Below are 103,966 nucleotides of genomic sequence, written 5' to 3' on the forward strand. Positions count from 1 at the left end.
TCAAGCCTTGATGAAATCAGGTATCCAATATTTTTAAACACCATTTTTTTCTCTTCAGAAAGCATCTGCTTGGCTTCTTGATCTACTCATTCACTGAATGTAAGATAGCAATCTTTTCTCTCTGGCTAGTGTCAAAAATCCTATGCAGGATGCACACCAGAAAGAAAGTCAATGTGAATAAACACTTGGGAAGTGAGGAATCATGAATATAGTTTAGTCAAAGTCAGTGAGGAATAATTATTTCTTCCAAAGAAATGATCATTCCCTCAAAACCAGATTAAGTAGATTAAAGCTGTCAACATTCTAGCTGCTCCTCTGTTTTATTTTGAAAAGAAATATTAAAGTATTAACATCACATGAGATCATGCTTCAGCTAAAAGGATATGTACATGACACCCCAAGATGATACTCTTTAACTCAATATAAATTTTAAAAAGTCTAACCTTAAGCCTGAGCCAAGTTAGTCACACAATTATGGCAGAAATTCTTAAGTGGCTGAGGTATTTAGACTCTTCCAAACCACAGGTGTGCAGTACTGGACAAAGAGGTAAATTAAATGACAATAAAAATTAGCAATGAAGAATTAATAAAAATTAACTTTGAACTCCTTTTATAGAATAACCTGAGCTAAGGAGAAAATGATTAAACCCTGGCAACAGAGCCCAGCAAAGCCTTCACCAGCAAATATTCTGAGGCAAAAAAACCCTATGTTCATTCAAGAATAACCTTTTCAAGTAATTTGTTAAAAGACTTCCAAAAGCTGGTAATTAGACAATTTATCACAAAGAAAAGGAAACTCCTAAAATGTAGGTATTATTTATCTAGCCTATAGATTAGGCTTTCTAATAAACTAGCAAAATAGTTCTATTTTTGGTTGTAAAACTATCTATTTGCTCCTGCTTGGTTGGCTTTCAAAGGAAGTAAAGTGTTCATTACTTTAAAACATTTTGTAGATAATCTGAAGATAAGCATTTTTTGATGACACAACTTCAGCTGAAGAGCATTTGTGTTTTAATAAGGAAAACAAAATTCTGGGTTAACATTTTTTTAACAAGAATATTCTATCTGGGATCAGGAGATCTGCGTTCTAGTCATTGCTCCACTGCTAACAGGAATAATCAATTGGGACAAGTCAATTAGCCTTTTTGTGCCTGAGTTTCATTGTCTAGACAATGGGGATAAGAATATCTGTGCTATGCTATGCTATTCACAAGTTAGAGGATAAAGGAAAACACTAGAAAGCACTTTTTTTTCAAAACACAATATAAACGCTATGTCATAACACTGTTGATAATTTTACAGGTACTTCCTAGCGTTACCCAGTCAGATGTGTGCTTAAGGTAGGCGTTCCTAGAAGATCACAGGTTGAATATTTAGTTTGATTTTATTTTAAAAATAATAAATCACAAAACTAAAATGTTTGAACAAGGTCACTTAGCCCTCTCCCCAGGTGGTTAGTTATAATTACTAGGATCATCATCATTACTTCTTAGCTATACGTTTAAAAGAGGAGATCTTGAATATGTCAGCCTAAGTGGGAAAATGTGTCCCTGGCACAGGTGGTTTTCAGAAGAAAAGCCGATCTTCGGAAGAGCTGTGTCCTCTGCTTTTATTTTAAAGTGCAGAACCTGGTGGGGAGGGACAGAGCAGAAACCCCGTGTCGTCACTGAGGAACCAGTTCCCTCAGAGAGGCCAGAGCAGCATGGATGCGGACATGCAATCTGTTTTCAAAGTCGTAGCCAGAGAAATCCTCCTGCAAGACCAAAGAAAGAGGGTTATGGACTCTCTTAGCTAAGCTTTCTGAAATACTGCAGGATAAACCACATGGCTTTGTGCTTCCCAAAATAAAATCCCTAACACTCCTACCAACGGCTTCCCATCCACTTGATTTTCTTATTCCCTTAAACCTCAAACTTTGGGTTCATGTTAAACGTCCAGGGGAATGTCATTATTGCCGTCTTTGGAAAATTTTCTTCATGTTATTCCTGAAACGGTAGTCTTAAATTGTGCTCAATCTAAGTTGCTGTTAGAAATTCTTCACTCAAGATTATAGTTATGAAATCGAAGATTATTTTCCCAAACAAGAAGTGTGTTTATAAAGTGGGATAGGCAATTTCATGAGTTTCTTAGGATATTGGTAAATTGCACTTAAAAGATCAAGCGATCATGGGGCACCTGGGTGGCTCAGTTGGTTGGGCGTCCGACTCTTGGTTTTGGCTCAGGTCATGATCTCAGGGTTGTGAGATCAAGCCCTGTGTCGAGCTCCACACTCAGCAGGGAGTCTGCTCAAAATTCTCTCTCCCTCTTCTCCCTCTGCCCCTCCCTCCCACTCTCTCTGGTGCGCTCTCTCTCTCTCTCCAGAATAAATCTTAAAAGAAAAAAAATCAAGTGATCACTGAATCAATTAGTTATTACTTTTCCTTTCCAGAAATATCCATCAGAACAATCATCTCACAAAACTTCTTGAATTCAGACTCAAGAGGACACAACAGAGGGTAAGAAGCACCCCGGAAAGAGGTGGTAGGTACAGTATTTTTACCTTTGCTTGAAGAAGTAGAGTTCTGCCTCTTGCTACAGTCTATGAACGTAAGAAAAACATATTATCTTTTAATACCTACATTTATACATACTCAAGCAGAAAATGCTTATTATAAGAGGATAGGTAAATGAAAACAATTCTCAGTAGACAAAGAGTGAGTCAGCTGCTCATTCAAGTTTAATGACTCCATTTTTCTTTAATGATGCTTACAAGTTCGCATCAAGGCACTGCTAAATAATTGTGCATAATCCTCACAATTCTGTAAGAGAGAACAACTTAGAAGAGTTACGATAGCTTAAGATCTTACTGAACAACCTAAAATTGATGACAATTCAGAAGTTTACTTGACGTCAGTAAGTTAGATCTCCTTTTGAAGGCATTACTGGTTGAGGGCATCAACTTCATCTTTCAAGAAACAGACCAGCCTTGTTATATATTAAGTATATATTTTAAGGCTGCATTAAGCGTAACAATGTTCTTAAAGAATACAGTGTTAGGATTTTCTACCAAAATTCACAAAACTTGCTTTTTCTATTTTGGTAAAATTAGAATTTCAAATGAAAAGACTTACCAATTAAAAGCCTATCCTTGGTGAGATAGGCTACCTGTTTAAGGGTTAGGCTAGAATCCTATTTCTGTTGATTTAGCTCAACTTCTAGAAAGTCCACATACTTGAAAGTGGAAGTGAACTTACTAAAAATTAGAATTTTATAAAGCTAATATTTTATAATTGAGCTTCTGAAAGTATCAAGCAAATCGTTTTTTTTTAAAACAACACTGTCCCAGTGTACTTAAATACACAATAGTAACCGTCAACTTAAATTTATATGATATTCTAAAATTTTTGAAGCAATCATCACATCATCCTCATTTATTCTCACCATAATCTCTACTAACTTGGCACGGCAGGTATTTTTTTTATCCTGTTTTATATTATTAGGAGGAAGGTATGCGGTTAACCAGTATCCTATACTGAGTTAAACAGAGAACTGGAACCATAATGCAATTCCATGTTCTTCTGAATAAGCCATACTACACCACGGCATACCATCCTAAAAAAGGCAGTGATTTCCCCCTCAAATGAGTTTTGGTCCAAAAAGTTACATTTATACTTCTAATTCCAGAGAAGAAGTTACTTCCTTCAACACAGTAAGATAGGATTAGCAGCTTCCTGGACTCATCCTACATGAAATCAAGGAAAACAAAACAAACAAACAAACAAAAAACCCCCACTATGTTCAATCAATTGACTTGAAGTGAAGGACGATGCTTTGTGCCTGCTCACTCGCTTTTTTTTTTTTTTTTTTTTTTTTGCCGAGGAACATCATTTAAGGAACTATATAAGCTCTTACCTCTGGTTTGTCTAATAGAAGGCAGCCAAGCTCATAGCAGGCATATGGCTGAATATATAAGTTATTCTGACGACACAACTCATCTTTAACAGCTCGCTGGAAGAACTAAAAGTAATACAAATGTTATCAGAATTAACTCATTTCCCCACGTAAGGTTCATAACATCTTCAGGGGGCAGGAAGGGGGGACTTATTTCTGTATTCTAGATCAGATCTTCTCTTTTTTTTTCTTTGAATCTTTATTTCTTCCTGTCCCTCCTCATCCCTGTCTTAGAAGTGCCCTCCGTGCCTGCCTCCAGGCCATGCTACCACCAGTCAGCCCAATCTGTGCTACTTATTTTTCCAGTGGATACACTAGCCTCTACTGATTGTATTGCCAAAAACATCTTTATCTGCATGTCAAAGTCTGAACATATCATTTTAGTATTTAAAACAGAAAGCCCACAAGCCATCACTTGACATGCGTCTTGCTGATATCTAAGCATATGATCTAAACAGGCTATTTAGAGCTGTAAAATAACTATTATGACCCCACACTGAGAAATGTGAAATTTGTAATACAAGTGCATCAACACCCTAGGATTTAAAAGTCAAAGGCCTCTACTACTGTACATAAACTCTTTCAAAGAGTAATCAAATAACACTAAGGTATACTTCAAAACATCCAACCACACAAAAACCTCAGAAAAATCCAACTATATTGAAAATAATGAAAGGTTCTTTTCCATATAAGATGTACCCCGAAGAGCCTAAGCTAACACCTTTCTCGACCTCACCTCCAGTGCTGCATCAGTAATCTGCCGCTGCAGAGACAAGAAAGGTGAACACACACCTGATCATTTTTGTATTTCTCTAACTATGAAGCTTCATTCTTTTCCTTTAAAACTATCTGCATCCTCATTTCCTTCTCTGAGACTGTCATCTTTGATAAGTGGCTAGTGCCAGAAAAGAAGCCAGTATGTAAAGAAATATTCTAAGAATCTGAAGTTACATTAAAAACTAGTATTAACCATCATCAGCTTCTGGCATCTGAGATGACCTGAATCAGTATGGTGGATAAAACTCACACTGTCGTGGGAGGTTCAGTTTTGTTGAATGCATTTCTCATTGTTCTTATTTCTAAGCACACATACAGGTTTTCAGTTTGTTTTCCTTAGCCACAACAGCAACATTAAACAGTTTACCTGAACAGCATCTTCTGAGTTTCCTAGACATTTGTGTATGGCACCAAGAAGCAAATACTTTAATCCAACGACAGATGAATCATCCACTGCGTGGCAAGCTTAAAGAGAAGTGAAAACAGCAGGAAGAACATACATTCCCTTAATTTCTTAAATATCATCAAGAGTTAAGTATTTCATTATTTAGTGACTTAGTCACAGTTCATGATCCTGCCCCCCGATACTCAGAAGGTTCCTTTTCCTCAACCAGTAGTGAATATCCTTATTCAAAGAAAGGCAAAGATATCAAACGTCATAGCAACAAAAAGACTCGCGATTGCATCCTATTGTTACTAAGAACAAGAAACCAATCTAAAAAGGCTGCATACTGTCTGGTTCCAACTATATGACATTCTGGAAAAGGCAAAACTATGGAGGCAATACAAAAGATCAGTGGTCGTCAGATGTCTGGAGGGGTGAGGAACAGATGGAGGACAGATTTTTAGGTGAAACTACTTGGTATGATACTACCTGTAAGAGTGGATACATGTCATTACACATGTGTCAAATCACATAGAATGTACAAAACAAAGAGTGACCCCTAATAGAAAACTAAACCTCATGATGTGTCCGTGTGGCTCACTGGCTGTAACCGATGTATCGATCGGGTGGGGGATGCTGACGGGGAGGCTGTATGGACGGGGTAGTGAGGGGCATGGCAGGTGGAAACTGTATTCTGCTCAGTTTTGCTCTGAACCTAAAACTACTCTAAAAAATTCTTTTAAAAACTCCATATTAATGTCATAAGCCATAGAGTGAGCACCTCCAAATGTTTGTACTGATGCACTGCACTGGTCACTGAGGGGGGATCAGACGTAATCCCCCCAAGAAGCTCCCCATCTCCGGTGCAGGATGCGCACACATACAGGAGGATGTTACCGAAGTTTTCCAAGGACATGAGAAAGGTGGAAATTGGAAACACAGTGGAGCTAATAGGAGAGGAAAGGAAGTAATTGTTTCTGTGGACCAACAAAGATACTGAGATTTGGTAAGATTTTATAGACACATACATATATATATATATATATATATATGCACAATCACTTGTATGTGTGTGTATATATGCATATATATTTATATACACATAAAATGTTCAAAGTTCCAGAACAAGTAATTGAAAGAGTTTGGCACTGTAGCAACGAGGTAACTGTGAACAACAGAGTCTGAACTTACAGAAGCAGGAGTTGTCTCAAAAAGCTAGGCTGGGAATACCTCCTTATAAAAAGACCTCAGGGGGCACCTGGATGGTGCAGTTGGTTAAGCATCCGACTCTTGGTTTCAGCTCAGGTCATGATCTCAGGCTCGGGGGATGGAGGCCCGTGTCAGGCTCTGCACTCAGCACAGAATCCACTTAAGATTCTCTTCTCCCTCTGCCCCAACCCCCTCTAAAATAAATAAATCTTTAAAAAAAGATTTTAAGGCAAGAGTATCAAGGAAAGGGGAACACAGTTCATGTGCTCATTCATTCAATATTTACTGAAAATCTACTATGTGCTAGACAGTTCTAGGTGCTTGGAATACAGCAGTGACAAAATAAAAAAAAATGTCTGCCCTTAAAAAACCAACATTTTGTGGAAAAGCTAGATGATACAAAAGACAAATTGGTAAAATACGTATGTTAAAAAAGTGTTAGTGCTAAGGTAAAAAAAATAAAGTCAGGAAGGGGGATGGAGGTATGCATGTATGTCAGAAAGGTACAATTTAAGCCTCAATGTAAAGGTGATATTGAGTAAAGACCTTAAGGAAATGAGTCAAGGAGCCATGTGGATATTGAGAAGAACATTTGCAGGTGGAAAGAAGAGAAAGTGCAAAGGCACCGCGGTCAGCATGTGCCTGGTATGTTCAAGAACAGTAAGGAGTGTGGCTAGAGCCTGGTGAGCAAGGGGGGAGGGCAGTGAGAGGCAATGGGATGGGGAAAGGGGGGTGGCTGGTGGACAGATCACAGAACACTGCAGGCCACTGAACAGACTTGGACATTTACTTTAAATGAGATGAAACCACAGAGGGTTCTGAGCCGCAAAATGACATGTGACTTTAATAGGATCACTCTGGGTGCCGTGCTGAGGGTACACAGACACATCCTTACAACACAGAGGAAGAATGCAGTGCACAGGGGAGGGTGGGTGGGGGGAAGGGCTATGAGTGAAACCACAGGATGTAAAAATCCAACCACACGTGTTGATGAAGGGAGCTGCAAATGAGGACTCGGAGAAGGTGAATGCACAAAGCTGGGTGGGCATTTAATTAATCATCCACTACCTATTTTTTCTGGAACTACACTATTTCTCTATAAAGATCTTCTGTGTACTCTATACAGCAGAGCAGACTGGGATCATTACTGCTTAACACTGGGGAATCACAGAAACTAATTAATCGATCTCAAAACTGCACTAATATTTAACAAAGATATTAAAGAATTATATCATGTTTACTCAAGAGCCTCCCTTTCCCCATGACCACATCTTTGCTATTTATTTTGATACCTGGAAAGTGGTTCTGAGAATATTTAGTCACATTAAGTGATAATCGTTCTTGTGCCTGCCGATTACAGCCTATTTTATATTTGCATTTGTGTCTGAATTATCTCTACAGGATCTTGCATTTGCACATTACAAAGAATACTTAAAATTCTGTGTTGTTCCTCTGAATTAGACATTGGTAGATATTCTAGACTTGCATCAACAACTAGGGATGGGTTTAAAATTATGCATATCCTTTTGAAATGGACATAGCAGAACTTGTGCATCCAAGAAAATTTTGTTTTCTTTCAAGCAATCCCCCTTAGGAGGGTTACACACTCTAATTACAGGGCCTCTGCACACAACTTCTTTTGGACTTGTATTGCTTTGATCTCTAGAATATCAACATTGACAAAAGTTTTTTACTTTTGAGGGGGGACTTTTTTTTTTTTTGAAATAAGCAAAAGGTGCCTGCAAGGAAGTCTGATCATAAAAGTATGTGATACAATGGATAATTCTATATTTGATCAAAAAGTATGATTGTACAGAAATCTGACAAATTTCCTTCAATGCCTAACTAGTTTTGAGTAAGTCCAAATATCAATATTAAACCTCTTTTGAAAAAGGGCAGTATGTATGTGAATAAGAATACATTTCTTTTCTATAAAACCATCTTTCTGGATGTATGTGTTTTTATTTTGACGTAACAGTCTCCTGGTGCAATCGTACTTCTAGCTCCATGACCTAAATCTCGTCATGCTCCTAGAAGATGAAGCTGTAGGAGAGCATAAAGCTCTGCTACTCGATGTGCTCTCCTCAGACCGGGAGCAGGAACACCTGTTTCGATGGGAGCTGGGCACGTCACCTAACTCTTCTGAGCTTTCATCTCATTTATAAAATGGCCATGACAATATTGTCCGCCTTTCCTATGTATACAGAAAGCAGTACAGAGCAAACTAAACGATTTGCCAGGTTAGAGAGCATCAAATGTCTGCCACTAAGCCTTTAAAAAATGCTCTAATATTTCTTTAATAACCAATAAAGCTTTATTTCACTTGAAGATTTAGTTTACTCTTCCTGTGAACTTTTCCTACAGCTATAATAAAAATGACTTTATGAAGACTACATTAGCATAACCTATGGTCCTATGATTTTCTTTTTTTTTTTAAGAAGATTTTGAGAGAGAGAGAGAGATAGCATGAGCGAGGCGAGGGGCAGAGGGAGAGGAACAAACAGACTCCCCAGTGAGCAGGGAACCCGACGTGAGGCTCGATCCCAGGACCTAGAGATCATGACCTGAGCTGAAGGCAGATGCTTAACCAACTTGAGCCACCCAGGCGCCCCAGTCCTATGTTTTTTCTTTCTTTCTTTTTTTCTTAATACATGAGTCAAAAAATCTAGGATTCTAGTTACATTCCTAGGTATTTACTCCCAAGAAATGAGCATGGGATGTCTGCAGAAAAGACAAGTATACTTAGGTGTGTAGCAGCTTTACTCAGGAGAGCTCAAAAACCAGAAACAAATCAAATGCCCACTAACAGGAGGAAGAATGAACACACTGTGGTAAAGATGTAGGACCACGGATCCAGGCCACCACACAGATCACTCCCACAGAGCCTATGCCGGACAAAGGAAGCCAAGCAATAAAAAGTACACGCGGTCTGAACTTACATGAAGTTCAAGGACAGGCAAAATTAATCTGTGGAGAGAGAAATCAGAACAGTGGTTGCCTTCAGCGGCGGGGGCGGGGGTGCTGACCAAGAAGGTGCACAAGGGAAATGAAATTACAAGGGTGGTGGAAATGTTCCGGATCTTCACTGTGGTGGTGGATGCCAGCATGTATATATTTGCCAAAACTCAACGAACCACACACTTAATATCTGTGCATCTTAATACATGTGAATCAAACCTGTATGAAACAAAGGGCTTTTGTTGGGGAAAAAAATGTATGCTTTCAGCTACCCCCAGGGCTACAGAATCAAGGACGCTTAGAGTCCGCGTGCCTCAGCACACGCAGCTTACAGCGCAAACAGTCCGTAGGTTCCCGTGCCGCCTGCGCCGATCACCTGAGCAGCGGCCTGGTCTTCATCACTACACCATCTCTCCAAGAACAGCAGATCTGTATTCTCTGAATCAGGTAACATTAATGAGAAACTGAAGAAACCCGGTGTATGGTTTTGTGTTTACCTTGACTCATCCTCTGCAGGTTGGGGAAGGAACAGTTGGGAAGGGCTTTCCACAGGTACAACACCTCGATGGAGGCCAGCACACACAGTGCTCTGGTTGGAGCTTGCTTCCGAAACCTCTCTGCCTGCAGGTGGTCAGAATGATCAGCTAAGTTTGTGCCAACAAATTCAAATAAAAATATATTCTTTGGAGATAGTCAAAAATGCACGGTTCATGTTTGACACAAACAACCCCCTCCAGCAAAGCTACGAATGAGAACACTCAAAAAAAATGTTTGCTTTCTAACTTTTAATGTATCAGTAGATGTGCCTTTCACTCATTCTTCAACTCAATCTACCATCAGGATCCAGGGTGCATTCAGAGACCGTGGGGATCAAACTAGATTAACTCCAGTTTAAATCAAAGGAATTTAAGTAATAATGAATGGGTTTACATGGAAAATGTAATACTAGATGCCTTTTAGTTATGGTTTTACTGACTTTTTAATTTTCTCTTTAGTCCTAGTGGTCTCAATGGCATTCCACATTACAATCTAGTTTATATTCAAACTAACTCCTTAAATGTTCATTCATTAAAAACAAACTAAGATCATGGAAAATTCAGGATATGACAAGTTGTCATATAATCCACAGTAATTCAGCTAACTTTTATTCTTAGAAGTGTAGAATAAATTAGGGACTTTGTCCCTACAGTCCTGGGCCCTTTCTACTGGTAAATCTGATGCATACTCCTCTTGTTTATTAGGTCAAAATGTGATGTGGTCACTAGATTGAGAAGCAAGAGTCTAGATCTCTTGCCTAGATTCTGCCCATTTCTATTCTTCTGAAATCACCTAACTCTTTAGACAGATGCTTTCCCTCTCTAGATAGGCTCATTAGCTCTGCATGGTCTGTAATGTGTCCACCCACTCAAACAAATAACCACTGCTTTAATTATGTGCAGCAACACAAGCACTTCCCACTCAAAGGAGAAGTGGGACCATGGGAGTATATTTTCTTCCCCGAGGCGAAGCGCGTTCTGCACGGCAAGTCAGTCACCGGCTGTGATTAGGATTTCCTCAAACCAGTCTGAGGTGGCGTCGGTTACAAATGCCCATCATAAACACCACACCGGATCAAGGGGCTCCAACATACCTTTTTCACTGAGAACTGTTCAATCTGATTGTTTTTCCTTTTGAAGAGTTTCTGAACCTCTTTGAAGACTATCTGTGCCCCATCCACGTCACCGGTGGCTCCCTGACAAACTGTAAGAAACCATTGTTGCACTCCTTAAGTATCAGGGGGAAAATACCACCGAAAGATACCCAGGTTGATGGTACTTGGAAAATGTTACCAAAGAAAAAATGGGAGCACATATTTTAAAGACTGTTACACTATATCATCCCTGTTGACTGTCACGCCACTGATTCAACTATTTTCCAGCTAACTGGGCTCCCAGAGCTTTGTGGGGACATACAGGGAAAACCACGGTCCTAGTCCTCTTGTTGGGCACTAGTCTCGGATGTGACAAAATTCCCAGCTACTGTCACAGTGTGCCGTCTAGCTGGAGCCCACATGCTCAGCAAGTGGAGTAAAAGGGAGGAGCCAAGAAGATCATAAATCTTCCTGATGGAAGGAGGGTACCCCTGTGTCTGGAAAGAAAGTCATGAAATTTGTCTTACATGTGTTCATTGGCCAGCTACCATCTACAAGCCACCCGCAAGAATGTCAAGAAGAAACACATGCTTGACCCCTAGAGAGGTGTAAATTTCAGCTGGCGAAATAAGACATACACATAGTCCCATAGCTACAATGTATAAGGTGATAAGAGCCTCAAGGGTTGGAAAACCCAAGTGCTTCGGGAAAAGCTCAGGAAGAGAAGGGATCATTTCTCTTTGGAGTGATCAGGAAAACTCTGAGGAGCTAGGAGTCAGGCTGAGCCCTGGAGAAGATTTTGAAAGTCTGTACACAATCTTCATCCCATCCCAATCCCCAGGCAAAGAATTAATCATATATCCTTCACTTCATCTTTGAAGGTGAAACTTTCCCAACTACTCTCTGTCATTCTCTTCTCAACTCCAATGGCACTGAATCCATTTATATCAATTTTTTCTTAGATGTGGTCTTTGGCACATGTTGTTTCTCAATGCCTAGCTGGGAGGACCTAGTTCCTTCTCCTTTATTTGAGCACTCCTAAAACTAGCTGGCCCTCTACTCACAGTTTGGGGCTTGGCCAAGCAGAGCACGGGGCCATCCCATGTGAGAGGATGGACAGCTGCTGACAGGGCCAAAGCAGCAAAAGCACCAAGACTCACAGAAGGCTGCAGGCGTCAAGGTGATGGGAGGGGCAGAAGATTTTCTACTGGAAGCATGAGGGATTAGGCTGAATGTTCAAGGGAAACACAACCACATTCCCAGTTAGGGGAGCAGCCCTGGTCCATAGGTAGGGGTCTGAATCCATCCAAAAAGACCTCATCTCTCACAGCATTTCAAAGCCAGAAGGAAATGCAATGACTGTTTTGTAGACCAACACTATCAGGCTATAGATCAGAGGATGTAAAGTTCCAAGATAGTTAAAGACGTGCCTAAGGTCACAGAGTGAGCCAGTGACAAAAGAGTAATGTCTGTTGCAGCTAAGCCTAAGATCCTCCTCAGATCACTCATAACATTTTTACAGAGTTACAGAATTTAAACAAGAGATGGATGGCGGTCACGGCTGCCTAACGAGGTACCTGTATGTAATGCCACTCAACTGAATGCTTAAACATGGGTACAATGGTAGATTTTACATTACAGATATTTTACTACAACTGAACAGTACCAGAAATGAAGCCTCTGGTGGCAGTGATTCTGGTCCCTGAGTGCGCTTCCTCTCTAGGTCTGCCTGTCGACAAGCACCTGTCCTTCAGGGCCAACTCCAATGGCAGCTTGCAGGACAGAAGTGATCCGTGCCCTTCCCGGGAGCTCCTGACACACCTTACCATCCACACAGGATGCCCTCGAGAAGGCAGAGACAAGGCTGTCGTGCTTTACCAGCTCCTACAGCCTGTGATAATCCTGGGATTTCCAGTATTTGTAGGATAAATGCTCCCGTACACAGCCACACTGTACATTTATTTCTTTGTGTTCTATGCTCCACAGAGAGTAAAAAAAGAAACCGCTGCCCACAACCGACTGTGTGAGTCCGTAACACGTTAACCGTCGATGGCTGGGTTGTCGTGAAGACCTCCGCTTTTCAGTTCACCCACTCCTCGGCGTGCTGGGCACACGGAGGCCACTCCGCAGATAGCTGCCACTGTCATCTGAGAGGCTGTGAGCTCCACGCAACAACTCTTAAGGTGTGAGACACAGTATCCGAACCCATATACAGAAAATAATCCCATTCGAACATCAGTGACTGAGCCATACAAAAACAGATGCCCTGCGGGGACTGCTGTGAAGAGTGTGGGTGTAAACGGTTTCATACTCAGTCCTAATGAACTGCACTTTTTGAACATCCAGGGCATGCATTCTTGCCACTGTTAATTCTCTTATTTTAAATAGATCAGTTAAGGGACTGGAATGACAGGAAATGTTTCATTAATTCCATTCATTAATTCTATTAAGGAATTGAAATTCATTAATTTAATTAAGTCCAAATAGAGAAATAAGGAGATACTTAAAATTTAAAATTATGTTTGGATTAGTCTTGAACTTTAAGTAAAGTTATATGGCTGGATAAGGAGAGGTCAGCCTTAGAGGCAAAAAACCTACAGCCGCTGGGTTTCTCGGGTTCCCACCTCTGCAACAGTGCTTTAGGTCCCGCAGGGCACAGACAACCCTTGTGTCCACCAGGTGGCAGCACATCTTTATCTCCTGATGGGAGGACCAAAAAGGCAAAGCTCGCTCATTCAGCTCAGCAAGGACAGATGTTCCTGCTAAAAATGATGGGCAGCATTCAAATACCTCATGCTCTGCAAAATCACACTGTAAACAAGGTTGATAGGTAAAACAGGTTTGGAGCAGACTGCTCAAAATCTATGCAACTTTGTAACCAGGGCACTAACAATCCAAACAGAAATACTAGCACAATTTAAAAGATGTTAAATTCCTTCAAAATTGTTTATAAATTCTTAAAGACTACAAACCATGCTGTAGAAAGCAAAGGATAAAAGTAAGGGTAGGCTGAGGCTGCTGAGGGCAGAACGCACAGAAACCGTCATGATACGCATTTTCAGGACAGAGCCGGTGACCAAACCAGCCCAGGGAGGGAGCTGGTCTGCAGGCCTGCAGGGTTCCGCTGAGTCAGTGAACACTGTAGCACTCCGTAGTACAAAACATCAACATTCTGGGGGAAAAGTGAGGAAGGAGAACTCCACGTCCTCCCGCCAGCCGATGTGTGTGGGAGACAGAACTCACAGAAGTGGGCTACTCACCCGCAGTTAGATAGGCGTAATAGCACTGTGACCACCTGGACTCGTTTTTTAGCCTCTCAAAGGAATCAAATGCATCCTTGAAGTTCAGCTCTATCATGCTGCACCAACCTATGAAAGAAATATTTTTAGTAGGCGACCCTGAAGTAGTGATTTGTACCCCATCTTAAGCCAGGAATCTGGTCACTGCTGATTATCTTTGAGTGTTGCATGTATACTACCAGAAAACCTAAAGATGATCTTTTGTCACTTAAGTATTTGGAGTGAGACAAGGCACTTCTGATTTCATAACCCATTAAGCAGGAGAGCAGTATAGCGGGGGGCACCTGGGGGCGCAGTCGGTTGAGTGTCCGACTCTTGGTTTCAGCTCAGGTCATGATCTCAGGGTTGTGCGATGGAGCCCCGCCTTGGCCTGTGTTTAAGACTCTCCCTCTCCCTCTGCCCCTCCCCCCCAATAAATAAATCTTTTTTTTTTTAAAGCAATATAGAGGGACATAAAGATTTCTATGAAAACACTCTAATTCATATCCTATGCTCCAGTTTGGGTTGTGAGATTAATCTAAGCCCAGCAGTACTTCTCCAAGAGCGGCCCCAGGCACAGAAAAAGAAGCAGTATCGTTAGACTGCATATAGTGACTACCTCAAAAAGTCTTCAAGCACTCACGTGGCTCCTTAATGATTACTATTAATTCTCAAACCCTTGTGAGAAGTGGAGATAAGCCAGTCAGAAATTAAGTACTTGCCCACCTTCCCTCTGCAGGTTGGCAGCGGAGCTGAGAAAGAACCCTATCTTTCCTGGATCAAAACACCATGAGACAGGCATTCTGGCAGCCGCGAAAATGCAAGGAATTCTATCCTCACTTTCAGAAATATACCTCCCCTTGCCTGAGCCCCTCCACGTGCCAAGCCCTGAGCCAGGCACCTGGTATAACTCTAATTCTACTAGGGGCTTCCTGAGGTGGCAGACGGTATCCTCATTTTACCAAGGAGAAATGCTAAGGCACGGAGAGGTAGGTGACTTGCCCAAGGCCACAGAACTAGGAAGAGGAAAGGGCCAAGGAGTGAAGGCCATTGCTCTCTCCTGTCCATAATATCCCCCCCATCATAAATTCTGGTATCTTGTGTCATCTTGGATCTGCCTTTGAAGTACAAGGATGAGAGGGATCCACACTTCTAGAAAATCCAGTGTCAAATTCTATGGGATAGGATATGAAGTCGACATGGTTTCCAGTAAAAATTGGGGCTAATCATGTCCATCCTAGAAGATGGGAGTTAAATGCAAAGTAGGGGAGAAGGTGGCACTGAATATGAATAAGAAGCCTGAGTTAGGATTGTGCTACTTTTTCTTGGGTTAACCTTCCTAAGCCTTGGAGGTTAGGCTTCGATGATCTCCAAGCCTCCTTCAGGTCTAACCCTCCATTCTGCCAGACCTTGAAACGGTGCACCAAGAAAGGCCATCATAATCACTTTGCAATACATGTACGAATCAAATCATTATGTCATACAACTTAAACTAATGCATTATATGTCAATTATATCTCAATAAAAGTGGAAGAAAAAAAAGGCAGCAGTATCTTAAGAACAAAAAAAGGCCACCAAATCTAGGTGTTAATTCAAGTTCTTCGAAATACATTCCATCCTACGTTATGGCTACTACCCAGAGCTCCAGCGGGATGGATGACATAAAAATATATTTTCCATTGGATTACACTTCAGCTCTTTTCCCTAAACCATAAGAGGTGCTTAAAACATTATTTTACTGGGAAGTTCCCAATCTTTTAGTTTGTACTTTTCTTTAAAAAGATTTAAAATCATCCAAGAAGACAATTATGTCCACAGCATATAAGCAAGTGGCAAGCATCATAGGGTCTCAACCTGACAGATGGCAAATGCCCCCCGAGCACTCCCCATTTCTTCTTCCCCTCTCTGCAGAGGGCCTGGGAGTTCCGATCTTCCCGTTGAGTCCATCACTACCGCATCACTTCTCTGCTCCCCGGCTCCTTCATTCCCTTTCTAGGTACCGTATAATGTGACCCTGTCTGATGTGACCCTGTCGTACTGGGCTGAAACCCTAACAACATGAACCCCTTACTACATTGTGTCATGGTTGTTTCAAACCCAACTGTTGTGTTGATTTTCCTCAGCATCATAGAACAACTACTACTTAAAAGGTTGAGGGAATTGCTAATATAACAGGACAGAATTTTAGTGCAGTCAGCAAAGAAACTCATAGTAACAATTTGGGACAGGGAGGAGAAAGTGTAAGCAAATAAATATTTCCATGTCTGCTTATAAATTTGTCTGCAGGAGGGGAAAAGCAGAAGGAAGGGGCTCACACATGTGGAGGGCCTCTGTGTGCCAGGCACCACCTGATGCTCATTCCGACTTCATTTAAACCTCATGACCACTGAGGGCGGGCACCTCAACACTCATGGTAACCACGAGGCTTACACAGCTCTTCCCAGGTCTCCGAGCTAGTCGGGGGAAGGGCTGGGATTGGGGTGCACACGCCCAACTCTCACCCAGGCCATATTTTTCTTCCCAGGTAGACACTGGTGCAAGGGAGGGAAACATAGTTTAGATTCTAATGTGCAGTCAGATAAAGTAGTTACAAAAGTTTTAGTCCATTCCTTTTAAAGAATAAATTCTAAAGCAGTAAGGACAGTCACTGAGATAAGTATCACGGCTTGTGCTATGGTAACAAAGTCTTATTCTCACAAAAGGTAGCAAGCATTTTACAAAGATCCAAACTGAATAGCATTAAAAAGGCAGACGTGCACAAAAATGCATTAAGACCTGCGACAAGAAGCTGGTCATCCAGCCGGACATAAGCTGAATGCATTAATGCCATTTCATGACAAGAAGCTGGACAGACATTTCATATTTACCAATTTCATACAGACAGACATGTTGGATTTCTCGCTGATCTATCGCAAGCTCCAAAGCGGTATGGAAAGAAGTCAAGGCACTGTTGATTTGACACTGAAGAGAAAATGAAAACAGAGTTACTGGCTAAAATCTGTCATTAATATTATAATTATCTTCATTCCAAAGCATCTTCTTCCTTAACAGTTATTTTAAACAGATTAAAACAGCATAGAGGAGAATGATCTCAAAATTTCTGGAACATTCCAATTTGCCTCAGTTGTGAGACGAGCCTTGGCACAGAGCACTTCTTTTGCTCTGGCGGGAAATTCACCCTCCTGTGTATACAACAGGCATACCTTGGAGATAACCATAGGTTCGGTTCCATACCGCAACAAGTGGATATTGCAATAAAGTGAGTCGGAACAATGTTCTGGTTTCCCAGTGCATACAAAAGTTATGTTTATACTATCCTGTAGTCCCTTAAGTGTGCAAGAGCATTGTGTCTAAAAAAATAATGTACATACCTTAATTAAAAAAATACTTTATTGCTAAAAAAATGCTAACCATCTCTGAGCTTTCAGCAAGTTGTAATCACAGATCACCATTCACAAATATAACAATAACAAAAAAGTTCCAAATACTGTGAGAATGACCAAACTGTGACACAGAGACATGAAGTGAGCAAATGCTGTTGGAAAAACAGGTTGCCACAAACCTTCAATTTGTAAAAACAAAACAAAAAAAAACCCCACCCAGTATGTGCAAAGTGCAATAAAGTGAAGTATAATGAGACAGGGTGTGTCTGGACCCACCCCAGGCCAGAAAGAGCCCCGTCAGTGCTGAGTGAGTGTGCGAAGCCTCCTTTAGGCCTGCCCTCAGCACACTCTCCCCGCTGTGACCCACGGACCCTGTCATACAGCCCCTAGTACGAATCTGTATCCAGAATGCTTTGTCTGATTGCTGCTGGTCCTCACATCTCCTCCACTAACACTCACTTCTGACTTTTGGGTTCATCTAGCACTGTCCAGAGCCCAACGGACTCTCCCATGACTGTTCTTACTCCTGAGGAAGTACATTTAGTGTTGCTTTCCACTAAAGACCCCTTTCAAAGTCTCCCAACCTCATGCCAGAACACCTGATAGGAGTACCTGAAAAGCATCAAATTCAATCCTAAATACAGCAATGACAGGTGTTAATAAATGTAAATTCTAAATGCCCTAAAAATTTGTTACAGCCTGCTCTCAGTGATACATGCCCCGGGCCGTACCCTGGCCCCACACTCAGCCCTCCGTGGTCTTCCCTATGTGCCCCCTTCTGCTGCTCCTTGGCCACCCCCTTTCCAGTGCCCCTTCTGCCTCTCCTCCCCACAGCCAGCCAGCCAGGGGCAGAAAGGATCGTAGAAGAAAGGCTACCCCATTCCTTGGCGTCTTCAGTGATGCATGGTCACTGCGTGAGGCCTCTTGCACACCACAGACCACACAGATGAGGCAGGGAGGTCCTTAGGACATCCTGTGACTCAGGAACACCATAAGCCAAATGACTCATTAACCAAGGCCTTGGCTGGATCAGTAACTGTTCATGCCCAAAGTAAGGTTTCATTCTGCCAGGATGGTTCAGACGGCAGCGTTCAATCCCTTGTCCCCATCCACAAAGGCTAAGAGAGGACACGCATCCCCACACCAGTGATTCCTGGTCTCAAGGAGGTTAACATCTAGTTGGAGGGACCCTCCTGGGAATGTGAGACAGGCCCCAACCCCGTCAGACGTTCACACTGGGCTATGAGCACAAAGCCACCAAGGTCCCAAAGAGGTGTAAAAAAAATTTTGTTTTTTGAATTTAAAAATCAATCTCGTATGCAGTGGGTGTGTGCGTGTGCGCCGGCGTGCTGCAGAGTAAGCTAGCTGGACACTCATTAGCCCACCTCTAACTCTTCTCTTTCTGGATCAACCGATTTTTCCCTGCTTCTTACGTGCACTCAGTTTAGCATATCTGCACGAAACCACCATGCTACGGATTCTGCTCTGCACGCGTCTCCTCAGTTTGCTAAGTTCCTGCCACTCAACTATCACGCACAGAATATTTCTGGATGAGCCATCGCCACCAAGCTGTGTCCAACTGCAGGTACCCTGCGTGACAATGCAATGCCACACTGCCCTTCAGAAGACCAAAAACTACTTGGGAACGCTAATTAACGGGCAACTACTAAGTCCTGGGACGGTACTGGCTTGAGCTACAAAGACAAATCACAACAAGGCTTTAAAAGCAAGTTTAGAAACAAAAACAAACCAAGGAATATTTGAATCAACACTGTTTCTCTTAGCCCTTTCAAAAAAAAAAAAAATCTGAGATTGGCATGTATTAGTTCCATTTTCAGATGGAGAAACCAAAGTTCAAAGAGGTGAAGTGGCTTGGTCAAGGGCAACAGGCTAGCAACGGGGTAGTATTCACTCTGCTCTGACTGCCTCCAGAGTATGTGTCCTTCCAGCAGAGCATAGACACGTATGATTAAATTAAGGGCTTTGAGATGGGGAGATTATCCTGGATTATCGGGGTGGACCCTAAATGCAATCACAAGTGTCCTGATGAGAGGCAGGCAGAGAGAGCTGACGCACGCAGTGGGGAGGCAACGTGGTCACAGAGACACAGACTGCGGACACAGCCACAAGCCCGGGAGCCACCAGAGCTCACAAGAGGCAAGAAATGGACTGTCCTCCGAGCCTCTAGAGGGAGGGCCACCCCCAATCACCTTGACTTCAGCCAGTGAAACGGATTCTGGACTTTTGACTCTCAGAGTGGTATGAGAATAAGGTCTGCTGTTTTAAGCCACCAAGTCTGTGATAATTTGTTCCATGGCCTCAGAAGATGAGCACAGGGTGTTACTTTCAAAATTGAACTGTGAAGAAAGTACGACTGTTCCTTATGTTTGTTATAAGCACTGTGACGGAACTAGAAGGTATGGAGACCATTACAGAGCTTAACGATATTATCCCAAGAGTAATAAGCATAACTACAAAATTAATTCTAGTTCTAGCCTGATTACTCATTAAAGAATTACAATGAACAGCCATCAAACCGGTGAAAACTGATTTCCCCTTCTTTTTCACCAAATAATTTACTTTTTTTTTTTTTTTTAAAGATTTTATTTATTTGACAGAGAGAGACACAAACAGGGGGAGGGGAGAGGGAGAAGCAGGCTTCCCACGGAGCAGGGAGCCCGATGTGGGGCTCGATCCCAGGACCGTGGGACCATGACCTGAGCCGAAGGCAGACGCTTAACGACTGAGCCACCCAGGCGCCCAAATAATTTACTTTTTAACTTTATTACTTTTTTTTTTTTTTAGAGAGAGAGAGATGAAAGAGAGAGAAAGCATGCATGCAGAGGGCAAGCAGGAGAGGGGGGCAGGGGGGTGGTTTGCAGAGGGAGAGGGAGAATCTCCAGCAGACTTCCCAGGGAGCATGGAGCCCAATGCAGGGCTGGATCTCACGACCCTGAGATCATGACCTAAACCAAAATCAAGAGTTGGACACTTAACCACTAAGTCACCCAGGTGCTCCTTCACCAAAATAATTTAAAGTAAAAATGACCTAATAGGAGTTTTTATGATTATAAATTACAATATCCACAACATAATAGAGAAAGAAGAATTATTTTCAATATAATACATTATTCACAGTGTAATTTTTTTGAGGAAATACACACATGCTGGGCTGAAGAGAATACAGAAAACAGGCTAGAATGAAATAGCCATGAAGCCAAGAATTGGAGGTCAAGTACCATCTAGGCTTGTGTCCCATGAATTATGCACGGACACTCGAGATCACAAAAACTACCTGAAGTCTCAGTTTCCTCACTGGTAAAATGAGGAAATAATGTCGGCAAGCATTATCTGCTTCCAGAGGAAGCAATGGAGAACAAAAGCACAAGTCTTTGCCAAATTAAATGGAGTGTATCTGTTGCCGAATTAAAATCAGCACCATGTAGAGCTACCGTTTTGTTGCCACAGAGATACAATGTGTTTTTCTAGTTTTTCAGGGCACCTTTCTTGACAGCTGTGTTCCTAGGCGTTTTATAATACCTGTGGCAACTGTCCATGGGATTTGTTCCTCCGTTTATTCTCTGAGTGAACGTTGCTGGTGTGTCGGAAAACTCTGGATTTTTGCAAGTTGATTTTGCATATGTCACATTATACTCGTGAACCCTCATGATTTTTTTTAAGCTTTTTCTCTAGGAGTTTCTGGGGAGATATTCAAATCATTTGCAAATAATGATAGTGTTGTCTCTTCCTCTACAAGAGACTTCTCTAATTGGTGAGAACCACCAGTTAAGATTCTATTAGCAAGCACCACTCACATCCTTGCTTTATTCCCGTCTTCAATGAGGATGTTCTGATGTTGCACCATTAAATATAGTTTGTGGGGTGTTTTTAGTAGATGCCATCGTTACCAAACAAAGAAGTTCCCTTTCTTTTTTTTTTTTAAAGATTTTATTTATTTATTTGACAGAGAGAGACAGCGAGAGAGGGAACACAAGCAGGGGGAGTGGGAGAGGGAGAAGCAGGCTTCCCGCTGAGCAGGGAGCCCGATGCGGGGCTCGATCCCAGGACCCTGGGATCATGACCTGAGCCGAAGGCAGACGCTTAACCGACTGAGCCACCCAGGCGCCCATCCCTTTCTATTTCTAATTTGCTAATAGTTTGTTTAGTTTTCAAAGTGGATTTCATTAAATGCCATTTGAGCCATCTAGTGATAGGACTATGTGGTTTTATTAATTACTTCCTTAATGCAGGTTACAACAGAAAGACATTTTCTGAGGCTGAACCATGCTTGCTTTTTTGAAATAAGCCCTACTAAGGTCATAATGTGGCATTTAAAAAATACACTGTTGGATCTGACTTGCTAATATTTATTTAGAGTTTCTAATTTCAGAATGAAGTCAGCCTGCAGTGTTTTGTTCAGTGCTCTCCTCTAGGAGTTTTGGTATCAGGATAATGCCAGAACTTGCAGACTTGTAGGAAATATTTCCATATTTTCTATGCTCTGGAACTATGTAAATAACTAGTTACTATAGAGCCATACCTTTCAACCGAATAATTCATTTAAAATGTTTAAAATACCGGGGTGCCTGGGTGGCTCAGTTGGTTAAGCATCTGCCGACTCTTAGTTTCAACTCAGGTCGTGATCTCAGGGAGATGAGATCGAGCCCCACATCGGGCTCCACACTCAGCACAGAGTCTGCTTGTCCCTCCCCACCCCCCGGCCCTGGGCTCTCTCTCAAATAAATAAATCTTTAAAATGTTTAAAATACAATTTAAATTTTTTCTTTTAATGGACATACAACATAACAAAGAGTATTAAACTTTAGTTAATAGTACCAGATTTCAGTGCCAACTTCATAACCAACACAGTTTTGGACCTTGAGAAATTGTTTCATTATAAATGAAAATCTCAGGAGATACTAAAATAAATGAATTAATGCACATAAAATGCTCTTAAGGAAGGTATATTATCTTTAAAAATAGGTGTAGGTCACCTGTTAGTGCTGAGAAATAAATCACAGTATTGTTTTCCAACATTTAGAAAGATTTGCAATTAATAGCAATTAAGTTTCTATATTTTTTTTAGACCACTGGAAGAAATTCTAGATTTTTTCCTGCAGACATAATTAAGAGCTGTTTAAGATTCTACCACAAATACCTAAGTGTGTATTCTTGCCTAAGAGACAGGGACAAAGAAAAAGGAAACATGTAAGCGACCACAAATCACATTTTCCAATTTTAAAAATGTAAAATATTTCTACAACAATGTATTTTTCAAGCCCTTTAGAAAGTAAGTATGAAGACACAAAAAGTCTGAATAATTTTCAGAGTCAGCACAGTGAGCTTGGAGTTTCTAATGTTATACTCTGTTCTACTGGAAGATTCCCACTAGCAATACCAAGCTGGGAGGATACATTAAATTCAGCTACCAAGCAAAAGATTCCCTTTCTAGAATTGCAAAAAAAAGGAAATAGAAACAAAGCCAAGTTCCTCTGGGGGCCTGACCAGACTCTAGTGCCAAAAGGACAGCAAGTTCCAGACTTCCCTGAATCTCTGAGGCAAGATTCCATTTCCCAAGCAGTTTCCTTTGGTGCCCCCTCCCAATCGCATTTAACACCAAATGACACCACTAGCTCACAAACAAAAAGGTCTCAGCTCAGAACCAGTCTCCCGGCATTCAAACAATGTTGGTATCACTCAATTCTGCTGTGTTCCACACCAGAGAGATCACTGTTGCAGGAGCAAATCAAAGAACACGACAGTCCCCGTGGACTCAGCTGCGAGGAGAGGGTGATGCCCACACAGAACACTCTAATACTCACTGGAGAATTACCAGCTCTGTAAGATACAGAAGTTTGTAAGATAGAGGCACATTCTTTCGAGAGGTTTTAAATAACCAGTAAGCAGAGTTTTAGACACAGGCCGAATTCCTGAGATGTGTCAAGAATACAATACGTACTCTGCAAGTAGACAGAGGCTGTCTGCATGTGTTAGAGCACTAAAGGGCCACGAGGTCTCTAATATTCATGAGGCACCTGGGTACTAAACACCAGGAGACTGAATAGACAAAAAGCACAAAATATTCAAGACACTAACTATACATGAAACATTAATATGTAGGTGGCTTAATGTGACCATCCATTGGTGACACTCATTCTCACACCATGTGTCCTCTACTCAAGAAGCGCTAATAAAACCCCTGAGGGTCCACTGTTTTAGCTGTGGTCAGTGATGCGCAGAGCAAAGCAAGACATTACCCGCTGTGTACCCCAGGACTCAGGTAGCACGGCCTTTCCACCTGCCCCTGCACACTACCCTAAGAGCATTAACCTACGCTATCCTTTTCCCCTTGCTTCTTGCTGTGTTTTACACTGATTTAGTAAACTGTGTGATTCAAGCTTATTTTAAGTTGGCACATGAATCTTTCTGTTTTGAGACCTCTGGGGGAACTTGCTGGGCCCTGTATTCAGAGGCTACCAGGGTATTGGGGCGTCAATGCGAAAAGAAAGGAAAACCCCAAGTGCCCGTGAGGAGACACTAGGTTGGCACTGACAGCTGTTATGGGCTGAATTGTGTCCCCCACCGCCCCAAATTCAGAGTTTGAGGTCCTAATCCCTAGTATCTCAGAATGTGACTGTATTTGGAGATAAGGTCTCTGAGGAGGTAATCACATTAAAATGAAGTCTTTAAGGCAGGCCCTAATCCAATATAACTGGCGGCCTTAGAGGAGAAGGTGAGCGCGCATGCACACACACACACAAACACACACACAGGAGAAAGACCACATGAAGACAGAGGGAGCAGGTGGCTATCTACAAGTCGAGGAGAGATGGCTCAAGAAAAAAAAAAATCAACCTGCCAACACCTTGATCTTGGACTTCCAACCTCAGGTCTATAAGAAAACTAATTTCTGTACCCGCTCTGTGGTTCCTTGTTAGGGCAGCCCGAGGAAACTAACACATCAACTGTCAGACGTATCCTTTCCTTGGGGAGCCATTCTCCTATGTGATGAGAATGGGAAGGGTCCTCCTTTTCTGGAAAACCTTTCTGGTCTCAGCAAGGGTATGAGTACCTGACCTAAGCAAGGCAGATCACAGCACCTTCTCCTCCCTCCCACTCAGCATCTACTCCTGGAGTTTCCTCACAGGTGACGAATGAGGGCTGGTTCAGTCTCTGCGTGCACGTGTGTGTATGTATGTTTTCCAATGTGTGTGCATGCGTTTGTGGTACATCTAAGTTATTCCCTATACAAATTGCTTAATTTGTATAAATACTAGACCAGTTGTCCCAAAGGTTTTATCAATGTACATATGTACCAACAGTTTATAAGAGGCTTATTTCCCTAAACCTTTTCCCAACAGAGAATACTTTCAGTATTTGCCAATGATTTTTTTCCCCTTGTTTTAATTTGCATCTCACTGATTCTACCATGAGAGTCATATGTTACTGACCATTTGTGTATCTTATCTTATGGCTTGTCTGTTTAGGTGTTTTGGCTATTTTTCTTTTTGCAGGCTTATCCTTTTGCTATGTTCCAAGTTTGTAAGAGTTCTTCCTATATTAAGGATGCTAATTCTAGCTTTAGTCTTCATTTTTTTTTAACTTTATGATATTTTTTAATATAGAAGTTCATTTTTATGTCAGATTTTGATCCATGTACTATCAATTCTATCAGTCTTTTCCTTACTGTTTTGGTTTCAGAGTTCTGTTTACACAGTCCTTGATGGAGCTTTTAATACCACTACACACATGGAATCTATGAATTATGCATAATGAGGGGAACTTTTCAAAATGCCATAAATATGGCTGCTCTCATTCTGACAAAAATCCAGGGGCTATAGAAATAGAACTATCATCAAAGCACAACCAAAAGAGGCAAAGGGCAAGAGGCCAGAGTATTCACTCAAGGTTTACACAGTTGCGTGCATGCGCACACACAAACACACACACACACAAACACGCACACACTCACTCTGAGCCCTGCTGTCTGGGAGCTGGGCACTGGTCGAGGCATTTGAGATACACAGTGACCCAGACAAAGTCCCTGCCTCACAGAGCCTGAATTCTCATTCTGATGGGGGGAAGAGAGAGACAATGAGCCAACAAGAAAAGCACCTTACTCTGTGTGTCCAGTGAATAGGAGTTTCTGGGCAGAAATGAGGAGGGGTGGTGAAGGAGACAGGGAGACCAGTGGCAGGAGCGAGGCCAACACGTCCAATACTATAGTCACAGAAGGTCTCCCCGAGAAGGTAACCGAACAAAGTCAAAGGAGGTGAGGAAGTGGCTCTCTCCTCCCTCAGGTTCCACCTCCTCTGTACCCCCTTCCCTGGTCATCTCCACCCACAGTGACCACCAGTTCATCTGGCACTTTTATTGCCTTGAGGTATTACCTTTCATGCATTCAGCATTGCTATTCATAGTTAGATTATAAGTTTCTTTTGGGGCAGGGGCTTTTCCTAGCCCTCTTGGCATCCCCCAGGCGACCTTTTACATCACAGGCAACAAATCTTCGATTATGCACAAGAAATGGAATATGGTAGATCTATTTTCAGCACCTCCACACAGATAGCAATTCCCCTGAAAAAGGAGTTTCGTAACCAAATCCAGCTCTAATGAATGGTAGAACTGAATAATGCACTACTTACAACATTTCCTTGGTCTCTCAACAGTTACACACAAGATGTCAACAAAACCTGTGATGGAAAGTGCTTTATACTGGATTTACAACCTAGACACAATTCTGTCTAAAGAGGAAAAGCCCTGACCAAGCACTGTGTGCTTAGCACTCTGCCATATCCATATTACATTATTTAAGGGTGGCATGGGAGGCACTGTCCTCTTTCTACACACAAGGACACAGGCTCAGAAAGCTCGGCCAGTCAGGAAGTGGAAGAGCCCATTTTGAGCTGAGCCTGATGCTTTTTCAGCTACGCCATGCTGCCTTTTGAAATGACAAGGAATTTATATGAGAAACAGCAGTAAATTTAAAAGAAATGTGTTTATGTCCGGTGGAAAATAGACAGTCTCTTCAACAAATGGTGTTGGGAAAATTGGACAGCCACATGCAGAAGAATGAAACTGGACCATTTCCTTACACCACATACAAAAATAGACTCAAAATGGTTGAAAGACCTAAATATGAGACAGGAGTCCATCAAAATCCTAAAGGAGAACGCAGGCAGCAACCTCTTCGACCTCAGCCGCAGCAACTTCTTCCTAGAAACATCGCCAAAGGCAAGGGAAGCAAGGGCAAAAATGAACTATTGGGACTTCATCAAGATAAAAAGCTTTTGCACAGCAAAAGAAACAGACAACAAAACCAAAAGAACCGACAGAGTGGGAGAAAATATCTGCAAATGACATATCAGATAAAGGGCTAGTATCCAAAATCTATAAAGAACTTATCAAACTCAACACCCAAAGAACAAAGAATCCAATCAAGAAATGGGCAGAAGACATGAACAGATATTTTTCCAAAGAAGACATCCAAATGGCCAACAGACACATGAAAAAGTGCTCAACATTGCTCGGCATCAGGGAAATACAAATCAAAACCTCAATGAGAGGGGATTAACATAACAATAAAAAAATTAAAAAAAAAAAAAACCTCAATGAGATACCACCTCATACCAGTCAGAATGGCTAAAATTAACAAGTCAGGAAATGACAGATGTTGGCGGGGATGGGGAGAAAGGGGAACCCTCCTACACTGTTGGTGGGAATGCAAGCTGCTGCAACCACTCTGGAAAACAGTATGGCAGTTCCTCAAAAAGTTGAAAATAGAGCTACCCTACGATCCAGCAATTGCACTACTGGGTATTTACCCCAAAGATACAAATGTAGGGATCTGAAGGGGTACGTGCACCCCGATGTTTATAGCAGCAATGTCCACAATAGCCAAACTGTGGAAAGAGCCAAGATGTCCATCAACAGATGAATGGATAAAGAAGATGTGGTATATATATACAATGGAATATTATGCAGCCATCAAAAGGAATGAGATCTTGCCATTTGCAACGACGTGGATGGAACTGGAGGGTGTTATGCTGAGCGAAATAGGTCAATCAGAGAAAGACATGTATCATATGACCTCACTGATATGAGGAATTCTTAATCTCAGGAAACAAAATGAGGGTTGCTGGAGTGGGGGGTGGGGTGGGAGGGATGGGGTGGCTGGGTGATAGACACTGGGGAGGGTATGTGCTATGGTGAGCGCTGTGAACTGTGCAAGACTGATGAATCACAGATCTGTACCTCTGAAACAAATAATGCAATATATGTTAAGAAAAAAAAAAAAGAAGAAGGCAGGAGCGGAAAAATGAAGGGGGGGAAATCGGAGGCGGAGACGAACCATGAGAGACGATGGACTCTGAAAAACAAACTGAGGGTTCTAGAGGGGAGGGGACTGGGAGGATGGGTTAGCCTGCTGATGGGTATTAAAGAGGGCACGTTCTGCATGGAGGACTGGGTGTTATGCACAAACAATGAATCATGGAACACTACATCAAAAACTAATGATGTAATATATGGTGATTAACAATAAAAAAATTTTAAAAAATTTTAAAAAAAGATGTTATCAAAGAACTAAAATTAAAAATGCAGAAGGTAATGTAAAGAATTAACTCAGAAAAACAAAGACCATGGAAATACAGATACCCTAATCTACACAAAGTCACACTACTCAAAAGGCAGGAATTCAAGATAAACATACACACCTAGAATATAGATGCAGAAGATCCACTATGCACAGAGATTGGCGTGAGAGAAAGAGAAGCCATAATCAGGAAAGCAACTTTGAGAAGTTTTTCTACAGCTGAATGGCATTCTCTATAAAGAATGGCAAATGGGCAAGCTCCTATATGTTTTTCCCCCAAAGAGGAATTAAAGACAAGCTATAAAAGCTGAGGCAATCCCAGGTAGTTCATTCTGAAGGTTAAAGAACCATAAAAAAATCTTTATGACAGCTTTGTTGACATAGATTTCACATACCAGAAAACTCATCCTTTTAAAATATACAATTAAGTGGCTTTTAGTATATCTACAGAACTATAAGATTTGAAAGCTGGAAAAAAAAAAATTAAAAATTATGTAGTCTAGTGTTTCTCAAAGTGTATTCTACTGAACCCTTCAGGTCTCACAGGCTACTGTATAAAAATGAATTTTCCTGGGCAAGTAAGTTGGGTAAACACGGACAGCGTATCTGCACAGTCTAGCCACCTCAACGGTGCAAAACTGAAGTCTCCGAGCAGTCCCAGCATATCTGGATTTGCCTGACACAGAACCTCTTTTCATGGAACACGTCCAAACTAGTCCATCAAATCAGGGCTCTAGGGCAGACGCTTCGGAAAAATCCTAATTCTCCAGGTGAAGAAACAGAGTGCCAGAGAAGGCTGACTGGCTTGACTGAGGTCTTACAGCTCTTTCAAGTTGTCTGGTCTGTGAGCAACCACTTGGAAGGAGACCATGTCTTTACTGTTTATTACAGAGCCAAGCCAGATCCTCAGACTTAGTCCAGTGCTCTTTCTACACAGCACACCCTGAAGCCCCGAAGCAACAGGACAAAAGATTCCCAGAGCTGACAAGCCCTCTATCAGACATCATGGAGAAACGAAGACCATTACAACCAAACAAAGGCACAGATTCAAGAACTCTGTGTGCCCACACGTTAAGAGTCCAAAGTTATAAAGAAAAACAGGAGAACTCAAGATGATGCTATGAGAAAATACAAGATTTCCTACAAGAGCTCTGGACAAGGGGTACGTAAAAGTGAGAAACACTCTTTCCTAAAACCAGACTCTGTCACCCCTCAAGGAGTTTACCATATGCACCTTAGCATCAAGAGTGAGGGACAAAGGACTGGAACACTCTATGGCTATGTGGACCCATGGTTAAAACAGGAGATAAACAACTAAAACATTAAACTCCTCTTTTCAATCTGGTATTAAAGAAAAATCTATTCAAAAACAGGTAAGCAGAAATGAAAACAAGAACAATCAACACAACCAGAAGGGCAAAGGAAAACAACGCACATTCATCACGTACATGATTAAATATGAAAAGGAACTCCTCTATGAGAAAGTAGATTTGGGTTGAGAAACAAAAACAAATGATCTCATTTCCCTAGTCATGCCTCTTCCACCCACCTCTCTCCACCAAATGTTCCAGCCCCGCTGAGCTTCGATCTCCCAGTACATGGCCTCTTCTTGGCTCTGGCCTTGAATGCAGGCTAATCCCCCATGCTCTTATCTCTACGTTCAAACTCCCACATACATTTCAACAGCCTGTCCAAAGAGCCCCACTTCCGTGCTGTCTTTCCCTGCTGTGAGGGCGGCACCATGGGTGAGCCACACTGTGCCTGACCTTCCAGCAGGCCTGTGTGTATGTTGCTCAGGCCTGGCCACATCCCCGTCTGCTTACTGCCTGCCTGCCATGCAGTACTCTCCCCACCCCGTCCCCCACAGGAGCTCCATCACTGTCCCCACAGCTCTGCAGCCTTCACAGCGGCTCCATCATCATCACAGCCAACGATGACTAGCACTCACTCAGAGTTCCAAGACCAGCACAGGCCTCCCAGATTACCACCTCATTGAATCTTTTCTTTTAAAGATTTATTTATTTGACAGAGAGAGACACAGTGAGAGAGGGAACACAAGCAGTGGGAGTGGGAGAGGGAGAAGCAGGCTTCCCGCGGAGCAGGGAGCCCGATGCGGGGCTCGATCCCAGGACCCCAGGATCATGACCTGAGCTGAAGGCAGACGCTTAACTACTGAGCCACCCAGGCGCCCCCACCACCTCACTGCATCTTAACAGCAAAACTATGCCCTAGGTTCCCTTAGCCCCAGGGCTCCTGCCAGGCAGAGGATGAGGGCCACACTGAGACTCAAACAAACCTACCAGACAGCAGGCCTCACCACACAACTTACATAATAAATGAGATCAATCATAACAATGAAAGACACTAGGCAATGAACATTTTATAGCACTAAACCTTCAGGCGGCCGAAAGGAAAGCCGTTTCTTCTACTCACAACACTGCTGACACCAGCTGTGTGGGGTCTTCCCACAGCAACGAATCCCCCAATTCTCTCCTGACATCAACTGGGTGTCCTACAATTTAATTCAATTCTAACACTAACTCTTTGGAGTGAATACAGTCGCCATCAGTTGGGGTCTCTGTCATACAGGACCCAGGGAAACACTGTACTTATTGTTACTGGTTCATTATAAAGGATATTATAAAGGATACACATGAACAGCCAGAGGAAGAAGTACACAGGGCAAAAAGTAGCTAAAATTAAAAAATAGGTATTTTTGTTTTGTTTTTTTAAAGATTTATTTATTTATTTTTGGGGGGAGGGGCAGAGGGAGAGATAGAAACCATGAGCAGACTCCCAACTGAGTGCAGAGCCTGATGTGGGGCTTGATCTCACAACCCTGAGATCATGACCTGAGCCAAAATCAAGAGTTGACTGAGCCCCCCAGGCACCCCACTAAGTAGATATTTTTAAAGGCAATAGTGATATATGTTATTCAAAACATTATAAAATCACAATTATCAAAGCTAAGGAACATTCATTTAAATACATCTATAAAAGGCGGAATATACAGACATCTCAATAATAGAATCCATCTGTATCTTTACTGACCACAATACTATGAAACTAGAAATCAACCAGAAGAAAAAATCTGGAAAGAGCACAAATACATGGAGGTTAAATAACATGCTACTAAACAATGAATGGATCACCAAGAAATCAAAGAATAAATCAAGAATTACATGGAAACAAACGAAAATGAAAACACAACAGTCCAAAATCTTTGGGATGCAGCAAAAAGGGTTCTAAGAGAGAATTTCATAGCAATACAGGCCTACCTCAAGAAGCAAGAAAAATCTCCAATAACTTAACCTTACACCTAAAGGAGCTAGAAAAAGAACCCAAGCCCAACAAAAGGAAGGAAATAATAAAATTAGAGTAGAAATAAATAATATAGAAACTGGGGAAAAAAAAAAAAACAATAGATGGATGAAACCAGAGAGAGCTGGTTCTTTGAAAAGGTCAACAAAATTGATAAACCTCTAGCCACATTCATTTAAAAAAAAAAAAAAGACCCAAATAAACAAAATCACTAATGAAAGAGGAGAAACAACAACCAACACCACAGAAATACAAACAACTCTAACAGAATATTATGAACATCTACATGCCAACAAATTGGACAACCAAAAAGAATTGGATAAATTCCTAGAAACTATAACTTACAAAAACTAAAGCAGAAAGAAAATATGAACAGACCAATCACTAGCAATGAAATGAACTGGTAATCAAAAAACTCCCAAAACACAAAAGTCCAAGATCAGATGGCTTCACAAGCGAATTCTACCGAACATTTCAAGAACAGTTAATACCCATTCTTCTCAAACTATTCCAAAAAATACAAGAGGAAGGAAACCTCCAAATTCATTCTATGAGGCCAGTATTACTCTGATACCAAATCCAGATGAAGACACCACAGAAAAGAGAACTATAGACCAATACCTCTCATGACTACAGATGTCAAGATCCTCAACAAAATATTAGCAAACAGAATCCAACAATACATTAAAAAAAAAATCATACACCATGATCAAGTGGGATTTATTCCCAGGATGCAAGGGTGGTTCAGTATTTGCAAAACAATCAATGTGACATATCACATCAATAAGAGACATATGATCATTTCAATAGATGCAGAAAAAGCATTTAACGAAGTACAATATCCATTCAAGATAAAACCCTCTGCAAGTAGATCTAGAGGGAACATGTCTCAACATAATAAAGGCCTTATATGAAAAACTACAGCCAACATCATACTCAATGGTGAAAAACAGAGCTCTTCCCCTAAGGTCAGAACTAAGACAAAGATGTCCGCTCTCCTCACTTTTATTCAACACAGTCCTCGAAGTCCTAGCCACAGCAATCAGACAACAAGAAGAAATAAAAGGCATCCAAATTGGTAAGGAAAAAGTAAAACTCTCACTGTCTGCAGATGATGTGACACTATATATAGAAAACCCTAAAGACCCCACCAAAAAACTACTAGAACTGATAAATGAATTTGGTAAAATCACAGGGTACAAAAATCAATGTACAGAAATCTGCTACATTCCTATACACTAATTATGAAGCAGCAGAGAGTGAAATTAAGAAGACAATCCTATTTACAACTGCATCAAATACAATAAAATACCTAGGATTAAACTTAACCAAAGAGTAAAAGACCTGTACTCTGTAAAGTTTAAGACACTGATTGAAAGACATTCAAATAATCCAATCAAGAAATGTGCAGAAGACATGAACAGACATTTCTGCAAAGAAGACATCCAAATGGCCAACAGACACATGAAAAAGTGCTCAACACCACTCGGCATCAGGGAAATACAAATCAAAACCTCAATGAGATACCACCTCACATTTGGTGAGGATGCGGAGAAAGGGGAACCCTCCTACACTGTTGGTGGGAATGCAAGCTGGGGCAGCCACTCTGGAAAACAGTATGGAGGTTCCTCAAAAAGTTGAAAATAGAGCTACCCTACGACCCAGCAATTGTAATACTGGGTATTTACCCCAAAGATACAAATGTAGTGATCCAAAGGGGCACATGCACCCCAATGTTTTATAGCAGCAATGTCCACAATAGCCAAACTATGGAAAGAGCCGATGTCCATCAATAGATTAATGGATAAAGAAGATGTGGTATATATATATACAATGGAATATTATGCAGCCATCAAAAAAATGAAATCTTGCCATTTGCAAGAACGTGGATGGAACTAGAGGGTATTATGCTAAGCGAAATAAGTCAATCAGAGAAAGACAAGTATCATATGATCTCACTGATATGAGGAATCTGAGAAACAAGACAGAAGATCATAGGGGAAGGGAGGGAAAAATGAAACAAGACGAAACCAGAGAGGGAGACAAACCATAAGAGACTCTTAATCTTAGGAAACAAACTGAGGGTTGCTGGAGTGGTGGGGGGTGGGAGGGATGAGGTGGCTGGGTGATGGACACTGGGGAGGGTATGTGCTATGGTGAGCACTGTGAATTGTGTAAGACTGATGAATCACAGACCTGTACCCCTGAAACAATAATACATTATATGTTAATAAAATAAAAAAATAAAAAAATACCCCCCCCCAAAAAAAGACATTCAAGACGACACAAAGAAATGGAAAGACATTCCATGCTCATGGGTTGGAAGAATAAATACTGTTAAAAAAAACTGGAGGTATTACAATTCCAGATTTCAAATTATATTATAAAGCAGTAGTAATTAAAGCAGTAGTAATTAAAACAGTATGATACTGGCATAAAAACAGACACTTAGATTGATGGAGTAAAACAGAAAACCCAGAAAGAGACCCACAATTACATGGTCAATCTTTGACAAAGCAGGAAAGGATATTCAATGGGAAAAAGACCATCTCTTCAACAAATGGTGTTGGGAAAACAGGACAGCCACATACGAAAGTATAAAACTGGACCACTGTCTTTCACCATACACAAAAACAAACTCAAAATGGATTATAGACCTAAATGTGAGACCTGAAACCATAAAAATCCTTGAAGGGAACACAGGCAGTAATCTCTCTGACATTGCCATAGCAGCATTTTTCTAGATATGTCTCCTGAGACAGGAAAGTAAACCTAGAATTCTATAAACTACTGAAACATCAAAATAGGGTGCCTGGGTGGCTCAGTGGGTTAGCATCTACCTTTGGCTCAGGTGACGATCCCAGGAACCTGGGATGGAGCCTCGCATCAGGTTCCCGCTCAGTGGGGAGTCTGCTTCCCTCTGCCCCTCCCCCTGCTCATACTTCCCCCACCCCTTCTCTCTCAAGTAAATAAAATCTTAAAAAAACACACACACACATCAAAATAAAAAGTTTCTGCACAGTGAAGGAAACAATCAACAAAACTAAAAGACAACCTACAGAATGGGAGAACATATTTGCAAATGACATATCTGACAAAGGGTTAGTATCCAAAATATATAAAGAACTTATAAAACTCAACACCCCAAAAATGAATAATCTAATTAAAAATGGAGAGAAGACATTAACAGACATTCTTCCAAAGAAGTCATCCAGATGGCTAACAGACACATGAAAAGATGCTCAACATCATTCATCATCAGGGAAATGCAAATCAAAAGTACAATGAGATATTACCTCACACCTGTCAGACTGGCTAAAATCAACAACACAGGAAACAAGTGCTGATTAGGATGTGGAAAAAAAATGCACTGCTAGTGGGAATGCAAACTGGTACAGCCACTGTGGAAAACAGTATGGAGGTTCCTCAAAAAAATTAAAAATAGGACTACCCTACAATCCAAGAATCACAATAGTATTTACCCCAAAAATACAAAAACACTAATTTAAAGGGATACATGCACCCCTATGTTTATTGCAGCATTATTTACAATAGTCAAATTATGGAAGCAGCCCAAGTGTCCATCGATAGATGAATTAAAGGATAAAAAGGTGTGGTATGTGTATATATATATATACACATATACAAATGGTGTTGGGAAAACAGGACAGCCGCATACGAAAGAATAAAACTGGACCACTGTCTTTCACCATACACAAAAACAAACTCAAAATGGATTATAGACCTAAATGTGAGACCTGAAACCATAAAAATCCTTGAAGGGAACACAGGCAGTAATCTGATATATATATATATATAAATAGACACACACACACACACACACACACACACACTAGAATATTTTTCTACTGTAAAAAAGAATGAAATCTTGCCATTTGCAAGGACATGGATAGAGGTAGAGAGCATCACACTAAGTGAAATAAGTCAGAGAAAGACAAATACCATATGATTTCACTCATATGTGGAATTTAAGAAACAAATGAACAAAGTAAAAAAGACAAACCAAGAAACAGACTCTTTAACTATAGAGAAAAAAGTGATGGTTACCATAGGGGATGTTGGTGGGGGGATGGGTGAAATAGGGGATGGGGATTAAAGAGTAAAAAATTAAAGGAGATGATGAAAAAAATTATGGAGATGAAAAAAATTAATGGAGAAAGCAAAAAAGAATTTACAAAAAAAGGAGATTCCATCTGTCTTAAGGGATTTACCTCAATAACAGGAGGAAAAACAAAAGTGTTAATATTCTTGAATTACAGTAAGTATCAGAATTAAACCATATCTTTATCTCATAGATGCAAATAAGTATGAGACTATAATAAGAGTTCTTAAAACATCAGTGTACAATCTCGAAAAAAACAGAATTGTCTGTGTGTCCCAGTTTAGGCAGAAGATACATTTCTGAAGAAATGAAGTCTGTTATAATAAAAATGTGTACATGTTTGAATGTTCAAATTTTCACAACAAAATGCACTAATAGTTTTCAAATCAATGTATTAGAAGAGGGCAAGATAAATGAGTATTCCTTATGATTATATTATATATTAGAATTTGGGCAAATACAGAAGGAAAATATTTTTTATTCAGAAGTCACATTTGGTTGCATCAACAATTTATATCCAAAGGGAAAAAAGAGACAGTAAATATTTATACAAAAAATACCCTCAGTAATTTTTTTGAAACATCTTTGGAAAGAATTCAAGTTCACCCACTTAAAGGATACAATTCAATGATTTTTAGTACAGAGTTGCACAACCACTACCATAATCTAAGTGTAGAATATTTTCATTATCCCAGCAAGAAACCCTGCACCAACAATTACTCCACTCTCCCTCACTCATCCCCACCCCCAAGTAAGCAATAATCTATTATCTACCTCTATAGATTTGCCTGTTCTGGAGATTTTATATAAATGGAAACATATAATATGCACTCTTTTGTGGCTGGCTTTTTTCACTTAACATGCTTTCTAGGTTCACCCACGTGGTAGCATGTATCAGGACTTCATTTCTTTATATTGCTGAATATAATTATTCATTGTATGGATGCACATTTTGTTTATCCATTCATCAACTGATGGACATTTGAGTTGTTTCCAGTCTTTGCTCTAGAAGTACTAACAGGGACATATGTTTTCATTTCTCTTGGGTGTATTCCTAGGAATGGGACTTCTGGGTCATATGGTAAGTCTATGTTTAACATTTTGAGGAACTGCCAAACTTTTCCAAAGTGGTTGTACCATTTTACATCCCCACCAGCAACGAATGAGGTTTCCAATTATACCACATGCTTGTCTGCACTTGTTATTGGCTGTCTTTTTTATTATTATTATAGGTAGCCTGGCAGATAGGAAAATAGCATCTCACTTGGTTTTGATTTGCATTTCTTCATAATGACTTATGATGCTGAGCATCTTTTCAGGTGCTTAATGGTCATCTGCATATTTTCTCTGGAGAAAGGTCTCTTCGGAGCCTTTACCTATTTTTTTAATTGGGATATTTGTCTTTTAATTGAGTTGTTAGAGTTCCTTACATATTCTGGATGCAAGTCCCTTGTCCTATCTATAACTCGCAAATATTTTCTCCCATTGCATGGGCTATTTACTTTCTTGATGATACCCTTTGCAGCACAAAGTGTTTGATTTTGACGTAGTTCAATTTATCTGTTTTTCTTTTGCTGTTGTGCCTTTGATGTTATGTCTAAGAAGCCGCGGCCTAACCCAAGAGTTTAATAGTTTTAGCTCTTATGTTTAGGTCTATGATCCATTTGCATTCATTCTTATGTATGGTGTGAAGTAGGAGTCCAACTTCATTTATTTGTGTGTGGATATTCAGCTGTCCCAGCACCACCTGTTGAAAAGACCGTTCTTTGCCTATCTATTTACCCTTGTCAAAAGTCAGCTGATCCGTAAGTGGAAAGGTTTATTTCTTGATGCTCGCTGAACTATAGGTCTACTCTTACGCCATACCACGCTGTCTTGATAACTTTGTGGTAAGTTTTGAGGTTAGGAAGTATGACTCTTCCAACTTTGTTCTTCCTTTTCAAGACTGTTTTGGCTGTTCCAGATTCCTTAGATTTAGTATCAGTTTGTCAATTTTGCAAAAAAAAAAAAAAAAAGCAAGCTTTGATTTTGAGAGGGATTGTACTGAATCTGGTAACTCAATTAAGGGAGTACCGCCATCTTAACAATACCAAGTCTTCTGATACATGAACATGAGATGTCCTGTCAGTAATATCTTAAGAACTACCTTTAAACTGCTTAAATTTGCCTCATTATGGAAATAAGAAGAAAACTATGCAGCAGAACACGCTGCTGAGACCATACAGAAAATAATGAATGATTATACTCTGGCCCACTATTTGAGTATAATCTCTTACCACGTAACAGGAGCTCCAGAACCATTCATACTCTTTGATTCTAATAATGATACCACTGGAGCTATAACCCAAAGAAATAACTCAAAAAAGAAAAGAAAAGAAAAATATGCTAGCTATTGAAGTACTTACTCTCATAGTGAAATACTGGGAAATAATAGAGAAACAACAATAATCAAATATCTCAACAATTTCCCAACAAGGAAATATCAAATTATTAACACAACAGAAATCTAAATAGCCTGTATACCAGTTACTTAAAAAAAAGATATTAAAACAGATTTGTAAATGAAATTGCATAAAGTCTCATGTGCATATTAAAGATCACAAAATAATTTGAAAACAGCTTAGAATTTAAGTATCACTGGGTTATTTTTATGAAGTTGCTTTACATCTTAAACTATTATGTAGGTGTTTTAAAAGGAGAGGCCTCCCTTGTCACCTGTAGCATGCAGGAGGGCATGCTGTGACAACCCACTCATTATTACCTGTGATTCAGCATTAATGCTGCTGACTAGCAGAATCCGTTTAGCAATACTGTTATCAAGGACACCTAACAATAGATCGTGCTTTTAACCCCTACCCTTAGGACTAGGGCTAATGTAGGCAAGGGAAAGCTCATCCTCTTATGCACACGTAGTGAGCTTAGGGATAAAAATCATTAACCTTCTACGTGCTTTTCAGCCCAACAGCCTGTAATGATAGAGTTGAAAGACCAGCATATGTACTTAACCTATTAGCAATTTGGGTTACTATCCTCTTCTCATTTCAGTGAACAGTTATTAATCTACATGATACAGATTTATCTTGCTGGAAAGTGGAGACAAATATATCCCCCCATCTCTCCTACACCAGCTTGAACCAATCTCTCGTTTTGTGTTCTTCTAAGAATAAATGGCAACTCTATTTTTTGGCGCCTGGAGTAATAAAGAGAACCCATGTAGGATGGAGGAAGGAAGACTACAATTAACAGAACTTCAGGGAATTATTCCTCTTCCTGCATCGCCTTTTTCCTGATCCTATAAATAACAACATGACATCATGCTGGCAAGGCCTGCTGTTCAAATACAAGAGGCAGGCTTGCTCTTCGACAGATGCAAAGAAAACGCTGCTACCGAACAGCTCCCATGATCCTGTCCACACGCCCGAGAGACGAGCGCTCAGGCCCAGGCCCTCCGGGTGTGTGGCACTCCTGCACTGGCCCCCGCTCTCCACCACCCCTGCGGGCCTCCTGTCTCTTTTCTCTAGCTGATACATTAATCACCAAGGGGATCAACCTCCACTTTTCTGTCCCTGTCACAATCATAAACGGATGGGCTAAAAAGCATCACAGACCTCCCACTGATTCTGGGGAGCATCAGTGAAAAATGTCACTTCATCTTAATAAAAGTACAGAGAGAAAGCACTACAGTCCATTTTTTAAAAGGGGCCTCAGACAGCTGAAGTCACCGAAAACAACGGGCAGAAAGGTCCACAGACAGGACACGCGCTGGCGTAGATGTGTGCAAGCCTTTCCCACAGAACTTCGTAGCCAGTCGAAGGAGAAGAACCCCGACCCTCTTGGAAGGAGATGGGGCGGCAGACTGACGTGAATGTGGAGGGAAGGCCAACCATCAAACCTGTCCCAGCAGGGCTCTGTTCTGGGGAAAGAAACCACATCCTATTGCAGGCCTTCTCAGAAGGAAGGAGAGGGAGGTCAAGTACAACACAGGGGAGCGGACTGCAACAACAAGGCTGCATTTCTCAGCACAAACAAGGTAGTTTCCAATAAGAGAGAGAGGAGATGCTCGGGGGACAGACACACATATGAAAGGTAGGGTTCATTGTAACTTCTTCAGCGTGGCCTCCAGGAGGCCTTGCACAAACTTCCTTTTGTCCTCACGAAGCAGTACTGTGATTGTAATGGTCTGAGAGGCAGTTACAGTCAAATGCCTCGCGGGCTGAGCGGTGGTGGGGGGCGGTGGTGAGGGGGCACGGGGTGGGGGGCACCGGGGCTCACGCCTGCTCATCTGGGCGCTCGCTGCCATAAGCAGAGACTCCATTTCGATCCAATTGCTTTTTACCTCGTTTATTCAGTTCACCTCTTTAGAGTCGTACTTCTCTAGCCAGCACATCAGCACTTAAATACCTGGTTCAGTACCCTCCTTAGGAGGACAATCTCTTTTTTCCAATTGTGAAGACAGTTATGCATCTCCTTTCTTCAGAACTGGTTTCAGAAACAGGCACAGGTTCCACACAAGAGAAGGAGACAGTCCTTGATAATCAACATTTTTTTTTTTTTAAAGATTTTATTTATTTGAGAGCGAGCGAGTGAGAGAGGGAACACAAGCAGGGGGAGTGGGAGAGGGAGAAGCAGGCTTCCCGCGGAGCAGGGAGCCCAATGCGGGGCTCGATCCCAGGACCCTGGGATCATGACCTGAGCCGAAGGCAGACGCTTAACGACTGAGCCACCCAGGCGCCCCGATAATCAACTTATTCTTAAGAAACGACATCACTCTCGTTGATCAGTGGATTTCTCATTGATCGATGGATTCATCTGTTCATTCAACAAACACACTGAGGGCCAATCTTATGCAAGGCCATGACTATTGTTGCCCAAATCCAAACCCAAGGTTTTAAATGCCAGCACTCGGGATATTCAAAAGGTAGGAGTCCCAGATTAGAAGTTTCAAAACAAGAATTCTCAAAATGCTTAACAACCTCATTAGAATGTTTATCAACTTTCATTTATTCAGATATTAAAAATTAGTTTCATTACTAAGTAGTCATGATATAGCATGTGTATATGAAAGTGTATACTTATAAAATCAAATACATATATATATTATATACTAAGCAGATGGTTAAAACTAAAGGGGAGGGAAGCTGTGCAAATCTGTACTGTTTAAGGGAAAAAAGAGGACTAGAGAGAAATAAAAACAATTAAAATGTAGACTTGTGTCAATACTTTTTAAATAACCAAGAAAAATACTCATTCATCACTTGTACGTTAATGGACTTATCACTACCATAGATTTACTGAAAAGTACAAAAATTCAAAAGTAGAGCTATAAATTGACATTTTAAAATTGAGATTACTATACAACATCTAGGACCAACTTCAGGGAAAAGTAAATATAGGTGCCCTATAGTACCTATAGCCCCTCTTGCTACATGCCACCCACTTTGCCAATCATGGGCTCAGTTTTACTGACCACTTTCAACAGCAAAACAATTTTTTTTCCCCTCCTAAAAGGGAAAAAAAAAAAGAAATTTGATAACCCTACTTCCAGGCTTATATAAGAATAATAACAATAATACCCATCACACACTAGTTATATATCATTTATCCCATGCTAAGTACCATAGGAACCCACCTGTGCCTCCCAGCAGCATGACAAGTCACATGGGAGAAGTCAACAGAGACCGGACAGGTAGTGAGAACACAGGAGGGTGGAGAAGGCTGGAGGTGGGAGCACAGAGACATACAGTGGGGAGAAGCAAAGGCAGTAAAGAGAGAAGATTCTTTCTGCAGTCTGGCTGAGCTTCATGCTTCAGCAGCCCCAAAGAGCACAGGGGGCACCCCATCCTGACACACCCCATGTACCACCAAAGGTGTGGAACTCCACTGCTAGGTCAGGTTAGGCCGTAACAGCAGGAAATCATGAAACCACAACAGCAGGGGTTACCAAAGGTCAGGACGGGGTGGTTGTGTCAAAGACCCCCTCCACCCCCCAGACAGACTCCAAATTGTCCCAGAGCACATAAACTGTTGTTCATGAAATTAAAGCGAGAGCAGGCAAGTGCGCAGGATTTGAAAATAACACATACAGAAAATGAAAACTAAGCAGCCCATACTGAGCTCGTCACCCTGCATGACAGCAAGCTTACACAAAAGCAGCTGTTCAAATTATTTTGTAGATTGACTCACTGAACACACTTCGTGTCATATGACGCATCTGCCAAAGTTAAAGCCCGCAGACCGTGTTCTCTCAGTGTTTGTTGATAAAAAGATCTCAGGGGTCCTATCTCTAGCCTAAATGCTTACTGAAAATTAAAAAAAAATTATCTGCAAGCAGATGTGTCAGCAGAGCCCTGTGTTTTCAGAAACCAGGTCTGGGACTTTACAGGCCTTACCGAAAGCCTCCGACAAGAGCGGTGACAGCCTCTCTGGGCTGTCCCCCCTCCGGAAACAAAGCCTTCTCCACCCCCAACCCCACCCCTGGCAGCTTCCTCGGGGTCACCTGGGAAGACAAATGAAATGCTGCTGTCTGGGCACTGTGAGGACAATCCCAATAATATTCCAAGTTAGCCCCAAATCCTTTCATCTTCTGGGCCTGGGGGAAGGGCCAAACAGAAACCACCGGCACATTCCGTTGGGCCTGAGGCTGCAGCTCACTAATTAGAAGCAGAAACAGATCTTTTTTTTTTTTTTTTGAAAACCAAGCATCAGTTCGGCAAGCAAGCTGCTTCACGGTGAAGTGGTCCTAACATCTACCACCCACACTCAGATCACAACTCTCCCCCCTAGAAAGAGCCCGAATGCCTGCCAAGAATTATATAATGCCAGTTATGTACAGCCCCAAACTGTATTTAGAAGGGTCCTCTGATGGTTGTGGCTTCCTCATTTCTAGGAGCATCCCAACAACAGTGAATAACCACTTACTTTTACATCCACTCAGTCCCTGACAGGAATGAACTGTGGCGCAAACTAAAACCATCACAAATTAAGTGCTGGGGGGGAGGGGTGAGAAGGCATCAGTTTAGCTAAAAGTTAAGCATTTTTGTTTTAAAATAAAAAAATTTACAAAAATAGCAAGCTTAACAAGAGATAAACCCTTACTTTTACATTTCTATTTAACAGCTTCAAAATCCAATTTAGAGCATTCGTTGATCTGGGGGAGTAAAGAGAGAGAATTCTAATAAATGCCCAATGCTAAGGTGGCTTACTGCACACAACTGTAACTTCTGGCTCTCACCCCGGGCGGCAAATCTGTTAACACCGAACCTAGTCTCATCATGTTCAGAGTTATTCAAAATGTATAATGCCTGCCCTTTAAGAAATGGACATTTAATGGGGCACCTGGGTGGCTCTGTTGGTTAAGCGGCCAACTCTTGGTTTCAACTCAGGTCATGATCTCGGGGTTAGGAGTTCCAGCCCCGCACTGGGCTCATGCTCAGTGGGGAGTCTGCTTGAGATTCTCTCTGTCCCTTTCCCTCTGCCCCTCCCCCTGGCTCATGCTCTCTCTCTAAAAATAAATAAATCTTTTTTTTTAAAAAAAAGAAAAGGACATTTAAGAAAGCACTGACCCTGTAACCCAACTTCCATGCAAAAATGGTCACTGAAGTGAGAAGGCTTAGTCAATTTAAAATGTCCTTATACAGTGTGATTTTGTCCTGCACAAACCCAAGGGAGCAGAGAAACTTTAGTAAACTGAACATCCTTCCCTACATGGAAGACCATAACCCTGAGCTTAAAAGGAAAGAATGCTAACAAAAAGACTGGGCTGCACAAGAAATTGATCAGAACTATGTTTCTAAGACAGGAGGGGAAAAAAGGGAGAAACAGAACTGAAGGCTCACAGGCCTAACTGCAAAGAAAAACAGTTTCAAAATAATGAGAAAAAAAACAATTCAGACATAGGTGCAAATAATTCAGATCCTGGTGAGCTTTCTGTACTATGTTTCAATTATAAATCATCAGTACAGTCTCTAAAATATAACTTCCATATATAAAGGTGAGGAGTCCTCGGATTTAAGGAGGCACTTCACGAGGGAAAGGAATTATTCGAGAAGTAATATACACTCTGTTGCCAACAAAAAAAATTAATGAATAAATCATCCCTGTGCTCGCAAAAGCATTCCCAGGCAAAAATCTTCAAATGCACTCATGGCGTTTCTTGGGGGCTGACTTCTAGAATCAACTGTGCTGCAGAGCACCGGGTTACCTGGAGGACAGAGGTTGTAGAAAGCTTGCAATGATTCTCTGCAAGCTGCTGGTGCACCTGGCATAACAGATCCCTTTTTCTATAAAACGCAGATGACATTTTGTATCTATGTCCCAGGGTTCCTCTGGGGATTAAATGGGATATCGTGAATAAAGCGCCTGGCACAGGATTGGCCCAAAGGAAGCCCATGAAAAAGCCACAAAAGCTATAGTGTTTCAAAGCTGATGGGGCCCTTGCTATTTCACACAGTAACTTAATCATAAATCAATTGTTAACCAAGATGAAAATTTAGAAACAGATTATTAGTAACTCCAGAAAAGGAAAAGGATCGTATTTTGTGTTCTTCAACGAAGACATGTGCTCATGCTCCAAGTACGCCAATCTTGTCTAATTACCCGGGAGAGAGCTCACCCCCCTTCCTCGCCCACATCTCCCGAACAGAAGGTTACTGACTAACATCCTGGGTTCCTGGAAGAGGCTTTTGTAGCAACAGTGCAGTGAAAAGCACAAGAACCAAACGTTCCTTGGCCCAATGACATTTGGGCTCATTTTGACAGGAGTACCCGGAGTGAGAATTACAGATCTGACCCACAGAAGGCTTTATTTAAAAACATGCGGAAGGCACAGTACCTCTAATCGTTGTATGCGTCCCTTGAAAAACATGAAGAGGGAAGAATTTGGATAAGCAGCTTCTTTTTTGAGAAGAATTTCCTTCGCTTCGTCCAGGCCTGCTTTGTTATCACTGCCGTCCAAGGCAAAAAACGGACGGACTACAGTATGATACCAGAGCAGAGCCAATCTAAAGAAGAGGGAAAGAAACGTTGAGCAAGACTTTTCTTATAGTGGTTCTACTTTTTAAAAACTCAGTAGGTGCTCTTCCAGAACACTCTCTTTCCAAAAAGCTTACTATGCAGTCTTTGAAGAAGTAAATTCAGAGTATCTTTCTCCATATTATCAATATTTGGGAAAACTGACACTTTGGCACAGCATATAAATCAGCACACTCCCATCAGGTGACAGGAGAACAATATGATAAAAGCAACTAGCTTTTCCGAAACTTCCAGATGGCTCTTGAAAGTATGGACTGATGTAAATCTCTGAATTCTGAACTTCACTCATCAATGCACCAATCAGAAACAGTAACTGGTTACCATGAATTTACTGTTCCCTGATAATAAAAGCATTACTTTTTTGCAAAAGGAAAATGCTGTTTTCTCTTGTGTTCACAAAGTCAGAGTGTAAGCCTCAGAATTCAAATTTAAATATGGGAACCACAGACACAAATTATACTAAAATGGGTTAAAATAAGTAAGAGAACCAGAAAAAAGGCTCTTTCTCTGGCCTTTGAGGATGCTCAATTTGAAAAACAAATAATTACTTAAAATTCCCTTACTTCAAACTCATCCTTTCAAGAAAAATACCATGTTAAATAAACTCGATAACTAAAATAGATTCATTAGGATCTGCTTTAATGAATAGACAAAAATGTTTCACCAACACATCAAATATTATTACGTAAATGCACGCTTCTAGCATGTTTATAAAATTGGTTCTCTTCTGGAGATCACACTAATTTACATTACCAATTCATTTCTTTCCAGAAAATACTAAGATATAAATAGACAAATTATCACATGTTACAAAACTGTTAAATCAAATTAAAATACCACTGTTTATGTAATTTAATGACTTTGGGGAGGCACAGATATTTTTGAAATGAAAATTTAATGATCTTTTTAATAGCTACCAACGGATTAAGAGTGAATATCCAAATTCCTCAATCTTGATAGGAGTAGAAACAGAGCTTACTAAAGTTCTTTGTGATACCAACATTTTTTGGAAAAACTGGTAAGTAGTGTAATGTCAAAGGACATCTAGAGTCTGGTAAAATTACTCAAATTGCAAATGGTAGATATTTACCAGACTGAAAAAAAAAAAAAAAAATCACACTGTTTTTAACCGATGGAGGAGACGGTGAATCCTTGCTCTGGAGAGTTATACCAGCTTCTCCACACTCCTATTTAAATAACTGTCATTTCAGTTTACTCTAACATGACTCAATTTAGATTAACATGACTCAATTTAGTTGACCAGCACAAAATATCCAAGTCACATATGAGAGACCAATGAACCAACCAGGATCAAAGAAAATTACGCAGTATCAAGATTCTCTGTAAGAATAAAAATTTTAAAATCACCAAAAAGGCTTATCGAATTCCTATTCCTTAAAAAATTCAAAAATCAGGATCATGAATCTCAGTGACTGTGGTCAAGGTCACAAAAACTGCTTATAAAATCATTTGAGGTTGAAAAAGGTGATCATTTTACCTGTTTAAAATAATACAGGACTCATGAGAGTCAGGAACAATGTCCTGCTCTCTAACGTCAGCTCCAAAGTCAGCTTATAAATACCACCAAAAATGCAGTTCTCGGGGTTGCATTAAAAGACATAACGCATGGCATCACGTCAACCAATGAAGCTATTTACCTGAAGTTTCCTTTAAAGGCTTTGATTGTCGTTTACTTACTTTCAACACTATATTATCTACCAAAGCATTGCAATACAGCTACTCACGTAGCTAAAGGGGCCTTCATGTCCTTACTTTCGCTTGCATACATCAGTGAAGAAAGCCCTTGCAGGCGGTCTCCAGGAAAACCCAGCAGGTTGATGATTTTGAGCAGGTTGGGGGGCACCATGGATATGCAAAGGTGAAAAAGGCCATATCCAAAGCTAACAGCACCTTTCAGTCTGTTTAGAGACTCCTCAGACACCCCTTCAGCCACAATGTGATTATCATTTGCAGCGTCAGAAGTCAAAGGCTCTTCAGTTAGCTTCTTCTGATACAGCTCCTGAAGGGCACTGATGTCCAGATAGCATTTATTGTAAATCTTCCAGGCTTTCCTAAGGATCCACCCACCTTTTATATAGGCTACAGAGAAGGGGAGAAAGCATGAGAAAAATAAGCATTCAAAATAATTTTCTGTGTTGATAAGGGATATTGAAGAATGACCTGAAATTCAAGCAAAAATTAAAAAAAAACAAACACACAATAAAAATGACCATCTCCCATTGCACCTTGTTTTCTGCAGAGGGCTTAAATTCCTTATTTGTTTCCCTTTACTACACTGGATGACCACTCGGCAAGAACCACGTATCTTTTTTGGTTCACTGTTCTATCAAGCCCCTCATACACGAGCTGGGACGCAGTAGATGATATACACCGCAAGACTAAATGCGTGACGACCAGCCTGCAAGCATCACATGAACCCGACTTCTGTTCACGTGCTCCGTGAAACATGAACCTCCACCGTGTTTTTCTGAACTACCATGGCAACTTCACTGATAAACCTCTTTTAGAACTCTTACGTTTGTCTACCCCGTGTTTCGTTCCTCCGAAAGAGCAAGTTTTACGTCTAATTCACTGCTAAAAGCACACCCCAGCATCATGCATGGCAACTTGCCAAAAAATAAAACAAGCAAACAAAAAGGATGAATTTGTACTTATTGAGTGAACAAATGGGCAGTTTATTAAGGTGTAAGTCATCGGTGTTAAATGCAGAAATGCAAACTATCCCCCATTCATCTGTATCTAATGCCTACTGTGTGGCTTCAGCGCACCTTACTTAGGATGGCGTTATTTGGTCTATGAGGATGACACTCATCCCCTGTCCCAGCCTACATCTAGACAGATCCAGTGAAGGAAGGTGGCAAAAAGAAGCTACTTCACACCAGAGGTGAGAAGCTGTTATTTATAAAGCTGCTTCCATGATTTCCCGTCAGACCAATTTTTAACACAGCCCTCATAGTCTCTGAAAGAGATTTCACAGATACGACATGGGATTGACCCACCAGTTCCAGGCTCCACTGGCCCCTCTCACACAAGCCCACAGGTCCTGCCTCACCCTCTCCTCCTGTGAACACTTACACCTTCTGATGGAGAAGGGAAGGGGCAGCTGATTTATCTGTGCTCATCTGAGTGTATCATCACCATACTTTTGAGGAAAGGTCTTCTATAGGGAATTTTCTGCAGAAAAGAGCTTATACACTCAGCACTGTTACCAATATGGGACCAGTCATCTGAGCCCAATGCACCAATGGAAAACAAAATGAGCTGTCCCGGGTTTCCAGGCCCTTTAGACAGCAGAAAAAGAAGTCTGTAAAAAGTTATTTTTAAATTACAGAAAATACGTAACATAAAATCTGATTTATAAAAGTCTAATCCCTAAGAGTGATCTAAGAACACACGGTATATACAGAAAAGACCTACCAGAGCGGGCCTACTGCTAGCCTTTGAAAGGCCTGCTTACAAGACTGGCCTTTGGCTGGGGTCTGTGAACTTGGACTTGGGAGGGTTCCCAGCATTCTCAGAACTGATATGAGTGGCTCACTGTGCCTACCACCCTGCTTGTAGAAGTAGTATGTTTTATGTTGAACACCTGCTTTCCTCCTGGGGCCTGGAATTTGGGTACGTGCAAGACAAGGGTATATCTACGCATGGTCAGCCCCCAACAAAAAGTCTGGGTGCTGCTCTCTAACAAGCTTCTCGATTGAGAACAAAACTCACTGCCCAGAGAATTAAGCATGTCCTATGCAACTCCACTGGGAGAAAACTTTGGGTCACTTGTGCCTGAGTTTTCCTGGACGTCATCCCATGCATCATTTCCCTTTGGTTGTTTTGCTTTGTATCTTTTGCTATAACAAATCACAGCCATGAGCATGATTATATATGGAGTCCTCCTGGAAAATCACTGCACCTGAGGGTCTTAAGGATCCTCAATCCATGGAATCAAGCTAAAATTTAATCAAGCTAATATTTTACTTAACTGTATCAATTTCTTGACAAATGATAACCATATCTCCTATGGGATCACAATTCAAAACACAACCATCCCACAAGTTCCAAGTTCTAGATTGTTAATGTCCTGTAGACTAAGTTCACTGAAAAGAATACTTACTGTAAGAGAGGATGAACAAACAAAAGCTTAATTTAAGGGAACTATTTTTATAACTGTATAAAAGTTATACAAGTAATACACATTTGAATACACATTTAGTTCAGTTTAACAAAAAAAAAATTTTTTTTTTTTTTGAGAGAGAGAGTGAGAGAGAGAGAGAGCGTGAGCAGGGGGAGGGGCGAAGGGAGAGAGAGAATCCACGCCCAGCACAAAGCCCAATGCAGGGCTTGATCTCACGTCCCTGAGATCATGACTTGAGTCAAAATCAAGAGTCAGAGGCTTAACCAACTGAGCCACCCAGGCGCTCCAATTTAACAAAAATACTTACTGAGCAAATATTACATTTCAGGCACAGTTCTAGGAGAATCAAAGGGAAGTAAGATACAGATCCCAGCTGTAAGAGGCACAATGACTCTTCCCTTCTAAATGGAAGTACTGTGGGAAAACGGAAGGTTGGAGAAAATCCTGAAACCTGTATGCTAACAAAGCACTCAGGTTGATTCAGTATGCCCACAAACTGGAAGCTCAGTTATGATCCAAAAAGCCCAACGCTGAATAGAAAAACAGAAAAAGAGAAAAGGAACACAAAACCAACTGGGATCTAATAAAGAGGAAAACACTGGCTACAGATTTAAAAAATGAAAAAAAGAAAACTCGCAAAACTCTAAAAATGTTAATTAGCTATTATGTTCCTATCATGTGCCTAGCACTGTGCTTGGCAACTGAGGGATACAAAAGGACCAGAAGACATAATCTCAGCCCTTCAAATGCCCACAATAAAACTGAAAAATAAATAAAAAAAATAAGTGCATAAGACTGTATATATCTTATGTGTTTGTTTATGTGCCCCACTGGGGTCCTATGGAGAAAAATGAAAACAAATCATGTAAGGATGATGGGTGAGTTTTTCTTTATTTCCTTTTTGTCACTAAATTTTTCTATGTAATGAATATGTAAATGAATTAGTGCAGAATAAGTATTGCAGGATTTCAGTAGAAAACTTTACTCCCTCCTCCCCCCTCCTTCCATCTAGGCAGAGGCAACATTCCAGGAGCGAGGAACACGAGTGTGAGTATGAAGGAACAGGTGAGCAAGCTGTTCAGAGCCAGAGTCCAACAGGGGACACAGGCCAAAGGGGACACAGGGATGGCATGCTCGGGTTATGGGGGCCCCCTGATGTCCAACTAAGGACATGCACAGAAGCAGCAGGCCACTTCTAAGATTGGGGGTGAGGAGACCTGCAGTGTTAGTAATCCAGATCTCAGGTGAAGAGTCATAGCAGAGAATGGTAAGAATAGAAGCAAATGTCAAAATCCATCAGTGCCAACTGCACAGACTCCATCAACAAAAAATGACAATGGTAAAAACCCTATTTTTATAAAATAAAAATGTAATTCCACATGTCTTTCTTTTCTTGCCTAAGAGAGGAGTTTAGGTGCCAATGTTTAAAAGCATATGTTAAAATCTGTCGTAACAAGTTTTAACACCTTTAATTTGAGCCGGGTAAGTAGAACCCAAAGTTTCGACTAAGTCGAAGACTGTAATTTGTGCAAGACAAAGTTAGCATGCATGTAGGGAAAGATTTTGTTTTTGCTACTTTCTAAGCTCAGAGAAACAGCTTCCCCAGGACTCTCACCCTACTTCCCTGTCCCAAATGCTGTGACCAAAACATCTGAGCACAGCCGGACCCTGCCTACGGAGCAAAGGCTGAGTGAGGATCCGGCAGAGCTGGACGCGTGCCCCACGGCAGAAGCGCCGCAGCTCCTGCAGGGGGGACCCTCCACCGCCTTGAAGCTACAGCAATGCAGCTAATGAGCACACATTTTCCCAAAAGGTAGAGAAACAGTATTCAAGAGCCTCACATCCTGCACAGTCTTCCATATGGCTCCTCTGAAAGGTCAAATATAAATCAGGCAGCCACTGCTCTCTATGCTTTTGGAGACAGCAGAAAACCACAGACCATTTGCCCTCCCTTTTTAGGGCCAGCCTCAGTCAGCTGAGAGATGTAGGGGAGAGAGGAAACTTTGTCCCCATTAAGGGAAGTGTGGCATGGGGGTGGGGGCAGGGAGTGGGAGGCCTTCCCAGGAAAGGGCAAGAATTGTCTAGAAAGTGAAAATACCAAGTCATACTAATTGATGTTGTGATAAATCTTAGAGACTTTTCAGCAGGGGATTGTATCTGGTGGGATCTTCTACCATAGCATTCTGTCTGTTCACTTGTCCTACATGAGGCTGGTTAACCCTATAATGAGAGACTAGTTCAGGCTTACCTTTTTTATAACCCACATAAGACTTCGGGAGAAAAATGGGTTTCTTTTCACTTCTAAAAGACTTCTGAAAGACTCAACTTTTCCAATCTCAACTATTCTTGGGGCTCAGTGTTGAGCCACTTTTTCCTGAATGGCACCACCCCTCCTTCATCCCTTCAATTCACATATTATACACCCACCATGTGCTAGGGAACAGCGCAGCAGGTGCCAAGGACATAGAGGGGAAAATGGACTTCCGGTTCTTTATCACCCTGCTCAGGATCGTCCTTCATCTTCCCTCCGCAGAGTTTCCCAACTGCTCACTCCCTGTGCACCCAATCTGTGACTAACTTACACGTCTAGTGGGTGAAGTATGACCCTGAATTAGAATTGATGCACTCCTGCTTCTCCTCTACTAAACCTGCAGTCCCCGCAGGGCAAGAGCTACATCCCACTCACCTCTGAGCCCTGGCGCCTATCACCCCACAGTGTGGGATGCAAAGTAGGAGCTCAGTAAGTGTGGGCAGAAAAGACAGCAGGTGGCCACTGTTGCTGCCCTCAAGGAGATTACAGTCAAATACCGTGGGCAGACATGTGCATAAACATTTGTATTGCTATGTGATGAATGCTCTGACGAGCCACAGAATACATGGAGAACAGCAAAGGGCAGACGATGAAGTGAGGAAGGAATGCATGAAGGAAGCTGGCCTGGGATGCACCTGGATAGGCAAGAGAAAAAGAAAGGGGCTGAGGGCCCTTCCCAACTGAGAGGGTAGCACACACAAGGGCAGGAGGCAAGCACAGGGCATTCAGGGAAGGGCTAGGAGCTCGGCTTAGCCGGCTGCGGGGCTGGGAAGGCAGGCAGGTTCGCACAGGCCACCTGAGGAAGGAATTCAAACTTCCCCTTGTAGGAGACGTACAACAGCTGAGTGTTTAAAGCACAGGTCTAACGAGCCTGAGGAAGATGGCTCCAACGGAACACAGAGAACATGGCCTGGAGAAGCAGGTGCATCAATGGCAGCCTGTGGCATGATGATGCCAGGGGCAAGCGCTGGGGGTCGGCCTGAGAGCGAGCGAGCACCGCAGGGCGGCCCGGCCTCTCAGAGGGCGTGGGCCCACGGAACCAGGCTGAGGCGACGGGAAAACGGTGAGGACACTGGGAATTCCGGTATGAAAGAAGAAACCCATGGCTCCGGCCCGGGTTCTGTCGTCACTAACAAGCTGTGTCAACTGTCCAACCTGATCCAACATGCAGCCTCAGCTGCCTCACCTGTGAAAGCCAGCAAGCAAACTCATCTGAGGACCACGTATCGAGCCTACGTCATGCCACGAACACACAGGTGAGTACAACATAGGGCCTATCCTCAAGTCTAAAAGGAAGGAAAGGAAACAAATGAGGTGGGCAAGCGCCATAAAATAGGTTTTAAAAAGAGCTTCTTTTTGTTATGAAAGTAATGAATATCTGTTCATTGGGAAAAAAAAGCAAACAAGCAGCCCTGGACAACAGAGTAAATTAAAAAGATGATGGGATAATTCATTACAAAGAAGTTCAAATGAGAGAAAGCACAGGAGTTCTTTTACAAGTATGAAGCGTTTACAAATTCACAGACTCATCCCTACCTGGAGCTCAGGTGAGTGTGTGCGCCCCCACCCACTCGGGGTGGGGGAGGGGCACCTATAACAAACATCTCCAAGAAGGCAGCTTTTCCCCAAGAAAATTAACCATCAAGAAAGTTTTCTAAGGGGGACGCCTGGGTGGTTCAGTTGGTGGTCATGATCTAGGGGTCCTGGGAGCGATCCCCCCCCCCCCGAAGTTGAGCTCCTTGCTCAGTGGGGACCCTGCTTCTCCCTCTCCCTCTGCCCCTCCCCCTGCTTGTGCTCTCTGGCTCTCTCTCTCTCTCTCTGTCAAATAAATAAATAAAATCTTAAAAAAAAAAAAGTCGTTTTCTAAGAAATTTATTCCGGGGGCACCTGGGTGGCTCAGTCATTTAAGTGTCTGCCTTTGGCTCAGGTCATGGTCTCGGGGTTCTGGGACCGAGCCTGCTTCTCCCTCTCCCTCTGCCCCTCAGCTCATGCTCTCTCAAATGAATAAATCTTAAAAAAAAAAAAAAAGAAATGGATTCCCACAAAGTAAGTTTTTTAGAGTTTAAAAACTTCTAAAAGGCTAATGAAGAGCCTTTTTGGTTATGTTTGTTTGAAACAAATAAGGAGATATTCATAAAGCAAATGACCACTGTGTATATTTATGTCTGTCAGAATTTCATTTCAATATCAGTATCTGTTCAGTAAATTATATGGCTTCAGGAAAAACTAAGAGCACTGTTCAAAATCCATGATAAATAGGATTAAGTAATTGATTAATATCAACCTATTAGGAGAATGGGAAAAGGCTAAGGCGGCAATTTATGAAAGAAATACAATTAACAAAATATAAAAATAGGTTGACCTCACTAATATCAACAACAACAACAAAAAAGGCAAAGCAAAGAACATTGGTTCTTTAACCAAAGGGAATTGGTTAAATAAATCATGGCACATTCATATGAAAAACTACTGTTACTATTTAGTATTTTGAAACTGAGTAACAGAGAAAATATGTAAAATACAATCTAAGAGGGAAAAGTTGGATACAAAGCACTATAGATTCCATTTTGTAAAAGAGATATGGAGAACATAGAACATTAGACATTAGCATTAAAGAGTAATTTCTCCAAGTGGTAAGATAAGACATGACTTGCTTTCTTTTTCACCCTTCTCTATTTTCCAAGTTTTCTATAACAATGTTCAGTAATTCTTAACCAGAATAATAATTTTAGAAATAAACAGCACGAATTGATGACTCTAAGTTTCATGCGGGCAGGGAGCATAGCCTGTATTGCTCACGTAACACAGTGCTTAGCACATCATCAGTAATTATTTGTCAAATAGACCTACGAATGAGCAAATGAAGGATATACTAACTTTTACAATTTTTATATACTTTGACTTATAGAAGAGTTGTAAGATTAACACAAAGAATTCCCAGATGCCCTTTATCCTGATTCCCCAAACTTTAAACTACATTGGACTTATCCTTCTCTCTAGACAGAGATTTTCTCCTAATAGCTAAAATTAGCTCCTCTAAAGTCCCTCTTGAGTATCAGAAAAAAAGGAATACAAGAAACACAGAAAATGCCAGAGCTCCTATCTTGACCCAAGAAGTCTGACAGCTCTGCCACTTTTACTATATACATGAATGGAGAACTTCAAGTGGGAAACTTCACAGATATTTCACACCAGCTATGAGCCCTCAACCATGTAAGTATTAGGCAAGTCCCAAGAGGAGGATTAGAGAGAAAAACATAGAACAGCGGACCCAAAGCAAAAGGCCAACATATTTTAAAAGAAGGATAAATTCTAGTAAGTCCAAATCTTGGAGGTCAAAATAAAAGTTAAGTTGCATGTCTGACTTGAGCCAAACGGAAACAAAGCATCCTCAAGGATGAGGTAGAGGGAGGGAGGAAGAGACAGGAGAAAGAGCAGGGAGAGAAAAACCAGTGCCCGGCGGGCTAGAAAGCGTAGTGTACGCTGTAACTCAGCAGCAACAGACCCTGCTTCAGTTAAGGTTTGGAAGGAAATGCTTTTGTGGTTGTGAGTTTTAGTTGATTTCCTTTTGGAATTTTCATTTTTCCCAAGTAAATCCTATCTGCCAAAGCAGCAAATTTTTCCTGGCAGTATCAGACCGATACCCACATAAGCTAAAGAACTGGTGTCTGTGTTAGACAGTCTTCCAGAAGCTGTTAAAGACTCGATTTGAGTCTATAGCTCACAAGATATCAAAGCTACAGAATCCTGGAAAACAACAGTCTTGGACAAACTAAGAAATTAGTTGACAGCCCTTACTCAAGGTTGTTCAAATGTAGGTCATTCAAGTACTTTAGGAAATATTTGGTACCCATTCAGGCCCTCAATAACAATTTCCTGAAAAATTTAACTTAAACCAGTTATATTTCACTTTAAAGGTTATTCACAACTTGATTCTCACAAAGGAAAAGTAGATCTATCTATCTGGCACTGGTAATTTCTCTAACTATGACAGAATTATCTGTGAAACACTGACTTCAAGTCTAAAACTACTCCCCTAAACACACATTAGGCACTTGTGGTTCCAATTTCCTAAGTAAAACTCAGTATCATGCCCCAAAGAGGTGCCACATATTTTCAAAGACTGAAATACAAGGCATTGTAAAAAAAAAAAAAGGGGGGGGCATTACTTATCGTGCCCACTGAATTTTGAAAGCCATTAAAAGTAATGCTTTGGCATACCTGACAATTCTTGTTTCACAAACGAGAGCACAGCCAGATAAACTTGACAATCGGCTATGATTATCTGCCTCTGAAGCCGATCAACCATAGAGGGGGCAGATTTTCGGACATCAACCTGTTTGGTGGAAGGAAAGTACACATTGATCAACCACACACAAGAACAAGACTCCATCCAAACCACCATTACTTTACTGTGCAAAATAATTTCACGTAGGAACTGTGAAACAGGGCACTAAAAGCCAAGACCAAATTTATACCATATTCCCATGAGATCTGGCTCTGTTTTGTTAACCATACGATGAAGAACATTGTAACTCAAAGACAAATATCCTAAGCGAGAACAATGAAGCTCATGGGAAACCATGAAAGTCAACACGAAAATTTAGAGGTTTACCTTTTTTGAAACAGTTTAAGTTGTTACTTATCCAAAATAAAAACCACTAAAGGTAGAAAACATCCCCCAAAATAGATAACCCGAAAAGCCACTTTGCAGCCATCTACCTTCATTTATATAGGATGAACACTGGGGTTCGTAACTTCTGTGCACACAGAGATGTGAGGGTCGAAAACTGATTACATTTTACTTAAGGATAAAATAGGTTTGAATGAACCACAAACTGAACTCAGAATTTAAGCTATACCTCTAAGGTGACTACCTCTATAAAAGAAGGAAAACATAAAATTAAAAAACCCACTTTTTATAAAATGTTGGTCCTTATTCTAAAGAATGTTTGTAAGTGAAAAAAATTTACCCCAAAATAGAATACTGCATTCTTAATACAAAGTGAACTTGAACAAGATAAGCTAAATAGTTTTCATAGGCTTTCACAGTGATGTAAGAAATGATAGGATCTATGGGGCGCCTGGGTGGCTCAGTCATTAAGCGTCTGCCTTCAGCTCAGGTCATGATCTCAGGGTCCTGGGATCAAGCCCCACGTCGGGCTCCCTGCTCAGCGGGAAGCCTGCTTCTCCCTCTCCCACTCCCCCTGCTTCTGTTCCCTCTCTTCCTGTGTCTCTGTCAAATAAATAAATAAAATCTTTAAAAAAAAAAAAAGATAGGATCTTTGCAAATACGACAACAGCATATATAGTAGACACAAAAGAATGAACTGTTTTCCTTTTTTCTACATTAGCATAATCTATTATGGTCACTATTGTTGCAAATGTAGTCCCAGAACTCATTACTTTGCTTAGGCAAATGTCAGTCTATTGATGCTCCTGGTTCTTTGTAATAACATCTACTGTGTCGGGTTGTTGGAAGGGCTAATGAGGTACTGTATGTGAAAATGCTTTTTTAAATTGCAAAGACCCATTACCAGTGTTAATTCCTAACATAGGTGGTTAGGCATGGAATTAGATACAGAAAACAAACAAATAACTTATAGTCTAATGAGGGAACGCTGACTTCATTACCATGTAACGTAGTGAGTGCTCTGAAGGGTTGAGTACAGGGTACTATGGGGACAAGGAGGAAACCTACTCAACACAGCTTTGGGGCTCAGGCAAGAGTCCTTGGAGTAAATGATCTAGAAAGAACTCAAGAAAGTGTAGGAACCAGGTCCAGAGGGAGGAGAATGTTCTAGGCAGAGGAAAAGGAAGTGCCAAGTCAGCCACAGTAAGGAGTTTGGCAAGGTGTAATGTAATGGCAAGGGTGGGGTAGGGACACCGAAAATGAAGCCAGCAACCTATTATTTGCATTTTAGAGACTGTATTATGGAGAATGAATTCAAGAACAGTGAGAGTTGTTGCAGGCAAATGGGGATGGTGGCTGACCTAAGGACATGGCAGGAGTGGGGAGAGAAGCGCATGAGAGGCAACAGGACTCCGTCACTGATCAGATGCAGGGTTTGCAGAAGGAGCCAGCAAGGAAAGCTCCGGCCCTTCTGGAGCATCAGGAGACTGTACTTTTGGCCCATCAGTGGCTTCCTCACGGTGGACACCATCAGCAAGAGCAGAGGTGCAGCAACCTGGACACAAACTAGCTGAAGAAAAGATGGGCAGCTTTTGAGGACTATAACCCAAAGACAGGTTTGTCAGTTCAACAGGTAACAGAAGGGAGACCTCTGGGCACTCCAGAAACATCAGGGGTAGAAGGAGGTCTTCCCAAAGACTAGACTTTCGCACTGGAAGATGAAAGCAAAATCAGGAAAAGTGAATTACAATGTTATTGTGACTTTATGTGTAACCAAAGGCTGGTAAGGAAAAATTAGGTAAATAGCTGAATTCCTCAGTAATGCCAAAATGCAACATATCTGAATTACAGATACATGAAAGCCTCATTACAAAAGCTCTTAGCATGTGGCCCATTATGGAAGAAGATAATCTTAAGACAGCAAAAGAATTAATGCACTGAATGGTTTTAATGACAGACAAGCAGGTGGGGGTGGGGTTCCATTGTTTTTAAAAAAATACATTTTACTTAATCAAAAGCCATAAGAAACATGTAGTGCTTTCAGTCATATCTGAAATATTGAAAACCAAGTAAAGGAGCAATGCCCTACGTCAGTGGCACTCCATTCACAACCTAAAGACATAGTGCTTACATTCTTCTTAATTTTATTCTTGATGGTTTCAATTACTCCAGCCTCTTCGCTTTCACACAGTTTCTCTGTCGTCTTTAAGTCATCACACGCCAACTGCATTTTTTCTTCCTCAAATGTCATCATGGCGTTCTTCCAAGAAAGAAATAAGGAAAGAAGGAATGAATCCGTGTCTGAAAATTTAGGCGATTTAATACAACAAAATCCCAAACTAGGAAGAAAAAAAAACATTCAAATTTTATTTGTTGCAAGTAAAAGAATGTTACAGGATACCCTAATCATTTCCAAGAACTATAATCTCAATATGAAATAAGAATATACCTCTATCACACCTACACGAAAAAATACAGGGTAGTAAACATTCTCACAGTTACTGTTCCAGGACCTTTTTAGTTGTTATGGAACACAGTAACCAAAGCCCTGCATAATTTCTGATTGGTCCACTTCATTCAGTTTTTATAGCAGTGTCTCACTGAAAAGTTCATTCTCCCCACACGTGGACCCCCGGCCCCATCAAGTACTGTACAGAATCGCTAGTAGGTTCACCTTGAAAAGCGTCAGTCTTTTCAGGGACAGCAATTCCAAGGGGTTCCCTTATTTGGAACTCATATCACACCGTCCACAGTGAAAAATTCCACTGGCAGCCTGGTGGAGTTTTCCAGGCCACATCTGAGTGGGTAGGGGCAATCCTTCTCTGCTGAAAACCTGCTACTTTGACCAGTGGCACGGAGGTTTCTGAGGTTATGAATGGGCTGCCGGGGCAGAGACAGGACACCTGGTTCTTGGAAGGACCTAATGAGCTCTTCGTAGCGAGCTCTCTACCATGCCCTATCCATTCGGCAAGCCCTCCCCTTGGCATTCTAGGTCTCCTTGGTAGGACTCCAATATACTCTCCCCTTGTAGCCAAGCCAGACCACTGCCACCTTTGCCCAAGCCCCCTGCCACACTTGCTTTCCAAGCAGACCCCAGACCTGTCACAGCCTCCCTCCCCACCTTCCTCCTCCACCAGCCAAGCTTTGGCTGGGTCTCCCTCCCTGCCTTTGTAGTGAACCAGGTACTCATGTTGTGATTCCCACAGAGTACTGTTTTCCTTAAAGTCGGATGCTGTGTTTTCTTGTAAATGGCAAGGCTTAAAAATTAGTGTTGTATTCCCCGGCGAGAGGAGGAAATAAATAGCTTGAATGAAAGTCCGTGCCACCAGAAGCTGGCCGGGTACCTGAGGTTGGGCACGGAGAGCCAGCCAGCACAGGACAGGCTGGTTTGCAGAGATCTTCCTAGATCTGAAATCATTTAAATGCTTTCTCTATTTTACTTCACTTGGTCTCTACACATATTGATTATAAATATGTACACACACACACACACAATTTGCTATTATACCATTCTATGAGTGTTTTTTTTTAATTATGTGTTTGAAAGTGGTTTGTGTGATGTTATACATATTTCTAGAAAAAAAAGCATCCGATTTTTTACATTGCTGAATTTTCTTTAAACACATAACTGCAACCTATTCCTTCAATTCCTAAATACTAATATTTAAAAATATAATAGTAACTAATAAATTTCAACTCTGCTGATTTAAACTTGCTTCCCAGTCCACATTTACTCAATAATTTTAGAGCAAAACCTTTAGTATCCAAAGTCTGGCCTTTTTTTTTTTTTTTAATCTCAGTTTTATTTTTTGGGAAGGCCTCTGCAATTTTATTTTTATTTAAAAAATTTTTTTGATTGGGAAAAACAATTCTCTGGAAGGTATTAGCATTTTATTTTTTAAATTAAGGGAAAAAGGATGTCTCATAGGTGTTGGCTAATAGGCAAAACTTTACTACACTTTTAAATGCTAAAAGATCTATATCTATAGGGGCACCTGGGTGGCTCAGTTGGTTAAGTACCCGACTCTTGATTTCGGCTCAGGTCATGATCTCAGGGTCATGAGATCGAGCCCCGCATCGGGCTCTGTGTTCTGTGGGTAGTCTACTTAAGATTCTCTCTCTCCTTCTCCCTCTGCCCCACACCCTCCACCCTGTGCACACTCTCTCTAAAATAAATAAATCTTTAAAAAAAAAAAAGATCTGTATCCATACAGCTAGTAACTCTAAGACATACTTTATATACTTGTTTCCTTCACACCAATACCTCTTCCCATACTAACTTACCAAGAAACTGACGAAGCTGGCTCCAAAACTCATTAATGGGCTATGATTTCTGTTAAGGAAACAAAATAAAAATATTTTTAATATATACTTTTATAAACATTTGATATATTAGGATCACTATATATTTCTTAACGACTGAGCCACCCAGGCGCCCCAGGATCACTATATATTCCTAATAATTGGACAGACAGTAAAGTCTTAAAGCTGATTAAATTACCCTAAGAAAGGGGCACCTGGGTGGCTTAATCAGTTAAGTGTCCGACTCCTGATTTCAGCTCAGGTCACGAACTCAGGGTTGTGAGATCAAGCCCCGTATCAGGCTCCATGCTGGGAGTGGAGCCTGCTTGAGATTCTCTCTCCCTCTCCCTCTGCCCCTTCCCTCCTCTCTCTTGGCTTCTCTCAAAAAAAAAAAAAAGAGAGAGAGAAAGAAAAAAGAAATTATCCTAAGAAAAATGTTGGAGGCAAGGAGGTTCACAGGTCTGTCTGCCAAAATAGAACCTGGCTGATTCTTCAAAGCAAGGCACACAAGAAAATCAAATGATAACAGAGACTGCTTTAGTAAACCAACCTGACATCTGCACACATGTGGCCAAAGGAAGATGATTAATATTCATCTTAAAAATGCAAAACATGTTCAAAACTTTGCACACATAAAATATCATTTTTAATGTAGATCAAAGGGTTTCTACCATGGAGCCAACCTTGAAAGTTCATTAATTCCATCTAAAGAACTTTAAGAATGCCTCGCTAGGGCAACACTCTTGGGTCCCCTCCCTCCTCAGGAGCTTTGTACTATCACTTTGCTATTGCTCAACAAACCCTGCTTCGCTGCCCACCTCCCCCCACCCCCCGCAAAAAGGCGCCTTAGTGTCAGACACTCCACCACTGTAATACAGTCATTATGAAATTACATATGTAAGCCAAACAGAAACCAAATCAAACTAATACCAATTCAAGGAATACAGGAATATAAACTTTCCACTTCAAATTCACAACCAGTACAAATTCTAAATTTCTGTAAATTTCACTAAAAGAGAAAACAAGTGGTAAATGCCTTCTTAAAGAAAATAACTTTACTGATTTTTTAATTATGTAAGATAACATATGGTCATTCTAAAAAAGAAGAGAACAATGCATTTAGTCAATCCCCTACAGGAAATTTAGTTTGTGTCCAAAGCGAATGTGTGTTTCAGGGTGGGGGGGGCAGGGAACATGCACATTTGAATGTATATATGTACATACATGCATATATCCAATGTATGTATCAGATGAATATCTTTGTACATGTATCTTCTCAGGCATGTCCAAATATATTCTTGGGATAAATGGCTAGAGATTGTGTTACTGAGTCAAACAGTATGTACATCCATTTTCCTCTTGGAGGCAGGGGGTTGGGCAGGGGAGTGAGTGGAGGGAGCAGGGAAGGAGGAAGGTGGGAGGAAGTGGAAGGGCAGTAAGGAACCTGATTTATTTGGAATACTAACTTTCTGCTACATTCTTCCCCATCTATTTAGTACTTATTTAAATTCTACAATGAATAATAATTTGTTTACCCCCACCTAATAGGATACTAAACCAACAAGAAAAAACGTAGGAAGGTCAACTCATTAGTGATGTATCCCCTACTAGCATTCACATCCATAAACCAAGCTCAAGCAGCACATCTCGAGCCCACTGCCAAGTAAGCTTTCCCCCCACAATGCAGCAGAGCAGATGGCAATTTTCCCAGCCCACGGCTCTGCATGGACATACCATTATAGGCTCCCAACCTAATTTGGTTTGCCTATCAGTGTCCCTTCTAGAATGTTATTTTCTGCTTCTTATCCCTTATCATGCCTTACACACAACAGGCTTTCAACAAATACGCATCAGTGAAGGAATGAAAGACAGAGCCCTGCCTTTTAGGAACAAACACATTTCAGTCAAGTGCTGATGAGTATGGCCTTCCCCTTTCCTTGCTTACATGTTAGCCACTTTGCCGTCTGAAAAATGAAAGGAGTTGAAACTAGGGCCTGGTGTTGCCACATGTGCTTCTTGTTTTGGACTAAAATTGGGTGTCTGGGAGCCAACTATTAATTATTCATGGTATCCTAGCCTGGACCTCAGTAGTTCACATACCATCGTGGGTGAAAAACCAGCCCAGTGGGAACACTCTTACCTCCCTGATGTACAGTCTCCACAAACCCCACAGCATCTGGTACATTTGACAGTGTACCCAGCACAATAAACTGATCAATAAATACACACCCTCTCATATCCTGCACAAGACCTGTTGTTTTAAGAATTTAACAAGGCTCACTTGACTTTTTAAGCCTACGTTAACTTACGTCATCTTGATCATTTTGGCCCACAGATGTGTTTCTACATAAAACTTACTCATTCAGGGGATTTGGAAATGTTCCCAAAGAGTACAAGTCTCATTACTTTAAAACCGAAGCTAAGGAAGAAGGAAGAGGCTCCTAGCTCACCTCAGTATGCTCATATTGGGAACCAATAAACAATGACCCAAACTGGAGGGGAGTTGAGGGTATTATATAAAGACTGAGTATAAAAGTAAGCGTTAGAACCGAAACACAAAATACCAGAAGATCTATAAGAACAGAGGTGAGGACAAGTGAAATAGACCACCTGGTAAAAACCTCCCTTATTTAAAAGAAGACAGGATATAAGTACAGAAATATATACATATTTGCTAATATTGAAAAAAATGGTGGAATAACCTATCATTTAAAAAAATGGATACTACAAGGTGAGAGAAGGAATAGGGAAGAAGAAACAAGGGTAGAAACAAAGCTTCTCTGTGGATTAGACATTGGAACCATGTAAATATTGCACATGATAATACCAAATTTTAATAATGCAACCCCTAAAAATTAATGCAAATCCAGTTGGTAAAATAACCACACAGAATTATTCCAAGTGATGTTAGAACACAATAATCTAACAGTGCACTTTTATTATGAAATACCCTTAAAAACAGACCCCAGAAAATGGCAAAAAAAATTTGTTTCCCGTAATCATATTCTCACCAGTCAACTTGGTATTGTCATTCTAAGGCTGCTGGGGATGTAATTTGTGATAAAGCAACATGTAGGTATGATGGTGTTTGTTGGGACTCAGGGCTTTGTGAAGAGGAAAAAGAATGAAGTTAATTAAAAATCTTATAGCCTAGAATAGGAACTCATCTTTAAAAAATACATATTTTCTGTCTACTGAAAAAGCCTAGAAATAACACCGCCGGTAGCCCTGAGAATGCCTAACACCTTCTCTAAATACATTAGGTAAAAGGGACCGTGGCTCCTTGAAGAAATGACTGATTCCAGGTCAGGGATAAGAAATGTTCGAGAAGAGCCTGGAATATCTTGTTATAGCAGAAAGCAAGGAAACTTAAAAGTTATATTAGTGTCTTAAGAGGTTCCCACTATGCAAATATGGAACAATTTAATCCCTAATGAAGGTAAAAACAGCAATGGATTGAAACATCAAATATGGTTAAACTGTAAGTTCATAATAGTACTTTTAATTTAAAAACAAAACAAACCCTCTCTGGTTGCCTATGGAAGATCCTAAGGAACGAATTCATTATTTTGGAAAAGGATTTAAAAAAAGAGAAGGAATAAGCATTTATCCTGTCTTTCTCTAGGGACTCAGTAATGAATTAGGTGGGTGGGAGGGCAGTCTTTTTACAAAAATATCCTGGGATAATAAATGAAAAGCAAAAGATAGAATCAATGTTTCATTTTGCAGCTCCCAATGAAGTAATGGATATGGGAAATGACCATAGAGACAAGGGAACATATTAACCACCACCACACTGATATGATCAGCAATATCCAAGCTGTGGAAAACTCTACAGGACAAAAATCCTAGTTTCTTCAATGACAATAAAAAAGTGTATGGGGGGGGTACTGAAATGGAATCTCCAAAATAAAAGGTACAAAATACAACAGACACTTAAAGACACAGACACATCAAACAATACACACACACACACACACACACACACACACACACACACATCTACAAACCAGTAACAATTAGAATATGAAACGAAAAATCACAATAGCACCAAATCACTAAGTATCTAAGGATAAATCTAACAAAGATGTGCAATATTGTCACACTGAAAACTCAAAACATTACTAAAAAAAAAAAATAAAGACCTAAATCAGGGTTTCTTAACATTTTGGGTCAGATAATTTTTTCTTGTGGAGGCTGTCCTAGGATTTGTAGATGTTGGGCAGCATCCCTATCCTCTATCTACAAGTTGCCAGTAACACACAGCCATTCTTCCACCACAGATGTGACAACAAAAATGTCTCCAGACATTGCCAAATGTCCTCCGGGAGTAAACCGACCCTGCCTGAGAATCACGAATCTCAATACAGAGATATACAATTCTTGTGGGTTGGAATTCAATATTGCTACAATGTTAATTTCTCTTAAACTGAACTATAACTTAAATGCAATCCAAAGCAAAATCCTGGGTGTGTGTGTGTGTGTGTGTGTGTGTGTGTATTGAAAAGTTGATTCTAAAATCTACATGGAAAAGAAAAATACAATTAAAACTAAGAATTCCTGTTCACTCATTAGAGATTACAAAAGACAAATCACAGACTAGGAAAAGATAGTTAAATATATTTATCCAACAAAAAGCTCATCCTCAGAATATGTAAAGAATTCCCACGAATAAAAAACGTCAACCCAGTAAAAATGGGCAAAAGTCTTTAACAGGCACTTAACAAAAGAGGGTATCTTAAAAGTCAATAAGCATATTAAAAAGTGTTGAAAAGCACTGGTTATCAGAGAAATACAAATTAAAACCACAATGAGATGCCACTATACTCTTATCAGATTGGCCATACTTGCAAGGACTAACACTACCAAGTGTTAATGAGAATGTGGAGCACCTGGAACTCTCACACACTGCTTAGCAATATCTACTAAAGCTAAACACATGCCTACCCTGTGATCCAGTAACTTCACTGTTTGATATATATATATCGTACACACACACACACACACACACACACACACCAGAACTGAATTATTATTATGCCCACAAAAGATATGTATGGCATGTTAATAGTACTATTCACAGTAACCTCAAACTGGAACCAGTAGAATGATCAAATAATTGCAGTATATTCATTCAATGAAACAGAACAGTCCACAGCTACGAGAAAGAACAGCTCCTGCTAAGTATAACATGAATCAATTTCATAGACAATGTTGAGTGAAAAAAGCCAGACACAAGATTATATGATTCGGTTGATATGAAGTTCAAAACTACTGTTCTGACCTCTGTCTTCAGAGGGGATAATTACTGACTGAGGAGGAGCTCAAGGGAAGATGCTGGAATGCTGGAAACATCCTATAACTTTGTCTGGGCTTAAGTAGTTATACTGTGGTGTTTACACATGTATACATTCTTCACTGTATGTAAGCTTTTCCTTATGAAAAAGAAAAAATTAAAGAGAAAAAATCAGATAAATGATCATTGAAGGCATTTGATTAGATTGATGAATTATTAATTTATTAGGTATGGCTACATTTTAAAAACTAATTTTTAGAGATGTTTATGAAAGTATTTACAGATGAAATGATGACTGGGACTTGCCTCATATACAAACTGAGGTAAGAGTATTAAAAGTGAGAAGTATAGATAAAACATGATTGGCCATGTCTTAATTCCTAAGGCTGGCTGACCAAAAAATGGGAATTGATTATACTATTTTATGTACTTAAGAAGATGTAGGATATTTTCAAAATAAAAAGTTAAAAAGCAAACAAATCAAAATCCTCTGCAAAAGAGGTCTTTTGGAATTTTTTTTTTTTAAGATTTTATATATTTGAGAGAGAGAGAAAGAGAGACGAGCTGGAGGGATGGATGGAGAACAGAGAGAGAGAGAGAGAAGCAGGCTCCCCGCTAAGCAGGGAGCCCCTATGTGGGGCTTGATCCCAGGACCCTGGGATCATGACCTGAGCCGAAGGCAGACGCTTAACCTACTGAGCCACCCAGGCACCCCTGGAATCCTTTTTGATGAGAAGTCTTATTATGGTCATTGCCACTGTTTGGTTTTTGAAAATGAACCACCAGTAGAAATAAAATGGCTCTAGATTTTTCTCTCTGTATATGGAGACTCCCAAAGGCAGAAAACCTGTTGCAAATACCAAGGAGCAACTGATCATCTTTTCCTCAATTCATCAACACTGCCAAAGTTTAAAACACATTTCTCTAGGATATTAAAACCTGGGATAATGAAAATTTTGTTCCCTGAAATATAGCAGAAGATAATGTATGCATCTGATTTTCAAAAGAGTATTTTTTCCATTTGGGCATAATTACTATAAGTCAGTCCCTAACAGAAAATGCTTTTTCAAACAGGATTTTAACCTCCTAACACAGAGGCAAATGGCTGGAATTTTTTAAACTTTTGATTTTTGTGAAAATGTTCTATATTTATGTAACATTGAGCTCTTAGAAGAATTCTCCAAAAGGACTTTTCTCCCCTTCAAATGTGCAGGAAGATTGGACTTTGTGTGTAAAAAAGGTGATCCAGGACCACCTGAAGCTGATCAGCCATGGCAATCAACTTCACCTTTCATTGCAGCCCCAAGATCCCAGATTGAGGGTCAAAGAAATAATCACATAAATTCACTCCCTGTTGCTCTTTAAGGGGACTGTGCCTCTTCTGTGATCCAGGCTGCTCATGTGACCCATGCCATTTTAAAAAATCACAGTCCCTTGGGGCACCTGGCTGGCTCGGTTAAGCATCTGACTGTTGATTTCGGCTCAGGTCATGAGATCAAGCCCTGCGTCGGGCTCCAAGCTGGGCGTGGAGCCTGCTTAAGATTCTCTCTCCCTCTGCCTCTCTGCTCTTCCTCCCTCTTCTTTCCCCTTCTCTTTAAAAAAAAAAAAAAAAATCACAGTTCCAAAGAACGATAGGAGCAATTAAGGTATTGAATGCTTCTGTAGATGCTGCTCTCCTTGCCTTCAGAAACAAAATTTTGCTAACAAGACAAGTGATATCTCGTGTCTCCATGGGCTCTAATGGGACAACATTGGTTCAGTACTTCATTTTTCTCTCTGAAAGTAAACAGTGCCAACAGAAGAAAAAAACCTAAGTGCATAAAGCCATTCACTGCAGCATTATCCAGGATAGAAAAAAATCTGTTTAAAAAACTGTCTACATAGGGGGAAAGCTTCATGACATTGGATCTGGAAATGATTTCTTGGATAGGACACCAAAGGCACAGGCAACAAAAGTAAAAAAATAAACTGGACTGTATCAAAATAAAAACTGTACATCAAAGGACATGATCAACAGTGAAAAGGCAACTGCAACCCACAGAATGGGAGAAAATACTTGCAAATTATCTATCTGGTAAGGGGTTAATATCTAGACTATAAAAGTAACTCCTATGAGTCAACAACAACAAAAGACAACCTAATTAAAAGACATTTCTCCAAAGAAGATATACAAACAGCCAGTAAGTACATGAAAAGATGCTCAGTATCACTGATCATTGGAGAAATACAAATCAGAACCATAATGAAATACCACCTTACATCCATTAGGATGGCTATGATGAAAGAAAGAAAATGAAAGTGTTAATGAGGATGTGGACAAATGGGAACCCTTGGGCACTGTGGGTGGGGGTGTAAAATTGTGCAGGCACTGTGGAAAACAGAATGGCAGTTCCTTAAAACATCAGACATGAAATTATCCTGTGGCCCAGCAATTCTGCCTCTGGGCGTATGTCCCAAAGCACTGAAATCAGGAATGCAAACAGATGTTTGTATGCCCATGTTCTAGCACCGTTATTCACAATAACCACTAAAGCACATGAATGGATAAACAAAATGTACACAAAATGAGGCATACACATACAATGGAATATTATTCAGTCTTAAAAAGGAAACTCTGACTCATGCTGCAACACAGATGAGTTATGACGATGTTATGCTACATGAAATAGGGCAGTCACAAAAAAGTACTGTATGATTCCACTTACATGAGGTATTCTCAGTCGTTCAATTCAGAGAGACAGGAAGTATAATGGTGCTTGCCAGGGGCTAGGGTCAGGGAGGAATGAGGAGCTGTTTAATGGGTACAGAGTTTTAGTTTTGCAAGATGAAGAGTTCTGGAGATGGAGTGAACCACAATGTCAATGTATTTAACTAAACAGCACCCTTAAAAGTGGTTCAAATGGAAAATATCATGTTATGTGTATTTTATCATAATCAAAAAATTTCTGAAAATGGACAGAAAGCCTGCAAGAGAATAACCTAGAAAAATGCCTGTGGCAGAATGTAATGTAAAAACAAAAGTTCCGGGGCGCCTGGGTGGCTCAGTCGTTAAGCGTCTGCCTTCGGCTCAGGTCATGATTCCAGGTCCTGGGATCGAGCCCCGCATCAGGCTCCTTGCTCGGTGGGAAGCCTGCTTCTCCCTCTCCCACCCCCCCTGCTTGTATTCCCTCTCTCGCTGTGTCTCTCTCTGTCAAATAAATAAATAAAATCTTTAAAAAAAAAAAAAAAAAAAAAAAAAAACAAAAGTTCCGTGTACACTATGTTTCAATACATACAGACAATAAAAAAATGAAAATTCTTGTGGGGGAGGGCAATAAAATTAATGGTGATTTTATTCAATGTTAAGTGTATGTATGTGGGATGATAAACAGTCACTAATCATCTGTTTCAATAACATCATCATAGACACACTCCCTACATTTAGACAACTTTTAGAGAGAAAAAAATGCATCATTTAAGTAAATTTACTTGTTCTAAATACTCCGTGATTTAGTTGTTGCTTTGATAAAATTTCTCAACAGAACAGATCATCCAGCCAACCAAACAGAATAATGGGGGGATTCAAGAGCAAAACAGACAAAGCCTGCTTGCGTGGGAGTGAGTTATTCACTCAGTGGCAACTGAGGTCTGCCTCTGCCCAGCTGTGGCCCAGGGTACTGTGAGCTAGGAGACAAACGGTAGCAAATGGAGAGAGAGATACTTACAGGGGGTGACGCCCCCAAAACAGTCTTTGATCGTTTTCCAAAAATGAACGCAAATGATTTGGAGACTGCTTTTCATAGTATCTATGTAAGTAATGCAAATAAGATTTTTAAATGCATCCTCTTCAAAATATTAAAAAAAAAAAAAAAAAGGAAGGAAGGAAGCCAATAGGCCAAATAGAATCACAGGGTTTCTTGCTTTTTGAATTATTTTATTGAAAATTTTTTTTTTCCATTTTAACAGTGAAATCTTCCCTCTACCATGCTGACTTCTCCCACCCTGCCAAGAAAAAAGTAACTCCTCACTACAAAGCCTTCTAACAAAAGCAGAGTTAAACTAAAATATGCCAAGGTCAGTACAAAACAGATAAAGCCTGGAAACTGTCTACATTTCACAGCACACTGGCCACCTGAATGTAGACCTCATAACTTGTCCTTCTGGCTCCTGGGCTATTCCCTCAATTTCACTGTCCTGTATTTCAAGTCCTCTTCTGAGTACACTGTTAACAATCAATAGAGAAGATTAATGGACTCTTCTGCAATGAACTGTTTTCCCAAAAGACTGAACTTACTTTTCGACACCACTCAGCCAGGGAAACCATTATGGTGAGCTAGTTGAAGGGCTTGATCTTGATCTGAAGATGCTCAGCAGCAACAGAAAGGAATGCCTGGCCTGCCGGGGCCAAAGAGCAGGACAATTTTTACCACTCACCAGCTAAAGAGACTGCAAGATTGATCTCGGCTTCTACTATGACAGTGACCAAGAACAGCAAGGTTTCCAGCCCCTTGTTCTTGTAGAATTTGTTCAAGAAACACGCGTGCGCGCGCCTCCCCCCTGTGCAGGGAAGGGAAAGGTGCCTCCGTAGTGATGAGGGAAAGGCTCTAGCCCATGGGTCTAGGAAGAAAAGTGCCCTCTTCCCTCAGATGGTGGCCGAGGAAAATAAAGGTGAAAAAGTTCATTTGAAAGGTTTTTCTTGACATGATTTATAATAGTTATTAAGAACATTTTTCAAAACAGAAAAACCTGATTGATTCTGAAAGTATCTTAGTTAAAAAGTCCTACAAAGGCTTCCTTCACGTACAACACATAGCCCCTAGAGGTCTCCTGTATGAATGGAGAGTGTTGGTACAAAGTTCCCTTTTGAAGCTTGTTACAAATCAGATTATAATATAAATTAATTATGTGTCAGGGCACCTGGGTGGCTCAGTCAGTTAAGCGTCCGACTCTGGATTTTGGCTCAGGTCATGATCTCAGGGTTGTGAGATCAAGCCCCGAGTCGGGCTCCATGCTGGGCATGGAGCCTGCTTGGGATTCTCTCTCTCCCTCTGCCCCTTCTCCCCCACCCCCACCCCCCAGGCTCATGCTTGCTCTCTTTAAAAGAAAAAAAAAGGAAAAGCAGTGGATCTATCCCATTCACTGTTTCATCCCCCAGGTCCACGCACCCCACTGCTCCACATCTCCTAAGTCTCCAGGATAAATCTCCTATTTTAAAGCAGCTTCCTGGAGTGTATAGCCAACTCTGAGCCTGTTCAGTGAGGGGTTAAATTGTCAAGCCTATCCAAGTCAAACAATTATGAGAGTGATTAAGAAATCAGGCCCAACCACAAACTATACAATTTACTATCAAAGTCAAATAATAGATGGCTTTCCACAACACTCCTTCCATTCTTCAACAAATTTAGATTATTTGAGAACCATAAATTTTATTTTTAAAAAGCAAAAGTATGTTTTTAAAAAGCAGGCTATTTAGGGACGCCTGGGTGGCTCAGTCAGTTAAGCATCTGCCTTCGGCTCAGGTTATGATCCCAGGGTCCTGGGATAGAGTCCCATATCAGGCTCCTTGCTCAGAGGGGAGCCTGCTTCTCCCTCTGCCTGCCACTCTCCCTGCTTGGGCATGCACGCTGTCTCTCTCTTTCTGACAAATAAATAAAATCTTTTTTAAAAAAAGCAGGATATTTAATTTTAAAATCACACACCCAAGTCTTAACCAGATAATGTTCTGCAGTTTAAAGGAAAATAAATGAAAACTGATGTCTTCTATACATTAGGCAGAAAGAAAAATTCTAACAAATCTACTTTTGTTTCATTCATCCACTCAAAATATACTCACTGTACACCAAGTATACAGTAGGCGCTGTGCCATGCAGTGAAGAAACAAAGATGAGTAAGAACATGCAAGCTCTTCAAGGAAACTAAAAAGTCCAGTTTGGCTGCTGGAAACATTCCAGTAATAATAAATGGAAAGTGGGCAGATGGTTGCTACTCTTACACAAAGTCATCCTGTGTCACCCCATTTTTCATGGATGAGCGAGGCTCCCTCTAACACCATATCTGATGAAATCTGTAAGAAGCTACTTGCCATTTTTGATTTCCTCTTTTCTAGAGTTTTTAAAAAGGGCATATTAAGAAACCTCCACTCTCTTCTACATCTCTATACTTTAAGTCTCTGCAGAGAAATATTTGCTACTTGCCCTGTTATTTGTTTTCATAAATGTAAGTCCCGAGAATGGGAATACCATCTCTGCCATGTGCACCTGTCCTGACCACGCAGGACAGAACCTGGCATATAAACAGGCCCCCGATATAGATCTGTTAACAAACCAACCATCTCCTGCAGAATCCATGCTTCACGACATTTCATCTAATGGACCTTCCTCCACAGGTTCCAAAAAATTACCAAATATAAGGCTGTCCTCAACCCAAGCCCATAAAAACTACTTCCACTAACAAAAAATAAAGGTGCTTGCTTCCTTTATCAGAAAGGAGCAGTGGGGGAATTTCATGGAAAGTCTCTACTCTTACTTTTCAGACACAGTTCAAAGCATGATCCTTGGGAAACTTTCTATCTAAAGGACAGCATGTGTCTGGAAACCCCGATCATCACAGTCACTGCGTTTATGACAGAGAGTGTTCGGAATAGGTCCAGTCTCCTGTTCAGACTTGTGTTATGGGGGGCCCACTCTTCTTGGGGCTATGGGAGGCTGAAGCGCACCATCAGCTGGCCACTGGCCACTCCACTTCTGGTCAGGGACACCTCCAGGCCACGGGGACGGCAGTCCCCAGGGCGCGGCCGCTCCTGTGTGTGCAGCCTTGTCTGCACTCAGCCACTGGAGTGTCTTACCATTTACTGTTGTTACTGGATGCAGCCTTGCCTCTTATCAGAGAGAGACTTTGTAATTCACCAGCTGGTGCCAGGGAGCCATGAAAGACTCTCCTGTGAGCAGGGAAGCCATCAGCTGTGGCAAGCATGGGAGCACTTGGGGGGCAGGGTGAGACTCAGGCTCCACCCCACATAGGGACAAAATAAGCAGGGGTCTTGGGCATCCCCTACGTCCCTTGACGTAGAAATTATCTACGAGCATGTAATTAATAAGCCACTCTACCCCGCATCTGAAAAGAGTAACTAGGCCCTAGAACCTTACGTCCTACGGACAACTGTTCTGATGGATTCATTTCTAGACATACATACGTATGTTATTATTAAGATGCATCTCATGAATTTGTCAAGATGGCCCTCAAAGCCACTGTGGTAGTGTTTTTAAAATTTTTTTTAAGTTTGTATTTATTTATCTGTCAGAGAGAGAGAGAGAGCACATAAGCCAGGGGAGCGGCCGGCAGAGGGAGAAGCAGGCTTCCCGCTGAGTGAGGAGCCCAATATGGGACTCTATCTCAGGACCCTGGGATCATGACCTGAGCTGAAGGCAGACACTTAACCGACTGAACCCCCCAGGTGCCCCCCACTGTGGTAATTTAAAATATAAACAGCTTCTTTAAGTGCACCACAAAACCAGAGTTTCACTTTTTAGGCTTGTCTCTGGTATCCCGCAAAGGAAAAGCTAGCAGATTCAGGGGTACGCCTCTGAACTTGGGGTGGAGGAAGATTTGGGGAACGACTACAAAAGAGAAATGGCGAGCAGGGCAGAGGACACAGAGGGTTTGGCTGGGTCGGAGGCTGAGGAGCCCGAGCCCAGACTGCCAAGTGCCATCTACAGAGCCCCAAATGGTGGCCCGGCCCCCAGCCAGCAAGGCCAGTGAGGATGGAGAGGAGGAAAGCCTGCAAAAGCCAAATAAAAGCCAGAGAAACCACTTTGGCCCTGAGTCCCCATCTTTTAACTTCCAAATGCTTTCCTGAGTTAGAATTAATATGACAGACTATTTAGTAAGCTGATATTTAGAAAATAAAAATAAAGTTTGTCTTGCTACATGCAAAAGAATGAAACTGGGCCACTTTCCTATACCGTACAGAAAAATAAACTCAAAATGGACTAAAGACCTAAATGTAAGACCTGAAACCATAAGACTCCTAGAAGAAAATATAGGCAGTAATCTCTTGGCCTTAGCAATATTTTTCTGGCTTGGTCTTCTCAGGCAAGAAAACAAAAGCAAAAATAAACAAATAGGACTACAACAAAGTAAGAGCAGAAAATCAACAAACAAAAAGGCAACCTACTGAGTGGGAGAAGATACTTGCAAAGGCTATATCCAATAAGGGGTTAATAGCAAAAATAAAGAACTCCTACAACTCAACACCAAAAAAAAAAAAAAAAAATCCAAATAAAAAATGGGTAGAGCCCTTGGATATTTTTCAAAGAACACAAATGACCAACAGATGTTCAACATCACTAATCATCAGGGAAATGCAAATCAAAACCATAATGAGATCTCACCGCACACCATGTGGAGAAATGGGAACTCTCATGCACTGTTGGTGGGAATATAAATTGGTGCAGCCACTGTGGAAAAGAGTATGGCAGTTCCTCCAAATATTAAAAAGAGAGGGGTGCCTGGGTGCCTCAGTCACTGAGTGTCTGCCTTTGGCTCAGGTCATGATCCTGGGGTCCTGGGATCGAGCCCCGCATTGGGCTCTCTGCTCAGCGGGAAGCCTGCGCCTCCCTCTCCCACTCCCCCTGCTTGTGTTCCCTCTCTTGCTGTCTCTCTGTCAAATAAAATCTTAAAAAAAAAAAAAACTTAAAAAGAGAAATACCATACAACCCAGTAATTCCACTTCTTGGTATTTACCCAAATAAAACAAAACACCAATTCAAAAGAGTTATATGCTCCCCTATGTTTACTGCAGCATTATTTACAATAGCCCAGATAGGGAAGCAACCAACTCGTGTCCATCGATAGGTGAGTGAATAAAGAAGATGTGGTGTGTACACACACACACACACACACACACACACACACAATTACTCAGCCATAAAAAAGAATGAGAACTTGCCATGTGCAAGATGAACCCAGAGAGCATTACACTGAGATAAATCAGACAGAAAAAAAATACCATATGATTTCACTTATACACGGAATCCGAAAAACAAAACAAATACTCAAATACAGAGAACAAACTGGTGGTTGCCAGAGGGGAGGGGAATGGAGGCATAAGTGAAGGGGATTAAGAGGAAAAAAACTAACAGATATAAAGTAAGCCACAGGAATAAAGAGTACAGCATAGGAAATATAGCCAATAATATTATACGGTGACAGGTGATACCTGCATTTATCATGGTGAGCATTTCATAATGTATATAATTGTTGAATCACTACATTCTACACCTGAAATATAATATTGTACATCAAACATACTTCAACAAAAGTATTTTGTCTTGAGACAAGACAGGGAAAATATAAAAGGTTTCCATTTTATTTCCTTTTTCATTATTACTTTATCCTGTAAAATTTCCAAGTCAAAATGCCAACAATGAGAAAGGAAGATCATGTTCTCTTGCCGTGGGCTTTGGCACATGGGGTTCCCCTGCATGAGTCACTGACCTGGTACCTCTTTCCTCACTTAGCAACTGCTCATCCTCCAGGCTTTGGTCCAAAAAGTAGTGGTTCCAGACCTCCCTTCCTGGTCCCTCACATCAGGCTGGAGCCTTCCTCTTCCGTGCTGCTGCTTGGCCTTCACCCCCAGAGCACTACTCATGTACTATTGCTGCTTTTCCCACCTGAATGGTGCCCAGCACAGAGTATGGCATCTAGAACACCTTCGAGGGGTACTTGAATGAATTAAAGAGTGAGTGAATGAATGAGCGGCATGATAAATGAGCAACTAAAAGAAGGTACAGAAAGTGATATCTATAGGTTATTCAAAGTGGCCATGTGATAGGTGAAATTATTTTTTTATGTTGTAAAGCTATTTTACTGAATGAAAAAATTAAATGGTGCCTAACATATAGCAGGTAAAACACGAGTATTTACTGAATGAAGTTAACAAATAATGAATTAGTCTAAATAAAGAAAAAACCTTTTCCATGCCTAAGAAGCTACTCCTGAAAACAGGATTAATAGTTGCATAGTTTCCAGAGTACACAAAATGCTTAAAGCGATTTGCTTTTATTGTTAATTCTCCTTAAAAAATTATTCTCCAACTATATTTCTTGAATTGTTCATCTATAGGACTCTGAAAATTATTTATGGTGGCATTTTAAAGGCAGCTTCTTAAACTAGGACTCCTTTTATTACATAATTATAAAATTTTCCCTTGAGTTGGCAAACATCTTAAGAACTACATAATTATGGATTGACATGTTCACTTTATAACTATTTTAAATTTTTAATAATTTAAAATTCAAAAAATTACATGTAGAATATATTCTTTGTGAAAAATCACAATAGAAAATAACAAATCTATTTTTCCCAACATACTTACAATCTCAAACTAAAAAGAATTCCCTGCATTTGAAAGTCCACTTAAGAAAAAAATTAACTCAGGGGCGCCTGGGTGGCTCAGTTGGTTAAGCGACTGCCTTCAGCTCAGGTCATGATCCTGGAGTCCCTGGATCGAATCCCGCATCGGGCTCCCTGCTTGGCAGGGAGTCTGCTTCGCCCTCTGACCCTATCCCCTCTCATGTGTTCTTTCTCTCTCATTCTCTCTCTCTCAAATAAATAAAATCTTTAAAAAAAAAAAAAAAGAAAAAAATTAACTCAAAATGGCAATCACGGATATTTCTCATGAAAATAGTATCTTAAGAGATACTGTTATGATTTTTTAATAAACAGGACTGCTATGCACCAAAAGAGAGCAGTAGATGCTCAAAGTTTCACTAAAACTAATTGCTATTCTGGAAGAACAGAGGCAGAAAAAAGTTACCTGTTTTTTGTTTTTTAAGATTTTATTTATTTATTTGACAGAGAGAGACACAGCGAGAGAGGGAACACAAGCAGGGGGAATGGGAGAGGGAGAAGCAGGCTTCCCGCAGAGCAGGGAGCCCGATGCGGGGCTCGATCTCAGGACCCCGGGATCGTGACCTGAGCCGAAGGCAGACACTTAACGACTGAGCCACCCAGGTGCCCCAAAAGTTACCAAAAACTTTACATTTAATTCAAATGTTTATCACATCACTCTTTTTAGAATAAGTAATTCAAAGAGAATGCTCAAGGCCTTCAATTTCCCACTCATACCAGTATGACTGCCTTCAGGCTACGTGCGCCTTGCATAAATGAAGAAGGGCAGCAAGTAGAAACACATTTATCTAAGGAAGTTATTAGAGTAACTCAACCGAATTTAACAAAGTCTATTCACACTCCCAAGTTCTTAAATGCTTAGGCAACTATCATTGTCTTATAGTTTATCAAGTATTTCAAAATCACAACACGATGGAACATATTTGGGAAAGTACACATATCAAACTCACTGGCTTCTCTGTCTCCCACAAATTATTAAACTATAAAGTTACATTTATTTCTATTCCAGTAGAGGCATTATCAGACCACAAAGTCACAGATACAAGTCACACATGAAACCGATCTACAAGAGATTCTGTTCAATGGAATGAAATTTTTTTCTGCCAGATTCAAGTTGCTGTGATGATATTTGGGAAAGCTACAGTGCAGATAAAAACACAGGCAATGTATCAAATAAACATGGCTAGATGAGTAAGCTCGTGTTCTACTTTCAAACTGTTTATCTTCCTTTAGTGGTCCTGTCTCCAATATAGAGTTATTATATTTTACAACGATCTGTTATGATTCCAAATATTAACACCAGGAGTTATTTCCTTCTTCAGCCACTTTATTAAAAAGTATCAAATATTTCCTGTAAGTCCAGTGTTGAACTACTATGGAAATAGGAAGTGAACCCTTGCTCCAGATTTTCTGAAGAAACGCAGTGTATAAAATATTAATCATTTGCTTCTATATGAAAATGGGTCTTATTACAAAAAAAAAGGTATCAAATTAAGCTACACATAAGCAAGAGTTCATTTGGTTTTGCTGTTGTGATAACACAGGCTTTCCTCTGCACCATCTGTCTTTCTGCTACAAAAAGAAATAAGGAAGGGAGGGAGGGAGATGGGGGAAAAAATACTGTCAGTCTAAGAATGACAGAGATGCCATGATTTCTGAGAAGAAAAAAATGGTATTAAATACATACTAAAGTTGAGTAAGTTGTATAACCATAAAAAACTCACAATTTAAGAAAGAAATTCTGAGCTTAACACATCATTTTAAACTGTGGACTTTACTAAGCTAAGGTTATAAGCAGGGCAGTATGAATGTTATGCTAAAATTCTGTGTAATTTAGAAGCTGATATTGAGACAGCTAAATATTTGGTAACATATATCCATTAAATTTTGTGACATAAAAGTCAAATTATTTAAAATTAAAAGAAAACACATTCAAATGGATTTTTTCTGAAGAAGTACGGTGGACATATTACTTTGCTCCTAGGCATTCAAATATACAACATTACAGTGACTAATGGGAATGAAAACTGGTGCAAACTTTTCAGAAAGTTCTCCATCTTTCAAGAGAATTAAAAATAAGTCTGAAAATCTACCCTATGAAAAATGAAATGCAGAAAAATAATTTTACACAAAGTTGTTCACCGTAGTATTTCATATATAGTATTGTCACCAGCAAGACCTGCTGACCCCTGAACTCAGGAATGACCTCCTGAACTCAGGACTGCTCTCCTGAACTCAGAAAACTCCTAGAAGCTTCTGTGTAACTGTCCATTTCACCTTTTAGAAACTAACAAATTGCTGGATAGGAAAAGAAACATTTGAGGACAGAAAGCTCACAGTTACTTCAGCTTCACTATCATGTTAAAATCCCCCACTGAATATCCATCCTGAGCCCCAATAAAAGGAGCCCGCTTACCCCTGGGTAACCCTGCTTACCCCATGTGATGTCCTTATTTGTCAAATAAAGATGACTTTGTGTGGGAACCCCACCCGGTGTAACTCGTCTTTGTAACTCACCAAGGGGCGGACCCGCCTTGGTCTGGTAACAAGTATCAAGAAATAAGAATACTAGAATGTTGACCAATAAAGACTGTTAGATAAATTACAATATATTCACCTAGCAAAATATCATTTTATGCAACCCCCCCAAAAAAGTCCTAACCAAAGAAATGCTTACTCCAGTGCGTATGAGAAAAGTATGGACTTCAGAAAATGGCCCATTAAAAATCTGAATTTGATCGAGGATCGGCAGTGTGCCATCGAGCAGGATATGTGAACTTTTAGCCTGTGTTTCTTTAAAATTTTGATACAATGCCTTATATAGGTATAATAAGTAAATAAGTATCTAAAATGCCTCTTGTGAAACTTGCCACACAGTAGTCACACAATAAACCAGAGAGTCTGCGATGACAGGTGAAAAGCAGAATTCCAAGTAGTATGTGCTTATGACAAACTATGTAAAAACATTCACAATGGGAAATATCCTACAATGTTATCTATGAGTAATGGGAGTAAAGAGGGATTTTTCTTTTCCCTACTTTTCTTTCCTGTCTAAATTATCAATAAATAAGCATCTATCTCCTCTGCAATCTGAAAAGCTTATAATCAATAAAGCATGGTTTAAAAATGTGCACATAAAAGTAATTTAAAATACCATTATTTAGTTAAAATTCATCCATGTATATTTGCAAAACATTACAAATATCTTTTGAGCACCTCTATGTGCCAAGCAGTGTTCAGGCACTAAATAAGACCGCTTTGCATGGAGCTGATGTTCCAGAATGGAAAGACTGACAGAGAACAAATACATATTTATTGCTAAATCAACAGTTCTAGAACTGATCCTAGAAGTACTTTTAAAATGGTATTCTTGACATCTATTACACACTTGCAGAAAAACAAGACAATATATCATAAAAATTTAAGTCACAATTTTTTTTTTTAAGTCACGACAGTGTGTTGGAGCAGTGTTTTTTACTATGCATTCAAATGCCCCCTTGTTAAAATGCAGAATCTCATTCGGGTGATCTGGGGTGAGGCCTGAGCTGCTACCTTGTAAGAGGCCCCTAAATGGTACTGATACTGCTGGGTCCATAAACCATACTTTGAGTAGAAAAGTCTTAGAGGCATGGCGAGGACTTTTGTTTCAAAAAAAGTGCTAAGTTGATAATGCTGGTAACTAATATACCCCATATTCTAATGTACACCTTTTGGAAAGGAAAATTTGAAGACATTGCTAATATTTTTCTACCTGAAATAAAAAAAAATTCTTATATTTATTAAGGCCAGCTTTGTTGAGCCAAATTTAGGATCCCATTCCCCAAAGTATTTCTGTCTTCCTACTATGATCACTAGCACCACGTCCTGTCAGAGGTGTCTGGGAGCAGAGGGCCCTGTCTTTTCCTTTTCTCCCGTTTCCGTCACGCCAGCCTCCACCTCGGGCCTTGTCTCTCGTGTCTGGCCTCCCCCAGACTCCAGTCCACACCAAAATGCCAGGAAAGCAGTGTTCCCTGGGAGACTTTTCCACGCGCAGTCTGTCCCTGACCAGTGCCTCTTCCCAATGCACATCAGGACAAACCACTGCCAAGACCGGGTGTTTACACTGCACCAACAATCGGGCCCTCCCTGGCTTTACTTCTCATTTCTCCTTCCAAGAGGGTTCTGCCCCGGCTCTGCTGATCTGCAAGCCCTTAACCACTCCACACTGCCGATCTCTTCCTCTCAGACTCTGCATGTTCTCCCCACTCCTCTTCACACCCCCATTCAAATCCTGAAAAAAATCCGACTTCCTCCAGGACGCCTCCCTGTGAGGTGTACCCACGCTGTCTGTGTCCAAGGCCAAAACCAAATTCTTGGGTTCACACCACGGAATTGGCAAGATGGGTTATTACACACACACACACACACACACACACACACACACTGAACTATCCTTTCCATCAACTTCTGGTACAGCATAGAAATCTCATCCCATAGCTAAAATGAGGTAGGTAAAAATACCCATAGGTAAAAAATCCCATAGCTGGAGATAAAAGACTTTTGGCCAGAAGTTATGCTGTCCTGACCTAGGAGATGCTAAAACGTAGAGGCCAAGGTCACAAAAGCCTGGTGAGGGGTTCCTGCAAATGCTGCACAGATGCCAAGCAGCTTCTTCAATCCTCAGCCTGTGGTGATCACCTTAAAGCCAGATGTTTCAGATGTCCCCCCCCCGGGGAGCACCCCCGCATCTCTCCGTGTACCTTGCTCAGGGACTTCTACGGGCCAGAGAGTGACGGCACAGGACCACAACTCCATCAGCTCAGAGTACAAGACAGACAGCAGGAAACATGGAAATGCTGAGTGTGGCACTGCACAGGACGCTGCGAACGCTTGGGGCTTTGTGTGGAGCAGCCACAATCCCAGGTAGCGGACCGGCAGCTGTCGCGTCCCCAGCCTCCCACCCAGCACTTGGTCCCCATGTCTCTGGCTCAGTCCATGCTCGGAAGGCTCTGGTGTTTCTCCATCCTCGTGCTTTTCAGTGTTTTGACTAAGGGCTCTAATAATAACTTGTTTCTCTAAATATTCAGGTCTAAGGTGGGGAGGAGGGGCTAGGAAGAAAAACAACAGTGTCACCCAATAGTTTCTGATTTTACTCTTTTTCAACATACACTGCTTCCATTTAATTTTCAAGCTAGTTCTATAAATTATATTTCCTGCTACTCTTGGTTTGCTTCATCAATGTCTATCTGTCCTATGTGTATGTTGTATAACCCCAGCTAGACTCTAAATTTCTTGAGGACAGAGACCACGCCTTATTTTGTCCATAGAATTTATTTTATCACTGGCACAGACTCCTCTGCAGGCTCAGCGCACAGGAATCTTTGAGAGGCACGGTACCTGCTCACGAACTGCTCACAGGAGCTCCCACAATGCCTCAGCGCACAGGGGATGCTCGATTCATGACTGGCTAAATGAAAAAACATCCCTGAGACCCTACATGTCATTAGGCACACTCCTTATTTACACTGCATCAGTATAAACAGTATTTTTGTTTTTTCAATCTTTTTAGGTCTTAAAATCAAAATTATATTCTATATGGGAAAGGAGAGGCAGTTAAAGAGAAATCTATAAGCCCCCATAAAGCTCCCAGGAGAGAGATCTGACAATATACAGTAACACTGTCCCTTCCACCCAACAATTCCACGTCTAGACATATACCCACATAACGTTCTGCATGTGTAGGGCGTGTGCAAAGATGTTCACTAAAGCACTGTTAAGGACCGTAAGGAAATGGAACTCATCCATATAGTTATTGGGAATGAATCACTACATCATCTATATATATATATATGATGAAACACTATGTTGAACAGTTAAAATGATTATACTTAATTTACATATATAGTAACAGGGTTAGACTTCGAAAATTTAAAAATTGAGTGTAAATGCAAAGTGCACAAGATACTCATAATGGACACTTAAAAACACAAACCTATATGTTGTTTATGGGGAGAGATGTGTAGTAAATGTGTAAATGTGGATGGCAGAGACCCGTGACAACTTGAGGACAGTCGAGCTGCCTCTGGGGAAGGAAAGAGGGAAACGGGAATTGGGCTGGAATACAAAGGGGACCCTAACTGTATCTGTCATGTTTTATTTCTCTGAAACAAATCTGAAGTGGATAGGGTGAATATTAGTATTTGTTAACTCTGAGTATGAAGGACATCTACATTTTTATAATGTGCTGTACTTTTTTGTATGTTTAAAACATTCAGTGATTTAAAGAGAAAAAGCAATATCATACTTCCATTAAAATTATTAAAAGGTTCAATTTCTCCCCTTGCTAAAAATAACTAAAGCAAACCAGGGAAATAGAAGAGGGAAAAGGTCACTAAGATATTTCACAATTACTAGCTATTCCTAACCTCATAACAAAGGCCAAGATTTCTACTGGACTGTGCATCACAGAACACGTCGCACCTCCATTTGCTCGGTGTCTTTTGAGCTGGCAAAAGCACCCCTGGGTCTTCTGCACTGTTCTACACTGCTAAGCCACTAGTTGGGTGCTTTCTACACTGCTCAGCCATCCACCAGAGCCCCATCAAACACAGGCTCTCTGCAAAGTGGAGCCAAGTGTTCTCAAAAGCCAACAGCCTTCTCTTCCTGTGCTAGCTAATCAATGCTAATCCTGTCATCCAGGGAAATAACCGAGTTTCTGCTATAATGGACTACATGTGCAGGCTGTTTTAGAAGCTACAATTAGCTGTGCTTTTAGCTTTGCTAGAAAGTAGGTGGGCTGATTTTGCAGCAGTGATCATTTTAACTGATGGCATCAGGAATCTAAGAAGTCATCAATTATGAAATGACATCTGTAAATCGAAATTTCCTTTTCCAAAAGAATTACTTCTGCTCATCTCTCTCTGGTAATTCAACAGTCCCTCAGATCCCCCACATTTTTCTTGAACTCAATTCATTTCATTTCACTACTATATTTAATGAGAATTCCACTAACACCAGTTTTGCACAGTGCTTCCTACAATCTACATTTCCTCTTTGTAACTGCTCTAAACATAATCAGAAATTTAGAATGTAGCCCAGAAAAATATGGTGCTATCATTTCAAACTGATGTCTAAAATTATTGTTTTCTATGCATAAGTGCACACAAAATACACACCACAGTAGAAACTCAACCAATATCCACTCACCTAAATCTCCAGATTAACCGATATCAGAGGGAGAAACATGGATGTCCTTCGCCTACTGAACACTCAACCTAGCAGGCTCTTCTCCCATGCCTACTGAGATTCGCTGGTGACTGTTCCCAAACACATTTGTGCCTACTGATTTTATTACTACAACTATATAATTCATTGTTTACCATGTAAATAGATAAAATAATGGCACGAAAAAAGTATTACGTGGATGAAAAATAATTAAATGTTTTGAAAAGACTGATGAAGGCAGATAACTATAAAGGTTCCTCTTGGATTAATGAGTGTGAGAGAACAATCAATTTGTAAAACTAAGGAGCTTCCACCCAGACCGCTTTGGCCTCAGTGTCTGGCTCTTAAAGCCCCTAATATTGAAAATCACAGGAATGCATTAGAGGTATGGTTTAGGCAAGAAAGCCAATTTGAAAATCCAGAGCCAACTCACAAAGGAAAGGCCCTGGCCTTACATCGGAAGTCAGAACAAAATGTTTACTCTATGTTTTTCCATTTTTATAATCCCAAATTGCATAATCAGTAGTAGTCCAATCATGGTGGGTAAGAGGCCTCCAATACAGTCAACTAGCTACTTCAAGTCCTTTTTCAATATTCAATACCACATACATTTCTTTCCCAAGAGAGTTAAAACACTTGGTGTAACATTTCCCAATTTATGCCAAATTGGTAAAGAAACTCATATTACTTAATCTTTCCAAGGTGTTCCTCTTTCTGTATTCCTACTCTCTCAATGGCAGCACCATCTAGCTAATGACCCCAAACATTCTCAGTGTTCTCAACAACCAAAAAACAAACCAAAGCAAGACAGTCCCATTGCTTATACCTCCTAAAACCTCTTACCTGTATTGTCACTATCCTGGCAGCCCCCACATGGTCTACGGCAACTGCTACCTCACTTGTTTTCTGACCTCCAGATTTAGTGTATACCTTGCCCCCAGAATTAATTTTCTAAAACAAAATCTTGTCACTCTTCTGCTCAAAAACCATCAATGGCTCCCTACTGCCCAAAAGGCAAGGCTAAATTTCCATGGTTCCACCTACTTTACTGGCATCAACCTCTATCACTGCTTATAATACACGTCTGTGTGTGTGGCTAGGGAGCAGCGTGTCCCTGCACATGAAATGTGTGGAGTCAGAGGCTACTCCTCATCCAAGTGCCCCAGGCTACTTCACTCCTTATCCTCAAGGCACCTCCCCTGACACTTTCCTAATTCCAGGGCCCTGGGTTCAAACTCTACTCTGCCAACTGAGCGGGCTTGAAAACCAATCCTTCTGAGCCTCAGTTTCCTCATCTGTAAAAGAGGGGGAAATGGCAGCATCTATCTCACAGGACCGTAGGGATGACTGAATTAGAACACACAGCGTAGTGCCTGGTTCACTGTAAGTCCTCCATAAGGATTGGTGTCCCTGTTACTATGGACCCGTCACACTGTGACTGTATTTGGAGACAGGGCTTTTAGAAGGTAATTAAGGCTAAATGAGGTCATGAGGGTAGGGTCCTAATCTGATAAAACTGGTGACCTTGTAAGAGAGAGGGATCTCACTCTCCACATGTCCTCAGAGAGCAGACCATGCCAGGACAGAGTGAGAAGGTGGTCCATCTGCAGGCCGGCAAGAGAGCCCTAACCAGAACCTGACCATACACCCTGCTCCTGAACTTCCAGCCTCCAGAACAGCGAGAAAATTTCTATTGTTTATGCCACCAGTCTGTGGTATGACAGCCCGTGCCGCCTAATGTATCTGTTCTCATTTCTAGTTTCATGATGAGACTTCATTTAAAATCAGCTGCTGTATGGATGGATCTTCCTCACCAGATTGGTACTTCTTTCAGGGCAGAGAATGGGTATTATGCACCTTCGTCTCCTCCCTAGCACCTACCATGATTTGAACACAGTGGGTGTTCAATAAACGTCTGATTTATTAATGAAAATAATGAAGATTTGTTTTATGCAAACATTACCCTTCTATAGAACCTGGCGTTGAATTATAAAAGCTAAATGTCATCACTAGATGTGCTTTTGACTATGCAGAGGACATGGATATGCAGTATGGCAAGTGCTGCTTCTTTGTTGTATTTTTACTGGCCTCGAGTGAGGCCCCACCTGCAGGGAAGTCTCTCTATGTAGCCTGAGGAATGAAAAGAAGTTGAATGTCTTTTCTCTTAACCTGACCCATGATGCCTGCCTTCCACAGCTGCACAGCACCACAAAATGCCGTAGTCCCTTCATGACCTCCTTGAAGCACTTCACAAAGCAACCCTGCCACCAACTACACTTTACTACCAACCATACATTTGTACCGAATTTTGTATTTCAAAAATCATGTACCGTGTCTGAGTGCTAAATGGGTAACACCAAAGTGTTACAATAATCCATGAACCCGACACACAATGTCTGATAAATGTGAGCATTAAGTGAAAGAAATCCATTCTTATCTAATATATCTTATTCTCCTAGTGAGAGAGTCTTACCTAATTCACCTAGTGAGAGACTTTAGCTCCTAGTAGACCCTGCAACACTCCTTTGCAATAGCCCACACAGATCTACCACAAAGCAGCCACACATTTGAAAGACAGGACCCCAGTGAAACTCATGTTTGAAAATAAGGATCATTCACACAGCATTTAGTGACTAAGCACCTACTACATGCCAGACATTAGGCTAGGTGCTGGGGATGCAATCGTGAGCAAATCACACAATGTTCTTCCATCCCAAGGAGCATGGTCAAACAGAGGGAAGCATGATGCTAGGGACTTGCTTCACATGCTCATGCAGGATCCCAAAAAGGACCATGCAAGCTGAAACCATGCAAAATTATCTTAATAACTGTGAAAAATTACGATTGTGCTGTGACCTTTAAGTTTTTTTTATCAAAATGAATATTTACCACAAATACTATTCAGTGGTTAAAGACTGAACAACATATTCAACATAGTACCAGAAGGCATCCAAAATAGGGATAAGTGAAATTATCTCTAGTCACATATGACATGATCTTATGTGTAGAAAATCCCCAAAATACCACAAAAATGTTATAACAAACAAATTCTGCAAAGTATCAGAATACCAAATCAACACATAAAATTCAGTTGCATTTCTATATACTAACAATGAACAATCTGGAAAGGAAATTACAAAAATAATTCCATTTACTATGGCATCAAAAAGAATAAAATATTTAGGAATAAACTTAACCAAGGAGGTCAGGACTTACATACTAAAACCTACAGAACAATCTGAAAGAAACTGAAGACACCAATTAATGGAAAGGTGCCCTGTGTCATGGATTATATTGCTAAGATGTCAATACTACCCAAAGCTATCTACAGATTCAATGGAATCTCTATTAAAATCCCAATGATGTTTTTCGAATAGAAAAATCCATCCTGAAATTCATAAGGAAAAATCAGTGGATCCTGAATAGCCAAAATGATCTTGAAAAAGAATAAAGTTGGAGGTCTCACATTTCTGATTCCAAAACTTACTACAAAGCTACAGTAATCAAAACAGCATGGTACCGGCACAATGACAGACATATAGACCGATGGAATAAAACAGCCCAGAGATAAACCCTCCCATATATGGTCAAATGATTTTCAACAGGGATGACAAGATCATTCAATCAGAAAAGAGTCTTTTCAAGAATCAGTACTGGGAAAAACTAGATATCCACATGCAAAAAAAAAAAAAAAAAGTAGTTGAATGGCTTACCTTACACCATACACAAAAATTAACTCAAAATGGACATAAGTTTAAGAGCTAAAACTATAAAACTCTTAGAAGAAAAACATTGGGAAAAGCTTCATGTCATTAGATTTAGCAAGGATTTTGGGATGGACAGCAAAAGCACAGATGATTATAAAGAAAAAATAAACTGGACTATGCCAAAATTAAACATTCCTCCATCAAAGGCCACTATCAACAGAGTGAAAAGACAACCGTGACCCACTGATTAGGAGAAAATATGCGCAAATCATAGCTGATAAGGATTAACATCCTGAATATATAAAGAATTCCTATAATTCAACAAGAAAACCAAACAGCTGGATTAAAAACGGGCAAAGGACTTGAATAGATATTTCTCCAAAGTTGCACAAGTGACCAACAGCACTTGAAAAGAAGCTCAACATCAGAATCATTAGGGAAATGCAAATCCAAGCTATAATGAGATACCACCTTACACCCATTAAGATGGCTATTACGAAAAAAAGAAAGAACAAACGTTGGCAAAGATGCAGAGAAAATTAGAGTCCTTGGGCACTGTTGGTAGGGATGTAAAATGGTGCAGCCACCATGAAAAACAGCATGGTAGCTCCTAGAAATAGAATTATCATATGATCCAGAAATTCTACTTCTGGGTGCATACCCTAAAGAACAAATTAGGACCTCAAATGGACGTCTGTACGCCCATATTTTAGCAGCATCATTCACGATAATCAAAAGGTAGAGGCAGCCCAAGTGTCCATCAATGGATGAATGGATACACAAAATGTGGTACATACATAAGACATATGTATATACAAGATGTAGTACATACATACAACAGAATATTATTCAGCCTTAAAAAGTAAGGAAATTCTGATGCTGCAACATGGAGGACCCTTGAGGATATTATGCTAAGTGAAATAAGCCAGTCACAGAAGGACAAATACTGTATGATTCCATTTATACAAGGTACCTAGAGTAGTCAAATTCAGGGAGACAAGAAGTAGAATGGTGGGTGCCAGGGGCGAGGGGAGAAAGGAACAGGGAGTTAGTGTTCAGTGGATATAGAGTTTCAGTTTAGAAGATGAAAAATGTTGTGGAGACGGACTGTGGTTACAGTTGTACAATGTAATTGTACTTAATACCACTAAGCTGTACACTTAAAGATGGTGAAAATGGTATTTTTTCCTGTTTTAGAATTAAAGAATAATTTTAAATATTTTGTCAGTTACAAATATATACAGAAATGAAAAAAACAGTAAAACTCATTTAATAGGCTATAAATTACTTCTTTGTAAAAACCTATCGAGAATATCTGAACAGCACTTGCCTTCTTGTCATGTAACTTATGATGCACATCGAGCATTTCTGCTTTGCCTTGATGAACTGTTATACTTCTTACTAAGTGTGAATCAACGTCCAACATTTTAGTCTATGTTGTGAAATACCTGGCCTTTAATGTGAAATTTTTTGCCTGCATCACCAACTCTGGGACATCATCTTTTTCCTTACATCACTTTCCTCCTTTATGTCGATAAGAACGCCTTCACCAGGGGCGCCTGGGTGGCTCAGCTGGTTAAGCATCTGCCTTCAGCTCAGGTCATGATCCCAGGGTCCTGGGATAAGCTCCTTGTCAGGCTCTCTGCTCAGCTTCTCCCTCTCCCTCTTTGTCCCTCCTTATAGCTCATGCTCTATCTCTAATAAATAAATAAAATCTTAAAAAAAAAAAAAAAGAATGCCTTCACTAGGCACCCATGGCTGCACGTGTCATCTTTTTTTTTTTTTTATCATCTCTTGAAAGGTGGCTGGGACATTCTCACATTAGCTTTTCCTTCTATAGTTCCATTTGTGCTTGATTCACTTCTCAACTCCAACATTACCACTTTTTGTTGCCCTTTCATCTTTGTTGGCCAATTCCCTCTTCTGGTTATCCATTTTAGTAAAATGTCCCGTGGGTTTATCGTTATGAGACAAAGAGTCCACACAAGGACACGCTTTGTGGTCTGTGTGGGAGCCAAAGAGAAGCACGGTGACCAATCAGAGGCAGACTCTGAGAGAAGTGACGCAGTCACTGATCATGACGTGTGTCTGTCACACCTGTGGTGACTGGCGGGCTGCGCACCTAGCAGCTTGCAAACACCTCCACTCAGGGTTCAAACACAGGCGTAACCGAAACGTGAACCCTGCTACCTGGTCTTCTTTAACTCAACTCTGGTAGCTGAAACCCACGCATATCAGAACCAAGCAAGGCAAATGCTAACTGTATAATTACAAGCCGAGATAAGAAGACCAGAGGAAAGGAACAGGATTCCTAGAGAAACTCTGAGAATCTGAAAGAGGACTATGGTGGTTAAAGGTCAAAGAGTAAGGAAAGAGCGCAACAATGTAAGAGAAGGCTGTAAGAGGATACAACTGGCCAAAGTACTGATACTTTAAATGAAGGTTAATATAGATTCTAAAGCTTAAGACCAAAATCACTGTCAATTTAAAGCTATTTTACTTTTCCATTTTTATATAAAGCGTCATATGAAAAAAGGAGCTACGAGTCTACTTTACAGTATGAGCTTCCTTGGCTTTGTACAGCTATAGCCTATAAGGAACACAATGAAATTATTTTAAAATATAAGAAAATAAAAAGATAAGTTTGTAGATGGTCAAGGGACAAATCACACAGAGCCAAGCCACACCAGAGGGTTCCTGTCAGAGGTTCTGGTCCTAATCCTGAGGGTAGTGGTAGGCTGTACTAGTTTCCTGGGGTTGCTGTAACAAATCACCACAAACTTGGTGGCTTAAAAAGAATTTCTCTCTCCCAGTTCTGGAGGCCAGAAGCCTGAGCTCAGTTCCACTGGGCTGAACTAAGCTGGTGGCAGGGCTGCACCCTCCCCGCCCCAGAGGCTTTAGGGGAGAGAATCCATTCCCTGACTACTCCAGTTTCTGGTGACAGCTGCATTCCTGGGCTTAGGGCAGCCACCAACTCCAATCTTAAGACCTGCATCTCCAAATTTTTCTCTCTGCTCCGTTTTCATTCCACCTTCTGCATGTAAAATCTCCCCTTGCCTCCCTCTTACAAGGATATGCGTGAGTGCACCGATGTAATCTGGGTGGACCGGAGATCCACCTGGATGATCTTCCCATCTTAAATCTTTAACTTCATCACACCTGCAAAGACTTTTTCTTGGAGGCTGCTAGATAAGGTAACACTCCGAGGTTCCAGGGATTCAGACATGGGTATTTTTTTTTTCTTTTTTAAATTTAAATTCAGTTAATTAACATATAACGTATTATTGGTTTCAAAGGTAGAGGTCAGTGATTCATTAGTCTTATATAATAACCAGGGCTCATTACATCACATGCCCTCCTTAATAAGACCTGCGTATTCTTTTGGGGGACCATTTTTCAGAGGCAACATAGTTAGACTCACACACTGAAAAACCACCATGGTGGGGGTGGAAGAGGAACAGGGGATATAATGAAGACAGCTGGGCTACTAGTGATCTAAGTCAGAGATGGCTTGGACTAACTAGGTGGTGGTGGAGGGGGGATGAAGAGAAGTGAATGGAGACACTCAGACTAGAAGGTGAGTAAGAGGGAGGTGTCAAGAGGGCCTCCTAGACTTCTGGCATGCATAACCTTGTTTCAAGCGGTGCCATACGCCGAGCCTGGGAGCACCAGAAGGCCGAATGTGCAGGAGACCATCAAACTAAACAAGGGACCTGCAATAGTGCTGGGTAATGCTAAACAGAACAAGACCGTTTCTTCTGGAGGAAGCAAGGAAATAGCATACTCTGGGGATGGGCCCACCATCTTCCACTCACAATCTTTTTAACTTGGGTTCTGTAAGCCTTCAAGTTGTCACATGCAAAGTGATAACACTACTACTTATCCTCAGGGCCAGGGAGAGAATTGGGATTAAGGAAGAAATGCACAGGACTCAGTGCACATTAACAGTAAGCATTGATTACCCACTTGATTACCATTGACTGATTAACACTTGATTACCATTCACTGTCGCTCTTTGCCTGCACGGTAGTAATGCATAGACCAAGACCTGTATGATTACAAGATTGTAATATGTCTAACTTTATTCCAATTCCTCTCTAGCCTTGCTAATTCATATTCATTTATTGCTCAAGGCCTGAAGCTCATTTAGAGTTACTGATACATTCTGAAAATAACTCTTCAGGCTAAATAAAGTCAACTTTTCTTAGTTTTCCTAATTCTGTCATTAATGTGTATCAAATATCTTCCTAACTCATTAGCATTAATCCCTTCTCTATTTCAAATAAATAACTCAATCATCTCCATGCTCTACCAATAGAAATCACCCAGACACATTTTATCAATTACCTAAAAAGCCTTTCCAACCAATCCTTCAACAGGGGTTATTTTTAAAGTAACAAAATTGCTTAACATGTTTTATTTTCTCATCTTTAAGTCATAATACGGTCCCTTCATTATGTGCGGCAATAATCTACAAACTGCATGAATACTTTAATTGAAGATTAAACACACTCAGCTGTTCATACAAGCAGTTCAAATACTATTTTACATACAGTTAAGAGACAGTTCAAAGTGAAACTAGAGACTTATTTTTCATAAAAAAGTTTTAGTAAATAGTTCTTAGTACACAACTCTGAACTTTATATGGAAGTGTGGGCCTCTCACCAAGGCACCTATGTTTTCCTTCAGTTTGTAGTAGAGCCATAGGTGAAGAAAATTTCATTTGTGTTTTCTTCATCATTCCTAAGCATCCTTAACTATAAATTTAGGCTTGCACAGAAAGCTGTCCGATGAGGTCTGGTTTTATTTTACCCAGATAAAACTCAACATTCTTCTATTAAGAGAAAAGCTCACAGTTTCAAGTTAGACGCAACTGCTCTCTGTTATCAGCCAAGCCCACATCTGAGATACCACACAAGGGCTACAGAGAAACACACAAACCATTCTCTTATTTCTTGCCATTTTTATAATAGCAATGTCACCAGAACAATAATCTCTAAGAATTCCAACATGACTGGTCTTGACACTTGGCTAAACGACTTTAGACAGCCATTTCCCCTCTCCCATGGCCCTTTTTTTTTCTGTGCTACTTCAAGAGGAATAATTCCTAGCTCAATGTGTAATTTTGATAATTCAAAGTAACGAGTGTCTCGTCAATCATCAGTCCGAAAACCATTTGGATCTACGTGGTTGACAGCTGAAGCAAATGGCATTCCAGATAGAAACAAAACTTTCCCGGGCAATTAAACTGACACAGACTTTGCTAAAATGTGGAGGAAAGGGAGAAACCCAATTACTCCAACAACTGCAGGGCTACAAAAAAGCAGCCCCATTCTCGCCTTGAACAGTTCAAGAGTCACAAGTATGCAGGTGAATTCAACCTGTTTCTTATAGACATAAAGAAGAGGGCAAGCATGATTTACAAGATGCAAAGGTAAAGTCTTTTGTTGCACCAGAATTCAACCGACAATACATAACTTGAGATTTTGCAATTCACTGCTCAGAATGGGGGGGGGGGAACCACTTGAAGGCTTGACAGTGACTCATTATACCGGGAACAATCCTAAAGAGGTCATGCAGCATGAGCTTAGTTTAATCCAATTGTTTCTCAAAACCTGAATCTCAGTTATTTAGCAAATTAAACTTGGATTCAGATACAAAACACCATTTTCCCTCATTTCCTGGCCTGTTATGATAGCACAATTTTTACTTGCGATAAAGAGAAAATGATACAAACGTTTAAAAATCTGTTTATCTGGTGACGGTTACTTTATGGATGAATAATCTACATGAAGTAAAACCTGGAGGGCTGCTGCAGAGGCACGAAAGCACAATGCCAAGGCACAAGGCCTCAATCTCGACGGCAAGAAGGCTGAAGCAGGAAAGGCAGCAGATTATGCCGTGAACTGTCGGGGCTCGGAGACAGACGCATCATGCCCGGACTCCTGGTTTCCCCAAGCCAAGCCCAGCGAGGAACAGGAGGGTGCGATCAAGCACGTACGAAGAGGTTGAACCAAAATGTATTATGGGATGCAGCTGACGTCATGGTTGAGGGTGGGACCAGGGAGAACTCTTCATCTGTGTATCGAGGCACCCTATCTAAATGGCATACCACTAAATGGTATGTGTGGGTGTTTCCTACTCGCTGCTTCTAAGTACAATGGGACAGAAAATCGTCATGAAGCATTCTGCCGTATTTCCTCCCACTTTAGAAGAACCACTTTTATGGTTTCCTTGGTTATGAAACTTTGGGGTAACTGCATCCTGACTCCTGGGGATTTGGCCTGTGTGTATGTGACCTACTTAGCAAAAAGCCTGCTCACTTCCTGGGAAGGATGTGAACCACGAGCCGGTTTAGACCTGGAGATTTACCGTTAGGAAGACCTGGTTGGGGACAGGGCAGAGAGAGTAGGGCTCTGAAATAAAGTTACCTGAGGCTGGAAAGACACAGGTCCTGCAAGCTGGCCCCACCGTTAAGGGGTTCCTGGGGTTCTGCATACCCACATGGTGAGAGACAGAAGAACCAGTGCTAAGATCCATTCCTGGAGCTCTCTGGGCCCTAGAAACAGGCGTGTGTGTGTGCGTGTGCATGTGCGAGTGAGCTGGAAAAGCCGGTGTGTAGGAGCAGTCACCCCAGGGGCCCAGCAGTGGAGGAACCCCACCCCTGGGCTCTGCCCTGGTGCCCGTGGTCGCAGAGGCAATGGAGGCCCCGCCTTCACCACACCCCTCCAGCGGCAGCCCTATCAGCCTGGGCAGCCCCTCTCCTGCTGTCACCCCTGTGCTGCTCCCGGCAGTCCCAGGATTCCAGCTGCAGAGCCCAAACCTTGTCTTGAGCCTTACGCCCCCCCCCGCCCCGAGCTCAGTGCCTCTCCATGGAGGGGTTCTGGAAATCCGCGGGGCCATCTGGGGATGCCGCGATGACAGGAGTGCAAGGGGCCGTGGACGTGAGGCGGCCGGCAATGCGGGAGAGTCCTGCATAGTGCCATGTCCTGCACGACTTCTGAACCCTACTTCCATCGGCACAAGAAGTACAAAGTCATGCCAGCACTGTTTAAATATACCCTTTACTGAGATTCGTTCACAATTTTAGAGAATTATGTCACCAGCAGCAGCACTGCGTGTGGCACTGGGCCTGCCAGCCCGCGACAGCTACCCCAGCCCGCGTGTGCAGCTACCGCAGCCCGAAATGCAGCAGGGATGCCGAACGCTCCTGTAAGCACACGAAGCCAAACGCTTCTGAAGAGCCAGGAAATCCCGGATACCAGCTATTTTCATTAATATATTTCATTTTTGCCATCCTATATTGAGAATTTGTCACACACTGAGATTTATCACAAAGACCACATACAGAAACGATTTGGGGTTTTATCTTCATTTTTCTATCCTACTGATACTGTCCTCAGGGGATGCCCATCACCCCCACCCCAACTTCCCTGTAAGCTTTTTAAATTCATCCTCTAATCCTAGACTTCTGTTAAAGGTTTTGGTCTCCAAAGTACTTGGCTTGGTGAGGGATTTAAAGATGGGAGACCTATTTCCTAAGACACGTTGTCAGCACACATCCCAGGTCCTAATGCAGGAAACTAATTATTCCAATGCTACCCTGACACAGGCAGCCTGGCTCATTGCAAAAATGTCACCCTTCCTCATTTGATCGACTTCAACAGTGTTTGGCCTTGGCATATTATCCCTATCTCAAATGAAGGTATTTCCCCACTTTCTCTTAACATAGAGAAGTCTGGTCTGTTACTTCTTTTATTACAAAGTGCGCCTACTCTCTCATTTTTCTACTTTGGAATAGGTTCTGATCTTTTCTTAAATCCAAATGTATTCATTACACACACATGCCAGCACCTAGCTACTTTATCACCTGATGAAGGCATAGTGAGCATTTATATTTTGAAACATATGTAGTTTTTTTATAAATTTCTTTTTACTTCTCCCTTATAATATGGACCTTTAGACTTTTTGTGAGCAGGTTATGTCACCTATGAATTTATTTTAGGATCATAGGAGGGGAATGACAAATTTTTTATAAAAAGAAGGCATGAGATCTGATACAGTTGAGAGCCCCTGCTCTAGAAAGTTTCCCTTCCCAGCCACCAAGTTCTTCCAAAGACAGTTCCTTCCTGAAATTCAGGACAGGGATTTTGGAGTAGGGAAGCTAGATTTCTGCCTTCTCAAGCCACAGAGGCAAATAACACCAGCACATGTCATGCCACCACCACCCAGGGGTAGCCCAGAGCCTTGCAGGTGGACTGATAAAAGACCAAAAAGACTGGCCAGTTAGGGTAGGCCGCCTCTCAACCACACACAACACGGAGCAGGGGACAGCGCACTCAAAGGACTGTGACCCCCAGAGCTGCCACTGCTGGGGCCAGGCACAGCTGAGACCCGTGGCCACTTCAGAAGCAGCAGACTTCATCAGAGCACTCCGCATTCCCTTTGATGGCACCTGTCAGGACTAGCATGTGCTCAGTGGCAGCTTTGCTCCCCACTGCCCCACACTAAGCACTGGGCAGCCTGGATGCACCAAAGGGAAGAGGCTGAAAGCCCAGACAGGAGTTCTGAGAAGCAGAGCGTCAATTCAGGGGGCATGCGGGAGCACCTCCATGGGTCAAGAGAGATGCCTGGTGCACATCAGTACGGGGAGCGGGGATGAATAATCAAGCTTTCAGAGCTCCTAAAGGACACTGCCCCTGGGCTATACTTGCCAACTGGCAAATAAAGGGGTGCTGATATGCCCCTAAGACCTCTTGGACCTCACGCTACTCCAGCGACCTCAGGAAAGCCAGGAACCCCTGATCAGGAAGTCCACCTATCTCTACAATCTCAGCTTGCTCATACAGACAGGCAGCCATGTAAACAACGTGCAGACATCACCAGTGCTGGAGAAAAGGACAGAAAGAGCCTGCAGGGCCACTGAGGCCTCCTACCACCTTGGATAAGTCAGAACAAGTTAGCTGATACAAAATACCCCAGCATGACGAGTGGGGAGGGGACAGACACTGTGTAGGGGTTCTCCCCATAATAACAGATCATCTTCCTGTAAGACAGGAGTAACTACCTGTTGTGTATATATATATATTTCTTGTGTTCTGAAATCCTTGAGCAAGAAGGAAGAGATGGAGAAAGCAACCCCAGCTGAGGAAAAGGACTGAGACAGCAAATCATCATCCACCCTCACACATGAAAAAATAAAAGCCCCTATTTCAATCTCCAAATCAGTTGCCAAGAAGTCAGGACTTGCAGCAAATTTATGGATAGTTTTATACAAAAATATGTTTTTGTAACTATGTATGGTGAGGGATATCAACTAGACTTATTGTAGTGATTATTTCACAACAGATGCGAATCATTTAGGTTGCGTACCTGCAACTAACATCTATGTCAATGACATCTCAATAAAAGAAGAAAAAAAACAAAAACCAGACATGCAGGCAAAGTCACTGACCCAAAACTGGAATGCATTTCCCCCATTAAAAAAGGCTTTCAGTGGTGACTATGTTCCCAGGCTTGCCCACAAAGGCAATTCAATCTCAAATTGGACCTATGTATGGGTTGAAAGTTTACTAAGAATTCGGGGAATAGAGTAAGTGGTGGAAAAGGTATAAGACAGAGTTGAGTCCCCCCCCCAACCGCAGCCCTGGCACTAGGCAGTTTTGAAATAACAGGAAAATTCTTTGCTGCACAGCCATCTACTTTCTGTACCTCGTTTATACTCTTCTCAAGCCCTTCTCAGCATTAGCCTTTCGAAAGCCCCACTGCTGTTGCTGGGGAAGGAGGAGAGTGACCCTGGCAAAAGAGCCTGGGGTGCAAAAAATGGAGCTAAAACAACCTGAGCAAAAAGGTCTAGGCCCCTGAGATATGATGATGTGTTTGGGGATCTCCAAGTGGTTTCATGTAACTAGAACAGGAAGTGTTCTACACTTCAGTATTCTTGCTCTCTTCCTTTGTGTTTTCTTACCTTCGCCAAACCTTCACTTCACCCAGTACAAGTCCTCTAACTAGGGTAGTGACGCAGGCAATCTTCCAGAACTTGTTAATGCAGCACGCAGGACTCAGAGCACACAGATTCTTTAAGGGTTCACATCTCTAACTTTGTGTGCTTTTGGGTGCATGCACATGCGCGCACACACACACACACACACACACACACCTGCAGTATATTCATTTTTTTCCTGTTAATTTCCTATACATAAACTCTCCCATTAGTCTACAGGCAGTTGCATTTTTAAGAATCTCGATTAAACAAAATGAATCTTTAATGAATATTCAATCGTGACCTTTCCAGAAAGCACAATAATTGGGGAAAAAAAATATATGAGCCTTTTTTTTTTCTTTTTTAAACAAACGCGGCCCTAAGTTGAGAAGGATAGAAAAAGGCAACAGAGGAGTTTCCTGTCTTTACTGCCAGTTCCCCTACACCATTTCTGCTTTTCATCGCTTCTCCTTTTCTTCCATTTCTGCATCTATGGACTTTCCATAAACTCCAGCAGCAAGACACAGGCATGCTGCTGTCTGGGAACAGCCAGATCATAGAGAAAACACAGGTGTCCTACAAGCTCTTCCCGTCCTCTAAAGTACCTGCCACAGCTTTCGGCAAAGAGGCTCAGGCACCTACTGGCCCAGGTCTTGTGCACAGGCCTTTTGAGTTTTTCCAGACAGAACTCTGGTTTGTACCAGGGGCCAGTAATTTTTTTTTCTGTAAAGGACCAGAGAGTAAATATTTTAGGCTTTGTAGGCCACATGGTCTCTCAGCTATTCATTACTGTTGCTGTATTGTGCAACAGCCACAGAAAAGACATAATCAAGCAAGAGTGCCTATGTCCCAATAAAACTTTATTTACAAAAACCGACAGCTGGCCAGATTTGGCCCGTAGGCCACCGTTTACAATCCCTGGATTATATTGAGCCACCTCTATGACAAGACTGGCTTGTAATCAACATGCTCACAAATAAGACACAGGTAATAAGGCCTTGTCATATGTACCATAAATTGTGTTAAATAATTTAGGATCCATACTTGCATTTGAAACCTAAACATATTACCTACCATGAATTTTTCTTGCCTTTTGTTAATAAATTTTTGCCACTTTTACAATTTAAAATAGAAAAGAAAAACAATCCATAACACCAACTATTTACTAGTTCTATAGCAAATCCATATTTATTTGTGCATATTTATCCTCAATGAACATTCTTTATAACCACTATATGCTTCTTGTTTTAGAGGACAATGGTTTTTTAATATGACTTTTTAATAACACCTACAGCCAAAAATTGGTGGTAGTGTTGGCAGGGGAAGAACTGCAGATATTTTAAGGTCAGAAAGAACACAAGGAGTTAAAGCAGGAGGAGATGATGGTGGCACCAAGGAGAGGAGGGAGATAAATGTCCAGTCCGGGAAAGAAGAACAACAAATTTCATTCTGGCCAAGAACTCCAGATGTCTCCTGTCTTCCTCCTAGCTTAATGTGCTTCACCTCTCCGGATAGTTCTCCAATTAAAAAAGTAATATCACAAGCCAAAAAGAGAAAAAGGCGCCAAGAGTCAATTATGGCCGTGAGGGCCACGGTGAGGAACACGGTGGTCATACAAAATGAGTTGACTGGATGACCAGCAGCAAAGTAACCCTGAAAAGCTGCACTGACTCACAGGAAATGCAGACTGACCAGTGATCCGCGAAAATGCCAAGTGCGGAATCAGCCAACCAACGGGACAACCTAATCACATTGATCAGCTTGCTGTGCTCACCCATTTCCACCCCCTGCCAACGCCCCCCCCCCCACCATGATGCTCAGACAGCATTTCCTCCACTAAAGTTTCCTTCCCGCTGAGTTACACTCCAGCTGCTCTCCACTCCCATAGGTCAGAGCACGCCCTGGGCACATCTCCCATTCGCCACACCGCTGTCAACTACCTACACCACAACACCTAAAATCTAGGGCCTGTTCCTTGTGCACGTAACTAGCCCCTATTTTATCGTGTGTCTGAGTACCTAAATCTCTGAGTCTCCGTCACACACGTGAACATCAGTTAAGAGTCGGGGGGGAGGGACGCGCAGAGGGGGAGTGAGCTCAGCTGCATTAGATCACGAAGCCCAAAGGCCAACAATAGGAATTTGATTTCGGGTAGTCAGTCTCATGAAGGTGCAAAGTTGTGTCCTCAGGCTCAAAGCAGAATGCCCCCACAGCAGCATCCATCTGTCTCAACCTCTGGGAACACATCCCCAAGTGCATGATGGGGTCTCAGCACCAAGAATAGGGCACCTTGTTACATTATTACTACAGTTATAATAGAAGTGAGTTATATTCTGAAAATCCCAACTAAGGAGCCTCTTACAGCTCAAAAGAAAGACTCCACTGTGCATATATTTCTAATTCCTATATGTCATATCTAAATTACACAATCCAGGCTTTCCATTAATTCAGAATGGCCTTCTGATAGGTTTCTATGAAGTAACCATTTCTCCTCATTCCATAGCTGTCCATGAAACTTATCATGCTAGTAAGGTGGCATGAGAAAATGATCTTCTTGCTTTAATAAAGATGTTATTGTTACACTAGATGCAAAATATGTTTCTTTTGTTAAACTATGAGGATAAGCTTCTGGAAGGTTTACTAGTAGGGAAAGGATGGTCTTCTGTGGCAAAACAATCCTAAGAAAGGAGAAAACCAAATAGCTTTCTCTTCCATAAACAGAGTAGAGGTGTTCTGGAGTACTTATAATAAAGTCACTAAGTTTTCCAGCAGACCATTCAACTCTGGAACAGAAGACACATTTCCCAATACATAAGAGGATCTAAATCTTTCATACACCCTCTGTGAGGCTAACCTTAAATATAAAAGCTACCTGCAGGGCGCCTGGGTGGCTCAGTCGTTAAGCGCCTGCCTTCGGCTCAGGTCATGATCCCAGGGTCCTGGGATCGAGCCCCTCATCGGGCTCCCTGCTCCATGGGAGGCCTGCTTCTCCCTCTCCCACCCCTCTGCTTGTGTTCCCTCTCTTGCTGTGTCTGTCAAATAAATAAATCTTTAAAAAAAATATATATATATATATATATAAAAGCTACCTGCACACAGGATGTTTCTTCCTTCTACTCAAACTATGCCATCAAGAAGAAAGCACAATAGTGCGGAAGGCATCAAGTATAAAGCTAGCTAGCGTTTACTGAGGGCTTACATTGTGCCAGCTACCATGGATTATTTCTTTTAATCCTAACAACCACATTATGATGTACACTACTCCCATTTTATAAGCGAGGAAGCAAATTTTGAGTAACCAAAGTCAGCAGCTACAAAAAGTGGCAAAACTACAACTGTAACCCTGGTTACGGGATTCTGGTCCACAACCACACATCTACACAAGTATGTTTGCCAAAATATGGATCAGCAGCACATTGGGAGGTGGCAAGAATGCAAGGCCATCCCACATCATGGACAAATTAGAGGGATCAAGGGAAAGCTCACGGCATAATGCTACCACTGTCTACACCTTTAAAAAGTTTAAATTACTAGATAATAAGATCAGAAGGCAAATCACAAAATACAGTTGACCCTTGAACAGTGTGAGGGTCAGGGGCACCAACCATATATAAGTTTTGACTCCCCAAAAACTTAACTGCTAGTAGCAAACTGTTGACCAGAAGCCTTATTGATAGTATTTTGTTTGTTGTATTACATACTGTATTCCTATAATAAAGGAAACTAGAGGAAAAATTCTTAAGAAAATCACAAGGAAGGGACGCCTGGGTGGCTCAGTCGGTTAAGCGTCTGCCTTCGGCTCAGGTCATGATCCCAGAGGTCCTGGGATCGAGCCCCACATCAGGCTCCCTGCTCAGCGTGGAGCCTGCTTCTCCCTCTGCCGGCCGCTCTCCCTGCTTATGCTCTCTGACAAAGAAAATCTTAAAAAAAAAAACCAAAAACACAAGGACGCAAAAATACATTTACAGTACTATTAAAAAATACATGTGGAAGTAGATCCATGCAGTTCAAACCCATGTTGGCCAAGGGTCAACTGTATAATAATTTTAGTGAGGCAGCAGAATGAGATAATGAAAAGAGCCCTGATTTAGAACCACTGCGCTTGTGTCCTGGTCCAAGCTAAACACAGAGACTCAAGCCCCTCATGATAAAATTGTCATGATAAAAATACAGCTCACCCTTTTGTTGTCACCAGAATAGTGAGAATATAAGAATATAAGCGAGAATATGCCAGCACTGTGCCTGGCAGAAAACAGATACTACAATAGTTTGTTTCATCTTTTATTTCAAAACACAAGTAGGGGCGCCTGTGGGGGGGCTCAGTCGGTTGAGTGGGGAACTCTTGATTTCAACTCAGGCTATGATCTCAGGGTTGTGGGACTGAGCCCTGTGTCTTGGGTGCCCTGGCTCAGTGGGGAGTCTGCTTCTTTCCTTCTCCCTCTGCCCCTCCCCCTGCCTGTCCGCTCTAAAATAAAATGAGTCTCAAACACACACACACACACACACACACACACACACACACACAAAGACAGCTCCTGTCTATACTGTAAATCCTCCCTGGACACCTCCCCCTCCTCTACCCTCAACACACTCACCCACAGAGAAACTCCTTTTTAGGTGCATCAGTTTCTCTGAGAAAATAACTCTATCACTCATAATCTGCCTTCTTTTAACGGCACATGAAATAGTCTAGATAACAGTATTTCTGCCTTATTTCATGCTTTCAATATACAGAAACAAGGTGCTATTTAAGTACATGAAAGCAGTTTAGAAAAAAATGTTAAAACAAGTAAGATAACATTTCAAAAGCAAGAAGTATTGAAATAGGCAAGCACAGTATCTTGAGTCAAAGAGTAAATTTGACTCAGGTTTTCTCCAGCCTTCTCTCTCATACAACACAACTGGTAATCTTAAAAAAAAAAAAAAAAAATCAGAGCACTGTACCAAACACTCACATGTGGTTTTTTCATGAAGTACATTCTCAGACTGAAATCAGCCTGGTAGCCTTTAAAAATAAAATGGCCCGAGTAAAGCTAAGATGTTTCCACTTTGGTTTTGTTTTTTTTTTTAAACAAAAAACTGACTTAAGAGTAAACGGTCTTTAGTGAAGAGTTCATAGTTGTGAGATATTTGCTTTGCCATTAAAAAGTGAAAGCTCCAACCGTAGAACCACCAATCTTTGAAGTCAGAAAACGAAACGCATCTGTCTCTACCTCCCCTATCCCTCCTCTCATTTCCTTACAGACCATGGCTCATAATCACGGATGCACAACGGTCCCTTCATTCCTACCAAACCACCCAGGTCTGAAAAAGTGTGAAGCATCTGTCCCTTAAACATCTACAGGGAAGTTGCTAATCAACATCCTTGAGACTCAACACGGAAGGGCAAATCACAAACTTGTTTCCTAAACCAGAAAGCAGATGCTTCTGGTCCCCAGTGAAACTGAAGGCTCCTCCCACTCACAGAAGAACGATAACGGGTTTCAGTTCTTTTGATTCATTTTTTAGAAGACGAATTTTTAAAAAGCAACTAACTGAGCACACGTGTTCTCCTTTCCACCCTTACATATATTTACAATCCCTCCATTTTCTTCTTCAAGTTAGAGAAGTCCATAATAAGTACACTCGCTTGAAAGGCATTAGGAACTCATTTTGAGGACTGAGGTCTAGAAGACAGGCAGAGAGAGGTGAGCAAGCCGAGTTCGGTTGAGTTTTCTTTCTCATTCCCGCACTAGCAGGCAATTACGCATATGTGTTTTCAAACAAGAAAAGCGTTTGGAACGCACAACGATGCAAAGTAATGCGAGGCACAAGAAAAGGGCACGATGCAGCTGGCGTGCTCTGTGTCACAAAGGGGCTCGGGCACAGCACTGAGAGTCTGAGGCTCCCAGCTGCCTCCCATCGCATCCGGTCCCAGGTCCCAAAACCAACGGGCTCGGGACCCGTGAGAGCGAAGCGGACAAGCACTGGGCGCCCCTCTCGGGGGAGTGGGGGGGCGAGAAAGTGACGGGAGACTGCGGGAGCGCGGGGAGGACGGGTGGCGGGTCCCGCGGGGCGAAAGGACAACGGAACGGGGGTGGAAGGGGGCGATGTGACAAAGGCGCAGAAGCGCCGGTTGCAGCGCAGGCCGAGGGTGGCGACCTGGGCACCGGGGCCGGGGATTAGTGACCCACGGGAGGGGGAGGAGGCTTCTGGGGCCCGCGGCAGATCGCGGCGCGTGAGCCAGCCCGGAGGGGCGCGTGGCCCGGGCGGGGGAGCAGGCGCGTCAGTCACCTGTATTGTTTGAAAAGCTGGTCCGACTCCCTGAAGCCGTTGTTGAGCAGCATGTTGATGCCAGCCAGGGCCAGCTCCGCGTCCTGCAGGGGTGCCGCCGCCGCCGCCGCCACGGTCGAGTCTCCGTCGTCCTGCCGCCGCGGCCGCTGCTGCTCCGAGCCCGCCATGGGCGCGCGAGGCTGTGCGCAGGGCCGAGGCGAGGTGGGGCGACAGCTGCTGCGGCCCCGGCGCGCCCGCAGCCCGGCTCTACCTGCCCGGAGCGGCGCGCAGCCGAGCGGGGCGGGGGAGGGGCGGCGCGCGGCTGGGCGGGCCGGGGCGGGCCGGGGGGAGGAGCCGGGCCGGCTGCAGCGCGGCGGGGGACGTGAGCGCCCAGGCCGCCACCTCCCGCCGCCGCGGGAATTACTCAGCAGCCGCCCGCCCGCCTGCTCCTCCCGCTCCCTCCGAGACGCTCCCCTCGCGCGGGCACCCAAGTGGAATCCGTTTCCGGGTGTCTCTCACCCCGCCGAGCCAGGGCCCGAGCGGCCGCCGCCCCTGCTTCCTGCAGCCTCCGCGCGCCGCCCGGGTCCCTACCGGCCCGGGTCCCCACCCCGCACCCCTCGCCCCGCCGCCCTGGGCCAGCGCGCCGAGGCTGCTCGGACACTCGCGAGGCACTGAGGCCCGGACTTTGACTCTTTCCTCCAAAAGAGCCGGACCTGGAGGTCGCGGGGAAGCAAGCGGGCTTGAAAGGGGGACGGGGAACTGCGCCTGGGACGCAGCGAGAGCGCACGGCTGGAGACCACCTGGCCGCACTCGGCGCACTCTACCCTAGTGTGTAGCGCCTGAAACCTGGAGCCGGCGGCGCCCGCGACCCCCAACTTTGTCCCGACCTTGGGGCCGCCCCCCTAGCCCAAGGTAGCCAATCCCCGAGGAGGTGGGAGGCGGGGGCGGGGCCCGAGGGTACCTGCCGGCCAGCTGCCGGGAGCCCCGGGCTGAGGAATAGAGCCGGGAGGATCCTGGATCCTGGTACGCACCCTTTCTGGCCGCCACCAACATTTTTGCCCGATGGGGCAAGAGGACAAATGGAGGCTAATGTGGCAAATACCTAAATATTTAAAGTTTATAAATT

General features: G+C 41.6%; 1 protein-coding gene across 1 annotated transcript; it reads right to left on the bottom strand.

The window, feature by feature from the left end:
• Nucleotides 1–301: 301 nt before the first annotated feature.
• On the bottom strand, nucleotides 302–103,159 carry TTC39C (tetratricopeptide repeat domain 39C). The gene is made up of 14 exons (XM_036098143.2): nucleotides 102,862–103,159; nucleotides 59,994–60,042; nucleotides 57,841–57,969; nucleotides 55,298–55,412; nucleotides 46,364–46,718; nucleotides 44,419–44,587; nucleotides 17,035–17,128; nucleotides 14,150–14,257; nucleotides 10,890–10,999; nucleotides 9,757–9,880; nucleotides 5,075–5,172; nucleotides 3,892–3,996; nucleotides 2,540–2,578; nucleotides 302–1,753 (listed from the first exon to the last, which is right to left on the bottom strand). Exons 1-14 carry the CDS (start codon nucleotides 103,026–103,028, stop codon nucleotides 1,664–1,666), a joined length of 1,752 nt encoding a protein of 583 aa, XP_035954036.1. The 5' UTR covers nucleotides 103,029–103,159; the 3' UTR covers nucleotides 302–1,663.
• Between the last annotated feature and the right edge of the window lie 807 nt (nucleotides 103,160–103,966).

This window comes from Halichoerus grypus, chromosome 13, assembly GCF_964656455.1.
Source record: "Halichoerus grypus chromosome 13, mHalGry1.hap1.1, whole genome shotgun sequence".
Classification (NCBI taxonomy): domain Eukaryota; kingdom Metazoa; phylum Chordata; class Mammalia; order Carnivora; family Phocidae; genus Halichoerus; species Halichoerus grypus.

Coding starts and splice junctions, on each gene's coding strand:
- TTC39C (XM_036098143.2), bottom strand. CDS start 103,028: ATGGCGGGCTCGGAGCAGCAGCGGCCGCGGCGGCAGGACGACGGAGAC. Junction 11,000..14,149: donor TTACGCCTATCTAACTGCGG/GTGAGTAGCCCA, acceptor GGTTTCTTACAG/TTTGTCAGGGAGCCACCGGT. Junction 5,173..9,756: donor CCTGCAGAGGATGAGTCAAG/GTAAACACAAAA, acceptor CTTCTCTTTAAG/CTTGCCACGCAGTGGATGAT.